The sequence below is a fragment of the Hemicordylus capensis genome, chromosome 14 (assembly GCF_027244095.1).
Source record: "Hemicordylus capensis ecotype Gifberg chromosome 14, rHemCap1.1.pri, whole genome shotgun sequence".
Lineage (NCBI taxonomy): Eukaryota > Metazoa > Chordata > Lepidosauria > Squamata > Cordylidae > Hemicordylus > Hemicordylus capensis.
Window position 1 is genome coordinate 17822635 of NC_069670.1, and position 138776 is coordinate 17961410.

The following is a 138776-nucleotide window of genomic DNA, read 5'->3' on the forward strand; positions in this document are numbered from 1 at the left end:
GTTTGTGGGAAGAGCAGGGAATATCCTAGCTTAGTTTGGATGCTTATGCTACCCAAATGGAACCCCCCTCCCCGCTGGCTGTTGTGCCCTTAAGAGGGAGACTGTAGAACCTATCCTGAGTTCCATCAAGGAAGAAGGTGCAGATAGAAATGTGATTAATAATTAAAATGGAAGCTGCCTTCTACTGAGTCCATCTACCCTTGTTCTATCTAGCTCCGTATTGTCTGCACTGACTGGCAGCAGCTTCTCCCAAGGTTCAGGCAGGTGTCTTTCCCAGCCCTACCTTGTGATGCTGCCAGGGATTGAACCTGGGACCTTCTGTGTGCAAGGCAGATGCTCTACCACTGAGCTTACAGCACTATCCTTGGGAAGGGTACCACTGCTCAGGGGTAGAGTATATGCCTTGCATGCACAGAGGTGCACCTAGGTGATTTTGGAGTCTGGGCCTCAAGGCCTTTGGAGCCTCCCCCCCCCCCGCAAATTAAGTATCATCATGCTCTGCTGGGTGACCACACCACCCAGGATAGTCTAAAGAGGATTAGGGGGGGCCCAGGGACTGTGGAAGCTCTGGACTTCAGCCCCAAAGTCCAGGGATAAGAGCCCCTCTGTGCATGGAGAAGGCTCCAGGTTCAATCCCTGCATCACCAGGATGAAAAGTTGTTAGTAGCAGGGCTGGCAAAGACCTCTGCCTAGGGGGAAGATACCTAGTTCAGTGGAAGAGCACCTGCTTTGCATGCAGAAGGCCACAGGTTCCATTCCTGGTGGCATCCTTTGGTTAGTCTGGGAAAGAGCCATCTGAAACCTTGGGGCAATGTTGCCGGACAGTGTAGACAGTCCCGGCCTAGAAGGACCAGGGCAGCTTCCAATGTAACCAGTGGTGCTGCTGCACATTACTGTCAAGGGGGGAGCCTAGGGGGACCCCTCGGTGTTGGGGGGTGGACATAAAGTATTTGAGTCCAGACTCTGAAATTCCCTAGGTGTGCCCCGGCGCTGACATGGAACTGTTCCGGATTTCTGTGTGACTATCTCAGGTCGATCTTGCTCTGCTGGCCGCCAGCAGAAAGGATGCCACACAATATAAATCTGAGCTAAGCTCAGGGGGAGAGAAGCCGCTCCTCTGGGCGGGTGAAGGAGGGTGTGTGACCTGGACGGAGAAGCTGGGATCCCAGGGCTGAGGCCTGCGTGGGGGAAACCCGACCCTCTGGTTCCCATGAACGCTGTTGATTGGCGCAGACAATGGGCAATTCTCTTTGCAAAGATCCCACTCTGGGGGCGCCTCCTGCAGAGTCCCAGCTGTCCTTCATTCCCAGTGTGGCCCTAGAGAGCTCTGCTTGCTTCTTCTCAGTGGAGGCAAAATCAACTCCCGCTTGCTTCTCCTCCCACCCACCATTGAGTCTGAAAATGTCCCTCCCCAGATTTCACTGAGCAGGGCTCAGACACTAACTGGCAGCCGGGAGAGCTGTTTTAAAGTGGCTTGGCTCTTTGAAACCAGCAGCGGCAGCTCGGGACCGGCTTTGGAAGGCAGCTGTGCAGGGGAGGCATGGCACAGGAGGGAGAGGAAAGGTAGCGGGGCCTGCAGAGATTGTGCTCTGGCCAGTGGGGCCAAGGGCAATCCCTACCTTCTGCTCCTCAGGTAAAGTGTGCCATCGAGTCTGGCGCCCACAGAGCCCTGTGGCTGTCTTTGGTAGAATACAGGAGGGGTTGGCCATTGCCTCCTCCCACACAGTATGAGATGATGCCTTTCGGCATCTTCCTAGATCGCTGCTGCCCGATACAGGCGTTTCCCATAGTCTGGGGAACCTTCCCACTGGGGATTCGAACCGGCAACCTTTGGCTTGCTAGTCCAGTCATTTCCCCACTGTGCCATGAGGTGGTTTACCTTCTGCTCCTAGTGCCCAGTAAATCCCTGCCATTTTTAACCTGTTAGCAAAGAGGCTGCACAGTTTTGGCTTTCCCCGCAGATGTTGGACTACAACTCCCATCAACCCTGATTATTGGCCATGGTGGCTGGGGATGATGGGAGTTGTAGTTCAGAAACAGCTGGAGGGCTGGAGTTGTGCAGCCCTGCTTTAGAGGCTGCCTAGTGAGAATACTGTTTCCCACGCCTTACCGAGACATGCTTGCTGCTTTGATCTCTAGGGAACTGTGCCAGTGAGACCTCTCTTGGTTATGTACGCGTGCCTAGAAGCAGCCCACAAAGTGAGCGAGAAATTCTCCCAGAGAGGTTGCAGCTTCCCCGGAGAATCATCCCATGCGGACAGATCACGTCAGCGCTGAGGTAAGGCTAATGATGCCCCTGAGAACAGCTCTACCTGTCAATCATCCCCGTGGCTGTCTAGCCACCGCCCACTTTGTCCAGGGCAAAGAGATCAATTAACATCTCTGGCAAAGGTGGGCTACCTTGGGCAAGCCCCTTCCTGCCCAGAGCTTTCGTTCACAAGTTACTCATCCCTGATCCCTCCCTGGGACAAAGAACTTCCATGGAACAGCCCTGGCTCTTTCCACCCATCTCGCCTTCTGCCTAGCAGAAGCCACCGTGACTCATGGGTGCACCTTCTGATATGTTGAAAGCTCTGAAGTGGCAGGTTGTGGGGGCCCGGCCACAGAACCGTCTTGGAGCATGGGCAGTGTGTAGTGACAGGAGAAGGGGATGGAAGTTGCTGGGGTCTCTGTCACTGAGCCACAGATCTTCCCCTGGTTCCTATTGGTCTGAGCAAACATTCAAGTTGATATTATACTGTATATACCCACTGGCAAGAGAACACCTCCTACTGTTTAATTGCTGTTTTAAAATGTTTTTAAATTGTTGATCGTTGTTATATTGTGTTTAATTTGTTTTAGCTTGTTATTGTTTTAGTGGTTTGTTTTAATTGTAAACCGCCCTGAGCCATTTTGGAAGGGCGGTATATAAATCAAATAAATAAATAAATAAATACTATAAGGCCATATGTTTTTGAAACACTTAAATATTTTAGTGTCTGAAATGTGCAAAACTCATCGGTAACAGAATCAGAATTTTTGGACCTAGTTTCTGATTCCACCACTGACATAGTTTGCACATTTTGGACATGGTCTATAATATTTAAGGGGTTTGTGAAAATAGGGCCTTAGAGTAGGAAATGACCTCTTATCAGTGGGTGAATATAGTATCAACCTGAAAATTTGCTTATGGCTCCAGTCGCTGAAAAAGTGGTCCCATGCCTGATTCCGTTACTCTTGGAATTCCCCTTTTGTCGTTTCTGCCGTTGCTGAGCATGGTGCCCTGAGAGTCAAGTTCTCTCGAGCATGTGCAGAGTGTCTCTCCCTTCCCACCAAGCAATGCCCTTTGGGTTATGTGCTTGTCCATCTAGAGGCCTGTGTGTCTCCCAAACAAAGTGCTGCAATGAATCAGAGACTCCAGAGCATCTCACCACTCCCCCCCCCTCCTTGGGTCACACGCACAGGCGGGTCACCGAGGGAACTGCTTTGGGTGGGTTGAGACTGCACCCCTAATCCTCTCTTGAGCAACCTGAAACTCCCTGGGAGACTTCCTGATGATGCCACAGCTGGGAGCTGCCCAAATTCCCAGGTGGCGGCCAGAGGGCTTTCTTGATCTGCACAACAAGTTCTGTATTGTGTGACACCAGAAGCGTCTGTTTAGGGTGGGGGCGGTCCCATTTCGTGGTGAAACCTTGCAAGGCCTTGGCATAAAGTTCTTGACACCTGCCCCCTCCACTGTGTGTTCGTCTCCTGTGGGGACAGGGAGCTGGCGGGCTGCCCCCTCTACCCCTGCTAACGGGGCCAAGAGGCACTCTTTGTTGAGCAGGAGGAAGACAGGGCTATCAAGGGCTACTAGACTGGTGACTGTGGGCCACCTCCAGCCTCAGCAGCAAGATGTCTCTAAATGCCAATTGCAGGGGGGTGACAGCAGGAGGGAGGGCATGGCCTCAGCTCCTGCCCGTGGGCTTCTCGGGGGCCTCTGGTGGGCCAGTGTGTGAGGCAGGAGGCTGGACTGGATGGGCCTCCTTGGGCCTGATCCGGCAGGGCTGCTCTTATGAGAGCAACTGTCCCTATTCAGCCCAGCAGATCATCCCTCCCAGTGTCCGTGGCTAGGGTCTCCCTTAGGTTTCTGTTTAAATTGCAGGCCCGTTTGGGGACACAAAAACACCCTCTTGTTGTTTTTGCTATGCTGTGAGGACTTTGTGGGAAAGCGGTGCATACATATTCATCATAATAATAATAATAAGTAATAACAAAACAACAACAACAGCAACAACATTGACCATAAAATCCAGCCATCCCAGGTCCTTGGGAAGGACTCGGTGTCTGGATAAAACAAACCAGCCAGTAACACCGGTCTGACTGTGTAAACAAGAAATAATAACAATAACATAGCCAGCTGATTTGGTTTAACTAAACTGGATGCGTTGATTCAATTTTGGAACCCTGTGTGGACGTAGGAGGCAGCAGGTTCTGCTGAGGGGAGGCCATGGTTAAGATCCGGACTCAGCTTGGTCAACTTGGACAAGTAAAAAATTATCTCAACAGCATTCTGCACATGGGGAATTGCATAGACAATACTGAGCTAGATGGACCAAGGGTCTGACTCGGTAGAAGGCAGCTTCCTACCTTCCTTTGTGCAGATGCTCCTGCTGCTTTCCTCAGATGTTCTTATTCCAGTACTAGAGCCCAGACATCCATCAGCAGCAAGGACTGAGTTCCAGCTGGTTCTTTAAAGAAAAAATCTCTTGTGAATCCTTCAAGCATTTGTCAGCCCTGTTGGGATTTGATTCATTTGGTGCCACTGCAGAGTTTCACAGCCCAACTGAAGTGCTTCCAGGAGTTTAAATCCTGGAATTAGGGACATAGGAAGTTGTCTTATACCAAGTCAGACCCTTGGTCCATCTAGCTCAGTATTGTCTACCCAGACACAGGCAGGGGTCTCTCTCAGCCCTCTCTTGGAGATGCTGCCAGGGAGCGAACTTGGAGCCTTCTTCATGCAAGCAGGCAGGGGCTCTTCCCAGAGTGGCCCCATGCCCTAAAGGGAATCTCTTGCAGTGCTCACACATGTAGTCTCCCATTCATATGCAAACCAGGGCAGGCCCTGCTTAGCAAAGGGGACAAGTCCTACTTGCTACCAGACGACCAGCTCTCTTCCCCGTGTGTTCACCTGGGCGTTACAGCAGATGTCAAGAAGAAGCGTTTACACCTCCTGAAAGAGACCGTGAATCTTTCTCTACCCAGAATTGTTAGAATGGGGACTTGGAAATAAATCGGCTGTTCCAGCTGCGATCTTAACTTTCTGGGCTCTTGAACAAAATCCTCCGTTTGCCTGGGACAGTTGCAAATGAAATCACAAATTGCTTGCAAATCTGGTGCCTATTGGAGGAGGCTCTGCCTCCATTGCTCTCAACACTTTTCCACTGCAGCCATCTTCGGGCACAAAACCAGCAGCCAAATTGATTGCGGGTGGGGGGGGGGATGGCTTAGTGACCCCGGGCGCTTGGAATTTGCGGAGCGGGAGAGGGGGCACTTAATGAATTTATAACGCAGCCCGCGGTCCCTGGCAGGCAATTCATCAATTTCAGGACCAAGGGAGCACTGAAGGGGGCAGGGGGAGGACGGGTCACAGCTGCTGTGCCTTCCCGCCCCATTGAGTCAGGGGGGTGGGGGTAGTATTCATTAATGGGGAGGTCAGAGGGAGCCCTTGCTTAGGTGGCCTCTGACCTGCCCTGGGCGCCATTGTGAAGGAGGCCCGATAAAAGCCATTCCCATTAGAGAGCCAGAGCAAGACAAAAGGCGAAGAGGTCTCTCTTTGTCTGGGGAGATGAAAGGCTCCCTTTTCGGGAGGAGGAGGAGGAGGTCATTTCTCCCTTTCTTTGCTCTCTTTTCTGGGAGCCTAGGAGAAAATAATTTTTCTTCCCCGGGCTGGCCAAGAGCCGAAGCTCACCATGGGGAGCTTAGTGCTAGAGGAACATAAACCTCCTCGGTGTGAGTTCACACCATCACGCAAATGCCGGTAACCTACATTCAACCTGGATTTGCACGATGGCAGCAGCCAGGCCAATTTCTTGTCAGCCTTGGAGATGCTGGAATCAGGACTTGAAGAGCAGCAATCTGGGGCGTAGCTAGGGGAGAGGGGGCCCGTGTTCACCCCCCTCTCCGGCAGGCCCACAAAGTAAGGGAGGGAATGAAGAAAATAGGGAGGTGTGGAGCTGGGCGCCCACCTCCTTTGAACCCTTTTGCTCAATGATAGCTACACCCATGAGCAGCCTTCTAGAGCTCTCCAAGCAGTGGGGATAGTTGACGACACCCCTCTGCAGTGATCTCTCTAATTTATTTATTTTTCTCCCCATCTGTGTGTGGGATGAGTTTTGTTCTGGGCGGAAGGTTCAGGGCAGTGGGTGTGCACATGCATTCAGAGTGGGACCTTCCTGATTCGACCTGAGCGGGATCTAAAATTGACTGAGCGGACATTTTTTAAAAAACGTGAGCGCACGAACATGCGCAGGCCTTAGAGGGAACACTGCCCCTCTGGCCTCTTTGCACCCACTGAGCCGCCCTGGGTTCAAATCCCCACTTGGGTGACTTGATCTGTTGCTTGTCTTTTAGCTCCCAAGAGCTCTTCTGGGTGGTAGCCTGTATCCTGGGATTGTGAAAGTGCCACTTAGCAGCTGACACAGGTCTGTGGCATAAAAAAAAGGTGTCCGTTCCAGTTTCATCTCAGGCTTCCTCCGTTTTGCCAAGAGGGAGGTTGCATTGCCCTGCTGCGGCTTGCTCTGGTCCCAGCGGCTGCCAGGTCAAATGGCTTCAGTTTGTTTCCTCTGCCTCTGAGATGGGTGAAGAGCAGGCTGTGCGGCGGTTTTGTTTGCTAGGAGTTGTGATGGCGCAGGGAGGAGGGTTGGCCGTGGCAACTTGTGGACCGGTCAAAGGATTCAAATCCCCACTGGGGTGGCTTGATCTACACCAGGCTTTTAACTCGGCAAGCCTACTACTCGGGAGTTGTAAAACTGTAGGATGGACTTGCAGATGTGCACTGGCAGCTGATCTCCGTGTTACGAGATGGGATGGCCCCTGACTTGGGACAATGGTTTTTCTTTAAAAAGACTATATAAATTAATAGCATATGGGGATGCATTGCTTGGCTATTAGCTGGGATGGTTAAGGGGGTGTGGGGTGGGAGTTGCTTGGAGAACTCTCTCCCAGCCTGACCTAGAGGTGCCACCAGGGAATGAAACTGGGACCTTCTGCCTGCCTGCCTGCCTGCCTGCCTGCAAGCGGGCAGGTGCTCTTCCTCTGTAGCAAGCATGACTTGTCCCCTGAGCTAAGCAGGGTCTGCCCTGGTTTGCATATGGATGGGAGACTAGAAGTGTGAGCACTGGAAGAGATTCCCCTCAGGGGATGGAGCCACTCTGGGAAGAGCAGGAGGTTCCAAGTTCCCTCCCTGGCAGCGTCTCCAAGATAGGGCTGAGAGAGACTCCTGCCTGCAACCTTGGAGAAGCCGCTGCCAGTCTGTGAAGACAATCCTGAGCTAGATGGACTGACTCAGTATAAGGCAGCTTCCGATGTCCCCCTCAAGGGAAGATCTTCCAGTACTCAGACATGTAGTCTCCCATTCGAATGCAAACCAGGGTGGACCCTGCTTAGCCAAGGGGCCCAGTCCTGCTTGCTTCCACAAGACCGGCTCTCCTCCCACAGGCACTAGCACCTAGTTAGCGTTTGTTTGCAGGGTGGATCTGGGGCCAGCCATGGCTGAGCATCACTGTGCAGCTGTGGCAAGACACACACCCTGGGGCCAGTCCAGCCAGGTGCGTATGCTCCTCACCTGCACCAGGTGGGGGCAGGGGAAGGGCAGCCCCCCCCCCTCCAGCATCGGGACAGGCCAACTCTCCTCTTGGAGGAGGAGGAGGGGCATTTGCTGAAACGCCATCCGGGCCTGCCTTGGCTTTCCAAGGAGCGGGATGAAGGAGGACAGGCCTTAACACAACAAACAGCCCAGGAGGAAGCATTTTTCCTTTTGTTTAATCAACCCCAGGGAGGAGGAGGAGGAGGAGGAGGAGCAGGGAGGCGGCTTGCGCTGTCAGGGCATTGCTGTGCAGCGGGAGGCGAGCCCAGGCCGGGCCCTGGCCCTGGCTGCTGCAGCTGTTGGAGCGTGCAGGATGCGCCCCCGGAGGGGACCTTGTGGCTGTTGGGGAGGCCAGAAGTCAAGTGGTGCCTAAACCAACACCTGGCCTGTGGCGGACTCATGTTGCGAGGAGGGGGCCTCGCTCTCCGCTTGCAGCCCCACGCTTCCCTGCCCAGCATTTCCCCCCACCCTGTTTTGCATTAGCTCAGCCCCGCTCCATAGATCATGCGAACACACCGTCTAGCTTTTCTCTTCAGTAGCCAGGTTGCTGGGAAGGAGCTTTAACCCCTTTCTCATCTCTCTAGTGCCCAAGGGTGGGTCTGGCGGTGGCGGGGGGGGGGGGGGAGTGCTCCCTCCAAGTAGTTCTTCCCTCCAAGTAGTTCTTCCCTCCAACTGCCCCTCACTTCTGTTCCAGAAACCTAATATGTGGGACACACAGCTCGCCCACCCAAAAGTGTATTTTGCCCTGTATCTACCCTCCCTCTGTATTTTTTTTTTAATGTCTCCACTGCTAATGCCTCCTCCCCATCTCCCATCCCAGAAATGCAAAGTATCTCTAAACGGCTTTAAAAAGAGGATGCTTCTATTTCTGATTATATGGGGTGGGGAGGAGGCTACAAATGGCTTAAAGTGGGGCAATGCGGAGAGGAGTGGGTGGGTGGCTCCAATCTCTCAAGGCGCAAAGGCAGAACCAGAAGGGCCAGCAGGCAAAAGGGGCTCAGAGATGACTCAACTCTGGGGGTGGGTGGGAAGAGGGTTCAGAGTTCAGGTGCTGGTGCTTCCAATTACCTGCCCCCTCCCCACTTTGGTCTCTGCCAGACAGCCCTTCTTGCTCTTCACTAAGCTGAAAGGGCCTCAGATCAATCTTTTGTTCGGAGCTGGAGGCAAAATAGCTGCATCCTTAATTTTGCTTCCGCTCCCCAATGTATGAGAGGTCTTTCTGCATCCAGGCATGTTGGAGGTTACGCACAGAAGTGGGAAGAAAGCAGCAGCCATCTTCCACATTGGCATGAACCCTGTTTCCAACCATCCAAAGGAGGCATTTCATTAGATAGGACAGAAATGGATATTTCCCCATCTAAGCTGAGCCTCCGACTCCTAAACATCTTAGAAGCTCAAAAGTGACCAAATCCTGTCCACAAGCACATCCAGAAAGCTGCCGGCTAGGACAGCTAGCATTCAGAGGCCCAATCAGGGAATTCATAATTAGATCGTTCTTGTTAGGGAAGTTAAAAATGTCAAGGGCTTTATTGATTTAAAATGTGCGTGTTACTTATCCTGGGTTGTCGAGATGGAGGCAGATAAGAAATCAAAAGAAAAACCTAAGATGGGACTTCTCAAAATACTCTGAACAGATGTGTTTATTTTTAAAATGTGTATCCTATCTTCCCTTCGAAAAGGAATGCACCAAAGGCCGAACTCTCTTGCGTATTGAGTTCTGTACATATATTTACACAGGGTTAGTCACTTTGCGGCTAAGGGAAGGAAGAGTAGGCAGACAGATGTGCCGCGAAAGAAAGAAGGGGATAGACACAGACAGGCAGAGATAGAAGGAACACCAATCAAGCTTAGCAGATGTGCACTAATCCTGCAAACCACAAGACACAGCTCCAGGGTTTTGTTTTTAGGAGACATTTATTAGCAAGAAAGCTGAAGATCAAAGAGGTGGGCGGATTCTGCACAAATAGACACAGTGCTGGTTTGTCACGGGGGAGGTGGTTTTCGCGTCTTTCTTTTCCCATGCAACAGTCACAAATAAATACCTCTAAAATCACAGAAATGATTAAGACAACAGATCTAGAGAAAGAAGAGCAGGGTTTTTTTTAATTTGTGAAGTGCGGGGGGGGAGAGCAGAATGTATCTCAGCTAAATTACAGCTCTTACTTTTTTGGCAACTGAGGGGCAGGGGCACCCCAAAACCTTCTGTATAAAATAATAGCCTTCAAGTCAGTTTGCGGGGAAAGCACATCAACTCCCTGACCAGAGCACAACCCTTTCCACTTCTGGGGTTCAACAGGCAGGGCACAAAGGGATGAGAAGAGGGCAACTTGCCCCCCAACCCAGTTGCTCGTTTGGGGGTTGGAGGGATTAGGAAACCAGCTGCTGGCCCCTTCTCCCCCACCCCATCATTGCCCGAGGGAAATTGAGGAGAAGAAACACCACCATGGGGTGCGCTTCTTGGACCCCTGCCCTTGAGGGTCTGACCCTAAATTCCACCGAGAGCTTTCTAAACAAGGGAAGCCTGTGTCTGTTCCCCAGAGGGCTGCTTGGGGACATTCCCCCAGGAGCTGTGGGTCATCGCGAGTTTAATGTCACTAGGACAGAGCTGGCTTTATCCATCCCAACAGCTACCCGGTTGGGGCTGGGGGAATGTCATGAGAGACCTCCAGCTTGTTCTCTTAGTTGGGTTTTGCTGCTTGTAGAGCCTCTGAACGTGGAGATTGAGAGAGAGAGAGAGATGGGTCAGGTGGTTTTCTGGAGTGGAGAAATGCTCTCCTGCCTGCCATAGAGACCCTGGGTTGCTTTTGGAGGGTGTGCTTTATGGCCGAGGAGTCAAGGTGGGCAGGCTGGGATCAGCCCAAGTGGAATCCGTGGTGACCTCCCTATGTGGGGGTCTGGTGCTCCCGAGTGCCCTCCCCCGCCCCATACACCACCCCCCACCCCCCAGCAGGCCTCTCACTCCCGGATGTAAATCCTCGTGCAGACAACATCATCAGCCGTCATGGTCTGTGGGGGGAAGAAGAGAGGAAATCAATGAGGCAGAAGACAAAGAAATTGGCACCACATTTCTCAGCCGGATGAGGGAAGAGTGGCTTTGGATGTGACGGAGGTGTGAGACACAACAGGAGAAGAAGCCCCAAACCCACCCACCTCTTGCCCTTATAGGAACATCAACAGCTGCCTCCTGCCCAGTTAGATGTCCTTTGGTCCATCTAGCTGACTTAGTAGTGTCTTCACTGACTGGCAGCAGCTCTCCAAGGATACAGGCAAGAATCTCTCCCAGACCTACTCAGGGCCTGAACATGGGTCCCTCTGCACGCAAGCAGATGCTTTTCCCCTGAGCCATGGGCCCATCCCCTAAAGGGAATACCTTACAGCGCTCACATGTGGTCTCCCATCCAAAGGCAAACCAAGGCAGTCCCTTCGCAAAGGGGACAGTTCATGCCCGCGGTCACAAGACCGGCTCTATACCAGAGAAGGAACTCTCTGATCTCACCCCCCCCAAGCAGCAGCGGAGAAAGGGACAGGCAATCTCTGCCTCTTTTCCCCTTTGGCGTCTCTGTCACCACCAAAGCAGGCCACACCTCACCTCGTCTCCGTGTTTCTATTGCTTTTCTAGAACATCATTACTCAAAGCAAGCCCGAACCTTCACAGAGGCAGTTGAAAGCAGACAGAAGATCAACACACTATGGAAGCATCCTAGAGAGCAGGGCCTGGTGGTAGCAAGCATGGCTTGTCCCCTTGGCTAAGCAGGGTCCACCCTGGTTTACATTTGAACGGGGGACTCCATGGGGTGGGCACTGTAAGATCTTCCCCTCAGGGGATAGTGGGGCTGCTCTGGGAAGAGCACCTGTCTGCTTGCATGCAGAAGGTTCCAGGTTCCCTCCCTGGCAGCTGCAGATAGGGCTGGGAGAGACTCCTGCCTGCAGCCTAGAAGCTGCTGCCAGTCTGTGTAGACAGTACTGAGCTAGATGGACCGAGGGTATGACTCGGTGTACGACAGCTTCCTATGTTTCCAGGGCTGTACAACTTGGGCTCTCCAGCTGTTGTTGGACTACAACTCCCATCATCCCATCAGTGGCCCTTTGCATCTCCTTACCAGAATCAACTCTCCATCATTGGTCATTTCTCTGGACCAGCCGGTCTTGGGCCCTTCACCTTTTAGCAACCGCTGCTCACAGACCATTTTGTTGTCACTCTCCCATTTGGCCAAGCTCTGAAAGAAAGAAAAGAAAAGGCCGTGAGAGAACAAGGACGATCTCTGGCACATGCATCAAAGGAAGGTGTGGGTTTTATCACCCAGCAGGCAGAACAAGCTGGCTGCTTGCAAATTCCCCCCACTTCCCCATCAGGCCCGTGGTCTCAGGGGCTCATCAGTCAGGGGTTTGCAGGGACCTGGAAAGGGAAGGCGTTAAAGGCAGGAGGGAGAAGTGGCTGAGAAGTGCCCCCTGCACTGCCGTTCAGACCTCGGTGGTACGTAAACACCCCTGCAGTCCGGATGTGCAGTTGCTCATGGCTAATAATGTCCCCCGTCCCCCCCGCCCAGCTCTCTGGAACAGATCTGGGAATCGGCAGAGGCGTACGTATGTGTCCTGCTGCCAAGGTTTAAATTAAGAGTCTCAGAAAAGCCATGTTGGACTGGACCAAAGGTCAACCCAGTCCTCGCGCCTCCTGCTTCCAACAGTGGCCAACCAGAAGCCTCCAGGAAGCCCACCAGAAGGAAACAGACTTCCTCTGTTTGCCTCCAAGGTAGTGGCTGCTGAGAGGTAGACTGCCTCTCAACACGGAGGCTCCACATAGTCATAATGGCCATTAATAGACCTCTCCTCCTCCATCTCCATGAGATCCCTTAATACTCCTTTAAAGCTATCTAAGCCACCACTACGTCTTGTGGCAGGCGTTCATGGGGCTGGTTTGTGAAGTTCCCCCACAAGTCACCCACGCAGCCTGAAAAACACACCACCTCTCCTCATCTTGCTCACAGGAATAAGAAGTGGGGTGCGGTGGGAGTGTTGAATCAGAGAGCAGAGCTTTCGATATGATCATCCTCTTATTGGTGTGACTGACAGAAGCCATTCAAGTCTGTCCCCTGGATTTAAAAGAACACCAAATGCGTTTCGCCCCAGGAGCCTTCCCCTTGGTAGCCTCAGTAGCAAGCAGTCAGCATCTAATATTTACACCCCTCCGGATAAATCATCTAGCTCTGTTCTAGAAACTCCCAGGTGGGGCCAGAAAAAGAAAAAGGTTTTCCCCTCCAGGTCACCCACTCTAACCCATTTGGAAATCTCAGCGGTCACTAGCTGAGCAGTGGGAAGACAGGGGATTTGGGGGGAGTCCAAGTGTGGGCGGGATCCAGGCCTTCCCAGTCCCAGCCAAGAGATACAATGAGAAGCAGACGTCAACTGAGCCCCTAGTCATTCCTCGTCGCCTTCTTATTCTTCCTTTGTTTAAATTTATGCTCCAATCTATTTTCATTAAGAAGAATTCAAGGTAGCTAAACGAAACAATCTGATGCACAAGTGGTTGGGAAGGGGTCTTTCTGATCCTCTCTCTCTTGCAGAGTGGTTGCCTGTTCCCTCTCTGGTATCCGCCCCCATTGCCGAAATTGTAGACTTCAGCCCCCTTGGGGCAGTCCCACTGAGGGGTGTAACCACAGTTCTAATAACCGATTTCTCTGTGTGGCAGTCGGTCCTCCAAACCAGGGGTCAGCAACCTATGGTGTGCATGTCAAAAGTGGCAGGCAAAACGATATTTTGAGTGGCACTCTTACTGCTGGGCCTCCACAAGGCCAGGGGGTCCCCATGGGGGGGGTTGCCTTGCCCTCCTTCGCCCCCGATTTCCAGCACGCAGCCCCTCAAAACCAGCCCCGCTGCTGTGTCAGAGAGAATTTCAGCCCCAAGGGTGGTTTTCAGGGGCTGCATGCTGGAAATCGGGGGCAAGGGAGAATCAGGGCAGCCCTTTGTGAGGGGGGGCAGAATCTCAGCATTATGTATTCCTGGCACGTGGAACCTTAAATGAGAGTGACTCAATGAGCCTTTAGCACAGCACTTCTGCTCGGTTTCCGACCCCTGCTCAAAACGATAAACAGGCCTAGTTCCCCCCTGTCTCCAGCTGCTTCTCCTCATACCATATTGCCCCTCTTTCCCAGCATCTCCTACCTCTTCCCCCTCCCCGAAGCAGCTTTCATCAAGGAGGAGACGGCACGTCCGCAAGGCCCGCCAGCAACACACTCAAGAGCAGCAGAGAACAGGAGCACAGAAGGGCCCTGGACCTCTGTGAGCAACCCCAAGCCTCTTTGCTCTCCTTTTGAGGAGGAAGCGGAGGAGAACGCCCGTTCAAGGAGACGGAGGGGAACAGGGCGCTTTCCAGATTACCCAACTACAACCGGGGTAAAATGCTCCGGCATGGCAGGGTCGTATTCACCACGAACCCCAGAATCAAAACACCCTACAAGGGGAAAACACAGCAACCTTTTTGCGACACACATGCAATGTCGTATCGCAGCGATTCAATCCGAAACGAGGCATCCGAAACGTGAACGGAACCCTGCTGGCAGCGTAGGGACAACACAGGCAGTACAGAAGGACACCAATCAGATAAGCAGTGACCCCATTGTAGGGTCTCATCTGGAAAGCACCCAGGAGCCTTCTCCTCGCCCCGCCCCATGAGAGGGTGCCTTCCAAAGTTCAGGGCACTTCTTTCACTTCCCCGGCCACAGCCAAGCAGAGAAGAAAAGCTGGTTGCCCTTGGAGGAGAGCCACAGCAGGGTCTCCACTCCTGAGGCAGCTACAATTCATCGCAGAGAGAAAGACTGGATCCCGATGGGAGTCTTGGTTGCCGGAGGAATCAAAGGGCTCCTGCAAGCAAGTGGGCATAGCAGCTGCATTGTTGAGGGAGGGGTCGAAGGGCACCCCCCCCATCTTGGACTCTTCATTCCCCGCAAGAGAATGCATCTCCCCCTTCCGCCCTCTTTCCCCTACAACATCAAGCCTGATCTTCAGGCTGTGGGTATATTATTTACACAGAGCCAGTACCATACCAAGTTAAGGAGGACAGTTCTCTGCCCCTAGGGGCTTCCAATCGGCAAAGGTTCCCCAAGACGTGCAGGTTCACAGAGCCTGCAGCGTCCCGTCCCCCCACCCTCCCAAAGCACCTCACCTTGCAGGGTCTCCCGTCCACCGTCTGCTCCTCAAACTCCTCCCCAACCTTGAAGTTGATCTCCGTGGTGCGCACGGTCGTCGAGGTCTTGATGTAGAAAGACTCCCCGTCCTGCTTGATCTCGACGGCGGGCTTGGAAGCAGCAGCCACCGCAATCTTCCGGAGCATCACGTTGACGCCTGCAAAGAGACGGGCCCATCGGATTAATTACGGGCCCCCTTCCTGTGGTCTCAACCCACCCCGGCTCACTCTTGTCTGCCTTCTGACCTTCCCGTTTGAATCTCCTGCTCGGTCCTCCGAGGTCTCCTGTCTTTTGCTCGCGGAGAAAAAGCAGCCAGGAATTTCCAACCCAATGGGCCTGCCCGGAAACATAAGGGGGCTTCGGCATAGATCCCGTCCGTGGCCACTCAAACCTGGCTGGACCAGTAATTGCCACATGCCAAGGCAGTTCACATGACTGACATTATGGGACGAGGAGCCTATTTAATGGGCAGCTGGGAGAGCACCGTTTTCCCCGATCCTGGCAGGAGGCTCCTCCTATCCTAATGCTGTTGGTATGAACGGCCCTACTGACTGGGGGTGTTCTGAACCGTGGGTGCTCTATAAACGGCATCATCCACCCACCGGGATGGAGTGCAGAGAGTGCAGAACTCTGTTCCGAAAGTCTTTGCATTGGTCTTACAGTCCCAACTCAAGGTGCCAGTTCTCATGATTTAGAACACAAGAGCCCTGCTGGATCAGGCCCAAGGCCTCTCCAGCCCAGAATCCTGTTTCCCACAGTAGCCCACTAGATGCCTCTGGGAAGCCCACAGGCCAGAGATGAAGGCACGCCCTCTCTCCTGCTGTGGCTCCCCTGCCACTGGCATTCAGAGGCATCCTGCTTCTGAGCCTGGGGGCAGCCGTTTAAGTGATCTGGACGCTGCCTCTCTCAAGTGCCTTATCCTGAATGGATCTCCCCGACTGCTCTAATGGATGGGCATGGTCCTGCTGCAGGTTAGGAGCATAGGAAGCTGCCATACACTGAGTCAGACCCTTGGTCCCTCTCGCTCAGTATTGTCTACACAGACTGGCAGCGGCTTCTCCAAGGTGGCAGGTAGGAATCTCTCTCAGCCTTATCTTGGAGATGCTGCCAGGGAGGGAACTTGGAACCTTCTGCTCTTCCCAGAGCGGCCCTATCATCCCCTAAGAGGAAGATCTTGCAGTGCTCACACGTGTAGTCTCCCATTCAAATGCAAACCAGGGCAGACCCTGCTGAGCAAAGGGGTGCTACCACAAGACCAGCTCTCCTCTTTGACTCGGGTTAGAGCCGTGCAGGAGCCGCGGCCCGCCGGACGCTCTCCAGTGTGACGCCACCCAGGAGACACCCCACAGATGTCCCCCTTCCGCTCATGTTGCCACCAGGCGAACACCTGATCCATCCAAGGCTTTTCCTAGTCATGCTGCCGACAGGCCCTGGTTTGCGGGTCACATTGGTCTCTCTCCGCAGCTGCTCTGGCAAGTGCCTGCCTTGCTTGTTCAAACTCGACCCTTGCTTTAAATCTGCCACCGTGTCCCAGCCATGCCCTCTGCATGCAAATCCGCAGGGCTCCAGCCCAGCGATGAGCAACAGCAGTGCTCCGGGAACGGCCGGGGAGCGCGTCGGCCGCTCACTCGACACTTTGCACATTCCCCGTCGCACCTTTCTGGAAAGGTTCCAAAGGGAGACTCCCTGTCCAAAGCTGCGGAGCTGGAATCCAGAGGCAGCGCTCCGGCTCCAGTTCTCCCAGTTGGGGCTGGGAGCGGCTTTTGGCTGGCGACAGAAAGCCATTGTTCCTCGCCAGGTTTCATGGACGCGTTATTGGCCTCGGATTTGCCAATTCATGACCAGCTGGGACAGCGTCACACCCACCCAGACTGGAGCGTTTGCTCTTTGGAATGAATCACGTTGAGATCTGGATAGCAACAGGACACACACCCCTTATTTGCACTGCTTGCTATTGTAACATCCCCACTCACCACCTCCGACTGGGTTCATGTGTCTGGGTATCTGGCCCCTTCTCTGTCTCTCTTGAAGACATTATTACAGACTCCCCTTCTTCCTCCTGCATTTCCCTCTTGTCCGATTTCTTTTGTCTCTTTCTTTTTTTCCTAAGGCAAACCCTTGTATTCTCGAACCCTTTCCCCAGCTATGCCATGTTTCCCATTTCCTTCCAACTCTGACCTCATTCTCTCTCTCTTTCTCTCTCTTTTCTTTTTAAGACTGTGAGTCTGCAGACAGGGACGTGTGCTCTATTTCTGTCCAGCTCCAGGCTCATATTAGTTAGCACTTAATAAATGACGGTATCTGCCAACTGCAGATGACAATGCCTGGTTCCAGCGACGTGGGCTCTGGCAAGAATATATTTCTTAGTCTTTATGGTGCCACCAGTTGTTTGAATTGTATCTCACTGCTTGTTTTTAAGCAGAGAAAAGACGCATATTTGATAAATAGCTACATAATTGGCATCAGGATCTTGCAGGGCAGCTGGTATCTTGGAAGGGCTTTCATTTGGCAGCTGAGCTCTTACACAGCTGATCTTACTTCTCTTCTTTAGGACCCCTCAGTGGAAGAACCAATTCTCAGTAGCCCTGGAAATGGGAAAGTCCAGGAGGGAAAGGAAGCTAACCAGAGGCCATTGGAAGGGAGTTTAGTTGTGCCGGTCAGCCATCAGCATGCCTACTGCCCACCTCCTTCCCAAACAAGTCCAGTGGACAGAGACCCCACAGGAGAGTTGGAAACACAAAGACATGTAATGGAGTGTCCTTGGAGATGAAGCCATCGCTCGATGGTAGAGCATCTTGCTTTGCATATAGAAAGTCCCAGGTTCAATCCCTGGCAGCATCTCCAGGTAAGCCTGGGAAATACCCGTCTGGGAAACTGGGGAACTGCTACCAGCCAGAGTTATATTATTATTATTTTTAAATTTATACACCGCCTGTCTCCAAAGGCTCTAGGCGGTTCACAAAAACAAAGGAGCAGCAGTAAAGTAAAAGAGTCGGCAATACTGAGCTAGACACATCAAGAGTTTGACGGCAGCCTCCTGTGCTCTTGCCTTGTGTTTGTGGCAGAGGGGGTTTTGGGACTCAGGGATGCGACCTCAGTGGCAGAGCATCTGCTTTGCAGGCAAAAGGTCCCTGGCAGCATCTCCAGGTAGGGCTGGGAGAGATGCCTGCCTGGAAGCTTGGAGAGCTGCTGCCAGTCAGTGCAGACAACGCTGAACTAGATGGACCAAGGGTCGGACTCAGCAGACGGCAGCTTCCGATGAACCTCTCCTTGTTTTCAGCTGTTCTTTTCTCCCCTTTGTGTCTCAGGGAGCTGGGTGGGAGCTCTCCCGCCTACTAGACCCCACCACTACTACTAGCCCCCACCCTCAGGGGACGTGGGGAGTGCAGCATGCAAGGTCTTGTCGATGAAGTCTGAAACCTTGGCGATGCCACATCGGCAAAAGAGCAGCCCCCCCCCCATGTGCCCATCTCTGGGGGATGCTGCCCAGAGGAGGCGAATCACTGGGAAACACCAATTGTGCAACCTGTCGAATACAAAAGCTTTCTAGAGAGGAGAGCGTGTGTAATCACAGCTTTGCGCAAGCAAGCAGTTGGGCAAGCAAGAGAGGAAAGCCAGGACAAAAGGCAAGTGTGACGTGGGAGGGAGTCTCTCCAGAGCAATCAGGGCATCTCATTCACTCCACTGCAAGGGGGCTTGTTCTGTGAGCGAGTTTGGGGGGGAAACTCTGTGGGGAAACTGCCAGAAGCCAGGACCACAGGGTTGTTAACACAGGGCCTGGAGCAAGACTCAGACTCACCAGAAACCCTTGTGCTTTCCTCCCCACCCACCCCACCCTCCGCAACACCCAGCACTCGGGCTTCCCCCAAAGAAATTGATCCGCAGTAGATTCAGAAGCGACAAAAGGAAATCCTTCTTTGCCAGTGCATCATATGGAACTCCCTGCCACAAGATGGCCACTGGCTCAGATGGCTTGGACACGTTCACCGAAGAGGAGGAGAGGTCTCTTATCGTATTTACCTGAATCCAAGACTAGTCCTCCCCCCAAGTTTTTTGATATTGGAAATCGGGAGGCTGTCTTAAATTCAGAGTCCTGTTCCTTTTTAGTAAATGCAGGTATAACTAGTATTTGTACTAGGAAAAAAGGTTCGGGGCAGTGTACAAATTTGATAAATAAATAAAATTTAATCTCGACTTTTTAGGGGGTCGTCTTAAATTCAGAGTCCTCTTCAATTCGGGTAAATACGGTACATTTAGCAGGGGTGGAGCAACTGTCCCTGTCCAGCCCCAGCAGAGCATCCCTCCCATGGCTGTTGCTGCTGTCTGCCTTTCCATTTTTAAGAGGCAAGACCTTTTGGGACAGGGAACCATCTTATGTATCTGTTTATCTTTCCATGTAAAACCGCGTTGACAATCTTTGTTGGAAAAACGGTATATAAAATTTCATAGTAGTAGTCAAACATCCCAAGCTATAATGGCTGAACGCAACCTCCAGTTTCAGAGGCAGTCTACCTCCGAATGACAGCTGCAAACCGTGGGAGAGAGCTCTTCACCCACTGCTTGTGGGCTTCCCAGGACAGGCATCTGGGCTGAGGACGGACTAAATGGACTTTTGGTCGCATCCAGTCTCATGTTCTTAATTGGATTCCAAGGCTCACATCGGGTTTGGGTGTCAGCGTTGTTTGCTTTTAAACGCACTCTGTTTTAATTCTGGTAATTGAGCGTGCACAAAGGGGCCGTTGTTTTTGCTGGTCCTGCCCCCCCGCCGCCAAAGTGCATCAGGAGAGCCGAGGGGCCTCACCCTTTCGGAGGGAGAAATGGGATCAATCACCACATCTCATCTCCCCCCGCTTCTGGGAAGAATTATTGTTATGGGAAATATTGTTCCAGAGCCCCGTGGCCATTCGGAGTCTCGGGTGTTGCCAAGTTTCCCTTTTTGAAGACTGATTACAAGATGTGAACAGAGATTGTAATTTTATTAGGGGAGCGGCAAGGTTAAGGCCCTTGTTAAAAAAAAAAATTGGCTGCCTGGTTTTTTTTTAAAAAGGGGAAATAAAATGAAATAACAGGGCCTGGAGCATTTCTCCAGGCCCGTGGCCATTTCTGAACAACGGCAAAGCAGCTGCTCTTAACGCTGCCGCTGAACATTCACATATGCGGAGAACCTCCCACACCAAGAAGTGCAGAGAAGAACCAATTGCAAGCATGAACGGTCCCCTTTGCTAAGCAAGGTCTGCCCTGGTTTGCATTTGGATGGGAGACTACATGTGTGAGAACTGCAAGATATTCCACTTAGGAGATGGGGCCCGTAGCTCAGTGGAAGAGCTTCTGCTTGGCATGCAGAAGGTCCCAGGTTCAATCCTGGCAGCATCTCCAGGCAGGGCTAAGAACATAAGAACAGCCCTGCTGGATCAGGCCCAAGAAGGCCCAGCTAGTCCAGCATCCTGTTTCCCACAGTGGTCCATCAGATGCCGCTGGAAGCCACAGGCAGGAGTTGAGGGCATGCCTTCCCTCGGCCGTGACTCCCCTGCAACTGGAATTGAGAGGCATCCTGGGAAAGACTCCTGAGCCTGAAACCTCAGAGAGCTGCTGCCAGTCAGTGTGGACAATCCTGAGCTAGGTGGAGCAAGGGCCCGACTCAGTAGAAGGCAGCTAACTCTACAGGGCCTTTCCCCCATTGCTCGCCTACCAGCAAGTAGCTTTGGAGGTGGGCTGCCTCCGATCACGGAGATTCCACGAAGTTCTGCAATGTCACCACCACTGCTGGGCCATGCCCGATAAACAAATAAATAATCCCTACGGCAGGAAAAGCCCGCCTTGCCCGTGTCAAAGCCCAGGAAGCAAGCGAGGCTTTCCAGCAGGGGCTGCACCCCATTGGCCCTGCAGCCGTCCCCATCACCCCCAGGCACAGTGGCCAGTAGCCAGGGATGGTGGGAGCCCAGCCAGAGGAGGGCCGACGACGTGGTGGAGCCCTCTTGGTCCCGCCTCTGGAGCATCCTTCTGGAAGCCGAAGCGCACGAGATCGGCTTCCCTCTGCGGGACTAAGATGCCCATAAAACAAGACCGACCCCCCCCCCCCCGCCCCAGGCTTTGTAGGAAAGAACAAGGGTTTCTTAATGGTTGGCAGGTTTATTTCCCCTGCAGAGGTTTCCCCTCCACTCTGCTCCCTGCCTAACCCCAGCAGCATCTGAGCCTCCTTTCCACCCTCAAATCCAGAGCTGGGGGCAGGGCGGCGAGAGAGAGAGAAACCCGGTGAAATACAAGTACGTGATAATTATCCTGAAATATGTTACACATCCCCCCCTAACCTGGAAAGTATTTGCTGTGACCACCTCATTGCTTTGCTGAGAAGGCGGGGGGGGGGGAGGCGATCGCTCTGCCTGCCAAACTGGCAGACTCCGGGGGCCGGGAATCCTTCTGCCCCACATTTTGAGGGAAAGCCTTTCTGAGCCCCAGGCAGGCTTATGGAGGGCCCGCCCCACATCGCGCCCCCCCCCCCAGACCAAGCTAAGCCTCATTTCCTTCACCTCCATTCTGTGTGGGAGGGGAGGGGGCTTGCATTGTTCTTCTTGCACCTCCCAAGGAGGTGCTCTCCATGGAAACAAAAGAAAGCAGGGAGGGAGGGAGAAACAAGAGAGGGGATTCTCCATTGTTCTCAGAGAAAGAAAGAGGTGGTGGAGGGGGATCGGCACTGCTCCCTTGGTGGAGGGAGGAATTTTCCATCCTTCCTGCTGAGATGCTACAAGCTTTCCCAGTCGGAAGATGGACATTTTACACTTGCCGCCGCCGCCCTTCAGACCTGCTAGAATCTAAGCTTTGGTGGACATGCCGTTCAGCCTAGATCACACGGAGGGGATGCTCGATCTCTTCTTCTTCTTCTTCTTCTTCTTCTTCAGGCTGCTAGCCCTCATTGTTAATGTCAAATGTGTCACATTAACAAAGAAGGAAGTAGCCAAGGAAGGTGTGTGTGTGTCTGTCTGCGCGCACACTCGTATATGTACATGCACCTTTGGATCAAGTGCTCTGTTGTAAACTGTCCCCTCCCCTGCAGCAAGGGGAGTTGCTGGTTCCCCAGTTGCTGGCTCCCAGTTTAAGCCAATTTTGGATACTGAAATGCCTGTGAGTTTGGAACTGGCCTTTGCGTGCTGGTCTCAAGCGCATTGGAGGGCAGTCATTTCTAAACACACACACACACACACACACACACCCCGCCGCCACCTTTGGGCTCGTCTTTCACCACCTCCCAATCACCCAGCAGTCTGGAGCTCTTAGCAGCAGCTCACGGCGGGAAGCGTCAGGGGCCCGGGCCAGTTAATCACACGCCTCCTCCTGCCTCCTCTTGTTATGGCTCACACATTGTTTGGCAGAGAGGGGAGAGCTCTTGCAGGCCTGCCCAGCCTCCTCCATGGGGGGGGGGGACAGGGGGGAGAAAGAGGGCGTTTATTTCAGGAGGAATCTGTCCTAAGAGAACCCAGAGAGCCAAAGGCCTGAGCATCCCAAGGGGCGGCAAGCAACAGCCCAGGACACCACCTCCAGGCTTGTCTTTCACCGCCTCCCAGTGGCCCAGGGCACGGCGAACTCTTAACAGGGTCTCAGGCTCTGGCCAGAGGCAACAGGGCAGGGCCCCTCCCCAGCGAAGGCTTCTGCAAGGACTGCACCCCATGGGATCCAGGGTGCTTGTTAATTAGCCCCCCCCACCAACGAAAAACCTGCCGTGGCCAGGGGTGTCGCTAGGGGAGAAGGGGCCCGTGTCTGCCCCTCTCCCCAGCGGTGTGAGGAACACAAGCGCAGCCCTGCTGGATCAGGCCCAAGGAGGCCCAGCTAGTCCAGCATCCTGTTTCACACAGTGGCCCACCAGATAAGAAGACCATGAGGGAAACAGGGAGGGCTGGAGCCGGGTTCTTTGAACCCATCCGCTCAATTCCAGCGACACCCCTGGGCCAGGACAGAACTTGGGTTCCAAACAGCTGCACCTGCTTTCCATCCGGCACAGACCCATAACCGGGGGCGGAGGGGGGCACGAGGGCAGGCTTGCTCCCCCCCCCAGATCTCCCCCCTCCCATTTTAACAAGCAAATAATTTTTCAAATAACAGAATGTTGTCCGCACTAGGACCGGTGGGGGCCAGATAAGCTCCTCCCACAACTTTTGGGGGCTCCCCCCCAGTTGTTTAGGCTGGCTCTGGGCATGATCCTGCATTAATAACCTCCCCCCCCACCCTGAAAATTGTAAAAAAGAAAGACCAACCATGCCCTGGGTGCTTCCTAACACCCTGCATGTGCAAAAAGGTCTCCTCCACCTGTGCTCCTGCCTCATCAGGGCTAGCAGCAGCCTTGCCAAAGAAGCCCCTCGCTCCCCACCCAGCAAGCCCCTCCCTCTGCTCCCCAAAGCTAGGATGGACCTGGGCATTTCAGCAGAGACGCCCAGGGCTCGAGAGAGCGAGAGTGGACTGGCGCCCCAGCCACAAAACACCCGCCTGCTCATGGATTTAGAATACCTCCCGGCTCCACTCGCTCAGGCAGGCCAGCCCCCAAGCAGCTGTGTGGGGCAATCCCAGAAGGTGGCTGGGGTGCAGCATCTGGACGAGGCTCCAGGCCGTGAGAGATCTGGGGGTGGCACCTCCCGAATCACACAGCCCAGCGCTGGCCTCTGGGCCCACGGTGATCATCCAGAGAACTGGAAGAGCACTCCCAGAAGGGGCATTCAGCCCCACGCTGGAAACCCGGTGGTGGCCGGCCTGACACCCTGCCCCAATCCCCCAGGAGAGGGAATGCACCACAATTCTATCTTCAAAGGCAACACAATGAGGAAGGCTCAGCTGTCGTGCACACGGGACAGGGCCTTCTCTGTGGCTGCCCCCAGACTCCAGAACGCTATTCGCTCCTCGGTCTCCATCACAGCTTTTAGAAAAAGTGTAAAATCTTGGCTTTTTGCCCAGGCATTTATTGGGTTCTCTGCTGCCGCTCTTTATAGTCTGTACTGCTTTTATGCTTTTGTTTTAAATTTTTAATCAGATTTGTTTAATATTTTTTTTCACTTAATATTTTAATTGTGTCTTTTTGACCATCTTGTGTTTACATTTTTTTGCTGTAAACCGCCTTGGGATTGCTTTAATGAAAGGCGGTATATAAATTTAACAATAAATAAAATAAAATAAAATAAACCCCTGGAGAACTTGGAAATCCCTGCCTGGGTGCAGCCTGGAGGGCAGGTCACACAGAGATGGGTTCTCTTGACCTTCTGTCTTTCCACCTCCCCCATTGGGGTTCCTGCCCTTCCTCCCTGGAGCAGCTCCGTTTTTAAGCAGTTGGCAACAGGGAGGTCTGCATTCCCCCACTCCTGCATTTGGGGCATGCTGGAAAGGGACTTCCAAAACCCTCTGCAGATATCCAGGTTATGACTCACCACCCGTCTCGGCACAGGCAGATTTTCTAGGGGTGTGTGTGTGTGTGTGTAACACAGCGCAGCCTGAGTGAGCATCACAGAAGCAGCTGCAAACTCAGCTCGGCTCGCCCAAATCCGCCAGAAAAGCGCAACTTCCGCCAACTTAACCCATGTTTTTAAGACGGCTGTTGGGATCAGGTGTAACAGTGCGCCAAAGTTCCTGCTGCATCCCAGCAAGCGCTGAAATGGGGTGGGTGGGTGGGTTAGGATTTTAGTTCTTTAAAGGAATATTTATCTCTCGCTTCCCTGCTTTTTAAAGGTCTCCCAAAGGGGTGAACACATCTCAATACTGCCTAAAGAAGAGCTGGGTCTGTGAGCGAGTCCTCCTGCAACTTGTTCCCAGAAGTGGCTAAGCAGACGCCTCTTGAGAAGCCCACACGCGGGACAGGGGAACAGCAGCGCACCTGGCTGGCACTCAGAGGTAGATCACCACAGAACATGGATGCTCCATCTTGCAGTCGCCACAGAACGGCCTCGCTTGGGTTCAGGTGGGAGGGAGCCCTTTCTAACAACAGCAACCAGGTTGATGTTGCTGGGAAGCCTACAAGCAAGCCTCAAAGGAGACGGCCATCCTCTAGGGCTTGTCCCCAGCATCTGGGGTTCAGGGTGCACTGCTGCTGAACATGGAGGTTTTCCCAATCTATTAAGCCGTATAGCAGCTGGTGGCCAGAACAGTTGAGAGAGAGAGAGATCTTGACTGAACATAAAGAAGCAGAGTCAAAGGAGAGCTAATTCACAAGAGGTGCTCTTGAGGATGGACTGCCAAAGCCGAAAGCCACAGCACGATTCGGGGATGGAGTGAATCAAGAAGGTAAGAGAGCCCCCACTTCCAGCCCCCAAAGGATGGGAGGGGGGCATTTTTAGCTGGGATGGCTCAAGAGAGCCATCTCCACCCTGCAAGCCAGAGCCTCCTCCCCATTGCAAATGCAGTCTCTCAGCTGAGCCTGCCTCACAGGGCTGTTGTGAGGAGGAAAATGGGGCCGCCTTCAGCTCCTCGGAGGAAGGTCCGGATGCGAAATGGAGAGAACAAAGAATCTGAACACAGCCCTCCACCGCTGCCTTTCCTGGCCCCTCCCCACTTTCTCCTTCATCTGTCTTGTCCTGCGCCCCACCCCAGTTTGGCTTTGTCCTTTCTTGAGGATTGCAGCAAAGGCAAAGCTTCTCAATCTTGGTTCCCTAGAGGGTGTTGGACTACAATTCCCATCACCCCCAGCCACAATGGCCATCTGGGGACCCACGTTTGAGAACCCCTGGATTCAAGAACTCTGTTGCCTCTTATAGAAGATCTGTTGAAAAATGAGCCTGGGATCGGGCCAATATAACCAGGGGTACAAACCTCCACTTGGAACAGACCCAGTAGAATTACATAGGAACACAGGCAGCTACCATATACTGAGTCAGACCACTGGTATTGTCTTCACAGACTGGCAGCGGCTTCTCCAAGGTGGCAGGCAAGAGTCTCTCTCAGCCCTGTCTTGGAGATGCTGCCAGGGAGGGAACTTGGAACCTAGATGCAATTCCCAGAGCGGCTCCATCCCCTAAGGAGGGGAATCTCTTCCAGTGCTCACACTTCTAGTCTCCCATTCATAGGCAACCAGGGTGGACCATGCTTAGCTAAGGGGACCAGTCCTGCTTGCTACCACCAGACCAGCTCTCCTTTCTAAGCATCATCATCATCCATCATCATCATTATTATTACATCTATATCCTGCTCTTCCTCCAAGGAGCCCAGAGCGGTGTACTACATACTTAAGTTTCTCTTTCACAACAACCCTGTGAAGTAGGTTAGGCTGAGAGAGAAGTGACTGGCCCGTCTGCACAGACTACTGTGGGAAAGAGGATGCTGGATTCTTGGCCTGATTCAGAAGGACCCCTCATGGGTCCTTCTGCTCTGGTGTGTCTCCCCCAGAAGGACCATAGCCCCCCACCAAGACCTCTCCCAAACACCGGCTGAGCCCCGCTTTGGCCCCATGTGGGATGGACCTGGTTTCTCCAAATCAGAATTACAGGATGTAAACCATCTTCATTGACCACTTGTCGACCCCAGAGTCCTCGATGGGGTTGTCAGGGCAAAAGGGGTGAGAAAATGGCACCTTGTCCCCCAAGGACTCACAATCTGGGTGTGGGGGGGGGGAGAAACTAAGCAAAGCCCACCAAGGAGAGACCAGCTGGAGAAGATGCTCTGCTGGGCTGATCAGGGAGCTTCTCTCCCGCTGCGAAGGAGGAGCCATCCCTCTCCACCAAGGGGCCCCACCAGTAGGGATCATCTCTCCCACCAAAAGTGGCCAAGGCAAAGCCAGGAGCCACAGCCACCCAGCACCTTCTTCTCCCTCCCTCTTGGGTGCCCCAAACACCCCCACTGCGGCCAGCCCCCTCATCGGAAGGGAGAGGGAGGCGGGGGCTCATCATCATCACCGCCGCAACCCTGGAGCCTCTTCTTGCTCCCAAGACGGCTCCAGTCGCTGCCACAGGACGACTCCGGAGCAAGCGCTTGGAAGTGCCTGACTGCTTTTCTCAGCCCCCCCCCCCCGCCCCCGCGCCAGGCCACCCCACAGTATTTCGCGCCGGGCAGCCGCCGAGTAGCCGTGGAGTCTCCTCGCTTAAGTTAGAACGCTGGGCAACCTTACACACACACACACACACACACCCTCTCTCTATATCTATATCTAGCTCGACCCCAGACTGAGCGCAAGCACATGGTGGCAGCAGGTTCCTTTTACGCACCGCCGGCGGCCTGAGTCACCTTCTATTTCTTCACCCCGGCCGCCGCCCGCAACCCTTGACTCAGCCCTTCCCAGAGATCTCGGGCGGGGGGGGGGGCGGCGGCCAGGGAGAAGCGGCCCCGCAGGAGAGGCTCACCCAGCGCCTTCAGCAGCTCCTCGAAGTTCTCCGAACTCTTCATCTTCCAGTTGCCGGAGAAATTGGGCATCTTGGCGGGGAGGGAGGCGGGCAGGGCGGCTGGGCTTCAGGGCGCGCAGGTGGCGCTTCTGCTGCCTCCAGTCCTGGGGCAAGAGGAGGAAGGCGGCGGCGGCGGCGAGCAGGATCCGGCCGGCAGCAGGTAAGCGCGCTCAGCCCCTCCAGGGAAGAGAAAGGCAGGCGCCTGCTGCAGCTGCCCTCTGCCTCGCCTCCGCCAGACTGCTGGGTCCCTCTGGCCGGCTGGAGCGCTCCTGCTGCTCCGGCGCAACCCTGCAGCCAGAGAATGAATGGGAGAAGCGGCCGCTCCTTCTTCTCGCAATCCCTCGCTCTCTCCCTCTGGCTGCTGCTAGGTTCCCCCTTATGTGCCTTCTCCTCCCCATCTAGCCCCTCCTCTGCCCCATTGCCTTTGGGAGGAGAGAGAGAGAGGCGTAGCAACACGGTCCACACCCACACGCCCCCCAAACAAGCCCTTCCATCCAGGCCCACCTGGTCGACTCCCGCTGTCTGACCCTTTCGCCAAGGAAGGATGTCGCCGCCCTCCTCCTCCACTCCACCTTGCTGGGGCTGCTGCGAGGTTCTGCCTGGCGGGCTGAGATCCCTGGATTCAGCGTGGTCCTGCTCTGTCTGGCTCTACCTCCCTCCCTCGTGAACTTTAACAATCGTCCGCTCCTAAACTCCGCTCTGGCACTCCACGTCTGCTTCCAGAAAAAACAGCGCCCATCTGCCTGGACGCTGCCTGTTTTGATGGCGGGGTGTGTGTGTGCGGGCGGAGATAAATCGGTTTGGAAGCACAAGGTGTGCCAGGCCCTTGCGCACTGGAGCCATAAACCACAGAGCGGAACTGGAGACAAGTGGCCGGCAAAACTGACAAAGAGTGTGGTTGTGGCCCCTTAAAGACTTGATGTATTGGAAACTGAACCCTGGAGCAACTTTTAATGGCTTCAGCTGGGCTCTCATCATAGCAGTGTGGCGATCTCGGAAGGTTGTATGGGAGAGAGATCGCGGTGGGTTCTCTAGAGTGAGACAGTGACGTGGTTTCCTGCGTGTGGACGGTGGCATGTGCGGGAACGGAGGCCGAGGGAAAGGCCAGTCATCCAAGCAAGGGATGTCAGCAGCTGGTCAGATACATCGTCTCCGCCATCCCTCAGTAGACCAGTTTGCATGGAGGGCTGGAAGAGGACAAGGCCATCTTATGATGAGCACTTCACTGAGATGGGATTTGAAGCCCGGATTTTCCATGCTCTTCCGAACCACTATGCGATGCCAGATCCTCATCCTTTTAACTTTTTATCAGTACTGCTTCTCTGTATATAGAAGCCTTCTCCAACGCACGGCCACAAAGCAGAACTGGAGAAGAGGGTACCCCCAGCCCTACAACAGCCCTCCTGCTACAGGGCTGGCAGGTGGGGTGGTGGTGGGATTGGCCCAGTTCATGTGTCTAGAACTCACTGAACTAACCCAACTGACACACACACCCCTCTGATGCCCAGCGTGGATTTATGCCCACTCAGCGACTTCTGCAGCGTGGTGTAAGGTGCTGAAATGGGAGAGGAGAGCAGGGTATTCATAGGAAGGAAGGATGAGTTGAAGAGACCTTTGAGATCTGCAGAATGAAAGAACCCCTAGCTAGTGCCCAGTGTCGTCTTAAAGCTGCACTTCTGCAATTTGTGTTTCTCTTCACAATGTGCCCCGTATCTCCAGTGGTGATGCCAAGGAAGGAAGGAGGGACGGACGGATGGACAGACGGACGTAGCTAGGGGAGAGGGGGCCTGTGTTCACCCCATTCCCTGGCGGCCCCTAGGAGTGAGGGAGATGATGAAGAAAATAGGGAGGGGTGGAGCTGTGGGGCCCAGGTTCTTTGAACCCATCCACAATTATAGCTACACCCCAGGAAGGAAGGCAATAAATAAATAAATTTCAGGGCCTGTTACACACATTGACGTTCTGCATTTTCCATCACGGATTGCGTGTCCAATTTCCTCTGTTTTGCCCCCAAATAACTATGAAAGTAATGATTGATGAACTGACACATCTGCGTCAAGAAACGGGCATGCAGTTAATTTGGACATGACTTATTAGGAACATATTCAGTTTTTTAAAAAAATTTAAATAATCTTCAACCAGCACTGAACTCTATCAGTTAAGACAAGTCAGAGGAGCTGGAATTAAAGGGCAGACTTGCTGTGTCAGCAGATTCATGCCCAGGATGGGATGCACCAATTTCCAAGCCAGCTCCGTGCCAAGGAACGTGACGTGATGCCAGAACTGCAACCAGACACTCCTGGCATGATTTATTTTCAGGACCGGAATCTTCAAATTAGACAGGGGCTGCTCAGAGCAGGAATTAGTCCAACATTTGCATTTTGGGTCGACGTGCCCAAAATGCATGTTGATTTGGATTTGGAATCATGCCCATTCAAATGAAGTTGGGTGTTGTTGTTTTTTTAAAAATTAAAGTTGACTTAGTTGTGCAAAAAACATGGGTAACCTTTGGATTGGCACATTTCCTCCCAGGCAAGCTCTGTGTGTGTATGCCAGTGGGGAGGGGGGAGGGTATTCAGCAACCTCCAAAAGGGATGTGTCCTCACCTGCCCAGGTTCCAACGTGGGTCGCCCGGGGAGTGCTTTGGGGAGGCAGAAAGTGCCAGAGCTGCTGATTTCCTACCTGGCCGTCCCTTTGAGCTGGAGGAGCAATTCTCTGGTTATGTAGCACTGCTTGGGCATTTGGAGCCTTCCAAGAGATTTGGACGTAGCACGGCAAAGGGCCCTTTCAGAAGGGTTTTCCAAAGCATGAGGAAACCGAGGGCCCGATTCCCTTCACCTGTGGGCTGGGTCACTTTGACTTGGGACTGGTTCTCACCGGTCTGGCCTTCCTCTCACAAAGGGAATCATCTGATCGAGGGTCAAAAAAGCACACAGGTTACATCAGAGTTTCCCAAACCTCGCCCAGATAACACCAGCCCATCAAAAACAGCCGCTGTGGGGGACGTGCAGCTCTGCCATTTCTACCAACACCCAGTCCACTCCTGGGCTCAATTCAAAGCACTGGTTATCGCCTTTCAAGCAGGGCTGAGCAACTCTGACCTTCCAGCTGCTGTTGGACTACATCTCCCATCATCCCTGACTATTGTGACTGAGGATGATGGTAACCCAGCAGGAGCTGGAGGGCCAAGGTCGTGCAGCCCTGCTTGAAAGCCTTAAGCTGTCTGGGATACTTAAAGGACTGGATCCTAAACGATACCTAGAGGCCCCTTTTGATGTGCTGCACTGAGCCTGTGGAACTCCTTGCTCCAGGACATCTGTCTGGCTCTCACTGTGATGCTTTCTTAGCAGATTTCTGTTGTTTTGGCCAGTCTTTGGTCTGATCAGATTTCCCCTGCCTTTTATGGTCTGTAATTGATTTGGGCTTTATCTGTTCATCTTCTCTGCTGATCCTTGTTCTGTTCTCATGTTTGTTGTGTTTGGGGCTGATTGCTTTTAAACTCTGATGTCAAGGCTGGATGATATATTTTAGCAACAAGAGACAGCGGCAAATTTTTATTTTATTTATTTATTTTTACATTTATATCCCGCTCTTCCTCCAAGGAGCCCAGAGCGGTGTACTACATACTAGATTTTCTCTTTCACAACAACCCTGTGAAGTAGGTTAGGCTGAGAGAGAAGTGACTGGCCCAGAGTCACCCAGCTAGTTTCACGGCTGAATGGGGATTTGAATTCGGGTCTCCCCGGTTCCTAGTCCAGCACTCTAACCACTACACTGATCTTCCAAATTGGGGTTATCTTTTTAACGAAAGGCGGTATATAAATGCAAAAATAAATAAAATAAATAAATACACCACGCTGGCTCTGACTGTTGGCATTCATATTTTCAAGGGGGTCACATCTACATTTCTTGGTCTCTGTGGCCCTGTGTGCGTGCAGCCTGAAATGTGTTTTGAACCTAGTATTATTATCCAGTCTAACTCCTCCTGCACGCCATCTTAAGAACCGAAGAGCTCTGGGGATTTCCCAGAATGCTCAACTCTCTCTTTCCCCACCCCCTTTTTCTATTTTGTTCTTCGGGGGGGGGGACGAAGACCAGGGCCTCCACACACCCTGGGGAGCCCCCAAATAGTCTGTCCTGGGTGGTGTGCTTTGTGCCCTCAAGAGCCTACATCTTAAAAAATGATGCTTAACTTGCAGTGGGGTGTGTGTGTGTGCGCGCGGGCTCCAAAGGCCTTTAGGTCCAGGCTCCAAAATTTCCTAGGTGCACCTCTGGCTGGGTGCAGCTGTTTCCAAAGGAGTGTCAGTTCACCCAGACCACTCCTAGGAATCCAGGGTAGAGAAGGGATATGTGTGTGAAGCAGGCTCAGAAGTGAAGGCTAGCTCCGGGCTCTCCTGCCTGGGAGGGCTCTGTGAACTGAAGCTTGCTTCCGGTCTGTTCTTCCAAATGGAGAAGTTGCTCTACGAAGGAGTCAACACATCTGATGGAGTTTCGACACATCCCGAAGGGCTGTATTCCACCCTCTGGAGCAGATCTGGCCCAGGGCTCTGATTCAGCCAGTTCCAAAGCAAAAAGCAAATTCTGGCTTGGATCTAGCTGCCGCCACAAAACCAAAACTCAGACATGAAGTTCCTAACCGCAGAATTTAGCTGAGTCAGAGAAGCGCAACTTTCTTTGGAACCTCAGGAGGGTCAGCCGGAAAGTCCCACGTCACTCTCATCGCTCACATCGATGACCAAATGTAATCCTCCGCATCTGTCCCACAAATCCTGTTTCGGAAGCCAGTCACATCTTGGGGCACTGAGTTCTACCAGTGAATTGTGCAGCGTGTGGAGCAGAAGTGCCTGGAGTCTGTCTGTCCATGCGTGGGCGTGCCCGTGGGACCTTCTCGACCGGTGGGTGGGTGGGTGGGGGAGCAAAACATACAAAGTATTCAAACAGAAATCAACAGGGAATATTGGCTGAATCCAAGGGGGGACAACTGCCCCACCTTGCCCCCACCCCCCGGATGCCCATGGGTCCATGTCTTCTTTCTCTTGGAGTCAGAATAACTTGCCACTCAGAGTGAGACGGCCACTTCTGCCATACACCAGAATTTAGGAGGAAAGGACGGTGTGCCGATGGTCACTGTGGAAAGGGGCCACACCCACTTTTGCTAGGGGCAGGGTCCTCCTGGGGCGGCAGCAGAGGCAAGGGACCGGTGGGGTAGGCTCAGTTTCCCATTCATTGCTTGATCAGCCACGCTGGCAGGGCCTGCTGGCAGGGTTCCCATATTCTGAATACCCGTCAGGGCCTAGAAGGACAATAGCGGGCAATGTTGGAGGAGGCAGCGGCAGGGAGGAGTTTCCCCCTCTCCGGTTACTACAATCCTAAGACTCCAGTTACTGCCATCATTGTCCCGAAGGATTGGTGCAACCAGATGAATTTGGGAGGGGGGGCACTACGCCACACCTCTCCCCTTCCCATCACATGGGGAAGAAGCTGAAACTGCTCCTCCGAAACCCGACCCACCCATTCTCACGGTGGGGACTTTGCTCCCGATGTCATGGCAGGCCTTTTTAGCGGGTGTCACCATGGGCTTCCACACAGCTTGGCTTTCCGCAGGGTCCGCAGAGACCCTGCATTCTGCCATAAGCCCCGTGCTGCGGAAGCATTCGGGGCTGGGGACACTTCAGAAATTAAAACCCCATGAAATTGTTCAGGTGAGATTTCGGAGCACATTTGATCACTGTCATATACTGCTGTTCAGCAAAAGAAAGCTCTCAAAGCGGTTTCACAGAGCAAAAGGAATAAGAGGATGAAATTTGATTTCTGCCCATTCAAATTGGTTGATTTTTTTGTGGGGGGGGGTGGAGAGTGATTTGGGGAACCTCTTACAATCTCATCTCCTGAGAGGAGAGCTGGTTTTGTGGTAGGAAGCAAGAACTGTCCCCTTTGCTAAGCAAGGGCCACCCTTGTTTACATTTGAATGGGAGACTACATGTGAGCACTACATGTTAGATATTCCCCTTAGGGGATGAGGCAGCTCTGGGAAGAGCTTTTGCGGGCTTGCAATCAGAAGGTTCCACTTCCCCTTCCTGGTCTGTTGGCATCTCCAGAGAGGGCTGAGAGAGACTCCTGCCTGCAGCCTTGGAGAAGCCACTGCCAGTCTGTGAAGACAATACTGAGCTAGATGGACCAAGGGTCAGACTCAGTATATGGCAGCTTCCTGTGTCCCATCTTTTCCGTGTGGCTTGTTTCAAAGACACTCCTGCAGAGCAAAACTCCATGCCAGCCAGCAAAGGCCCTGTGTGAGCCAGACGGGTCCCTTCTAGCCAGCCACACCTGGTTCTGTCTGTTCCCCACTCCCAAGCGAACCTGCCCCACACCATCCTCTGAGGCAGACGCACTTCCCAGAGGGGACAAGCCACTGTTGGGAGTTGCCCTCCGTTGCAGCCGCTGGGCTTGTCAGGCTGGAAGATGCAGGTTTTTATTTTTATGCTTTTATTTATTTTTAGCCTCTGAATGTGCCTCCTCGGCAGGGCACCTGCTGGCAGACAAGGAAGGCACTTTGGCCCTGGTGCCAGGCCAGACTTGGGGTCGAAGAGCCAAACCCGGGAGGCCAGCGCAGCTGCAAAGCAACAGTGCCGTCTGGAGGCAGAACCCGAGAATCGTTTCAGATCCCTGACGGTAAGGAAAGCCGGCCTGCCGGGCTGTGTGGGTGATCCTTTCTGGAGAGCAAGGGGGACGACACCCGCTTTTTGCGCCTTTGGAGGAAGGGCGGGATATAAAATGTTTTTAAAAACCCAGAAAAGAAGTGGGAGGGGAGCTGTTCTTTGAAGGCGAGAGGAACCCCGTTTTTGAATTGCTGCTCTGTTGTATCCCTCCCACTCCCCGTCCCCTATTGTGTGCTTTTGGGTTTGTACGCTGCTTCAATCCACTTGGCAGAGATGGAGTGCGGTAAAAAATCCTTCAAATAAATAGAGAAATAAAGCATTTGTAACTGCAAAAAGGAAAGAAGGAAGGAAGGTAGGTTGGTTCTTGAAATAGTCAGAAATGATGGGCGCAAAGAGCACCTCGTGATATCATATGGTAACCAGTGGATACGGAAACCTCTCGGCTCTTAGCCTGCGGCCAGCTCAGAAGAACTACAGGGTGACATATAAGAGGATGTGGAAAGTACAAGAGGGATGCGATAGCAGGTCCCCCAGCATCCAGAAAAGAAAACTCTGCCAAAAGGAGATGCTGCGGGGAGGGTCCCAGAGTGTGGTCTAAAGACGCCCCATGCAGCCACCTTACTGCAGCGACGCAAGTCTGGGTGTGGCCAGTGCCTGGGTGGGAGACCCACGGATGCTACCTTTGGGGCCGAGATTCACTCCCTGGCAGCATCTCCCGGTAGCATTGAGAAGAGCCCTGCCTAAAGCCCTGCAGAGATGCCGCCGGTCAGGGTAGACTGCACTGAGCTGAAGAGACCAATGGCCTGACTCCGTAGAAACCAGCTTCATGGCTTCCTAGGAGACGGGTGACAGGCTGCAGAGGGTCTCTTGGATCTAGGGGGCTTTTGCTGGGGCTGGGAGTCTCAGCTGGGACATGCCTGCCCCGCCCTGGATCAGAATCTGTGTGGGTCCTCCTGAGAGTAGGATCTCCACCCGTCCGCCCTCTCCCCCACTCGTCACATCTGTCCGATCCCAAGGGCGCCCCTTTCTCCTCTTGCCTGAACACCTGATCGATCGGTTGCCATTCATGGTTATGGGGAGGAGTTCCAGCAGCCCCTAGAGAGAGTACTGGAGCGGGGGCAACTTGTGTCAAGAGACCTGAGCTCGATGGACCAGGGGTCTGCCTCTGTATAGGGCAGCTTCCTATGTTCCTAGATGGCGGGCGGGGGGGGGGATCCGTTTGGGCATTGTGAATGGGAATGATGGGAGTTGTAGTCCAACAGCACCTGGAGGTTGGAAACCCCTGGTCGAATGAATGACATCGTTTCGCAGCGGGACGTGCCAGGCCTTGCAGAACACACCCCAGAGAGAGTGACACGGTCCCCGCACGGTAGACGGTTTTTAAGGCACAAGAGCCGCTTCTCGGACCTGACCTTGTCCCTTCACAGGGAAATGAGGATTTTCTTCTTCTTCTGATGCGTGAAGTTTATTTTGGCTCCAGACTAGGGGCCAAGTAAGAAGATTAACTGCTAATGCAGTGTTTTTTTTTGTTTTTGTTTTTTAAGAAAACCTGGGGAATTAGGCCCCATCTCTAGTCAGATCAATTATTACTGCTGTTGCCTTTGGGTTGGTTCCAGGACTTGCCAGCCTGGGGAGGAAAGGGAAGCGATGGTGGGCGGGCGGCGTCTCGGTCTCCCATTCCCCAGTTCACAGGAAGTGCTGGAAATCGGATCACGGCAGCTCCTCACCTGTGTGCTGCTGCAGCGGTGCCCACCCCCTTCGACTGGAAATCCCCAGACGGATGGGAAGGAGAGGAGAACCCCAGTTCCAGGCGAGGAGGACAAAGAGGCCGGCGGAGTCTAGACGTTCCAGGGGGACCTTGTGGGAGCGGCACGGCCAGGAGGCGCCCTTGCTGTCAGTCAGCATCAAGAAGTCCCCCCCCCCAGCTCTGTTTGCTTAAATCTCCCCCCCGCCCCGCAAAAGGCCACGCATGATTGGGCAATTCAGGAGGGCCCCCACCCCCATAATCCCCGAGGAATGAGGGTGTGAGATACCAAAGGGGGGGGGCGAGGCAGTCGCCCAGGTCTTGCTTTCTGTTCTCTGTGCCTCCCAAGCCTTGTGACTGAAGCTTCCATCGATCGGCTCGCGCCTAGAAGACGGAGGGGTCACCTGGCCTTCCCAAAGGACGCCAAGGGGGCTGCCCCCCCACCGCCCGCCACTGTCAGCACTGCAAATACTTGCAAAACACGCCTTCAAGACCCTCGCAGGTGGTGCCACAAAGCTCCCCCCCTGGCCTGGCCCGCGAGCAGTCATGACTTCCTGCATCTCGCCAGCGTGGTGTAGTGGTTAGAGTGCTGGACTAGGAACTGGGGAGACCCGAGTTCAAATCCCCCTTCAGCCATGAGACTTGCTGGGTGACTCTGGGCCAGTCACTTCTCTCTCAGCCTAACCTACTTCACAGGGTTGTTGTGAAAGAGAAACTCAAGGATGTAGTATACGGCTCCTTGGAGGACGAGCGGGATATAAATGTAAAAAAAAATTAATCATCATTATCATCATCATCATCATCTCCGACACAAGCAGCGGCCCTTGTCATTGGCCTGCTTTCAGGGGAAACACCCCCCCCCCAAATGGCTGCTCTCTCTCCAGCTGCCACTCAAAGGCTCACGGTCTGCAAGCGGTGCCTTTCTGACGGCAACATCTGCTCATGCATCAGCCAAGTGGGATTCCAAGGTTTCTCCCTTGGAAATCCCCAGCCCTCTCTGCCATTCAGTGTCTCTGTGTCGGTGTTGGGGTACCCTATAACTTGGGTCCGCAGATGTTGTTGGGCTACTGCTCCCATCACCCCATCCATCGGGGGATGATGGGAGCTGTAGTCCAACAACGTCTGGGGACCCAAGGCGGGAATTCCCCACCCTCTGCCACCCGGGCAGATTCGCACTCGCAGCCCACAGACAGTCCATGACCGTGCGGCTTCCATGTCACTAGGCTCAGCTTGACCACAGAGCAGGGATTCCAGCAGCCCCCTTTTCTTTTCAAGATCACCCACCAGAAGGGGCAGCCACTTCAGCCACGGCCTTTTCCATCTTCTCTATAATCCCACGGGTGGCAGCTTTCGCAAGAGTTCGCAAGCAAGCTGCCGATCAGCGACAGGGACGGGAGGAGAAGCGGAGGCCCCGGCCAGCCGGCCGGCTGCAGATGGAGAATGGGCTGGGTGGGGCACAAAATGGGGCTGGGGGGGAGAGACGGGGAGAACTAAGGGGGCGGATGCTCTGTGCCAGGTCAGCTGGTTCTATTTATTGTTTGATTTCTAGACCGCTTTTCATTAAAACAACCCCAGTATAATTAAGACAATGCACAATGAAAATACAAAAAAAGTACAGATAGTAAATATAGATATAAAAAGAATCTATCTCGATTTAAAAGTTTAAAAACTGATGTCAAACAGTGACACAAAAAACACAAAGCAGCAGCAGTGAGAACTGCACCCTCCCAGAAAAGCCTGCGTGGAGAGCCATGTTTTCACTTGTTTCGTCAAAACTGTCATGGAGGCTGAGGAGCGGATGCCAGCCAGGAGAGCATTCCTTCCTTCCTGTGGTGTATATCCCCACAATGCACTTAGGAACATTAGGAAGCGGCCTTAGACTGAGTCAGACCATCGGTCTGACTAGCTCAGTGTTGTCTACACAGACTGGCAGCAGCGGCTTCTCCAAGATTACAGGCAGGAGTCTCTCTCAGCCCTGTCTTGGAGATGCCGCCAGGGAGGGAGCTGGGAACCTTCTGTGTGCAGGTGCTTTTCCCAGAGAGGCCCCATCCCCTAAGCGGGGGGGGGGGTATATCTCACCGTGCTCACACATGTAGTCTCCCATCCCAGTGCAAACCAGGGTGGGCCCTGCTTAGCAAAGGGGACAGTCCAGGCTTGCCACCACCAGACCAGCTCTCCTCTCACTTCCGCAGTTAACACCAAAGCACGCCTTGGATACCTGGTGCAAGCCACCCCGCAATCTCTTTGGAGAGCTGCTCAATCCATCATCAGCCTGCATGTTAACTGGGCCTCCTTAGGGTCACTTGTGCACATGCCTCCCCCCCCCCGCCCTCCTGTCATCATGCAGAGGAGAGATGCCTTCAGCCATGTGGTCCAGGGTGTCCCGTTGCATTTTGGCCGGGTTTCAGCAGTGTTCCCTAACACTAACACACACACACACACCACCCTGCCCCATCACCTCCCCTTCAGCTCCACTGGCTGAGCCTGCATCCAAAGGGTGACTCCGCAGAGTTTTGGCATAGCACCTTCCGACAACACACCTTAAATCCTGGGTCTAGACAAACCTCAATCCTGCTCGGAGCCTGAAGATTTCCTAGCCTACCTGTTAGAGGAATTACAGCTCACCCCTCTCTCTCTGCCAGTGGAATCCGACCAGAAGCAAAGACAGCCCTGCAGCGGAAGCGATAAAAACCACACTTCAGAAAGAGATGGAAAGCATAGAAGGTGGCAGGCCTCCAAAACGCGGGCCAATTTCCAATGGCCAAATGTCAAAATCCAGATCTTTTCAGTGTTTGGCTTGCAAGCCTGCTGGAGACCGAAAGAATCGTCTCTGCCCATGAGCGACATGGGAACAGAGGAAGCTGCCATATACTGAGTCAGACCATTGGTCCATCTAGCTCAGTGTTGTCTACACAGCCTGGCAGCGGCTTCTCCAAGGTTGCAGGCAGGAATCTCTCTCTCAGCCTTATCTGGAGATGCAGCCAGGGAGGGAACTTGGAACCTTCTGCACGCAAGCATGCAGGGGCTCTTCCCAGAGTCCCCTCAGGGGAATCTTACAGTGCTCACACATGTAGCCTCTCATCCAAATGCAAACCAGGGCAGAGCCTGCTTAGCAAGGGGGCAATTCATGCTTGCTACCCCAAGACCCGCTCGCCTCTGAAACCTATGCTGACCATCCTTGGCACATCTAAGTAAAGTGTTTGGGAGTAGATTCAGGGCAGAAAGGAGGAAGTACTTTTTCACACAACACATCGCTAGTTTATGGAACTAACTGCCACAAGATGTGATGGCCAGTGTTCCCTCTAACAGGGATTCCCTGATGTTGTTGACTACAACTCCCATAATCCCTAGTGAAAGGCCATTGCAGTTGGGGGTGATGGGAGTTGTAGTCATTAACATCTGGGAAGTTCTGTTACAGGGAACAGTGGTGATGAGTACTACCTTTAAAGTGGGACTGGACCATGGAGGACGAGGAAAGTCTATCTATGGCCGTTGGTCCCAAAAGCGACACAGAACCTCCATGTTCAGAGGCAATCTACCTCTGAGTGCCAGCAGTTTAGGGCAAACCACCAGGAAGGGCTACTGACTTCAAGATCCGCTCCTAGGCTTCCTGTCGCAGCATTCGGTTGACCACTGTGCAAAACAAGATGGCGGTCTAGATGAAAACCTTGAGTCCAATCCAGCACAGCTCTTCTTATGAAAGGGGATCTTGTTTAGCAAGAGGGTCTCCAGCTTGGGTCCCCAGATGTGGCTGGACTGCAATGCCCATCACCCGCAGCCACAATGGCCAGGTGCCAGGGGTAGGTGGGGGTTGTATTCCAACATCTGGGGGCCCAAGTTTGAGACCCCCTGACCTGTGGGATCCACGGACTTCAAAGCACTGAGAGAGCCTAATTCAGTTCTCTCCTGATCTGTGGGGCAAAAACATCTGAGTTGTCAAAATTCAGAAGAGCTGGGACTGGAAACCCCATAACGTGTCTTACAACTATTTGCAGAGTTCTCTCTCTCTCTGTCAAGTATCGGCAACTATTCACAAAGCCAGTGGGAATAGGTGAGAAAAACCCATGCAGTTTACTGGTGCTGGAGCCCCGGAGTCTGAAAACGTCTTTAATAGTGACAATAAAAGGAGTTATTTGTTGACGCTAAAGAAGTATTCCTTTTAAAAAATAATAATAATAATAAATCCAGGCCAACTCTTGCATGCCTTGCAGTTTTTAATAATGTTTTGGGAGGGAATCAAGGTTAATTTTCCCTTCCCCGCCTTCCATCCAAGTTTCTGGGCTGAGATGTTTTGGAAGCCAACTCTTTTGGCGTGCTTTGGCCTTTTTTCCCTTTTTTTTCTTTTTGCTGTCAGATTCTAATTCCCCAAGGCAAGGGATTTATAAGGAAAAGGTGCTGACATAACCTTACCTACAGCGCTGCCTATTCTGTCATAATCACGGGGAGCAAAAAAAAATGAGGATGCGGATAAGCGTGGTGTGAACGGGAGGCCAAAAGGAGGCAGGCGGAGGCGGCCGTGGGGCTCATGCTGTTGGCAAAAAAGAGGCAGCCAGACGTGCAAGACACGGAGTTTGGGGGCACAAGACCCCACCGCCTTGGACTTCGGGCCACGCTCCCTGCAGCTTTCCCAGCTGGAGGAGCTATGAAACCAGAGTTTCTCCCGTCACATTCAGACCATGGTTGGAAGAAACAAAAGCTTCCTGGATTGAGGGGGGGGGGTCTTCCCCACTGCTCCCATTACAGGCAAGCAGAAGAGGAGTGGGCTGGCCTGATCCCATGACAGGCCTCGGGATGGAGTCCACTGTTGGGGCCTCTAGGCTGGCCAGTGGGTCAAATCCAACTGAGCCAGGCGGGACCAAAAGGGAAATAGCAGCCCTGTTGGATCTGGCCCTGAAGTAACCTCCTCTATGATTTGGCTTCACATCCCCTTTTAAAACCATCTCAGACTGTGGGCACTACCACATCTTGCGGCAGGGAGTTCCGTAAGTGAACAATGGGATCCCCACAGGCCAACACAAACCCACACGCCTCTCTAATTCGGTGGCGTGGCAGCTGGCAATCCACCAAGATCCACACTGCTCATCACATGGCATGGGTCAGGGTGCTCCCGCAGATGGGGAACAGCCAGTGTGGTGCCATGGAGGGGACACTGGAGTCAGACCAGGGAGACGTGGATTCAAGTTGCAGTTCAGCCATCAAAAATGGCTGTTTAGCCATGAAACTCAAATAAAACAAATATAAAAAGCTTGGCGGGTGACCTGCCACCATTCACTGTCTCAGCCTAACAAAGCTCAGAGGGTTGCTCTGTGGCAGATAAATCTTGTATTCCACCCTGAGCTCTTTAGTGGAAGGGTGGGATAAAACTCTGATAAATATGCAGGGCAGAGAGAGAGAGAAAGAGAAAGAAAGAAAGAAAGAAAGAAAGAAAGAAAGAAAGAAAGAAAGAAAGAAAGAAAGAAAGAAAGAAAGAAAGAAAGAAAGAAACCTTGACTTGGGAAAGAAGGAAGGGCAAACCACGCAACGTGGCAGCCCGTGGCAACTGATCTGAGTGGGCTCTCCGAGTGCCAGCTGGTACCTGACCCCGCTGAACAGCACTGGTGAAGACTGCCACAGGTCTTGACTTGGGGAAATGGAAAGAGACATCCCAGCCCTCAGCAATCTCCGGGCCCTCCCAACAACCACAGCTGAATGGAAAAGAGCTGGAGAGCTGGAAAGCGTTTTGCCCAAAGGTGAGTGTGGGAAAATCCATCCTGGCCACCCTTGTATCCCGCAATGGGAGGAAAGCAACTCCCTCTGACAAACCTTGTTTGGCTTCAGCAATGTGTCCCGGCAAAGGCTGGGCTCGTGGAACATGTGATGGAAAGAGTGACTCTGAGTGCATGCAGAGTGCATTGCCGTGCTAGCCAAATTAACCCGAGATTATTAAACCAGCAGGCGTGGGCGGCCATAGTCTCTAGTCTAGCAGATGGTTGGATGCTAGGACTTTGTGTGTGTGTGTGTGCTTTGATCCACAAACCACCTTGGCTTAAAAGGAAACCAACACATGCTTCTCTGGTAGCTCAGGCAGGGGCTTTTGGCGTTTCGGACCCAAAGCGCTGCCTGGGGAAGGCGCGGAGGGGAGGAACACGCGAGTCCAGAGCGCCGCCTCAGTGTGTCAAGATTTCCGCACGAAAGAGCTCCAGATTCCTAATGTGCAACTGATTAGATCTGCGCAGACTGACTTCATCGCCCTAATCAATCCCAGTCAGGAAAGTTGGCCTTCTGCAGAACCTGGGAGAGGCTGGAGGGTGGTGGTGGATGGGTGCGGACGGATGCGGAGGGCCCGGCTGGAGGGGTGTGTGTGTGTGTGCGCGCGCAGCGTATGGCCCGGGGGGGGGGGAGGCAAGGCCCATTCCCCGCACCGGGTCCTGCAGGTGGCTGCGGAGGCATCAGGAAGCCGGGCTGCTCTAGGCAGGCCCGGCAGTGACCCGCCAAAAGCACCGACCCCCAGGGGCCGGCTGAAGGCCAGAATCGGCTTCCCACAGAATAGGATGTCTGAATCAGCTGCAACAAGGGGTGGGCGTCTCCACGTCGGCTGGAGGCCAGAGCTTGGAGGTGGAGGTGGAGGCAGAGCTGCTGAACCAAGGCTGGCTGCCAATGGAAGGAGCCCTGACCCAGAGCCGGTGGGTGCTGGAGCTGACCTCCTCCTCCGTGGCCTGCGGTTCTGGCACGGCATCATCTCTGCTCTTGGGGTCCATGAAGAGCGTTCTGGGGACGGGACGGGAGCCTCCCTGGAAGGCACTGGGTGTCCAAAGCTCCAGGGCTCCTTTGGGAAGGTGGCAAGCCCCAGCTGGTCAGGGTCTGTTGGACCTAAGGCCAAGGGTCTCCACTGGAGCCCCCATCCCACCCCACATCCTCCCAGCCTTACACCCAACCAGACCACTGGCCCATCTAGTTCAGCGTGGTCTGCACGGACTGGCAGCGGCTCTCCAAGGCTCCAGGCAGGAGTCTCTCCCAGCCCTACCAGGAGATGCTGCCAGCCTGGGATTGCTTGGGACCTTCAGATGCTCCGCTTGCCACCGAGCTATGGCTCCACCCCCTAAGAGGAACATCTCACAGCACTCACATGTAGTCGCCCACCCAAATGTCAACCGAGGCCAACTCAGCTTAGCAAAGGGGACAATTCACACAGGCTACCGCCAGACCTCCTCCTCCAGGTCAGAGATGAATCCTTCAGGAAGACCTGTGAGCACCCAAACTGTCCCACCGCCTGGCGTTTCTGCCGAGGCTGCCAGTTCTGGAATTCAAACGTTCAAACCGCCCTGCAAGATGGGGGGCAGAGTCCAATGCAAAAGCAAGCTAGTCACCAGAGGGGAGCACCGCTGAAAAACACAACCACCACCAGCCACCTGCTTTTCTGGCAACCCCAAAGCCAGAGAACTAAGCGGAGTGGGTTACCTCCTGGTTAACCGCCAATGCGAGCTGGGCCTCAGCTGCCGCATGCGTGTGCTGGAGAGGAGGCCTCCAGGGGCTGGGGCTGGCCCCACGGGCTCTGCTCCAGGGGGCCAGGGAGTCCGAGGGAGCAGCCACCCCTCTCTGGTTCCCCGGTCCTGCTTTGGCTCAGAAAGCAGGAGAGGAGGAGGAGGAGGAAAGGGACCTGGCTGCGCGGGTAGGCAGCCGGCGCGCACAGATGGAAAAAATCCGAGAGAGGCCAAAGGCCTTCCCCGTGTTTTTTCTCCCCCCTCCTCTCGGAGGCTTCATCGTCACCCTCCCCTGGAAGCCCTTTGCTCTTCCAGAGGCAAACAGTCCTGGAGAGGATCCTGCAACATAACTGCATGTGACACGTGAAGGGAAAGAGAGCGCCAGGAGCCCGGCCCGGGTTGATCGGCACCGGGACACGCAGAGCCTGTCCTCTGCTCCCAGGTGGGCTCCGGGCGAGCAGCATCCCCCCCCTCTTTCGGCCTGCTCCCCCCCAGCCCCGAGTGGAGTGCTTGCTTGCTTGCGCTGGCAGGAGTGGGGCGGCTGGCAGGGCCTGGGGAAACAGCTGCTTCTGCAGTCAGCGGGGCGGGGGGGGCACCCGGGCGCCTCCTCCCGGCCTTCTGTCAGGAGCCCTTCCAGGCTTGGCCCTCGCCGGTGGGCTCGGAGGACTGGCCAGCAAGGCGTCGCCCGCTGCTCGGAGAGCCAAGCGCTGCGCCTTGAGAAGGTTTCCGGACAGGGGGGCTGCGTGCATGCCGGAGGGGGGCTAGGTGGCAGGACTGGGATGGGGGCCCTGGCTCAGGGGCAGAGCATCTGCTTGGCACGCAGAAGGGCCCCGGTTCAGTCCCTGGCAGCATCTCCAGGTCGGGCTGGGAGAGACCCCCTGCCTGGAACCCTGGAGAGCTGCTGCCAGTCTGTGAAGACAATCCTGAGCTAGATGGACCAAGCGTCTGACTCCGTATAAGGCAGCTTCCTGCATTCCTAGAAGCTCCTGCATAGGAGTCGGGTTTGGTGGGGATAAATCTCCCTTCAGCTTGGCTGGACAGCAGAGCGGGTGTTTGCGAGGATGGCCACTTGCCCCCAGATTCCTGTGTGTGTACACAACTACAAAGACACACACACACTTTTGTACCCAGGTACCAGTCCAGGTGTGTCCACTTTCTTCATCTGCCTTGTTTGTTCAGATGGTGGCGGTTTCCAGGGCAGGAGAAGGAACACCTGGGGATCTCAAGCCTGAATCAACAAGAGAGATAACCTTGGGCAGCCGAGCCCGAGATCGGTGCAGGGGGAATTCAATTCATTAACATAATCGAGGGGATCGGTTTACGCCAGAGGTGGTGCGGAGGCCAGCCGGTCCCTCGCTCCCTGTGTCTGTAATCTCCCCCTAATCAGATCAAAGGCCTCCAGGAACGGAGAAGGGGAGGCCTGACGTCCCAGTCCGGAGAGCATGGCTTTCCCGGGCCTTTGAGTGGGTGAAGTTTCACATCTTAATGTGATTATTAAATAGCCCTGAGATCTTTTCTCAGGGTCGGCCCGACCAGACGGCGCAGAGGGTCTGCAGAGGCAACAGATTATTTCAATTAGCGATCGCTGGAATCTAAGAAAAGAAGAAAAGGACGTGGGCCTCCTTCCTCCTTGCCCTGGAGCCCAAGTCTGCATTTAGAGAGAACCCCTGTCCCCCCCCCCTGCCCCCATGGCAATGTTATTTTGACATCCTCTCAGCAAGTGGATCTAGCTCACAGACCTCCCGGTGCCACCACTTGGGGGTCAAATCAGCACTGTGAGGGCAGACTTACATGGTTGCTAAGCAGAACACGCATGTACAGGAGCAGTCTACCTGTGAGTGCCAGAGGCTGAGGCCAAGAACCCGACGGGGATCATCACCCTCTGTGAGCTTCCCAGATGCCTCGGGCTGACCACGTTGTTAAAAAAACCAAAATGCTAGACTGGATGGCCCTTTGGCCTGACGCAGCAGGGCCGTACTGATAATGGAACTTCCATGCTGAGAGGCAATCTATCTCGGACTTCCACGTGCTGAGGAGAGCAGGCAGGAGAGAGCTGTTGCTTGTGGGCTTCTTGGGGGTAACTGGTTGGCCACTGGGAGATGACTCTGAACCGGATGGGCCTTTCTTCTGATCCAGTGTGGCTTGTCTTACGTTCCTAAACGTGTGTTCAAAAAAAAAAAAAGGACCGGCCAAATCCACGGAGGAAGCACCCTGACGTCAGGGGTCACACAGTCCTACGAAGAGCAAGCAAGTGCTGGGTTTGCCAGAGCAGAGCTCTGAGCCAGTTACGATTCCAACTTGCCGAAGGGAGCAGGCTAGGGTTGTTGTTTTTTTAAGTGGAACTCCACTGTTCAGCCTGGACACTTGGCCACAGGAGATATTTCCGGCTCCAACCGGCGTGGAGTGGAGAGGGAGGCTGGGGTCTGAACAAGCCCTTGAAGGGCTCACGCTGGTGGCTGTGTCTTGCCCTCCTGCTCCTGAGCCGAGCCGATTGGACCAGGAATTTGGGAGCGTGGTCCGCGTCCGGCCCCCACGGCCTGGCGCGCCCACCAGCCGTGACTCAAGCTGCGAGCACCACGGAGGGAACTCGCCCGATCATCTTTTCCTGGCCGGCCACCAAGTGGCATTGGGTCGGGGATGAGCTCTTTGCTCCGGGAGAGGAAATGAGGCACAGCTGGGAGGGCTGAGCAGTCACCGGAAGAATCACCCCTTTCCTAACGGCGCTGAATCCAGCACACTCAGCAACACCAGCAATCCACTGTACATGGCGGAGAACGGAAAACAACCCACGCCCGAGCAACACAGAATGGGTGGAACTCACTGCCACAAGACGCCGGGACGGCTGGTGGCCGAGATGGATTAAAAAGCAGATTCAAGAAACACGCCGAGGGGGAAGAGGTCTGTCAATGACTCGTAGGTAGGATGCTGGTATGGCACACCCACGTTTGGGTGACAACCCCATGAGGCAGGTCAGGCTGAGAGAGAAGGGACTGGCCGAGCGTCACCCAGTGAGTTTCATAGCTGAACAGGGATTCAAACTCGGGTCTCGCCGGCCCTAATCCAGTGCACTAACCACTGCACCAGGGGCTGTCTCCCCTAGCCGAAAAGACCACCCTTGGTCCTCTGCTCAAGGCCCTTGCAGCCCCGCTTGACCCAGCCCAGCAAAGGGAAGGGAGGAAACAGAGGCCAACCTCAACCTCGAGGTCCCTTGGCTCATTAGAAAAGACACGTCCGCCATCTGCCCACAAGATGGGGGCCTCAGAGGCCTGGTTCCAATTTCCAGAGACATTTCAATGCTTTAATGATTGGCCATTTGTATAACCTGGACTGGAAACCTTCAAGGTTTAATTGCCTCCAAATCCAGGCCAGACACAAAAGCTCCAGCACACCCCCCTCCCGCAACTCCTTTTGTCCCTTTGGTTTTAATGGCTCCGCCCGCTCAGTCCCCCCAAAATACCCACAACTCTCGGAAAATAATTCCACCTCCCGCCTCCGCTTCTCTGGGGTCAGTGTCTATTCGCGCAAGACATTCTTTCTTTGTTGTTTAATGAAGGCCTCCTTGTAAGACAAGGGAGGTTTGGCTTTACGCAGAAAAAGTCCCCCCCCCCCAAAAAAGGGGGGGGAAGGAAAAGAGGAAACTCTTGCATGGATTCAGAATGGCAGTCTTTTTCATAACCCCAGAGGCAGGCACAGAGGTTCGTGGGGGGCGGAGGAAGAGGGGGCAGGCAAGGAAGCAAGGCAGAAAGAGACGAAGAAGAAGAAAAGAATGTGGAGCAAAAAGAAGGGAAGCCGGAGAGCAAATTCACAAGCCGAGGTGCCTTGAAACAGGGGCACCTGTTTCATGTTACGGGAAGCAGCCACTTCCACCACAGACAAGGCAAAGGCGAGCCGCTTTCGGAGTGGGTGGGTGTGAAAATACATTGAAATGCTTGAAACCATCCTAAAACATGTCTTTGTTGGGATGAATCTGCTTTACCTTGTGAGGAACGTCTTTGTGCGATATAAAGTCATACTTCCCTGTAACCTACAGATACCCAATTACACAATCCTGCCACTCAAATTAGCTGAATGCACTACTTTTTACACTGGAAGATGCTGTGTGTGGGGTGGGTGGGATTTAAAATATATAACAAATCGGTTCAATCATTCCAAATCAACATCATGCCCAAGAGGAGCAGAAGATCTTTCTCGGATTTAAATGTACGATTATTCATATTTACCATATATGGTCATTAGTCAACAAAATGCATGATGTTTGAAGTTGAAATCCTACAAATTTCAAACAGGTCCTTTACTTCCCTTTTGCAAGCACATTAATTTTTTTAAAAAAATTCTACTTTGCCCAGTCAACCATGGGCCTCATCGACTAGTGCTAACTATTTTAACGGGGCTATTTCACTCGAGGCACAAATGACCAGGCTCAAACTATCATACTGTGGACACATTATGCGAAGACCCAGCTCCCTTGAGAAGTCCGTGATGCTGGGGAAAGTTGAAGGAAAGAGAAGAAGAGGACGACCAGCAGCAAGGTGGATGGACTAAATGACGACAGCAATGAATGCATCACGGAGAGACCTGAAAGGCCAAGTGGAAGACGGATCATCCTGGAGAGAATCTATCTATGTGGTCGCTAAGAGTCAACACCGACTTGATGGCACTTAATCAATCAATCGATTTTTATATACCACCTTGTGGGCCAGGCCTCCCAAAGCAGTGCACACACAACTGAAACACACAAATTGACCTAGAAAAGAAACATGAAATCAGCAAAACAAACAAAAAACTGCACAATGAAACGACGACACACCAACCGTAATAAGAATATCTTGTCATCAAGTATTAACATCTCTTTGGATGATAAAATGCAAGAAGTCTTTGCTTGGTGCCAAAAGGACATTAACATAGGTACTGGGCAAGCATCCCTTAAGAGGAGATTCCATCAGCAGAGTACTACCACAAAAAAAGATCCTCTTCTCCCCAGAGGAGCAAACATGGGCTACTCAACACAACAAGAGATGCTCTTCCCAAGGCAGGGTGTTAAAGGTGAGCTCCAGCACTTGAAATTGTGTTCAGAGGTGCCCGGTTCCAGTTGTATTTTGAACTAATGCCATTTCCAAACAGTCTCCAAAGGCAGCCCCATGCACAACACATTGCAGTAGTCTAGCCCAGAAGTTACAAATGCATGACTAACGGTGGCCAAGCTGTCTCTGCCTAGGAAAGCCTCTAGCTGGCGCATTGGCTGGCGGAAGGTGCTTTGTGCCACTGATGCCATTTGGGCCTTCAGTAACAAAGAACCTCTGAGCACCTGCCCAAACCTGGCCCTTTTCAATGGGAGTGCCATCTCATCCAGAACAGGTTGAACGCCACCTGCTTGGGCAAATGAACCACCCACCTACAGTACCTTGGGTGGTTTTGTCAAGACTGAGTTTCAGTGTATTGGCCCTTATCCAGACCATTACTAACCCCAGCCACCGTTAATACTTAGAGAAACAGAGAGGTGGAAAGGGTAGCTCCTGGGAGATTTAAGTTCGGCCACTAAGGGAGCTCTGCTTCTGTTCGCCAGGCGGTTTTCTCCTGCCTTCACATGTCTTTCGTGCAATTAAGCTGAGGCTGGGCTTGATCACCGTCAGCAACTTGGCAAATCAGCCTTGGCAAGCATGTTAAATAGTCCAAGCTGCTAGACCACAAAGAGTCCAAGCTGCTAGACCACAAAGCGGTCCTAATAAGACTTGTTCTCCTTTGCAAGACACTAAAAACCAACTAGCTGGAGTTGCTTGTGAGTTGTGGCAGGACACTCGGCCGCATCTGCCCTGGTGCCTCAGACGGGGCTGGGGGCACAGTACCCACGGAGGACTGTCGTGCAGCCAGAAGCGGACCCCATAGTGGCATCTGCTCAGCACCCATGGCAGGCAGGCGCCCTCTGCTAAGCTCCCCCGCTTATGTCCTCACTGCCTCCACCTAGAGGCCACTGCGTGAATCACAAGCAGCTAACACCCACTTTGGGATGGCTACCCAAGTGCATGCCTATTAGCCCATTTGGGCCCATATATGCCAGCCAGGGTCTCCTGCCTTTGAGGCTGGACAGTCTTGTGTCAAAATAGTTCTGCCTCAAGATCTTTTTATGTTTTGTTTTTACATTCCTATCCCACTCTTCCTCCAAGGAGCCCAGAGTGGTGTATATGGTTATGTTTCTCCTCACAACAACCCTGTGAGGTAGGTTAGGCTGAGAGAGAGCTGACTGGCTCAGAGTCGCCCAGTGAGTTTCATGGCTGAATCAGGATTTGAACTCAGGTCTCCCCGGTCCTAGTCCAACACTCTAACCACCACAGTTTTCCAAACAGACTGTGTAGAAACCTGCATTTAGTCCTTGCTAATTGAGCAAAGAGGCACCTTTTCAAAGAGGTCATTCCCTTTATTGAGCAGGGGGAGAGCAACTGGCCCTATCCATCCCCAGCACAGCATCCCTCCCGTGGCTGTTGCTAGTGTCTATCTTGTGTTTCTTTTTTAGATTGTGAGCCCTTTGGGGGATAGGCAGCACATCTTTATTTATTTATTTCTATTCCTCTATATAAGCCGCTTAGGGGACTTTCGTTGAAAAGCAGTATCTAGATATTCTTAGTAGCAGTGTTGCATTTCTTTGCCAGCCAGCTAAGCGGGAAGTGCTGAGTTCAGAACTTACCGGCAGAGGAGAAAAAGACTCTTCAGCATGACAGGAGAGCAATACGAAACCTCGTGCAGCAGGCGCTGGCTTAACAAACCAACCACAGTATTTAAGAGATCGATCCTGCTGCTTACAGATGTGTGTTGGGAGGACACTGCAAGGAGATGGCCGTAGCTCACAGGTAGGGCGTCTGCTTGGCATGCGGGCGGTCTCAGGTTCCGTCCCCGGCAGCCTCTCCAGGAAAGGTTGGGAGAGACTCCCGCCCGAAACCTTGGAGAAGCTGCTGCCAGTCTGGGTAGACCATACTGAGCTGGATGGACCAAGGGTTGGACTCAGTAGAAGGCAGCTGGCCGTGTCCCTCACCCACCCACCCCGTCACAACCAAAATAAATCCAGTCAAATTATCAATCCATCCTGGGGAGATCTTCAAAGTCGGCGGGGGAGAGGGGAGCTTCAGTGTGAGATTTCCAGCTGGTATTAATTTGCCTCTCGTCACCCTCCCCAGCTTATCTCTGTAAACTTGAGCGCTCCTCCACACCCGCCCATCCTGCTTTAATTACAGGGCCTCCGATGTCTGGCCGGATAGAGAGTCAAGACCGCCGATCCTGTGTGGTCCCTTCCGCCCCCAAGCAGAGGGCAGGTTCCCACAGGCGGCCGGGCGCCGCGGCTCCATCAGGGATGCAGGCAGACGTCAGGTGCGGGTTGCCGTTGCCGCTCCAAAGAACAAGCACTTCTGGGTGGAGGCGGCTGCAGAGCTCAGCCAGTCGAAAGGACAGCAGAAGAGCCCGGATCCATGAGGCCCAAGGTCCGTCAGGTCCGTTAGGTCCTGTGCCTTGTTTCCCAACGGCGGCGGCTAATCAGACGCCTCCAAGGAATCCACATGCAGGGCCTATGGTTGCTTGCAACTGGCTGCTCTTGCACCTGGAGGTTCCATGAATCCATCATGACTCGTAGTCGTGAATAGACCTCTCCTCCTCCGCCATGAATATGTCTCTCCCCCTTTCAAGCCATCAAAACGAATGACCATCACCACACACCTTTGGCTTCTTTCGACACTACAGCCCTGCCTCAGAGTTGCTCCTTAATGACTAGTATTTTGTGGTAGACTGCCTCGGAGCATGGAGGTTCCACTTAGCCTGGTCAACAGACTCACCGGCAAGACGCACATATAAGCATGCTAAGAGCCCTGTTGGATCAAACCGAAGGCCCGTCCCCTCCAGCATTTGCAGTGGCCAACCAGATGCCTCTGGGAAGGCACCAGCCCTCCCCGATTGGTGTTCCTAAGCGCTCAAAGCTATACTGCTCTCAAGCATGGAAGTTCCACCTAGCCAGCATGGCAGCTAGCCCTTGAGAGGCCTCTCCTCTGTGAGCCACAAGGCAGGGAAGGGGGCCACGCTCTTCCAGAGCCCCTGCTTAGACATCCAATTCACACATTGGCCTCCTGCCGACGGGACGGGTGTCTCTGAGCCCCCCACCAGCTCTGAGCAGGCCTGCACTCGCCTCCTCACTTCCGGCAACCTGATGCCCCCCCCCCGCCCCGGAGCGCTTCGGAGAGTTAATTGATAGGGAGAACATGAAGCAAGCCAGCCCTGCTGACAGCAGCTTCCTTCCTCCTGGCCCAGATTAGCAGACCGCGGGGCTTTCATCTCTGGCTGCCGCCGAGGGAGGGAACGGGCGAGGGGGCAGCGGTGCCCCAGTTCAGGCTGGCTGGCACTAAAATGTTCTGGCTTGCCACTCACTCCCTGAAGGAGAGCAGAAGCCACAGCGGGGGGAGAGGGGCTCAGCACCCCAGCAGCTCAGAAAGACCCAGGTTCAATCCCTGGCAGCATCTCCAGGATGGCCCGAGTCTGTCTGCAGCAGAGGCATTTCCAAAAGGCACAACCCCTGCCAGCAGCTTCGGGGAGCGGCCCTCGAGATCTTGTGCAGAAACCCTCCGGTCTGGCGGCCACCTTCGCTCCGGAGTCACGGCTACCAGCTTGGGTGGCCTGAAGAGGGGCTTAGGCAAATTCAGGGAGGACAGGGCTATCAGTGGCAACGAGTCTGGTGGCTAAAGGCCACCTCCAGCCTCCGAGGCAGGCTGCCTCTGAGTTCCAGTGGCAGGGGAGCAAACAGCAGCAGGAGAGAGGGTGGGCTCCCCAGAGGCATCTGGTGGGCCCCTGTGTGAAAGAGGAGGCTGGATTAGGTAGGCCTTCTTGGGCCTGATCCAGCAGGGCTGCTCTTAGGTTCTTGAGGGCCTGGTGGCTTCACCTAGGAACATCGGAAGCTGCCATAAACTGAGTCAGACCACTGGTCTATCTAGCTCAGTATTGTCTTCACAGACTGGCAGCAGCTTCTCCAAGGTTGCAGGCAGGAATCTCTCTCAGCCCTACCTTGGAGATGCTGCCAGGGAGGGAACTTGGAACCTTCTGCTCTTCCCAGAGCGGCTTCATCCCCTGAGGGGAATATCTTCCAGTGCTCACACTTCTAGTCTCCCATTCAGATGCAACCAGGGCAGACCCTGCTTAGCTATGGGGACCAGTCCTGCTTGCTACCACCAGACCAGCTCTCCTCTCCAGACCCACCTTGCTCGTCCTGGAGGCCCCTCGTTCAAGAAGCGCCAAACCCGCCCTCACCCTCTCCCTCTAAAGGTGGGGAGAATAAATAACGAGCCGGGTGACGTTTCCTCCCTTGTTATTGAGACGGGAAGTCATAGAAATGACGGAGGGCCCCAGGGCATAAAAATGATGGATGGCCCTACAATGGCCGGAAGCTAATCTTGCTCCCTACGCCCCGTCGCTCGTCCCGCTTTCTCCAGCCCTGCGAAACCAGTCGGGCGTCTGAGGCCCCAGGTAGCTGGGATGCCCAGAGCACAGAGGGGGCTTGCTTTGGGGCTGGGGGGTGGCATGCCTTTGCCGTGAACCTCGGCAGACTCCTTGGCCCGAAAGCTGGGCCCCCTTTCTTCCTGCCTAGGCAGCAGGTGGAGGGACAACTCTTTAATAGGCTTGGTAGAGTCCAGGGGATGCATGAGAATAAACCCCCCAAGTAGGGGATTAGCCTGCTCCGAAAAAGCGGGTTCCAACAGGAAGCCAAGACGGTGGTGCCAGTTAAGAAGCGGCCAAGCCCTCGCTTGGTGCCTGGGCCCCCACAGAGGAAGCTGCCTCCTACCGTGTCAGACTCCTGGTCCATCAAGCTCAGTATGCTCTGCTCCGATTGGCAGCAGATCTCCAGGGTATCAGGCAGGGGTCTTTCCCAGCCCTACCTGGAGATGCTGCCAGGGATTGAACCGGGGACCTTCGCCAGGCAAAGCAGATGCTCTTCCATGAAGGAGATGCCTTCTACGGAGTCAGAGCATTGGTCCATCTCATTCAGTATTGGAGGGCCTCCCTTAGCCAGAGGAGCAAAGAGTAGACTAGGACAGAGGGTCCGAGGCAGCACCGGGCACCTTCCCATGTCCTGGCAAGTCCGTGCCTCACCTAACATAGGAACATCGGCAGCTGCCATCTACTGAGTCAGACCCTTGGTCCCTCTAGCTCAGCATTGTCTACACAGACTGGCAGCAGCTTCTCCAAAGTTGCAGGCAGGAGTCTCTCTCAGCCCTATCTTGGAGCCTTCTGTATGCAAGCAGGCAGGTGCTCTTCCCAGAGCGGCCCCATCCCCCGAGGGAAAAGATCTTATGGGGCTCACATTATGTCTCCCATTCAAATGCAAACCAGGATGGACACTGCTTAGCAAAGGGGACAATTCATGCTTGCTACCACAAGACCAGCTCTCCTCTCTCCTCTTAGATCTCCTCCCTACCCAAGGAACATGGGATGTTTTTCTTTAGAGACTCTGCAGTATGTGGTGCCCAACAGTGTAAGCAGAGAGACAGGTCACTGCCCGCAAGGAGCCTACAATCCACACGAGGTCTTTGTCTGCATGTAATCTTTTTGTCCAGCGGGGCCGGCGGGGGGTGAGTTGCCAGTGACTCCGCAGCCAGCCTCATGGGTGCAATCGCAGGGGTCCCAGAGCAGGGTCAAAGGCAGAGGTGGACAATCTCCGCGCTCCAGCTGTTCCTGAACTCCAGCTCCCTTCATCACAATTTAATGGGGCTGTAGGAATGATGGGAGTTGTAGTTCCACAGCAGCTGCAGAGCCAAGGTTGCCTCCCCCTGGTCTAAGGGCACACAATACAGCCACAGTGCGGAAGCTAAGCAGGCTTTGGTGTGGTCAGTGCCTGGATGAGAACCTCCAGTATCCCACCTTTGGGGATAGGGCTGGAGATCAGTGGCAGAGCACCTGCATTGCATGCAGCAGGCCCCAGATTCAACGCCTGGCAGCTTCTCCAGGTATGGCTGCCTAAAACCTCAGAGAGCTGCTGCCAGTCAGTGTAGACGAGCCTGAGCTAGGTGGACCAAGGGCCTGACTCAGTCGGAGGCAGCCGCCTCTGTGCCGAACCAGGATGCTCCCTTGGTTTTCTTTGGCATTTCCTCTGCTTTTTATGAAGTGGAGAGGGGTGAGGCGGGGGTGAAGAGAGACAAGGCCAGGGGAGCGTGACTCACAGCAGCACATCTGTCTCTGAAATGACAGCCTCCTCCTCCCCCATCTATAGAGATATTTCATATATTTATTAGGTACCAGCGTTCCATAATGTCATCCCTTTATTGCTTTGGAACAAATGAGGTGCTGCTGAGAAGGCCAGAGTCAGCAAAGCGGCTTCCCCTCCATCCGCCTTTCCAACTGGAGCGGGGGGGGGGGAAGCATTTCACGCTGATCCCCCTTGCCGCCCCCTCCTCCTCTCAGTGGCCTGGAGAGTACTGTGCTATCCCGTCCACAATGAGGGGAAACCTATTGCAGGAGGCTGAGTTTGCAGCTGTCACTTTCCAAGGAGAGAAAGAGAGAGAGAGGCTTGCCCCGGTGGCTGGAGGAGGAGAGTGGGCTGCAAAAATCTGATAATTGCATCTCCCGAGATTGATTCACTCAGCCGGATGGGAGGAAGAAGAAGAAGGGGCTCTTCTGAGGTGGCTCGGTTACAGAGCCATTTGTAAGAGGCACTCAAGACCAGGGGTGGCCAGCCCGAGGCTCTCCTGCTGCTGGACTACAACTCCCATCGCCCCTTGTCAGATTCGACTGCGGCAGGGGGTGATGGGAGTTGTAGTCCCAGCCGCCGGAGAGCCTCAGGCTGACCGCTCCTGCCCAAGACCACCAAATCCTGCTTCGGAAGGCAACAGGCCCCTGGGCTAGTTGGCCTGCACTCTGCCACGAAAAGCCACCCCGGAGCTGAAGATCAACAGTCTCTGTATCACATTCCCCGCTCCTGCCAGACTTGAAGGTGTCTCCCGCCTGGGAGCAGTGTGGGAAACATTACAGAGGTCCAAGGGGTGAGGCTGAGCCCCTCCCTAATCCGCCCGGCATGCCGCAAGGTTCGGGGGCTTCAATGCTGCAAGATGGTGTTTTTGTTTCGCTGTTCCCGAGACCCCAGGAGCAAAGCGGGGGGGGGGGAGCGGCCTGACCCTCGCACTGTCCCAGCCGGCCTGTCGCGCCGGCCAGATTGGAAACACTTAAGCAAACGCAGCAGCCTCGCCACCCTAAGCCCAGGACACATGGCCGGGAGGCCGCAAAGTGGGGATCACAGGTCCTCTGGTCTCGGAGAGATCAAAGACGTGGGCGTGGCGGGGGTCCATGGGAGACGGTACAGGGAGGTGCCCCCCCCACCTCAGCCGCCTTCCAGTTACCTTCATTTGAACATTGAATTTACATTGAATTTAGCATGGCTGGTTTGCATTTCGATGGGTGACCAAACACCCATCGTGCTGTCTGCTGTAAGATTGTTCCCCTTAGGGGATGGGGCTCAGAGGCAGAGCATCTGCGCTGAAGGCCCAGCGTCAGTCCCTGGCGGCAAGTCCAGGTAGGGCTGAGAGAGAGACTCCTGCCTGATACCTGGGAGAAGCCCCTGCCAGTCAGTGCGGACAATACTGAGCTAGATGGACCGGTGGTCTGACTCCGCAGACAGCAGCTTCCGATGTTCCTAAGGGTTCTCAACCCCCCCTCTTCCTCAGCCACAGTGGTCAAAGGCACTTCACATACTTTTGTGTGTGTGTGTGTGTCTCCAATTGGGGCCCTCCGAGGTTGCTGACTACTACTCCCACCATCATCATCATCTAGATCCCCAAACTGGAGAACTCCTAAACTAAGCACTGCTTCTGGGAGCGTGTTACGGTTAAAATACAGAGCCAGCGTGGTGTAGTGGTTAGAGTGCTGGACCAGGACTGGGGAGACCCGAGTTCCAATCCCCATTCAGCCATGAGACTTGCTGGGTGACTCTGGGCCAGTCCCTTCTCTCTCAGCCTAACCTACCTCACAGGGTTGTTGTGAGGAGAAACCTAAGTATAGAGTACGCCGCCCTGGGCTCCTTGGAGGAAGAGCGGGATCTAAAAATGCATAAATAAATAAATAAATAAATAAATAAAGACTTGGTGTTGGTTAGAGGGGAGCACCAGAACAGACCAAGAAGTCCATTTGGCTGAGCATACTGCTTCTAACAGTGGACAGCCCAGTGGGAGGCCCAAGAACAGGGCCTGATGGATCACAGACCCCCTTTGCCGTATGACCCCTCAGCATCTGGGCACACAGAAAGAGACTGCCTCTGAACAGGTTGTCTCCACTTAAAGATAGATGCGGAGCCCTGTTCCGGGGGCTGGACCCCTGCCCTTCTGGACATCCACACGTCATCTGAGCCTGGGCTGGGTTCATGCTGGTCCATAGCAGCAAGAACGATGCAAGCACCATACTGGAAAGCAGAGGAAAGAGCCGCAGAGGGGCCCGTGGCTGTACAGATGTTAGGCCGGGGTGGTTATGTCAAAACAGAGAAATTATTTCTGCGTTAAAAGGGGCCGAGGGGGAACCGACGTTAAGATCGATACCGCCAACTTAAGATGGATGTCGTGCATTAATTATTGGAATGCATGGCTAGAGGGAAAACAAATCAAGGCAATCATTTGATGTTGATATAGAGTTATAAATAGCCAAATGGGATACACATTAAAGCCTGGACAGCGGGGGAAAGATTATTCCCCTGTTTCCAAGCACGAGGAGGGCGACTGTGTCTCCATTTCCACCTCTGTTGGACAGCAGTGTCTCTCGCGACGCTCTTACAAGAAAAGGCAGAAAGTCAGCAGTCAACCTTGAGCCCATCAGTGTTTACAGGATGAAAAATAAAATATATTATTTTAGAAGGGGTGGGGGGGGAGGAAGAAAGGAAGAGGCCACACAGAGAGCGAGCTCGAATGGGCCCCCAACGCTAGATCCATCACAAAGCTCCGTTTCTCGGCTCTCGCTCCGGCCGCGGAGACAAAGGCAACATTTCATGTTTAAAAGATTCCGTCTGGCAGCCCCCCCGCGGGCCATGCCCCATCCCTCACCTTCCCCAACGGCAGGGAAAGGTTTTTAAAGAGATGGAAAGACCGTCAAGCCAATCCACCCCTCCAGACAGATTTGCAGTCTTCTGCCTAGGAGCCATTTTTCTCTCGGATGCAGGAAAAGGTTCCCCGCACATCTGCAAAACTCATCCTCCCAGGCTGGTCCGGGCATGCTGGTCTCAGTGATTTGGCCGACAGCAACCTCTGGTGGCGCTACATGAGCAACTCTGCACCTCCTCAGGTGCTTCCCCCAGCTCTGAGCACGGCGCTGGCTGCACGGATCCCATTTGCCACCAGGTTAGGTGGCAAGAAGGGTGTCCAGCCCTCACCCCATGTGCCGCTGAGTGAGGAGGTGAGCCTCAGAAAGATTATGAAAATTTCTTTGGATCAAAAGGGTAAGCTTGCTCCCCTTTTTATTTTAGTCCACAGAGTGACTAGAATAGTCTTATAGTTCCTTTTAGATTGTGAGCCCTTTGGGGACAGGGATCCATCTTATTTTTGTTTGCTATTCCTTTATGTAAACTGCTTTGGAAACTTTTGTTGAAAAGTGGTATGTAAATATTATTTTGTTGTTGAGTACAAGGGTATACTAGGAGATGGAAGGAATTTTTATAGAGTTGGGCTGTTTTATTTATACAGTCAGAAGGCACGATGCCCTCGTGACGACAATACATGGAAAGCCACTGAGGGAGAAAATGAGTCGAAACCCGTCTGACTTCATGAAGATCTACAAGGACTCAAACTCACTTGGAATCACAAGACTACATGATCTAGTCCACATCTCTCTGAGGACTTTAACAATATTTGAGCTAATTACTTAGTCAGGTATATGTATGAGGACTTTTAATGTATGATTACTTTTCAAAACAACCCTTATTAAGTTTTAAGCAATTTTATGCAGCATTCACAACCTTTATTATTAAAATACCCATTTATATTATCTTTTGGAGTTCTCTAATATTAACCTAGGGCCATAGTGTAGTTTCCCCTGAGCTTTTGTATGGCTTCGGCAAAAAGGGTGTCCAGCCCTCACCTGTTCATCACAACAAGCCAGGGATGCAGGTCACGAAACAGGAAAACAGGAGCACCCTCGCTGCGGCGGGGAAGGCTAATGGGTTTCAATGGACAGAGCCAGACACTTAAACCCACCTTCTTGGCCAGGACACAAAGAGCCATGAAATGAACTCCGTCCACTGAAGGGGCTGCAGCCTTCCGTCTTCCTAGAAGCCCCCACCCCTTTGCAGGGTTCTGAAACCAGTGGAGGAGACTGGCACTGCAAGGGGGGCGGAGCGGTCAGTCAGCCAGCTGCTCAGAGGGGGAAAAAACAAGTCAAGGTTGCCCCTGGGGAAGATTGAAGAAGCACCTCTTTGGATCTCGACCACCCCGCTGTATCCAGACAAAAGAAACGGCTCTTGAGGCAACCAATACGTGAAATATTTTACTCTTTTAAAAAAGAAAAAACAAATCCCGGCACAGAAAGACAGACTCTTTCAGAAATCACCAGCATGAGCACACACAGAATGATAAGCTTTGGAGGGAGGCCGACAAGAGTATTGGGAACGGTGAGGGAAATCGGCTTCTCAGGTTGGGGGAAAGCAGGGGAGAGGAAGGGGTGGGATAAAAAAACCAGTTTGGGGTATGCTTCCAGCAGGTTTTTTGCCCAGAATCCTCTTTGCTGTGCAAAAACAGCACAGACCCTCTTTCTCTGACCCAGCCCAAATCACCCAGAATCCTCTGCTTCCAGGGAGAGCATTACGACTCGGACAAGGTATGCAAGAGTCATTCCATTCTGCCCTGTTCCAGCTGTGCTTCTCAACAGGAAGAGATGCCAAAGGACACAAGGAGGGAATGATCATGTCGCCCTGCCATGCCAGGGAAAGGAAGAAGAAGAAGAAGAAGCCATAGATGGCTTATGCCCTGCTAACTGAGCTAAGAGGCACCTTTTTAAAGTGGCAACTCTCTTGTATTTAGCGGGGGGGGAGCAACTGGCCCCATCCATCCCCAGCACAGCACCCCTCTGTGGGCTGTTGCTGGTGTCTACCTTATGTTTCTTTTTTTATATTGTGAGCCCTTTGGGGACAGTGACCCCTTTTACTTAATTTATATCTATGTAAGCCGCTTTGGGAACTTTTGTTGATAAGCAGTATATAAACATTTGACGTATCTGTATCCAAGGCTCTGTGTGGGAAAAACTGGGAATTTGAAGGGGGGGGGGGTTGTAGGCGGGCAGGCCCTTCATATGAAATATTTTCAGAATGATCACTGAAATTATGTTAATAATTATGTTAATGTTGTTATGGGGATGTTCATTACTCCACTCTCTCTCTAGAAGCAAAGGTGTCCTCATTCTCTTCATGACAAAGTTGAGGCCTATGCGATATTTCCAGTTCACGGAATATACGTTTGTTTTTCGTGCACCACTATGTCAAGCAATTCTCTTTTGACTCTGCCCCATTTGCCGGCTTTCGAAAGGGCTCTGGGTAAGGGGCAGCACCTCGTCGCTCCATCCTCAATAACTATTTATAATTATGGTCTGGATAAAAATCCCAAGGACGTTTAGGGAGGGGGTGTGGGAGGGAAGGAGGACAGTTCAGTAGGGGAAGCTTCTAGCTTACCAAAGGAATTGGGGTTCATCACTGGTTATGTCTCCGTATGGAAACAGCGAGAGAGAAAGCACAGAACAGCTGTGTAAACCCACGGTTATGGCGATACTGGGAGAATCAGAGAGCTGTGATCCCCCTGCCCCCAATATTGACGATGTCATGTGGCGCAGCGGGGAAACGACTTGCCTGGGGAGCAAGAGGTTGCCGGTTCAAATCCCCAGTGGGAAGGTTTGCCAGACTATGGGAAACACCTCTCTCGGGCAGCAGCGATCTAGGAAGATGCTGAAAGGCATCATCTCAGACTGCGCGGGAGGAGGCCATGGTCAACCCCTCCTGTACTCTACCAAAGACAACCACAGGGCTCTGTGGGCGCCAGGAGTCGACACCGACTTGACGGCACCACTTAACTTTACAAGTTATTTTATTTCATTATTTGGACTGGCAGCAACTTGGTATGCCAGGAGCAGACTCGGAAGTGTTTCTCCTATTTTGCATAATTTATTTTGATTGCACAGCTCATTTGGCACCAATCTGTGGTTTGTTTGTTTTTTGGACAAAGAATTTTCTAAAAAGAAAGAGGAGGAACACAAGAGATGGGTCCTAAAAACTGCAGGGAGGCGGGCCACGCAAGTGGAACTGGAAGGCAAGCTGCTGTCTCCCCACTCCTTCACAGGCTGTTACATTCATTCGAATAAGCAGGTGAGATCCCTTCAGAGGGGCCAGATCCTTCACGGGTGCCACTCCTGGTCCTGAGCAGAGGGCGCTCAGCATCGCCCCTGCTTCAGCAATGGCTGCTACGTTGGGGGGGACGGGGACAGGACGACCAGGGAGATGCTTCTGCTGAGGTGACCCCTTTGATCAGAGCATCCCCAGATTTTGCCAAGCAATGGATGTACTCTGTACTCTCGTTCCCTGACAGGAAAATAACCGGGGTGGGGTGGGGGGGGGGATGGATACAGCTTTATACAGCTCTGCCCGGAAGAGTCTGTGAGCAGTCACCCAGAAGCTACCCCAGCTCCTCAGACCTTTCAGCAGATACCTGCCGTTCACCCATGGCAGGAAGTTACGGGGCACAGATGAAGAAACCTGTGGTAGCCACCCTCACGTGGGCCTTCCCCCTCCTGCCTCTACGAAGTTCAACCCTTCTCTGGCGGGCGTCGGGCCGGGAAGGGAACAGCAACCCAAGGGGACGAAAGACAAACCGGAGGGCCCTCCCGGAATCCTGTGGCCCTGGCTAAGAAGGCAGCGGCTTCCCTAGCCAAGGATCCCCCCCCAGGCCGGTCAGCTGTGAGAAAGGCCTCTTCCCACGCAGCACCCAGATCCCCAAGCCAGCTCTGGCCCCCATTCCCTCCTGCCCTTCGCTACGCGCTGCCACGGGTGGGCTGGAAGGGGGACCCCGACGCCTGGCTCACAAGGTCCGGATGGGGAGGCAAGGAGGAACGTGGTGGGGTCTTCTGAGAGGGCCCAATCGCCAGGTGCACTGCCCCACCGGGCAATTCAGGGAGAGGGCTTAACCCAAATGCATCGAACCCAGGCCCAGCACCCTCTTCCCGGGCACTGGCACCACTGACAACGGCAACATCGGGGCAAGCAGTGTCAGCCAAAGGAAGACACGGGCCAGACCAAAGCAGCATGGAAAGGTCCCTGCACTCTGTCTGGACAGTGCTCTGGTCACCAACAAGCTCCGGATGACCTTGTTGCCAGCTTGGTCACCTGGCCCAAGACCCCTGGAACCAGACCAAGTGCCCAGAGCTTCCTGGGGAGAGCTTCACCTCACACTTGGCCTCCAGCCCTTCGGGGTGGGACGGAGACCCACCACAGAGCTGCCTCTCAAAGCAGCTGTTCCCCTCTGCAGCCCACGGGGGACCCAACTGTTGGCCCAGCCAAGCTACCAACGGGAAGGGCCACAGCTCAGCATTGGGGAAGCATCCGCTCTGGATTCAGGAGGTTCAGTCCTTGGCAGCATTTCCAGGCAGGGCTGAGAAGCCGCCGCCACTCAGGGCAGACTCTCCTGAGCCAGAGAGACCAACTGGTCTGACTTGGTATAAGGCAGCTTCCTACAGAACCTTGCTGGCCTCCACCACCAGGACCATGGAGAGGCAGGGGAGGAAGGAGGTCTCCCTGGGCCGTGGCAAAGGCAGGACAGGGCTGCATCAGACAGCCAAAGGCACGCAGGCCAAGGAAGCAGCAGACGCCTCCGCCTGGCTTCTCCGCCTCGGCCCATTTGGCTCTGACCGGCTCTCCAGGCCCCCGTAACTATCCCCCCGGTGATGGCAAGGCAACACTGCGGTTCTGGGGAGCGGTTAGCACCGTTGAGAAGCCCACAGGTGGCGGCGCTTCCTGCCTGGGTGGCAAAGGAGTTGTCCCCACAACCCCAGCCTACGGCAAGAAGAACGGGCCGCCGCCGCCACCACTGAGCAGGCACACGGGAAGTTGCTGACGGGCCTCCAAGGAATGCACAAACCCCCGCCTGAGCTGAAAACGATGTAATCGCCGCCTCCAGAGATCCATCTCCACACGTGGCCAGCTCCCCCCACCCTCCCGCTCCGGCTTCAGTTCTGTTGAGACGCTCTCCCTTCCGCCCCACCCCCACGCTCCGAGGGACCCGTCAGAACCGCACCCCGGGCACCCGCAGCTCTTGGCCAGGATGCCAAGGCCAGCTTGCTCCATGGCAAAGGGCTGCCGGCGACCCCAGACAGTTAGTCCTGAGCTGGAGACAGGGCCAGGTGCCTCTCCCACTCGGCTTCAACCAGCTTGTAGAGCTCCATGGTGGCCTGGGCGTCTTCGACCGAGGAGTGGCCGTGCTGGCCAACCTGCAGGGAAGGGCAGGGAGAGACGGGATGAGGGCAGGAAGACACCAGCCAAGCTCCCTCACTGGGCAGAGGCTCGCAACGGCCCCCCTCGAACACACCTGAATGGAGGAACACATTCTGCAGGGCAGCCACCTTCAGCACAAGAGAAGCCAGAGTCAAGGGAATGTCTGCTCTCTTTGGGAAACGACGGAAAGCACCTCTTTAGAGCGTAGCAGGGGGTACCTCCCTGTCATGAGGTGGAAGGGAAACCCCAAGCAAGCTCTTCTTCTTCGCTGGCTCAAGGGTCTGGGGCTTGTTTAGGAAGAAAGGCAGCTGCGAGGGGACTTGGGGAATACCACGAATGACAGAAATGGAGCGCCAGTGGTAAAATGGTGTATGGTGTGGACAAAGCGGGCCGAGGAAAGCTTTTCTCCCTCACCCAGAGCACTAGACTGTGGGCTCACCAAACGAAACGGATGGCCGGTAGATTCGACGAAAGGGAGTACTCCTTCGCGCAACCCAACATTAATGCATGGAGTCTGCCGTCACAAGGTGCGGTGATGGACACTGGCTTAGATCACTTTAACAGGGGACTAGGCAGATTTAGGGAGGAGGAAGAAAGGTCTATGGATAGCTGTTGACGGAGGAATGGGATCTCTAGGGGCAGTCTACTTCTGAATCCCAGTTCCTGGAAGGCAAAGAGTGAGGGAGGGATATTACCTTCATCTCCTGCACGTGGGTTTGCCAGAGACATCCAGCTGTCCAAAGTGGAAAGCAGGATGTGGATTCAGTGGCCCTTTGGTGGCCCGGATCCAGAAAGACTCTTCTGAGCTTCTTAGAGCTAAGCCACGGATCAACCCAGGAACTTATTCCTCCAGAAGGCCAGAGAGCCCTGGAGTCTCCCCACCCCCTGGCTCTCCATTGGGTGCTGCTCAGGTTTTCAGGGATGCAGGAGAGGGTTATTACCTGGATGTCCCTGTGGAGCAGCTGCTTGGTGAGGCGTTTCAGGGAGGCTACCTCGGTCTCTGGGAAGCCAGCCTTGCGGTTGAGCAGGGGGATCTTTGAGGTGTCCCTGGTCAATGATTTGGGATGGAAGTACTTAAGGGCCTTGAAGTCATTGTGGATGGCGTGGCCTATGACAATCTTCCCAGAGAGGAGCTTCAGGATCTGAAAGAGAAGGTGGTGCTTGGTCAAAACCTGTGAGTTCAAAAGCATCTAATCTGAACAGACCTTCCGTTCAGTATCTCAGGCCTTGCTCATGGCCCCGCCACTCAGGGAGATCGGGCTGATTGGGTCTAGAGACAGGGCCTTTTCAATTGTGGCCCCTTGACTTGGGAACACTCTCCTGGAAGAGCTTCATCATGCTCCTTCCCTCTGGGTTTTTTAAAAAAACGACTGAAGACATCTTTAGAGAGGCTTTTTAATATTCTGTCTGCTGCTTATATCTGGTTTTTAGTTTTTTTACTTATAATTTTTAATTTGAAACTTTTAAAATTCGTAACTTGGTCTTCTAACTTGTTTAATTTGATTAATTTATTGTTTATATATTGTATCTATTTTAGTAATGTTGGGAGCTGCCCCGAGCAGGAGAGTACTGGAGGGGGAGGGCATAAATATTCTAAATCAATCAATCAAGCAGGCCTTGGCCACTTTTCTTTGGATGCAGGAATGAGCCCAAAAATTTAGGAACCAGACAACGGATGCATCATAAAATGACTGGACAATGACTAACATGGGGGGTGGGGGTGGGGATGGAAGATGGCTTCACTTTGGCCTCCTGACAAGTAACATAGTACAAGAGAAACAGGGCAGCCTAGGACAAATACAATTCTGATTGAAACCGGAGATGCTGCCAGGGATTGAACTCGGAATCTCTTGCATGTAAGCATGCGGATGCCCTTGTGCCGAGCTCTGGCCCTATCCCCTATGGGGAAATATCTTACGGGGCTCACATCCAAATGCAAACCAAGGCTGAGCCTGCTAAGCAAAGGGGACAGTTCCGGCTCTCCGCCCCAGTGAAAGACCAGCTCTCTTCCCCCGTGAAAACACGCGGAGCCCCAGCGGAGTGTGTGGCACGTGCCCTCCGAACGGCAGGGCCCTGCAAGGGCTCCGGCAGGCCAACACCAAGGAGCCCCGTTGCCCTCTCACCTCTTTTTGGGCTGCCTTGAAGGGAACAGCGTTCCGCATGTGATGCCTCTGGATGCCGCTCCACCTGGTCCGGAAGTGGGTGATGGGGTTGACGGGCCGGATGAACTTGTCGTACATCAAGTCCCCATGGTAGCTGACGACACTGCACCTCGCCAGCTCGCTGTTCCGCCCGCCAGGCCCGGTGCCGACCATCTCGCAGTCAACGGCCACCATCTTGTTGGGCTTGGTCAGGGCCGGGGCCGCAGCGGAGAGGCCGCTCTCAAACTCACTCAACAGGCTGGCTTTCTCTCCGGCACTGCAGCTCACCCAGGCTCCATTTTGCCGCGCGGAGGCTCCGCCCATTCTGCTCGTGACCGGGGGGGCCTTGGAAGGGGGGCAGGAAGCGGGGCCCGAGTCCTTGGCACAGTGATTTGCGTTTCCCTTGGGCGGCGTTTCAGCCTGCTGGGTGGAGCCATCTTCCCGCAAGGCGCCATCTTCCTTCCCTACTCTGTCCCGGCCAAAAAGGCCGTCTTGCCGGTCGACCTTCTGCTTTTTCTTGTCCCTCTCCTGGTCCACCCCTGCGCCCCCACGAGAAGCGTCCCGTTTGGGCAGGGGAGCCTGGGCCGGCAGCTGCTTCTGCTTCAAGAAGCCTTTCCGCTCCAGGAAGTGGCGCCGTCGGACAAAGCGCTGGTGCTTCTTGTTGCCCTCAGAGCAATTCTTCTTCGTCCGCTGGGGGAGGGTTGTGTCCAGGTTGAGCAGGAGATCCGACATGGTGCCCTCCAGAAGTGGACAGTCACTACGAGGAGAAAACGGCAGGCAGACACGGCTCTGAGGAGACTGGATGGTGCATGGTGTTGGACTCGTCACATGTTACCCTGGAAAAAGAAGACGAGGGGTAAGGGATGGGTTCCCACCACTGGCCAAACACAGAACATTCCGTTTTAAAGCTAACGAGGAGGGCCTTTACTACGCTGACATTTCTGCCCGAGGTCTGCTCTTGAGAGAAGTGGAAATGCACCAAGAAGTCCCAGAATCTTGTGGGCACTTTCTAGAAAAGCTTTGCCCCACCAACCGCCCGCCCGCCCCTCAGGCCTTTGAGGGAAAGCAAGAGGAATCCACTGCTCTTTCACCTTCACCCAGCCCCATGTCACAGGAGGTGGGGGAAGCTCTCCTCTTATTAGTCACTTAGTGACCCATATTGCGTTGGGGGGGATTGTAGATGGGCTTCACTTTGCCCCCCCCCCTACAAGTAACACAGTCGAACAGAAACAGGGCTAACTAGGACAAGTGTAGGACACTGAAGAGGTGAGCAGTGATGCTTAACTGGTCCCTCCTGAAACAGGGGCAGGGGTTCCCCCCACCTCCAGGTAAAGGGAGGAAGCATGTGGACCCCTGGGGACGCTACCACCACAAATGCTACCACCACAGCAGGCGCTCACCAGGTTTCCCAGTGAAAAAGCAGGCCAGGAGATTAAGTCACAAAGGCTAAAGGGCTGAAGCAGCAACAGCAATGCCCCGTCCCTCATTCCTTTGCCCAAATGCATCCCACACCATGCCTACCCTGGACACAGCCCCTCGGCACCCTAGATCTACCTTGCAAGGCTGGAGAGACAGGTTTGTGACATATGCTGAGCTCATCAAGCCCCTGGGTGTGTGCATGTGTCACAGCTCAAGGTCTGGCATCCCAGGCTTGGGGTGGGGTGGGGTGGGGTGGGGTGGAGGAGCTGAAGGGCAACCTCTGGCCAACAGCCTGCTGAGCCCAAACACAAGGCTGCACACAAACCTCACTACTGAGGTTGCAGCTACTCTGTTCACATGTTGCAATGCTGTTTCAAATGTATTGCTTGCCATCATCATCATCATGATAAACTTCATAACAAATGGGCAGCGCACAACACAGCATTAAAACATCAAGTAAAAACACATGACATGAAATCACAACACACCAAAAATAAATAAATACAAAATACAAAGCCATTTAAAAGCTTTTTAAAAAATATTCAGTTTTAAAAATCAAATGATGAGAAAGAGAGATACAATTGAGTGTCATCCTCATACTGATGACACCAGAGGCCAAATCTCTGGATGACCTCCCCCAGAAGTTCATGTATACGTTAAACAGCATAGAGGAAAGAATGGAACCCTGCGGAATCCCAAAACATAACTGCTAAGGGGTAAAGCAGTCGTCCCCCAGCACACCTTTCTGAAATGGGCCACGAGGTAGGAGCAGAACCACTTCCAAGCAGTGCCTCCCACAACCAGCTTGGCCAGCCTATCCAAAAGGATACCATGGTCAATGGTATCAAAAGGTGCTGAGAGAGCCAAGAGAATTAACAGGCTCACACTCTCGCTGCACAGGTCATCCCACAGGGAGACCAAAGCCAGTTGCCTTATACAAAACCAGACCATTAGTTTATCTAGCTCAGTATTGTCGACACTGACTGGCAGCAGCTTCTCCAAGATTTCACGCAGCAGTCTCTCTCAGCCCTACCTGGAGATGCCAGAGATTGAACCCAGGACCTCCTGCATGCAAGCAGATGCTCTACCACTGAGCTACAGCTTCATCTCCTGAGGGGAATATCTTGCTATAGACTGCACTCACATGTAACCCATCCAAATGCAAACCAGAGGAGACCTTGCTTAGCAAAGGAGACAATTCACACTTGCTACCACATGAAAAGACCTTGGATTATTCTAGCTATTTTTTCCACTGGTAACTAAAACTGGTATCTAACGTCAAGATACAGTAAACCATATCCAACTGTTTGAAATACAGGCATAGTTTGAAGACTGTGGGGACGATGGGCTTCCATTTATTTTGAAAGGTTATTTAGACTACCCTTCAACACTAGATAGATAGAAATCTTTATTTCGGTCATCGACCATCAATAATAAACAGACAACAGCTACCAACAGTAATCAGATGGTGAGTTCTTTGCAAATTTTACACATTGGCCACATTCCAAGACACTGAGTTTTTAAAATATGACAACAAATAATCTAAATAAAACTCATCGGTGTGGCCAGGAAATTCCATTAAAAAAGAAGAAAATTAATTTGAACATCCTTGTAAAATGTGCAATAGAGTAATAAATACGGCCCTTCAACACTGTTTCTAAGGCAGTTGGTAAAACAGAACAGACACAGTCCTTTGTAGGTATAAATCAACATCAAAATGTACGTAATACAGAAAATCTTCTAGGGAAGCAGCTCTCTGATCAGGGGCGTAACTACCATTAGGCAAGGGGAGACAGTCGTCTTGGGGCCCCACTGCCTCGAGGGGCCCCCCAGAGGCACATCACATGACTCCCCACCCACCCATGTTGCACCCTCTATGAATTATGTTGAGTCTCTTGGAGATCGGCAGTAGCAGAGAGTAAAAGAACTAGATTCAATGTGAACTAGATATTCACCGTATTCATAATGGGGATGTGAGTGTGAATGCACTATATATTGTGAAGTGTGTTTGTGTATATCAGCGAGGGGCCCATTTTAAAATCTTGTCTATGGGCCCACTCCAACCTTGCTACGCCCCTGTCTCTGGTCTATCTAGCTCAGTTGTTTATAGTGATGATGATGATGATGATGATTTTTACATTTATATCCCACTCTTCCTCCAAGGAGCCCAGAGTACTACATACTTGAGTTTCTCTTTCACAACAACCCTGTGAAGTAGGTTAGGCTGAGAGAGAAGTGACTGGCCCAGAATCACCCAGCTAGTTTCATGGCTGAATGGGGATTTGAACTCAGGTCTCCCCGGTCCCAGTCCAGCACTCTAACCACTACACCACGCTGGCTCCGCAGATGGGCCGCAGTTCTTCAGAAAAAGTTCCTTCCCAGCCCTACTTGGAGATGCTGCCAGGGATCAAATAGGAGACCTTCTGTGTGCAAAGCGCGTCTTAATATCTATCAGACTGGTGGTCCATCTCGCTCAGTATTGTCTGCACTGACTGGCAGCAGCTCTCCAGGATCCCAGGCAGGAGTCTTTCCCAGCTCTGCTAGGGGAAGCCTGGGCTCTTCTACATGCAAAGCAGGTACTCCACTCAGAACTCTTCTCCCCAAGAAGGTGCCCCCTCTTGATCCAGGCTATGCACCCCAGTACGGTCGCGCCTCGAAGTGGCAGCAAAGCTCCAGGGGTCTCTCCCTGTCTGGAACAGCTGCCAAGGTTGACCCAGAGATCTTCCGCATGCGAAGCACGTGCTCTGCCCACTGAGCCACACACACACACACACACCCCTCCACAATAACAAGTATGAACAGAGACGTCTCTATGATGCTACCTCTGGAGCAGCCCAAGGGGTGCGTGTCCGCCCCTGAACCTCGACCACCTTCAGCAGCCCAGACTCGACTCCACGGCGAGAGAGAAGGCGGAAGCGACTCCCGCCACGAACACCCATAGAGAAGGGAATTGCCTAGAGTCACCTGGGCTTCGTCTCCAGGGTACTTCCGGTCACGACCTGAACTGGATTTATCTCGGTTCCGAACCACAGAGGTGAGGAAAAACATTTAAAAGTAGGAGGCTGTTTCGTATAAATAGATGCGCTCTCTCTATGCTCTCAACTCCTAACGCAAAACCTGCGAGGTAGGGAGTGGGGATTCACCATAGAGGTGCTGATGGCTAGAGCGGCGTTCTGTGGGCACCCCGGCCCGCAGCTGCTCTTCCGTTTTAAACCGGAAGCTCAAGCCGTGTTGCCGCCGTTCTAGTTCTTATCTTTCTCGCTCTATCCCCTACTACTGACTGAGGAGTTTATTCATGTCCACTGTTTACTTGGCATTTCTGTTCCCCACCCTCAAGGAGAAAAGTCCCAAGTGTGAGGAAGAGGAGGAGAGGTGTCAACTCCAGCCCTCGAGCTCGCCTCTGAAGGCGAGCCTCTCCCTCAAGAGAGCAAAGGAAAAGAAACGGAAGGAAGCAGGCCTGGGACAAGCTTAGCGCACCTCTACAGGTAACGACAGGAAAGCGCATGCGTGGCCGGGCGCGAGGAAAAGCCGGTAAGGATTGCGCATGCGCGCCTTTGGGATCGCCCCTTATTGGAGGCGGGCTGCTGGCAGAGACAGGAGAGCGCGTTGCCGTGGCAACAGAGTCAGGCCTAGGCAGCGTGTCCTTTATTCAGGGTTGCCACTCTACCCCATCTTTCTGTGCTCTTCTGCCGTTTACAGTCGCTTCCTCTGCAGGATGGCTCAACAAGTGAACATTAATCACCCACTGAAGCCTGTCCATAAAGTTGCTGTGAGGTGCATAGGAGCAGGAGCCATTAAATAAGTTGGCAACCCTCATGGTCTCTCTTCCGTCTAAGTGGTGCCTAGTCTGATCAGCTGTACTGGCAACCCCGTTAAGCCAGGGAGCTATCCAAAAGAGGAGCAAAAGCCCAGATTGCTTTCTTGGTTCGGAGAGACTCCCTCGTGCGGTAGCCTAGCCTTTGGCCAGGCCAGGGTCCTTTTGCCAGTCCCTGACGCCTGTCTCCGATGGAGGCTTGAAGCTCCTTTGCCTCCAAATGGTCATTAAGCCCCTGTCCATTGATCAAGTTAACCTCTATACTGAGGCATTCTGGACACTGTAATTGTAAAAGCCAAAAATTGGGATTCATGTGGCAGAATCCTCACAAAGCTACAACTCCCAGAAGGATTCTCTGTTGGGAAGCGCTTACTGTTGAACCAGTTTCACACCTGTTTACAGTGTGGACTAGAACTGCACCTACCCATTCTCTGCCTTCCTTTTCAGCGCAGCCCAGATCCCACCCTTTCCTCTTGTTGGTCCCAGTCCCCTCACCTGTGCGTCCAGTCACTCACTTCCTGCCTGGACTCTTCTTGCTCTCTCCACTTGTTTTTGCCTGGCTCCCCTTTCTCTGCCATATCAACCCTTTGCCCTCCCATCAGCCCCCTAACTCTGGCTCTTTCCATCTCCCTCCCAGACCTTCCGCTATGACAGGATTCTCTCTGGAGCAGAAGCAGCGCTTAGCCAAAGACATCACCCGTGTCCTCTCCCTCTACAGCTTCATCGCAGATGCCTACATCATCGTAAGTCAAACCCCAGCCTTGCGGCCCTGTGAGACAGCATCCTCAAAAACACTGAAACGCCTGCCTTGTGTTTGTGGAGTGGGGTGGGAGGGATAGGTGGACGGTCTTGTCTTGTGTACAGGAAGACGGGATAGGTGGACGGTCTTGCCTTATGTACAGGAAGATGGAGTTGGCTGCGGTCTTTCCCCCTTTCAACTCTGAATCTGTGACCCTTTTTTACTCCTTTTGTTTTTTATATTGTGCCATCAATGTGCATGGTGCTGCTATACAAAGTATAAGGGTGCAGGTCCCTGCCCCAAAGGATATACAATCTAAAACTTGACCGGGGGGAGATAACAAAGGAACATTAGCGAGATGGAGACAGAGATTAAATGGGAAGAATGTTTTTATTTCATATACATGTACTTAGATTTAGCTTCCTTCCTTCCTGTAGGAGTTTTTCACAGATAATCTGTGGGGAAGCCTTCCAGTTTCCTGGCAAGAAGCCCTGGCTGATCTCTCATCCCCACAGCTGGCTACGCTCCTGTTGGAGAATAGAAGCTCCCTGGAAGTCAGGTAGGGCAGGCGGGCAGGGAGAGCTCATCTCCTTCGGGCTGTTGCAAGAACAAGCCCCTTGATTCACGCTGGTCCACAACATAAAACATCTTTTTAAAAGGAGTGCTAGTGGTAAAAGGAGTGGGTCACACATCACGGTTGCCCCCTGCCTGTTTCCCCCTGCCCCCTGGAGCATGGGAGACAGTTGTCTGTCTGAAGCTCTTGAAATGCACAGAGACGACTTCACAGCTATATGTTCTGAATCCAGGCAGAACAGGGCTGGCCCATCTGAGGTTCTCTGGTTCTTGTTGGACTACAACTTCCATCATCACCTGCTGCAGCTGGGGATGATGGGAGTTGTAGTCCAATACCTGGAGAGTCTCGAGTTGGTCACCCTTGCTCTAGAGTGATTCTGGAGCCAAGGTGAGGATTCCCTCAAAACACTGAGACCGTTTGGGGGAATTCAGTCCTCTTTCTTCTCATGAGTGTTACAGCAGGAGGAAACGTGAGAAAGGTGTTGACTCCGTAAAGCAAACATTCTCAAATTTGGGTCCCCTTGGCCAGAAGCTGGGGATGATAGGAGTTGTTTTTGTCTAGCAACATCTAGGGACCCAACTTTGAGGACCCCTGCCATAAGGTGTAGCCAAACCCCTGATATATACCAAGCTCAAAAGCAGCCTGGATCAATATGCACAGCTGCTCCTGCAGTTCCATGCTCCACCCCTGAATTGGCTGCATTTCATTCCCTGTCTCCCCGCCCCTCCCCCCCATCTCCCCATGCTTTGCTGGGATTTCAGTCACACCTGAACTTCTTCCCCGCTCTCTGACTTGTTCAGTTACAGCTCCGTGTGGCCACTCACCCTCTTGGCCTTCAAAGCTACTGCTCACACCTTGGCCTTTCCCAGGAGGCCCAGGGGCGAGGCGGGGTCATCGACCAATGGGAGGCCAGAGGAATTCAGGGAGAACCAGTGTCAGAGTGTGAAACTGAACCCGCTCTTCCGGAAGCACGTGAAGCCCAAAAAGCAGCACGAAATCCGACAGCTTGGACAGGTGCGACTCCCAATGAGGTTACAAAGCAGTCGGGATGGCTCAAGCAAGCGAGACAAGTGGGATGCTGTAAGGGAAGGCAGAAAGAGACGATAGCTCTCTTCTCCCTAACAGGATGGGGTGGGAGTTCTGTCTGAGCCTAATATGAGCACCACAGCCTCTCGAGATTGGGAGACTGAGAAATCTCATGGGAGATTTCAAGCGTCGGAGCTGCCTTTTGGTCAGGGGGTCCTCCCCTCCCCGGTTCTCAAACGTGCCTCCCCAAATGTTGTTGGAGTACAGCTCCCATCATTCCCTGCCACAGTGGCCTGTTGTGATATGGGATGATGTGAGTTGTAGTCCAACATAATCTGGGGATTTGAGCTTGAGAACATCTGCGTGGCCTAGTTTGGACTTTCGCTATTGACAAGCTCTGCCCTTCCCACCTGGCTCTTTCCCACATTCCTTACAGGTGGTGAAGAAGCTGAGTGACCTCACTGGGTGCCGTCATGTCGTCGATGTTGGCTCTGGGCAGGCAAGTCTGCAGGGGTTTGGGGATCTGCCATAGGGTGGCTTGCAGAGAAACCGTGACCCACCTTGGAGCAGCTGTGTACTCGCGTAGGCACTTCCAAACAATGTCTAATTTTAGGTCTTCCAGTATATAACACTTGCTTCAGTAGAACGCTCCCTGCATGTTCTAGTGGCAGCAATGACAGCAGGCCACTGGCTTGCTTTAAAAGGGGATGAGGTGTCTGGAAACCAAGTTCTGTGAGGAACCATTGAAGGAGCTGGGTATGTTTAGCCTGGGAAAGAGAAGACCCAGGAGAGATGGGAGAGCCACCTTCAGAGATCTGAAGCAATGCCACTTAAGGCACTAGAAGCAGCAGGTTGAAACTGAAAGGGCGCAGATGTAGGCTAGACATTTGGAAGAATTTCCTAACTGTAGGAGCTGTTAGGAACATAGGAAACTGCCTTATACTGAGTCAGACCATTGGTCTATCTAGCTCAGTATTGTCTTCACAGACTGGCAGCGGCTTCTCCAAGGTTGCAAGCAGGAGTCTCTCTAATCCCTATCTTGGAGATGCTGCCAGGGAGGGGACTTGGAACCTTCTGCTCTTCCCAGAGTGGCTCCATCCCCTGAGGGGAATATCTTGCAGGGCTCACACATCAAGTCTCCCATTCATATGCAACCAGGGCAGACCCTGCTTAGCTATGAGGACAAGTCATGCTTGCTACCACAAGACTAGCTCTCCTCTCCTAACCAGGTTAGGCAGTGGAACATCCTGCCTCAAGCTCTCCTTCCTTCTAGGTTTCCAAGCAGAGGCTAGACAGCCATCAGTTAGGGGTGCTGTAGCAGTTTCCTGTACTGGGCAGGGGATTGGACTAGAAGTTGCTTGAGATGTCAAACAGGGGAGGAGCTATTGCCTTCCTGTCTCACTTGCATGTGGCACAGAGGTCTCCAGCTGGAGCTCTTGCAGCCAGGAGGCTGACCTAAATCATCTCACTTTGACCTGATGCTGCCTTCCAAACTCGCAAAAGCTGCCTTGAAAGCCCCCCTTTCTCCTTCCCTAGGGCCACCTCTCTCGTTTCCTCTCATTCGGTCTCGGTTTATCTGTCACCGCCATAGAGGGAGACCTGCAACTGGTTAACCAGGCGAGCAGGTTTGACAGGGAGCTGATGCTGGCCCTGAAGAAAGAGCAAGCCCGAGGAGCTCACGCGAGGAGACGCGCCGAGGATTTCGGCGGTCAAGACGCCAACCAGGAGGAGGTTTGTGGGGGAGCTTTGTTTATACCCTCACTGAGCACTAGAGGGCCTCTTAGCTGCCTGTAGTACAGATATGCCTTGGCTACTAAATAGATTCTGTCATTACTATAATCTAGTGCAGTGATCTTCACTCTTTTTCAAGCAGGGGCCACTTTGGCAAAAAAACCTTCAGTGTAGAGAGCCCTTTCTCCCTCTGCTGACTTCCGCACAGGACTGCGCTTTTCTCAGTGCTGGGAGGGCCCTTTAAGAGAGATGGAGGAGCCCTCTCTTAAGAGCCTTACGGGGAAAGCACTAGGAAGGGCTACACTTCCCAGCACTCGGGGTTAGAGATGTGAAGACCTGGGGGAAACCAGAAACATTTGGGGAACCTGGGTTTTTTCTTTTGCCTCAACAAAACCTGGAAATTTTGGGAGGAAACCCAAGAAAAAGTGTGTGGGGGGGGAGAATTTCCACTAAAGTCCCCCCCACAAAAAACCTTCACATCTCTACGAAGTATACACTTTCCAAGATACTACAGAGCAGGCTTAAGCGGGCTCTGTTTCTTTTAGAGCAGGCCTGCTCAACGTAGCCCCTCCCCAGATAATGTTGGACCACAACTCCCATAATCCCCAGCCACAGTGGCCAATAGCCAGGGATTATGGGAATTGTAGGCCAACATCGGCAGGCGGGCCAAAGTGGAGCAGCCCTGCTCTAGAGCAGTGTTTCTTAACCTTGGGTCCCCAGATGTTGCTGGACTACAACTCCCATAATCCCCAGCCCCAGTGGCCTTTAGTTGGGGATTATGGGAGCTGAAGTCCAATAACATCTGGAGTCCCAGCGTTAAGAATCCTTGGTGTAGAGTATGCACATTCAGTCAAACCTTTGCAGAGGCCCAGGAAAGGATTAGTCAGAGAGCCTCACTTCGGGTTGATGGAGGCTGTCTCGGGGCCTTGCCATAAGGAGCACGGATCTAGCCCCTTTCAGAATGCTAGGAATGGGGATGCTCTTCCACATTTTGCCTCTGGGCGAGCTGTGAGCACTGACCACTTTCTTTTCACCTCCGCTGTAGCCTCCAAACGGCCTCTCTCTCCGCAGACCAAGGCACGTGGTGGGATGGGTCGACCCCAGGGCACCGTGGCAAGACTTCTTAAATTTGCTGAAAGACAGGCCGGGCGAGGAAGGGCTTCCTATGGCGGGCGATGCTCTGCCTCGGGCAGACGGAACCCAAGATCGAAGCCCGGGTTTCCCCGGGGGAGCTGAAGAGGAGCGCAACCCGCCCAGCATGCACCTTGAGGAAGGAACAGTGGAGAATGGCGAGGAGGAGGCCGATGGGGGAGAAGAGGGCCCAGCCTCCCAGGGACAAGAGCTTTGGGGAAGGGGAGACGGGGGCCCTCCTGGCAGCCCCTCGCCTGGAAGCCAGGTCCTACTCACAGGCCTGCATGCCTGTGGCGACTTGAGCGTGGCCCTCCTCCGGCAGTTTGTCCGCTGCCCCCACGTGGTGGGCATAACTTCCGTGGCCTGCTGCTACATGAAGCTGTCCACCCAGGAGGTCCCCACCCCGGATGCCCTGGCGCACCTCTCGCCTGGCTGCGGCTACCCCCTGAGCGCCTGGGTGTCGGCTCTGCCCAGCCACCAGCTGACCTACAAGGCCCGGGAAGGGGCCTGCCACGCCCGCGAGGACTACGCCCTGCGGCTGAAAGGGGAGAGCGCCACCCTGCGGACGCACTGCTTCCGGGCCATGCTGGAGACGGTGATCCGGGCTGCTGACCCGGCCAAGAGGCGCCTCGGGGTGCAGACCATCAACAAGGCTCACTGCTTGAGCTTTGAAGAGTGAGTGTCTGAGTACAGCCACTGCCTGGATCCCGGTGAATGTCCGCAAGGAGAGGGAAAGGGGAGCATCACAGCAGGCTGACCCGCAACCTTGGTTTCCCTCTAGGGTAGGGGGGTTCCCAAATGTGGGTCGTTGGAGGTGGTGGGACTACGATTCCCATCACCCGCCTCTGGCCATTGTGGCTGGGGGTGGTGAGAAGTTGTCGTCCAGCAACGTCTGGGGACCTGTGTTCCCTGTTAACACAGGCCTGCTCAAATTTGGCCCTCCTGCAAATGTTGGCCTTCAACTCCCATAATCCTTGACTATGGGCCAATATAGCTGGAGACTATGGGAGTTGTAGTCCAAAAACAGCTGGGGGGGGGGCAAAGTTGAGCAGGCCTGTTGTAACAGGACATCCCAGCTCTTTTTACAGCACCCATCATTCCAAGCTACAGCCACCTTTGGCTGGGGATTATGGGAGCTGTAGTCAAAAACAGCTGGGATCCCCTGTTATGGGGAATACTGCTGGGGAACCCCTGCCCTAGGATTGAGCCATTATGAGGTCACCCCAGGAATTCGAGAACACAGGCAGCGGCCGTATACTAGAGTCAGACCCTTGATCTCACTAGCTTAGTGTTGTCTACACTGGCTGGCAGCAGCTCCCCAAGGCTCCAGCCTGGAATCCTTCCCGGCCCTGCCTGGAGATGCTGCCAGGGATTGAACCCAGGACCTTCTGCATGCCAAGCAGGTGCCCGGCCACTGAGCCAAGGCCCCAGGAAGGCCAGGCCAGAGGAACAGAGCCCTTCCCCACTCTGCAGTATCCACTCACTACCAGGATTTGGGGATTCAACACGTTCATGCAGGAGGCCTGCCAATGGCTACGAGTCTCAATGGTTGTCTGTTCCCTCCATGGTGGGAAGCCATATGCCGAGGAAGGCAACCTTGACTCTCCCACAACTCCCATCATCCCCAGCTGTAATTTGTTAACGAAGGAGGTTGTAGCTCAACAACCTCTGGAGTGCCAAGGCTGCCTACCTCAGCCCTCAGTTGTGGGAAGGGCTGATGGCTTCATGCTGCTTCTAAGGGCCTTGTGGAAAGCATCTGCATGGCCACGGCTGGAAATGGGATGGTGGCCTTGTGGTATCAAGCGTGAATGGCCCACTTTGTTAAGCAGGGTTTGGCCTGGTTTGGTTGAGACCCGTGAGCACTGTAAGATGTCCCCCCAAAGGGATGGGGCCAAGCTCTGTGGAAGTGCACTGGCATGCAGAAGGTTCCGAGTTCCCTCCCTAGAAGCATCTCCACGATAGGGCTGAGAGAGACTCCTGTCTCTTGGCAAGAGACTCTTGGAGAAGCTGCCCGTCTGTGCAGACAGTACTGAGCTAGATGGACGAAGGGTCTGACTCCTTATGGCAGCTTCTTCTGTTCCTGTGACCCTTTAGTCTGCACCAATCAGGCTCTTGTGTGCCTAAAAAGGTTGTGGTCCCACCCCTTTCTGGTCCTGCACTGACCCACAGATGCCATTAGAAGCGTGCGGCAGGCTGCATCTGAAAAGAGGGCTGCACAAATGAGGAGCTGTGCCTGTTCCTGCCCAGTCCAATGAAGAGATAGAAGCCTCCCCTGCCTCTGGGGGTCTTGTTTGTTTTGGACTGATGAGGCGTCCTCTTGGAATTCCCCTCCCCATGTTGTGGCTTTGGCATCATCGGAACAGAAAGGTGCAGAAGGGTGACCAGATCCATCCAGATTCTGGACACAACTGGAGGGCCAGTTGAAGCCCCCCTAACCATTCTCTTCCCCCACCAACAGGTACGCTCGGCTGGGGCTGGAGCGTGTCGGGCTGGACCCAAACGTGAGCCTGGACTTGCCTTCCCTCACCTCCATGCTGGCCCAGCAGCAGAAGGTGGTGGCTTTCTTCAGCCTGGCCCTGCTGCTGGCTCCTTTGGTGGAGACCCTAATCCTCCTGGACCGAATGATCTACCTGCAGGAGCAAGGTACGGCAGCAGCCAGGACTGTGAAACCCAAGTGGCTGTGACTGCACTTCAGCTACAGCTTGGGATGCTCAAAGGGAACTCTGGGTCGTCTGCCTAGGGCCAGTGCCTTCTGGGAAAGGCACCAAGATGGCTGCCCTTTTGGTAAAGGGAGACACAGCTTTCCATGTGGACAGTCTCTGCTTGCGGGTGGATTTTAAATCCGTGGCAAAGGAGGAGAGGGTGGCAGTTCTGTCTGCTGCCACAAAACTCTTTAAGATTCAGAAGCCAGAGTGTTGGCTGTCTCACCACAGAGACGAAAATAAAGCTAGGTCAGTCGGAAATACCCGCCCTTTAAGCCACAGACACGTAGAGCCAGGTTGTGTGTTGCTAGACTGAGGCAAACTCACTCTATGCATGCTCAGGGCGCTCTCCTTCTTTTACAGGTCCAGAGTTGGGCTCTGGCAAGACACCGCCATTGATACAGCAGATACAAATGCACAGGTCCACCTGTGGTACAGTCACCCACTTGCATGACTGTACCACCTCAGAATGTCTGTAGGAGACAGATAGCCAGAAGCATCAGCTTTGCACAGGGGCGCAAAAAAGCAGGCCCTCTGCACAGTCTGAGGTGGTACAGTCATGCCCAGAGGACTATACCACGCAAGCAGCTGCATGGATTAACTGCTTCATAGACAGATCCTGACCTGCCACTGCACAAGTCTGGACTCAACCTCGGCCTCTCCTCCGTTTCCCCGACAGGTCTCCAGTGTGAGCTCGTCCCGCTCTTCGACCCCACCTTCTCACCCCGGAACCTGGTGCTGGTGGCCGCAAAGACGGAGCTGAGCTCTGCTCTCTCCAGCCTGGCGGTGGAAGATGAGGACGAGGAGCCTTCCCAGTCCAAACCAGGACACACCTGGATCCAGGGGCAGACCTGCTCCTGCCCATGTTCCTCTGCAGCGTCAGGCCCCCCAACTGGAGGACGGCAAGGAAGGCGGCAGAAAGGCTCCAACTGTGGACAAAGCGACACTCCTTAAAACTCACAGCAGCGACCACAATCAACGTGGCTCCTCTGAAATCGAGGCTGTGGCCCCCTCGTCTCTTTCAGCTAAACAAGCAGCATGTGCTTTGAAAACATCCATGGATGCCAAATCCAATGTAGGGCTTTAAAATGAGGGCAAGCAGTCCAGCTGCACCCACCAGCTTCGGGAAGGAGAGCTGAAGGGTAAGAAGGAAAACCGAATCGCCAAGAAGAGAGAGAGGTGCTTCTACAAAAGACATGAGAGGTTTCCCCACCGAAAATCCTTTATAAGCGTAGCTGTGCCGGTCTGGGGCTCTGTATTGGGCGTGAGCCCGACCATGGATCCAAGGTTGAAGGGGCCCTGCTCAGATCCCAAGGCAGGCCGAGGGTCTTTCCAAGACCAGGAAGCTAAGCACAGTCCAAGCGGCGACAGGGATGTTAATACCAATAAGACTTTCTGAAACTGCGGGTCTCCACGATTCCCTTCAGTTCCATAATCTCCTCTTGAAACGTCTTCAGGGCGGGCGTGTAGGTCTTCTCCAAGGCATCCTCCACCGACGTGTCCTTGGGGCCATCTTGATGGTGGGTGCAGATGCAGGAAGGAGAGGGAGGAGGGAATAAGACACACCGTTAAGCCGACAAACCAGAACACCCTTTATATTACAGTGCAGCTGCTGGCTACTTCCCCACACTCCATCTTAAAAAGAAATGTTCTAGTCCTCATGGTTATGGAGGCTGAGCCTGGAAACAAGGAGCCGTCCAGCTGAAGCAGCCAGCACTCCTCCGAAAGCCTTCGGAAACATGCCAGGCGCTCCCTCCTTCCCGTTTGGATTTCAAAGAAGCCACTCACCTGTCCACTGCTCTGGAATAATGCCGTCCTCCCTCTGTTCAACTGGCTTCGGGATGATCCTGCCGGTCCTGAGGGAGACGCGCACTCGCTCGCCCTCCTCAGTGTAGCGCCATTCGACTTCGGTGGGCTGCCTTAAGTGAGGCACACAGGAGCAGGCAGGGTTAGTGTGAGTCGATGCAGCAAGCAACCAACAGTGCTTTTACAAATTAAATATATATATATATACGCCTGCCCACTTGATTAGAGGCTCATTTTCTAAAAAACGTTAACAGCTTTTAACACAAGGACTTTGCTGCTGGGTGCCGTCTTAGAAAAGATTCCTCAACTACAAGAAAGACGGGAATGCCTCTTTCAGCATGGTGCCTTCTGCAACTGCATCAGGTAAGAGGTACTTTAAAAAAGTGCTCTTTAAAAACCTGCAGGGGGCAAGTGCCATCTTGGAAGAGGCATCCCCTCCCGCGCTAGAGAAGAGGAATGCCCTTTCCAAAATGGCATCTGCTGCAATAAGCAGGGGCGGGATTCATGAGCTTAGGCTTAGCTAACTAGCCAGCCACGTTCTTTGGTGGCCAGCATCCCTCCCATCCTTTTCAGGCACACAGAAGGCTCTGGGAAGCGGGTCTTCGGTCCTTGGCCCTGGGGTGAGATGGAGATGGTAAGAAACAGCAGGAGCCAGGCCTCCCCTTCTGCTCGGAAAAGATGCCTGCCGTCACTTTCCTTCTCAAAAACAGCGGCGACGAGATCTCTGTGTGGTGCTGGGCATCCTGCGTGCCAGAGGGCTGGGGGTGCTCGCCACTGGCAAGCAGATTTGTAGATGCCTGTGTGGGGGCATCTTCTAACACAGTGTTTCTTAACCTTGTGACTCCCCCCCCCCCGAGGTTGGACTACAACTCCCAGAATCCCCAAGCAAAAGCCATTGCAGCTGAGGATTCTGGGAGTTGTAGGCCAACAACATCTGGGGGCCCAAGGTTAAGAAGCCCTGCTCTCACACGCCAATACTGTATCTCAACCCCTCCGAATGATGGTGGTGTTCGTATACAAGCGCATGCCGATAAGAAAATTGATTGGTTCAAATCCACACAGCCGATTGGCTCCTGGCGAAGCGGCAGTCCCGGAGGAGCCTCCCGGCCACCCGACTTACCTGTCCGTGGGGTCGATCAGCGCTACCTGCCGCACCAACAGTGGGGCTTCACTAGCCAGGTACGCCCCAGGGTAGATGCCGGATTTGTCCACATAGCGGTAATGCTGCCGGGGAAAGAACCACACTAGGAACCGCGGCACTCGGGTTTTCCGCTCCCAAGCCCCAGGCAGGGCAGTAGCCACTGTGGCTTTTCACCTCCACGTAAGGCCTGCCTGTCCTAATAGATCGGCCATGTTTATAATGGCAGCTAGAATGATGCTTTTCACACACACACACACACACCCCAGCTACTGGTAGAGGGGAGTGTGTGTGTGTTCTGTGTTTGCTGGTTTGATTATAATCTTGTATGTCATGAGGTGCCTTTGGACACTTTTTGAAAACAAGAAGGCAGAACAGAAATACAGATAAATGAATAAACCTTGGCGGACTCCAGAAAGGATCGGAGGCTGTTTTCTTTCTGGCCTCTTATGATACAGCAGACACACACGCGCGCATGGATCCATCTGTGCCACTCGCCAGAATTGGCTGCACTGCACAGACCAGGGGTGCCCAACTCGAGTCTCTCCAGTTATTGCTGGACTACAACTCCCATCATCCCTGGCTGAAACTGCAGCTGGGGATGATGGGAGTTGTAGTCCACCCAGCCCACAAGAGTGCAAGACAGAGCCAGCGGGGGCGTAGGTGATGGCATGCTGGTGGTGCTGGGTGCAAATCCTCACTCAGCTCTGAAGCTCATGCAATGATCTTGGGCCTGCGTTTTTGCATCCTTCACAGGGTTGTTGTGCAGGGCGGTGGGGAGAGGAGACATGCCATTGGAGGAAGAAGGAGAAGAGACCTGGTCTCGTGGTAGCAAGCATGACTTGTCCCCTTAGCTAAGCAGGGTATGCCCTGGTTGCTTATGAATGGGAGACTTGATGTGTGAGCACTGTAAGAAATTCCCCTCAGGGGATGGAGCCGTTCTGGGAAGAGCATCTAGGTTCCAAGTTCCCTCCCTGGTAGCATCTCCAAGATAGGGCTGAGAGATTCTCTCCTGCCTGCAACCTTGGAGAAGCCGCTGCCAGTCTGTGAAGACAATACTGAACTAGATAAACCAATGGTCTGACTCAGATTATGGCAGCTTCCTATGATGCGGGTTCTGTTGAGAAAAGTTTGAACTGGAACATTGTCCAGTGCTCTGTAGTGATTGAGATAGGATCTAACAAATGCTCTGTCCACCAGTTCTTGCAGGCCAACACACATGCCCCGCCCCCCCACCCTGCCTTTTGCAGTCCAGCCCCTTCCCAACTGGCAGGGAAGTCCCGGATATCTTCTGCCTGCCTTTATGAGGCCAGAAGCGCCATAGTCCCCTCCTTGTTGTGGCTGCTCTGGGCTCGAGGGTTTGGATCGCCACTCCCCACCCAGCCCCTTACCACGTTCAAGCCCTCCAAGACAACCCAGTTCCGCTGCCTGATGACCTGGGAAACGAGCCCTTGCTTGCCGACATCTTTCCCTGCTAGGATCTGGACCTGAAACAAGAGACGGGCATTAGGAATCCAGGAAGAGTATACAGAGTCAGGCCACGCGGCCATCTAGCTCAATACTGTCTCCCAGCCCTACCTGGAGATGCTGCCAAGGATGAAAGCTAGGGTCTTCTGCGTGCAAAGCAAGACACCCCACCACTGAGCTGTGGCCCCATATCAGCATCAGCTGTGTTGTTATCCTGTGACCTACTTAGTGTCTGAGGTGCAGAGCAGCAGGGGCTGTTGAACCCCAGGCAGGGTCTTTTCCGTGGTGGCACCAAAGGTTTCAAACTCCCTCCTGGGGAAGGGGAAGGATGATCCCCTCCCTCCCCTCCCGTTTGCCTTCTGGTGGCAAATAAAGACAGCTCTCTGGGGCCTTCTGATCTTTCCAATTCATATTTTCTCCTAGCTGCAAAATGCCTCAAAGCACTTTAGAACAAGACGGTGGGCTAGGAATCATTTCTTTCAGGGCCTCTCAAACTTGGGTCCCCAGATGATGTTGGAATACAACTCCCATCATTTCCCACCACAACAGACTATTGTTGCAGGGCTTGACAGGAGTTGTAGTCTAACAACATCAAGGAGCCCAAGTTCGAGAACCCCGGAATTAATCCATGACTAAAAATGCATGCTGGTGTGGCTGATGCCGAGAGAAGAGCACGGCGGCTTGGGCTGATCCTGGCTAGCCAGACATCTCGGAGCATCGGGGCTTCCCAACTCTGGCGACAAGGGAAGTTCCCGCAGCCCCAACTTACCGTATCGCCCTGGAATACCTTCCAGTCCTCTTCCCGGATCGGCTCCACAAACACCTTCTTGCGCCTGAGCCCCGGAGGGTTCCGAATTTTGTCAGCCATCGACCCAGGCCGGTTCATGCCGTAACGGTAGTTTGGGGGCAGCTTGAGCTTCTCCGCCATAGCACGGAGGAGGGAGAGCCTCATGGTGCCCGAAGCGGACTGCGGGCCGAGGAGAAGAAAGGAGAGGTAAAGAGAGCGACGGGACACAGCAAGGGAAGAGGCTGGCTTGCTGGGCGGAGGGACAGAGGAAGCGGCCTTCAAGGGCTGCTCCACTTCGGCCCTCCTGCAGATGTTGGCCTACAACTCCCAGAATCCCTGGCCATTGGGCACTGTGGCTGGGGATTATGGGAGTTGTAGTTCAAAAAGAGCTGGGGGGCCCCCTAAATTGAGCAGGTCTGGTGACACTGACTGGCGTGCCTTCCAGCCCTACCTGGAGATGCTGCCAGGGATTGAACCCAGGACCTTCCGCAGGCAAGGCAGATGCTCTGCCACTGAGCTACGGCCCCATCCCCTCAGGGGAAGATCTTACAGTGCTCACGAGTAGTCACCCATCCAAATGCAAGCCAAGGCAGACCCTGCGCAGCAAAGAAGACAATTCATCCTCACTACCAGGAATGTGCACAAACTGGTCTGGAGGGCCTTTTACGGGATGCCAAACCGGTTTGAGGGGGGTGGTGCTCTGCTCTTACTTCTCCCACTGCCCCCCCCCCCCCGTTTGAGATATCAAGTCTCAGCCTTGCCCTGGATTCACTACGAGGTCTCCGACTAGTCACAATCTCCCAGCCTCCCTCTCCGCCTCTAATAATTGGGACAAACGTTCTTGTAAGGATAAGACCCTTCCTGGATCAGCCCAAAAGGAAACAGCATCCTATTTCCCAATGGAGAGCCCACACACAGGGCATGAAAGCATCAGCTTACCTACTAGTGATCCCTAGCAACTGACATTCTGTAGGTAGGCATACTACCTTGGAACATGGAGGCTCCATTTAACAATCACCACTGCTAGCCAGTGACAGATTCCTCCGGCTCCTTACATTTGCCTAATTCTTTTCAAAGCCAGCAGCCATCGCGCATCTAGCAGCGGCGAGTTCCACAGACTTGCGCACGACACACACTACCCTTCTTCTCTGTTGTTTTTGCAGCTGCAATATTTGCAGAAAATAAATCACAAGCAGTTGATGGGAGAGTGCACCCCTCCGTCCCTCTCTCTCCAGATCTTGCACTCACCTTTCTCCTCCTCCTCCTCCTCCCTCTGATTCCAGTTTCAGGGCGCTGTTCTTGCCCCGCGCTCCCAGGCAGGCTGTGCGCGCACGCAAAAAGGAAAGGGAAGCGGGAGGAGCAGTGCACTCTGGGATTTGTAGTCCTGAACAGAGGGCAGGCACGCGGTGCCTTCTTCGACCGCTTCCTTGCAGCAGTGCACTTTGGGATTTGTAGTCATATAATCACCCTTTCTAAATGCTTGTAGCCCAGTTAAAGAATACCGTCTTCCTACCTCACGCTATTACACTCTGACTACTGAAATTTTGCCTTCTGAAATTTTAAACTATTTTTATACGAACGACACTCATTGACGAAATATTGCTCTGGATCAAGACCATCCTGCCACTTCTGAGCCCGACTGTCTCTGGATATCAGGTATCTAAAACTTTTTTTAAAGGGGGAATCCCTTTGAGGTGTAAGGAAAATGCAATATTTGAAGATTTAAAAACTGCTTGTATTCCTCAAGGGCATCAGACACGGAAGCAACTTACAGAGCATGCTGTATCCCCTTTTCTCCACAGTGGGGTGCTGTTCTCTCAGCAAACACAAGATAACATACTGTTGTCCAGAGCACTCTTACAGCCTCTCCTACCTACACATGACTGATTGATTGATGAAGTGCCGTCAAGTCGGTGTCGACTCTTAGCGACCACATAGAGAGATTCTCTCCAGGACGATCTGTCTTCAACTTGGCCTTTCAGGTCTCTCCGTGGTGCATTCATTGCTGTCGCAGCCGAGTCCATCCACCTTGCTGCTGGTCGTCCTCTTCTCCTCTTTCCTTCAACTTTCCCCAGCATCACGGACTTATCAAGGGAGCTGGGTATTCGTATAATATGTCCGAAATATGATAGTTTGAGCCTGGTCATTTGTGCCTCGAGTGAAAATTCTGGATTGATTTGTTCTTGGATCCATTTGTTTGTTTCCCTGGTCTCCTCAAAAGTCTTCTCCTGCACCCAAGTTCAAAAGTGCCAATGCTTTTTCTGTCTTGCTTCTTCAAAGATGATTACTTATGATTAATCGTGAGTAATCATAAATGAGTAACCATAAATCACGATTACGCATGATTACTCAGAAGTAAACACCCATAAGATTTGGCTGTAGTCCTGTGTGCAGTTATGATTTATTGCATTTATAGATCTCCTTTCTGCCTTGGGTGACCAAGGCATTTTATTATTTTAACAATGTTAAAATAAACATGTTACTGAAGATGTAAAAAGAAATTGCATGACAGTAAGCCCCACTGCATTCTTTGGAACTTCCTTCAGAGGAAACGCGCACTGGATTGGGCTGTAATTTATATTAATAAGGGGATTCCAATCTATATTTTTCCCCATCTGTTTGTAAAAACTTGTACCAAATATTCCAAAAATTGTTGCAGACCCCTTTGGAAAGACCATGTAGAGAATACACCAATTTACATCTGTCAGTCAAGGAGTGTGGAATGGAGCTGTCTAATTTATAATGTTATCTCCAGTCACTTGTTTGAACACAGACAACTACATGGTTGGGGTGGGAGGACGACTAATCTCCCACACTGGATTTATTTAGATAATAATTATTCTCCCCATCAAATAGTTAATCCATTCTGGCTTCTGCTTTTAGAAAGATCTTATTTCATCTTAAACAACCAAGACTGCAAGAAGATTCTTAAAAGGATCTAGGTATCTACCAATGGACAGCCAGGAAAACAAATGGATCTTAGAACAAATCAATCCCGAATTGTCACTCGAGGCACAAATGACCAGGCTCAGACTATCATACTGTGGACACATGATGCGAAGACCCAGCTCCCTTGAGAAGTCCATCATGCTGGGGAAAGTTGAAGGAAAGAGAAGAAGAGGACGACCAGCAGCAAGGTGGATAGACTTGATGATGACAGCAATGAAGGCACCACTGAGAGACTTTAAAGGCCAAGTTGAAGACAGATCATCCTGCAGAGAATCTATCTATGTGGTTGCTAAGAGTCAACACTGACTTGACGGCACTTAATCAATCAACCAATCATCTACCGTTATTGACATTCCCCAGTATGACACAATCCAGGTTTTTAAATGTTTTTTTTAAAAAATAGAAAAATAAATCAAACAATAAACATCTGTTTTCCTACTTAACCAATCAAGCCTCTCCAGTTGTGCGCTGAGGTTGAAGTAAGTAATTATCAGTTATATTCTGTACTGGAGTTCATATTTTAGATTGTAAGCGCCTCAGGGCAGGAGTTTATACTGACATACTGCACATTGCTGGCACTATGGAGTGGCTGGAGCCCATTGGACTGAAAGGTCTTTCCAGGAAGCTCACCTGGAACCACCAAAATGTAAACAAAATGTAAACAAACAAACTTTATTGCCTCTTTTGTGCCAGACAAAAACTGTATTTATATTCCAATATGTGACATAGCTGGTTTTAATTTTTTCTTTTCGATTGTTCTGTTGCTCCTACTACTACGACAACGACAGATATTTATATACCGCTCTTGCTACCTAAGGTATGATGCTGAATCTTTTCTTTATTATAATATATTTTTTTAATTGCTTAGTTGAGGTTTTTTTAAGTTTTAAAAATCATTTGTCCTGACAGTTTTGTACTGAAAGGCAGCACAAGAAAATTCCCCCAAATAATAAATAAAACCAATTAAATGCATATAAATAAAATCGTTTATCCACAGAAACCTCATGGGTTTCTTTGAAAAATATCAATAAAGTTCATGTGTTAATACAAACAATTAACACATGAACTTTATTGATATTTATTTACATTATTGAACTTTCTTGTTACAAATAGCTGTCTTAATTATTAGCTATTTGTACTTGGTTTCTTGAAACCTCCAATATAAAAAAGTAAACAGCAAACGAACAAAAAAAAGGCGGAAGGAACTAAAGAAGGAAAGAGCTCCTCGTTTCCTGCCTGCCTTCCTTCCGGTGTTTTTCCGACTTTTTTACAGAGCTAGAGAAGACCAGAGTATCGTATGATTAAGGTCTTCGCAGGGCATTTCCGGGTAACGCCCAGCCAGGCGGCTGGAGGATCCAACAGTCATCTGAACTTAGGACTCGAGTCGTTCTAGCCTTTTCCTATCTTAATGCTTTTATTCCGGAAATGACGCTAAGTATTTCAATTTTTTTCTTCCCTGTCGTCGTAAAACCGCCTTGATTATTATTTTTTAAATTGTAAGTGGACATATCAATGATCGGCGTAAACGAAAGTAATAATATGCCGCAGCAGGAGATTTAGTTTATTTTTTCCCCCTCCCTACATCCCGGAAGTGACGTTTTCACATCGCTCTGGTTCAGGGAGACCGTCGCGGGAGCGGACACCTAAGAGCGGGTCCTCCTCTCCCGGAAGTGACGTGAGGCGCGTGACGCTAGAGGTGAGTCAGGGCCAGTCGTGGGTGGCCGACGAGGCGTTTCCGTTTCCGGTGGCCGTGGCTGCCTGGGGGTGGGAGACGAGAGCAAAGAAGGAAGGAAGGAAAACGGGGAAAGAAAGAAGGCAGGAAGGAAGAGGAGGAGAGCCAGGCGGGCAGGCGGGCAGGCAGGCTCAGGTGAGGGGCGCGGCTGGGCTTCTCTCCCCTTCCCCCTCGCTGGGCCCCGGGCGGGGAGGGGGCTGTCGACGCCTCTGTCTGTGGGCTTAGGCCGCCTGGCGCTGGGGGCCGGTGGAGGGAGGAGGAGGGCTAGTTGTGGGGCTCTGCTGCTGGAGTGGCTCGGTAGGTGTCGCCGCCTTCGCGGGCGGGGGGCGGGGGAAGAGCCCCCCTCCCCCGCCATGTAAGACATTCACCCCCCCGAGGGAGGGCTGGTGGGATTTGGCTGGCGCTGCGGGAGGGCTCTCTGGTGTGGCTTGTGGGTTTCACTGAGAGCCCCCCCCCCAAAAAAATAGCCCGCACAGTTCAAGGGCGATGCTGGTGGAGGCTGGAGAGGAGCCCCAGGTGAGGGGGGGGAGAGAAAACGCCAAGCAAACAGGTTTTTCCTTTACCCCCCCTGTATGCACTGATTGGAAGTGGGGGGAGGTAGGCCGCCCCGAGGAGGAGGAGGAGCCTGACATGGGTGCCCATGTTCACGGGGTTCCTGGGATTATCTGCAAGCAAGGTTGTGAGGAGGAGGTGGGCTGTAGGGTGGTGGTCACAGGTATGTGGAGGAGGTGGCTGGAGGGGAGCCACAGGAGTCGAGCCGCTCCTTCCTCTGCTAACCTTCTGATGGGCAAGAGAGAAGGGGAGGGAGACATCCCCTTTATTGCCCCTTAAATGTGCTGCTTTGGGACCTGGGGGTGGGGGCAGGTGGGAAAGGGTGAGCAATAGGATTCGAGTGACGCAGCTTCAAGCAGGGAAGTTTGGTTTGAGATTTCTTGCCCACCTCCCGCTCAGCCCCAAAGCTCAGAGGGGCAGTCGCAAATCCTCAGCCCCTCAGCCAACCTCACAGGGGTATATCTATGACACTAAAATGCAATCCCTCCTCCCATCGAACACCACCCTGTGTTACTGGAAGGAAAGCTGAAAGAATTAAAGACAGTTCCTGAGGAGGCGTCAGAATTGAGGAAGGCCTGTTGTGGCTGTGTTGCTGCAGGGAATTCCCGGGTGCCTTCTCCATTAGATCGCCTTTGTGTTCTCTCTTCCTCCATCTGCCTGCCTCCCGCCTCCCACTTCTGGGGAGCTCAGGGTGTGGCACCCACGGGTGTGTCTCTCCTCCCTTACCTCAACACTCGAATCTCCCTATCTTGTTCTTGGTCTTCGAGGTAGGTTAGATGGAGAGATAGGGGCTGTTGCCCAAGGCCACCCGGTGAGGAATTCAAACCTGGGTCTGTCTTGTGCATGAGCACTGGAGGAGATTGGTCTTGGATGGGGCCCGTTTGTGTGGTAGTGGCCCCCTCTGGGGATGGTAGTTAGCTCTCCCTGAGAAGAACAAAGCCGGCTTGATTGGAGTCCTAGGGTGTGCTTAGGAAGGAGTCGGGTTGGCCTAGCCCTGCGGGAGTGTTGGGTACTGTGTGGAAAGACTCTGGAGCATTGTTAGTGCAGGGCTGGGTAATCCCTTTATTACACCCTTATCAATTCCAGGGCTCTTGTGTAGAGGAGAGAGCAGCAGAGGAATCTGAGGCTTCAGTTCTGATTGTTGGGCTCTGGATTTCCCCCCCACCCCTGGTCTTAAAATAGTCTCCCAGTGACTTCACTGTTTAAACACGGGTGTGGTGGAGGGGAAGGAAGCCAGCGAGGAGGAAAGTTGTTCTGCCTTTCAGACGGAGGGGTGGGGTGGGGTGGGGGGGGAGAGGATTGGCCAGCCAGTCGGCTAACCCACACGCACTGGGCGAAGGCACCGTGGAGTGGGCCTGGCACCTGGTTTCCAGGAAAGCAGGTGGGCTCTCCCCGGCAGGCGGCTGAGATGACAGCTATGTCGCAGCATGCCCTCAGCCTCCTGTCCTGCCGTTCCAACAACGTTGGAAGCATAGTCTCTGTCTGACAGCCGTTCCACTTCCTGGCACGCTCTCCCCTTTCCCCTAGTTCTGGAGCTCTGCCACTGGAAAGCAGAGCGGCACAACGAGGCAGCTTGGAAGGCCGAAGTCTGGAACAAGCTTCCCACCCCTGCTTTTTGTGGGGCTGTGCATCTGTCCTGACTGCTAGGCACAAGCTTGGTTTGTGCTTGGGGCTGCCGTTCTTTCCTCTGTCATAGTTCACAGAGGACAGTGTGACCAGAGGTTAAACGTCCTCCTCCGGTGCATGACGGACCCTGGGTCTTTAAAAAGCTGGCTTGGCCAGGAGTCACGTGTCTTTCCTTCTCAGACCCTCCAAAGGGCCATGGAAGGAGAAGCATCTGGCCTCTGCTTAATGTGGGTTTCATCAATATGGAGTAATGGGAACCAGATGTGCGCTTCTTCGGCAAGTGGCAAGTGGGGTTGGTCGTCCTGCTCCTTTCCCCTGCACCTCTATTGTCAGGGCGGTCCCCTCTGTACATGAACTCACACAATCACCAGCCAAGAGAATCCTCCTCGGCTGTGCTTTGGTCTGGCAGCCCCCGTGCTGAGACGCTCCTCCTTGGCTGGCTGTGTCGTTTTGACAAATGCCAAGCTGGGAGATCAGCAGGTTCCAAATGCCAGGTTTACAGCCTGCGGTGAAAATGTTAGGTGGCCTGTAATTACAGCTTCTGGCAACCACGGAGCCCTGGGCGCGGGCTCTGGGGCTGCCAGTTAGAGGTGGCTTCTTGGTGAGGATGAGCCTTTTGGAATACCCCGGGCAGTAATTGCATGTTGAGATGTAATTGTGGCTTTCTCTTCTCCTTCCCCAAACGGAATGTTCAGCAGGAGGGACAAGATGAAGGCAGGCTGCCCCATTGCGGAGAAGCCGGAAGGAGGAGGAGGTAAGGCAACTTTCATTATCTCATCGGCCCCTCAGGCTTTGACTTCTGGGCTACCTTTTTTTGTGTGAGAACAAGCCTTTGAACGTGCGAGGTCTGCTTGCTCCTAGAGATGTCCCCTTGGCAGACTTTTTCTTTCCAGCTCTGATTCAGCCTGTGGTCTTGCCCTATAGCGTTATTCCAGACAGGACAGCAGGCTGATAAGGCTGAAAGAAAACAAGGCAGAGATGCTTTGATTCTGCATGTCGGGACTTCCGTGCTTCTGCCGCAGTCTTAAAACTCCTTGGAGCTGCTGTCGGGGAGACCAAAATAACAGTAGGAAAAGAACCTCAAGCCAGCAAGGTGCCTATAAAATGTGGCCTGTTTTTTCCGGAGCTGCAGGGTGGGAATTGCTTGGTAGGAAAGGGGGAGAGGAGTTCTAGAGCAGAACCCCAGCCTTCTCACAGTGGGCAATGTAGGGAAACTTACTTCTGAGGGAGTTCTGGTTTTCCTCCCACTGCTGCACCCCACATTAGCCCTATTCAGACTTTATGTGGCATGACTGTAAAGATGGCTATACACCACTGTTCCCTCTAAGGCATGCGCACGTGTGCGCACTCACACATTTTCTGATGTCCCGCTCAGTTAATTTTAGATCCCGCTCAGGTTGAATTAGGAAGGCCCCACTCTGAATGCAGGTGCACACACAGTGCCTTGATTCTTCCGCCGAGAACAAATCTCATTCCGCACAGAGATGAAAAAAATTAGAGGGACCACTGCTATACACCCATGCAGGTTTTTTGTGAATGACTGTTCTTGCGTACACCACAAGCCACACCTCAAGCCAGCGTGGTGTAGTGGTTAGAGTGCTGGATTAGGACCCAGGAGACCCGAGTTCAAATCCCCATTCAGCCATAAGACTTGCTGGGTGATTCTGGGCCAGTCACTTCTCTCTGAGCCTAACCTACATCACAGGGTTGTTGTGAAAGAGAAACCTAAGTATGTAGTATGGGCTCTGGGCTCCTTGGAGGAAGAGAGGGATACAAAATTTTTTAAAAAAATTAAAAGCGACCTTGGGCACAGGTCCCTTGATTACACAATACAGGTAAGAAGTGTGCTGCTATACCTGTGTTCAGCATAACACCTGACTGACTGTATCTGTGCTCTCTACACACTTGTACTACTACTATGGATATTTATTGATATACTGCTCTTCAACCAAAGTTCTCAACACAGTTTCCATTGAAAAGTAGCTAATACATAAGTAAGATGGTCCCCTGTCCACGATCTAAAATCTAGGACTCACGATCCACTCCACGATCTAGGACTCACCATCTAAAAAAACAACCACCACACAAGATAGACACCAGCAACAGCCACTGGTGGGGTGCTGGAGATTGCTAGGGCCAGTTGCTCTCTCCCTCCACTTGAAAAGATGTCTCTTTGCTCAGTTAGCAGGGGTTATGAGCGTTGAACTTAACATTTACATAGGGCTCGTGCAGGAATATCCTTAGCTGCTTTACAGTTTTGTGTAACGATAGTTGATATGCCGTGTTAGTCAATTCTGTAGAACCAAGAAAGGGCAAGGTCACAACTTTCATGCTACCTGAGGTTTTAATGCAGGGCTTCCCAACCGGTGGCACTCAAGAGGTTGCTGAACTACAACTCTGATAATCTCCAGCCACAATAAATTGTAGCAGGGGACGATGGGAGTGGTAGTTTAGCAAAACCTGGAGTACCAACTGGTTGGGACCCGGTTTTAATACATAGAATCTACAACCCACCCCTACATCTGAAGAAGTGGCGTACAATCCACAACAGTTTATGTATTAAAGCATCTGTTAGTCTAAAAAGTGCTACTTGGCTTTTCTTGTCGTTTACAATTTTATTTATCCTTGCAACATCCCTGTGAGGTTGGTCCGACTCATGGGTTTTTTTAAAAAATCCAGACTTCCTGACTTTACACTGAAACCTTGAAATCTATCTGTCACATTTCTGTACCACCCTGTCTAGCCAAAGGCTCTGGGCATTTGAAACCACCAGCTTAAAAACAATATAAAGACAAATTTAAAACCAGTTTTAAACCAGTTGAAAAACATTTCAGAACAATTAAAAAACCTTGGCAGGCCAGGCCAAACCAGTTTTCTAGGAAATCTAGGTTAATTTTCTGTGACTGAAGATGAGTCAGTGCTGCTAAGTCAAGGTCTTTGCATGGCTCATGTTATGAAGGTTCTCGTGAGTTCATATTTTGTTTGGTTTTTGAAAGAGAGCTGCTTTTCTGTTAAAAGAATTGCACAGAGCAGCTCAGCCAGGAAATCATTAATGGAAGGAGAACTGGTTGGCTCGGAAGTCTCCACCTGGGTTACGATCACAGAGGACTGAAGGGAGGTGGGGGTTTTATTAGGCTTGGTGATCTGTTCCCTGTCGGTCTTTTCTGACGGCTGCCTTTGTGGCGTTGGGCTCTGCAGGCTATCACTTCCCCGACTGGGCCTACAAGACAGAATCCAGCCCAGGCTCCCGCCAGATCCAGCTCTGGCACTTCATCCTGGAGCTGCTGCAGAAGGAGGAGTTCCGCCACGTCATTGCCTGGCAGCAGGGCGAGTACGGAGAGTTCGTGATCAAGGACCCCGACGAGGTGGCGCGGCTGTGGGGCCGCCGGAAGTGCAAGCCCCAGATGAACTACGACAAGCTGAGCCGGGCCCTCAGGTGAGGGTTGTCGGGTGGGGGGAAGGGAGGCGGCGGCTTGGGAGCTGGAAGCCCAAATCTGTTGATTTGCATGGAGCTTGGAAAGGGCTCATGGTGTCAGGCTCGAAGCCACTAAATCAGTGATCTTGGCTATTTTTCAAGCCATTTGGTCAAAAAACTAGGGCTGTGCACAAAATCCGCACGAATCGATTCAAGTTTGAATCGATTTGATCTGGAACCATTAAGTGGAGTGGAGATTTGTTCGAATTGGTTCATTAAGTGGAGTGGAGATTCGCTGGAATCGTTTTAAATTTGTCCGCAGCAGCCAAACAGATGCTTCTGGGAAGCCCACAAGCAGGGCAAACAGCCCTCCCTCACTGGTGCTTCCCAGAAGATAGAGATAGACTGCCTCTGAACTAGGAGGTTTCACGTGGCTAATACTGTATGACTAATAGCCATTATGGCCAATTTTGTAATTCAGTGTTCCGTCGCTGAGCCTGAAATCTGGGTAATAACAGAGAAGACCTGTGTTGCCTCATAACGGGCAAGAAACTCTTCATGATAGAAAGGTGTGGATCAGAATGTGACTGACAGCTGCTTTTTCAGTGATAATTCCCTGTGCTTGTAATGGTTATCCAAGCAGTTTTCTTCTTGTTCAGAGATCCCTCGGGCTCTCTAAACTAAGAGCTTCTGATCTCGGCTTTGTCAATTATGTTGTGGGTACTCATGCTAGGCTCTCCCCAGCTGAAAAGAGCAGTACATCCATGGGTTCCCACATAGGAAGCTGCCATATACCAAGCCAGACCATTGGTCTATCTAGCTCAGTATTGTCTACCCAGACTGGCAGCGGCTTCTCCAAGGTTGCAGGCAGGAATCTCTCTCAGCCCTATCTTGGAGATGCTGCCAGGGAGGGAACTGGGAACCTTCTGCTCTTCCCAGAGCGGCTCCATCTTCTGAGGGGAAGATCTTACAGAGCTTACACTTCTAGTCTCCCATTCATATGCAACCAGAGGGGATGCTGCCTAGCTAAGGGGACAAGTCATGCTTGCAGCCACCAGACCAGCTCTCCTCTCCTGGCCTTAGAAGGGCTAAAATGTGCAGATAAGCACTGAGGTAGATGGGGTGGGTGATGGAAGCTGCCATCTGTCACTCAGCTCCCTTCCCCAGAGTCCAGTTTAAATAAATAAATGGGGCTCTGTGCCTATCTTGTGGTTCAGGATTACGACCACCACCTGGCTAGTTCCACAAGTGTCCTGAGCCTGTCTGGGACCCGTCTGGCCCCTGCTTGGATGTGTTGAGAGCGGGTGGGTACTTGAGAGGGCAGGAATTGTCCCCTTGGCTAAGCAGAGTCCCTCTTGGTTTGTGTTTAGATGGGTGACTACATGTGAGTGCTGTAAGAGATTCCCCTTAGGGGGTAGGGCCGTAGCTCAGTGGGAGAGCCCTCACTTGGCATGCAGACGGTCCCAGGCTCAATCCCTGGCAGTAGGGCTGGGAGAGACTCCTGCCTGAAACCTTGGAGTGCCACTGCCAGTCAGTGTCGACAGTATGCAGCTAGGTGGGCCAAGGGTCTGACTCCGTATCAGGCAGCTTCCTATTCTCCTTGGTTTGCATTGGGGTGCTTGGAATTTAAAACCTCTTGCTAAAAGAGGTATTTCCAGACTTGCTTGCGCTCTGCTTTTAGAAGGGCACAGAAAGCTCCTTCATTCTTCCAGGCCTCCCCAGTTCTCTGTGGTGTCCCAGGTTTCAGGCGGCCGTCTGGTTTTCTGCGTTCGATGCTGTAGAATTGGCTGCCTGCGGCATATTTATCTTGATGGGTTTTTATTCTTGGGGAAAGAGAGAGAGAGAGATGAATGAAATACTTATGACGGTTGGCTGCCTGAACACCTTGTAGGAAAGTGGGGTATACATGAATAATGTGTGGCTGTTCCGGTGCGGTCCGATTTGCTCCCTCTTCATTAGATGTTGCTGTCCTGTCTGCACAATCCTTGCGCCTGACCAGTATCCCGACAAGGCCGCTAGAAGGGAGCAGGGGCCCAACGGAGGGCGTGGGCATTTTCCCTTGGCGGCTGTTTCTGGGAGGCTTCCGTGTGCCCTCTGGTCTCCCCCCTCTCTTTTTCTTCTGTGGCAGAGGCCAAGATAAACAAGGTAGCTGCAGGTAACATTTGCATAATGGAACAGGAAGGAAGTGACAAATTGAAGGGTAGTTGTTTCATGGGAGAGGAAGCAAAGTCCTTCTTGGGAACGTAATTGTGCTGGGGAGGTGACCCAGCACTCTTGGCCTGGCTGCCAGGAAGGGAAGGGAGACTTCTTGGGTGTCGCTGCCAGCTTCTCTCCCCCACGGACTTGGGCTTGCTCTTCTAGTGTGAGGAGCAGGAGTCCATCTCGGATGTTCCACTGGCCATGGGATCATAGCCCTGGAAGCCTTCTAGAACAGGGGGAGGCAACCTTGGCTCACCAGATATTGTTGAACTACAGCCCCCATTATCCCCAGCCACAGTGTATTGTGGTTGGGGATGATGGGAGTTGTAGTTCAGCAGCTGGAGTGTCAAGGTTGCCTACCCTTTTTAGCCCAAACCCTTCCTCGGTGTGGGGATCGGATTCAGTATCCCTGACAGAGGGCAGTCCCGCCTCCATTGGAAAACCACCAGCGAAGCAGAGCCCACCACTGCATGAGGCAGACTGTTCCACTGTCCAACTGCTCTTACCGTTAGGAAACTCCTCCGTTAGGAAACGCCCCCTGCTAACTTGGCAAAGAGGCACCTTTTAATATGTTGATTCTCTTTATTGAGCAGGGGGAGAGTAACTGTCCCTCTCCACCCCCAGCACAGCATCCCTCCAGTGACTGTTGCTGGTGTCTATCTGATTTTTCTTTTTAGATTGCGAGCCCTTTATGGACAGGGATCCACCTTATTTTTTATTTATTATTTCTCTGTGTAAACTGCCCTGAGCCGTTTTTGGAATGGCAGTATAGCAATTGAATGAATAATAATAATAATACAAACCAGTCAATAACACCTGGGTCACAGAAATCACCATCAGCCAATTACAAAAAGCAGCTTTACTGGGAACAGCCTATATTCTGCGATGATATCTATAACAATTGACAATAAAATTCAGCCATCCCAGGTCCTTGGGAAGGACTCGATGTCTGGATAAAACAAACCAGTCAATAACACCTGTCTGACTGTGTAAACAAGAAATAATAATAATAAAACAAACCAGTCAATAACACCTGTCTGACTGTGTAAATAAATAATAATAATAATAATGAAGAAGAAGAGGTGGTGGTAATTGGCGCCCTAGGTGCAATTCCAAAACAACGTGAAGAGCACCTCAACACCATCAGAGCCACAGAAATCACCATCAGCCAATTACAAAAAGCAGCTTTACTGGGAACAGGCTATATTCTGCGACGATATCTATAACAGCAACAACACTGACAATAAAATTCTGGCATCCCAGGTCCTTGGGAAGGACTCGATGTCTGGATAAAACAAACGAGTCAATAGCACTTGTCTGACTGTGTAAACAATAATAGTAATTAATAATTGATAATATCTAGCCTAAATCCCCTTCCTCACAAACGACACCCAGTGGTTCTAGTCCAGCCCTCAGGACCCACAGAGAACAGATCTGCTCCTCCTTCTGTATGTCTGCCCTTCGGATAGTTGAAGACTGAGTAGAGAGTTGTCTCTGTCTTTATGCTGATCTGATTTTGTCTTATTTTTGGCAGATACTATTATAACAAGAGGATCCTTCACAAGACGAAAGGGAAGCGCTTCACGTACAAATTCAATTTCAATAAGCTGGTGATGCCCAATTATCCCTTCATCAACATCCGGCCCACTGGTGAGCAGGAAAACGTGTCCTCCTCGCTTCTGCTTGAGGCTGTCGTTTTGCCCTGGTAACAAGCCCAGTACTGTGGCTGGGAAGTGAAGAACTGCTTGGTGAATCTTTTGCTGCTGCTCACTGGGACACAGTCGGTCAGCCCTTCCCCAAATGCTATATCTCAGATCTGTGCGGCATGCTGCGTGGCATTTGGGCAAGCGTATACATTATGTATGTTGCAGTTTGAGGTATGCAGGTTGAAAGCTGCCTCCTATGCACAGATGAACTCCTCCTCCCATGGGAGGAGAGCTGGTCTCGTGGTAGCAAGCCTGGGTTGTCCCCTTTGCTAAGCAGGGTCTGCCTTGGTTTGAATTTGAATTTGGTTTGAATTTGAGCACGGTCAGATATTCCCCTGAGGAGATGGAAAGAGCACCTGCCTGCTTGCATGCAGAAGGTTCCGAGTTCCCTCCCTCCAGATAGGGCTGAGAGAGACTCCTGCCTGCAACCTTGGAGGAGCTGCTGCCAGTCTGGGTAGACAATCCTGAGCTAGATGGACCAAGGGTCTGACTCCGTATATGGCAGCTTCCTGTGTTCCTATGAACTTGCAATCCCAACAGAGGCCAGGAGCCCAAGGTGCTAACTGGGGTAGATTCAGTTTCTTGTTACTGTGCTTCACAGTCCTTGGTTCGTGGTCCAAGGACTATTGTCTGAATTGGCTCTCTGTTGGAATTGGCTTCTTCCTCGCCCGCAGCTAGTCTTTGCTGGGGTTGGGTGTGCCACCTCCTGGGATAATAGAAAGCCGTCGCTAAGGTGGCAAAACCTTTCCTTTTATGTCTTTGGCAAGCGCTGCCTGTGTGTTATGGCATTCCACAAAGGTAACTTCTCTTGTTTGAGATGCCCAGAGGTTCCCGAAGGAAGGGATAGCATTATGGCCACGTGGCCTGGCAGTTTTATGCTTAACGCTGCCTCTCAGGTTCTCCTCTTCCTCGGAGTGATGCCAGCTTCTCTGAAACCACTCATTAGGCAGTGCCCACCTTCTTACAACTGAACAGCCCATTCCTGCCTGTATTTTCAAAGAAATAGCGAAGGAGCTGCGTGCAGGAAACCTTTTCCTAAAGTTGCTCACCTGTGAGTCTGACCCAGGACCCGCAAAACTCTGCAGAGTGCTTTAGCTGGCTTGAAACTCACTTGCAGCTTGATGGGTTGAGTTCCGCTGACCTCTGTCAAATATTCTGTGATTCACCGTGACTCACGGACCATGAAGCCAAGACCATCCTTGTGAAATTGATCTCAGGTTTTCCCTTTCACCAGGGAGCAAAAAGGAGTCAGGATCCAGCAGACATCTTTTCCCCTTCCCTATAACCACATTTGAAAACAGACATTTGTCTTTCGTAGTCAGTGTATGTTAGGATGCTCTTCCAAAATGCTTTGCAACAGGGCTATGCCTTGGGTTGCTGGAGAAACTCTGCTTGATATACACAGAGATTTCACCCACAACTGTTAATATTTGCAAGCCACATTTAGAAAAGATCCGAAGGAGTACTGCATCTGTCGTTTTCGCAGTCACCTGCAGGTTAGCATTGGTGTTGTGTTTTTCTAAAGGATTCCTCTTATTTCAAACAGAGCGCGTGTGAAAACCCTTACTCTCCCCTGCTCCAAAGGATTGATTTATTTTAGCATATTATTATTTTAGCATATTGGTATACCGCCCAAAACTTATGGGAATAGGCTATAAATTCAGAGCCACGTTTTGAAAAACATGGCTCTGGTTTTATAACTGCTTGGATTGGGGCAGGGAGGGTGCTCCTTGCTTTATTTGCTGTCCCAACTGCTCACACACAGTCCTCACTTAGGCAACCAAATGGGCGAAATCCTCGCACCCAGTGGCCCGTGGGCAACCTGCAGTGTGTGCTTAAGGATCTGTAGATTCAGGCATTAGAGGGAGCATCTGAAATCCCCCCCCCCCAAAAAAAACCCCACAACTGGACAGGAAGGAGCTTCTGATGAAGCAACTGCAGGGGCCAAAAGGTGTTCCCTAGCACTCTGCAGTTTGCCCGCGTAGTGGAGCCATTTGTGTGGCTGAAGGGCTGGGCTTCTTCCAGGATCTTCTCCCTCTTGGGAACTGCAGTATTCCACGATCTGAGAACTTTTGGTTTAGAATCTGATGTAAGAACATAAGAACAGCCCTGCTGGATCAGGCCCACAGCCCATCTAGTCCAGCATCCTGTTTCGCACAGTGGATGTGATAAGAAGCCTCTTGTAGTTTCGGTTGTGATAGATTGGGGTGTCCAAATCTAGCCTCCCCCCCTCTTTGTTGGACTACAGTCCCCATCATCCCACATAGGAAACAGCCATATACTGAGTCAGACCCTTGGTCTATCTAGCTCAGTATTGTCTACCCAGACTGGCAGCAGCTTCTCCAAGGTTGCAGGCAGGAGTCTCTCTCAACCCTGTCTTCGAGATGCTGCCAGGGAGGGAACTTGGAACCTAGATGCTCTTCCCAGAGCAGCTCCATCCCTGGAGGGGAATATCTCACAGTGCTCACACATCAAGTTTCCCATTCAGATGCAACCAGGGCAGACCCTGCTTAGCTAAGGGGCCCAGTCATGCTTGCTACCACCGGACCAGTTCTCCTCGCCACAGTGAGTAGTCAGGGATTATGAGGGTTGTAGGCCAGTGTCTGCAGGAAGGCTGGGCACCCCTCTAATAAGTGAATACTTGGTCATCATTTGGTTTTTAGCAGCTTCAGATCCTTGACACGCTCTTCTGGGATTATAATTGGGGTGCGTGGGCAGGGTGGGGGAGCTTTCCCCCAAGAGTTTGAATTGCTGACTGCTGCAAGCATGGAACTGGAAGGCTTGATTTGCTTGAATCATGCTGGGGGGGGGCAGCAAGTGGCTGGCTGGGGGGGTGGGCTCCAGTGTGTCACCCTGGCACAAAAACGAGAGCTGTGTGTCCCCAAGGGTCATGATCTCAGTCCACAAAGGGCCTGCCTTGAGAGAAAATGGGGAGGCCAGTGCCAGGTTAGCCTTCTCCCCCACACAGGAGGGAGCCCCTCTTTAGAGACAGGGCCTGCAGTGACATGTCCACGAGCCACCCAAAAGCAAAGTGCCTTTCCCCCCTTCTCCCTGTCTTGTGCGTATTTTTGCAGACTTAATCGATGCCCTTGATGAAACGACCCTTGACCAGGCAACAGCCGCCATAGAAATGGGATGACTCCTGAAAACAGGAGTCAGTTGGATCTCGGGGCTGGGATGTTGGCTGTGATCTGGGGTCTCCCCTCCGGACTCCTCCCTGTCGAGTGGGGCAGCTGCACCCTCTCCCTGGAGCCTGGAGTGAAAGCGAGAGCTGCAGAGCCAAGCTGTGCTCCTGACGCTCAGACGGCTCCAGCAACAAGTCTGGGCAGTTTCTGCCTGACGTTGCTCGCCCCAGTTCCTTTCTTCCTGCTCTCCAGCACTCCCTGTGCTCCCCCGAGGCTGGCAGGGAGCAGAGAAAAGGTTGCCGGAGTCCTGGAATGCAGTGTCTCTCTGCCACTGCAGGCTCCTTCTCTTTCCCCTTGCCCGGGGAAGAAAGTGGAGGTTGACACACGAAACCTGTTTGGGAGGTGGAGGAGGAGGAGGAGGAGGAGGCCTGGACGGGGAAGGAGAGTGCTGGAGTTGCAGCTCCTCACGCAAGCCATGGTTTCACTCCTGGGGGAGAGGGAGGAGGCACCTCCCCAGGTGCGGGAGTGTTGCCATGGGAGCCGGGGTGCTCAGACTTGGTCCTGGGAGGCCTCGGGAGGCTCCTTGATCAAAGAAGACGGGTGTGGGTGGAGGACCGAGAGAAGCCCCACCAGCACTTCGCATGTGCAGAGTGTTGTGGAGGGGTATCCTAGGCCACATTCTTGGTTCAGGCTGGTCGACACCGCGGCCCCCCCGGAATATAGGAAGCTGCCTTTTGCTGAGTCAGGCCGTTGGTGCATCCAGCTCAGTATTGTCAACACTGACTGGCAGCGGCTTCTCCAAGGTTTTCCGGCAGGGAGTCCTTCCCAGCCCTACCTGGAGATTCTCCAGGGACTGAATCGGGACCTTCTGCAGGCCAGGCAGATGCTCCATCACTGAACTACGGCCCTGTCCCTTCAGGGCAATATCTTACAGTGCCCACATGTAAATACAAACCAGGGTGAGCCCTGCTTAGCAAAGGGGACTTAAGGTTGTCAAGCCCTATTGCCAGCCATGCTCACCCACCTGGACCACCACTGGCCTTAGACAGGTCTGTCAATGGCTACTAGTCTGATGGCTACAGGCCACCTCCAGTTTCAGAGGGAAGATGCCTCTCAATGCCAATTGCAGGGGAGCCACAGCAGGAGAGAGAGGGCATGCCTTCGCCTCTTGCCTGTGGGCTTCTCAGGGGCCTCTGGTGGGCCTCTTTGGGAAACAGGATGCTGGTCTAGATGGGCCTTCTTGGGCCTGATCCGGCAGGGCTCTTCTAGTCTTATGATGCTCTCGCTACAGGCTTTCTCCACACTTTGCCCCAGTTGCCTGATATTCTCCAGAAATGCATACGGGTTCAGAGTGCTGACCGTCTAATTCCCCCCGTGACGATGAGTTCTCAGTGTTGGCGTGAGTCTCGGGTGGGTGTCGGTTTCTAACGCCTGCCTCCTGTCTGTCTGCCTCCCCCGCCTCAGGTGTTGTTCCACAGAGCGCCCCTCCTGTCCCGACGGCAGCGTCCCGCTTCCACTTCCCTCCGCTGGACTGCCACTCTCCCACCGAGGACGCCCAGCCCAGCCGCTTCTCGGGCCGATCCCTCGGGCCGTCTGGCCAAGAGGCCCTGAACAACGGCAGTGCCGCCGACAAGGCCTCTCCCAGGCCAGAACTGGACGGCGGCTCTCCGGATTGGCGGCGAGGGGTGGAACTCCTGGGCTCTCGCAACTCTGCTCCTCCGGCCGGTGGCCTCGGCCACCAGAAACGCAAGCCAGAGCTGGTGCTTCCGCTCTTCAGCAGGCCCGGGATGTACCCTGATCCGCACAGCCCTTTCGCCGTGTCCCCCCTCCCGGCCCGCGGAGGGCTCTTGAATGTCCCCCTCTCTCCTGCCTTGTCCCTGACGCCCACCATCTTCTCGTACAGCCCTTCCCCGGGCATGAGTCCCTTCGCCGGCAGCAACTGCTTCTCCTTCAACCCCGAGGAGATGAAGCACTATCTCCACTCGCAGGCCTGCTCGGTCTTCAACTACCACCTGAGCCCCCGAACTTTCCCTCGCTACCCGGGGCTGATCGTGCCGCCCTTCCAGGGCCAGCTGCCTCCCGAGGACCAGCCTCACTTCCCCATCAAGTTGCAGCCCCCTCCCGTCGGCCGCAAGAACCGCGAGAGGCTGGAGAGCGGCGGGGGGCCCGCGGCTGCCCAGACGCCGCCAGGGCCGCTCCAGATTAAGGCGGAGCCTGTTCTGGACCAGGAGCCGGAAAGCAGAGATTCTCCCGGGAGAGACCAGAGCGGGAGGGAGGGAGGATCTAGTGCGGCGGGGCCCCCCAAGAGCCAGGAGCGGGAGAAGCCCCTCTTTGCCAAACCGGTGGCCCCGTCGTGGCCCGTCGCACCGCCAGCGCCCCCACAAGCCCACGTCCCGCCGGTGGAGAAAGCCAAGCAGGAAGAAGGAGCTGGCGAGAAGCCCCCCCCGGAACCCCTGGGGGAACTGGGGGCCCAGGAAAAGGATGCGGTGATGCCCCCTAAGCTGCGCCACAAGCGCCGTTGGAATGGTGACAGGCAGGCAGATGCTCCTGAGGAGAGCCAGGGCAGGAAGCTTCACTGGGACAGCAGCCTGGCCACCCCACACATCCTTCTGGCCCCCAAGGCTGCCGTGGATACTTAGAACTGGCAAGGCCCGTGGCCGTGGGAGTCCCTGCGTTGTAATGTAGCAAGTCTTGCCTAGCTGGGGCAGGAGGCCGGGGTGGGGATGGTTTGACTAATTTTCTAGAGTTTTGAGGGGGGTGGGGGTTGCTCTGCGTGTGTTTAATTGCCGGTTAAACGCAGTTGCCATGTTCTGAGGGGTGGGGGAGGCGGGGTGGGGTGGGACGGCCGTTGAGGTGAGGCTAGCCTCTGGTGAGGCGAGGCTTGCCTCTTCTGCGCGCTAAGCCGCTTGTCCACAGACACGGCCTCCGTGCCGTGCGGCAAGCGGCCTCTCATGAATTCCCTTCTTCTTTCCTATAGCATTTATAGAAACAAGAATCTGTCTGAATGTATATAGTTCCTTCCTATATGGAGTCAGGTGGCGAAACGGAGGAGGACTTCCTAACTATTCAGAACTGGAACGTGTCTTGTGTCAAAGTAGGAAGACACTTTATTTGTGGGTAGGGATTACTGGAACATTGCACTGTCTTTGAATTTTACGAGTGGAGATTGCAGGAAGTTGGCATAAAGTGAGAGAGCCCGGTGGCCAGTGGTGGCCCAGGTGAGTGAGCTTGGCTGGTGGGCGATAGGGCTTGGCAACCTTAAGTGTTACTTTTAGGACTTGGGGGGTGGGGGCTGTTCGCGCTTAAAACAACCTTCTTGAAATATTGACAAAGCCATGATGAGCAGTTGTCTTTAAAAAAAAAAAAAAAAAACCTTTTCAGGGATGAGAGAGGAATGTGGAGTTATAAAAACGAAAACCCAAATGCCTTTAATAACAACCCTTGATTTCCCCTTTTTGGTGTTTTTTTTGGGGGGGAGGGGGGCATGTGTGGCAGCATCCAGACAAACGATTGTGAACTCTTCGCAGAATGAATGTTGGGACGTCTCCTCCTTCCCTGTTAGTCAGGCTCCTCTGCCCTTTTGATATCTTGCCTTAACTCTCTGCCCATTGTCGAAGCTGGCGTTGAGAGGCGGAGAAGCGAGTGCGTGGCCGAACAGGCGTTGCGGTGGGTTCCCCACGGTCTTGGCATCTAGGAGGGCAGGAAGGGGGACGCTGCAGGGCGCATGCTGCTGAGGGCACACTGAACTAGCAGGCAGGTCTTTGGTAGAGAAGACGGCACAGCGGAGTCTCGCCTGGGCATTTGAAAGCCAGCGTCAAGTGGGTAGATCATGCCAGGGGGGCTGCCCTCCTGCTCTGGCCTGCGTTTTTGAGTTTCTGAAAGCCTGTTTCTTTTCCTGACCTCACTGAGGTGGACTTCCCTGCAGATCGCCTGCAGAGAGGCACGAAGTCCTCGCCACAGTGGGAATGTGGCCTCAATGGTCTGGCTTGTTGGCAAGGAGGACATAAAGATTTGGGGGTTCTGGGAAGTCATGCCCCTTCTAACCACAGCATAGGAGAAATGCTACCCGGCCGCTCCAGTTCGAAATGCATGAAAAGCTGCGGTTCCTCGCTGTGTCCACTGGCCTGCCCTTCTTTGGATATCTGCTATCCATCCCCACCTGACCAAAGTACATGGATCTGTTCAGCTTAACTGGTGGTGGTCCAGAAAATTTCCCCCCGAGGGAATGAGTGGTGTGTCTGATCTTCTGGCTGCCCGGCTGTTTCTGAGCCTGAGGCCCCACTTTGTAAAGAAACCTCTCAGGTTGCTTGTTGGGAGAGTAGCAAGGCGAATTCCCTATTTTAGGTTTTGGCCAGGTAAAATCCTGCAGGTGTGTTCCGGGAGCAGGAAGCGGGGAGTGTCGGTGCATTGGTCACTCAGGCCTGCGGCATGGAGGGCAGGAGAGTGTCGCTTGTTGCAGCTTGAGAGGCTGTGCTTGTCCTTGTGTGTGCTGAGTGACGGATGGCTGCATCGGCCACCATCCTGAAACACTGCAGCCTTGCGCGCACCTTTGGATGGGAGAGGAGGGCCTCTGCGGCACATTGAGGCTCTCCCAAAGGAGAAGGAGGTGGCTGACGGAGGTGGACTCAAACTCAGGAACTGAAACACGCGGCCTTCTCAGATCAGTGGATGCAGACCATCCTACCCAAGTGCCGGAATCTGATTGTGGGGGTGGGTGGGATCATTTCATTTGGAGGAGAGGAAAGTCGGTGCGGAAAGGGAGGGCAGAACATCCCCCTCCACTTCACGTGGCTGCTTCGGTGAAAAGGAGCATAACTTCTCGATTCAATTTTCATTGTCTTGTTTTGAAAATGGCTGCTGTCATTAGGGGTGGGTTTTTCTTTGGTTTCTCCCCCCCCACCCCGCCCGCTCTGCCCCCCAGTCAAAAGCCATTGCACTGCAAAGTGGGAACTCCTTGTTCAGGGAATAAAAGGTCTCAGGTTCTCAGGGCAGTGGACCAGGGAGCAGTAGCTTCTGCCCAGGAGGGGAGGTGGCCCCATTGGGGAGTGGCCCCCCCTTCCTTTCCACTGGCTCAGGAAGCCGCCACGGCTTTGTGGGGGGGCACTCAGTGGTCCCCCCTCCTTTTCTTAGCCAGGTGCGTTTGCAAGCACTTCTTTTGCAGGAGAAAACGTGAAGACGACAGCGCACTTAACCGTCTGTTCGTTGTGCCAAATATTTATGCCAGCGGAGCATGGATGGCTGAAATTCCGCCCGCGATGAATCGAGAATGCATTAACCTTAAGGAAAAAAAAAAAGAAATAAAATAAACGTGTCTAGCTGTAGGAAACGTGAAACGAAAAAGCTTGAAGCTGCCGCTCACCACATCTTCCCCCACCCCTAGTAGGAGGATGGGTTGTAAAGGGAAGTTCATAGCCTCTCTTCTCCCCTCCCACTCCGAAGGCTAACAAACAATCCTTGGAAATGGGTCAGGAGAATCCCAGACCTGGCCATTTTATTATAAAGTACATTTTCTGGTCCCCTCAAAAATAAGAGGCTGGGGGGGGGGATGTCGTTCATCTGCCAGGCCCCATGCATTCGATCACACCGTATTCAGAAGCGCCTTGACATACAGGGGTTTAGACCATGCTAGAGCAGTTCCTTCCAGCATGCGAGGAAAGTGCAGTTTCTTCCTCTGTTCTTGTCTTGCCTACACGGGGAAATAGGATCCTGCCTCTCATCAATGCCGAGGAGACGAGAGAACCACACCTCTCTCCAGACACTGGGGTATGTGTCCCCCCCCCCTCAAAAAGATAAACTACCAGATCACACATACCCTGGTGTGTGGTTCTGCCCCATTCCCCCATCCCAATTATACCCATAATCTTCCTGTGAAAGGAGATGGCAAGCCATTACCTCCATCTGAAAGAAAGGCTCTTATCTGATTGGTACCCCTCTTTAATTTCACAATTGTTTTGCTTTTCAGAAATGTGTTTTGTTTTGTTTTTCCCTTTATGGATCTTGGGTGGGTTTTTATGAGAGAGACTTATTATTTTGGTTTGGAATATTTTCAATTAGTTTTTTTTAAACTGTTCGATTTTAGAGTATTAAAGTGACAAAGTATTTACTGCTAATTTTTTTAAGAAAAAGAATCATTTCCCCCCCATGAGACATTTATTATGCTTTTGACTCAGCAGCAGGGATTACGCATCCAAGCGATGGCTCTTAGCTTGAAGTATTTGTCCATGTCAAGCAGGATTAAAATTGTGTGTAAAAACAAAAAAAAATGTAAGTAGTCCTCATGCTTTTGTGCAGTGCCTTTTAGACGTTCCACTTTATAGAAAGTCTTCAAAAAAAAGTTTTGCATATATATTATATATATGATGTAATGTTATAGAAATATATGTATAATATACATATTTTTCCCCAGGGGTATCTGATAGCTCTGTATTTTGCTATGGAAGTTGATATGAAAAAGTATTTTACCTCAAATTAAAAAAAAAGTTAAATAAACCTTTTAAATAAGCTTCCTGGAATCCCTTCTGTCGTCTTTCTCCTCCTCTTCTTCTTCCTTTTCTTTTGGCTTGTGTTTAGTAATTTGGAATATTTTGATATGCCACCCTTCAGTTTGACAGCTATGGACAAGCTACAATAACCATCAAGACAATACCAAAGGGAAAATGTGCAAAATGGGATTTAACGATAATTCTAGACAAATGCCTTTGAAAGGCATAAGTGGGACACCACCTCCAAATAAGTGAGCTCGCTCTCTCACATCAACACCCATCTTACTTGACTGTAAAGGGCTTGGAGAAGGGCCTCTGGGAATTATATTTGTGCACTCTTGGGAGAGCGTGGTCTTGCAGCCCATGAAGTCACATAGGGCTTTAAAAGAAAGCACTGACACTTGGTATTATGCTCAGAAATGGACTGGTAGCTAGGGAACTTCGGCAAACACTGTTGCATTATGGTCCCTAGGCCTGTTCCTAGCCCGCAAACCAACAGCCATGTTTTGAACTACTAGCTGTTCCTGAACAGTCTTCAAAAGCAGCCCCCATGCCCAACACATTGCAGTAGTCTAACCTGGAGGTTACCAATTCATGGATAACGGTGGCCGCATTGATTCTGCCCCAGAGGGGCCCAGGCTGGCGCACTAGTTATGGTTGGTGAAAGAGGCTTTGTGCTATTTATATTGGGGGTGTGGCTGTAGCCCAGTGGGAAAGCATCTCTTCTGCATGGAGGCAGTCTCGGGTTCAATCCCTGGCAGGGCTGGGAAGGACGTCCTCCCAAACCTTGGAGAGGCGCTGCCAGTCAGAGTAGGCAATACTGAGCTAGACGGACGAAGGGTCAGACTCTGTAGAAGGCAGCTTTTTATGTTCTATATATGTTCTGTGCTTCTAGGGTATTGCTTGGAGCTCCCAGTTAAACCAAGACCATGAGCGCCTGAGTGAACCTGGTCTTTTAGCAGAGTGCAAGCTCATCCAGATTAGGTTGAGGGCCACCTCCTTGGTCAGACAAGCCATCCACGTAGGTATATCCTTATCCAATTGGAGTGGAGGCAAGATCCAGCACCAGGAGACAGATCCCAGGACTTGATTGATCCCTATGAGAAAGCGAGACGCCTGAGACCCCATTGCAAATAACATTGATCCCAGGTCAGTCTCTGTTATACCTGGCAGCACAGTTTGGGGTGGGGCAGGGAAGAGGGCTGACAGCCCACCTTGCCTGCTAAGGCTTGTTCTGAAAATAATTAGATCCAACTTTTCGAATAGTTCCCAGGACAGTTGTCTGAAGGCACATGAGGTGGCAACCCCTTTGCTGAAGCTCTGGGGCTGGTCATTGCCTGGATAGACGATCCGCTGGGGCCCTGCTTTAATTCTATGAGGAAAGGAAGGCAGGATATCAACTAACAAGCTCCCCACTTCACTGGAGAGTCTGGGCCAATTAACTGATCATTTGGGACAGATTTTTTGCATGGTGGCTTGGGATTTCATTTCCAGGGTGCTTTGCACAAAAGCAAAAAATAAATAAATAAAATAAAATACATAGTACTAACAATAATGGCGCAGCAGGAAATGACTTACCTAGCAAGCATGAGGTTGCCGGTTCGAATTCCTGCTGGTACCAAGATCAGGCAGCAGTGATATAGGAAGATGCTGAAAGGCATCATCCCACACTGCGTGGGAGGAGGCAATGGTCAACCCCTCCTGTATTCTCCCAAAGACAACCACAGGGCTCTGTGGTCGCCAGGAGTCGACACCGACTCGACAGCACACTTTACCATCAATAATAATTGATGATGATGATGATGATGATAACAAAACATCAAACCTGAAAAGCTGCAACCCAGGTCCAGATTGCTACTAGGAAATGACAGCATTCAGACATGCCACTCAACAACCTGAGCTTGTGGTTAAATTTACAAAGTCTGTTCTGTGAAACTTTGGGGAGGCTGGGAGAGGAAAGTCAACCTATATTGTCTTAACTATGACAGCCATGGTGAGCAGTCACTTGAAATGTTGTTTAAATGGTGTTGATAGCATCTTAAGTGAAAACAAAAAACACAAGCTGGCCCCAAGAAGTTTACAATCTAAATATTGGATTTAGACTGCAAGTTCCTTGCAGTCAGTTTACAATCTGGGGAGAAATAATGGGAATAAAGGGAAAAGGCTAAACAGGTGACAAGGTAGCATTCTTAACCACAATTTGGGCAGGTTGACTTTTGTACTATGCCTCCACTAGATCTGCTGCAGAAGCCCCCTACCTGCTCCAGTCCCCAGATCCTCCCCAGCTTTCTGCTGTCACGTTCTCACAAGTGGCTATTTGCAAGCACCCTCCATCTGGCAGTGGTAGAGGGCATGAAGAGGAGAGGGAGAGAGGATGGCACTATTGATCTGTTAGATTACTCAATTTCGCTTGTATTGATCAGGTAATTGCTTTATCTCGGTTCTCATTTGGACACTGCATTACTTTTTTCTCCCCTTCCCTCACCCCTCCTCTCCTCCTCTCCTCCTCCCCATGGCCAGATTCCCTCTGTTTAAAGAGAGAAAAGTGAGAGGGAAGCCAAAGGGGAGATTGTTTGCCTTGGAGAGTGGGCTGCCGCTAAGGGAGGACACGGAACATACCAGCACAAGCTGATGCACGGAGAAGATGTGGCTTTTCTTCTGAGGCTTGATGCGCAAGTCAAAACCAAGTGGTTAGCCTTGGGAAGCAAGTATGTGGGCCTGGAATGTAGAAACATTGCCTTTTATGAGACAAACCCGCCATTTCAGAAATGTCTACCAGCTTTTCTTCTGCACTTCCCAGGGCATCAAAGACCTCAGGACAGAATCCCTCCCTCCATATTCCATCGCCCTTTGTGGAGGATGAGCATCTCCATCCAGCCAAGGAGAGGAGTTCTCTTAATGTATAACCTGGATGGGCTTCATTTGTTCAGACACCCCACCACTGCCCACAGCGCTTTGAGTGAAGCCAACCTGGACTGTGTACCTTGTTCGTCCTCTTGGGCTGGCATCTTCCAAAGTCAACCTGAGCTGTACATGTGCCATTGGGCTGAGGTCATAGCAGGTCATGCCAGTGTGAGATAAAAGATCTACAGGTGACACTCGGAAAATTAGAATATCGTGCAAAAGTCCATTAATTTCAGTAATGCAAATTAAAAGGTGAAACTGATATATGAGACAGACGCATTACATGCAAAGCAAGATAAGTCAAGCCTTAATTTGTTATAATTGTGATGATCATGGCGTACAGCTCATGAAAACCCCAAATCCACAATCTCAGAAAATTAGAATATTACATGGAACCAAGAAGACAAGGATTGAAGAATAGAACAATATCGGACCTCTGAAAAGTATACAGTGTACTGTGCTTGATTGGCCAGCAAACTCGCCTGACCTGACCCCATAGAGAATCTATGGGGCATTGCCAAGAGAAGGATGCGAGACATGAGACCAAACAATGGAGAAGAGCTGAAGGCCTCTAATGAAGCATCCTGGTCTTCCATAACACCTCATCAGTGCCACAGGCTGATAGCATCCATGCCACGCCACATTGAGGCAGTAATTGCTGCAAAAGGGGCCCAAACCAAGTACTGAATACATATGCATGCTTATACTTTTCAGAGGTCCGATATTGTTCTATTCTTCAATCCTTGACTTCTTGGTTCCATGTAATATTCTAATTTTCTGAGATTGTGGATTTGGGGTTTTCATGAGCTGTACGCCATGATCATCACAATTATAACAAATTAAGGCTTGACTTATCTCGCTTTGCATGTAATGCGTCTGTCTCATATATCAGTTTCACCTTTTAATTTGCATTACTGAAATTAATGGACTTTTGCACGATATTCTAATTTTCCGAGTTTCACCTGTATTACCCGAGGATTTTGTAATAGGTCCTCAGGTAAATGAAAGGGTGGAGGTGTGCTTTTCAGGCCAGGCTCCTGTTCCCAGCAGGGATGTATGTATATGATATCTCTGGGCCCCTGGATAAGAAAAAGGGATGCAGGTTGAAAGAGCCCTTGTCTGCCTCCACCCACTTTCATAAAGGTCTGCCACCTTTTGTCCTGTGCTTGGTAGCCTCGGCCCTCTGAATCATGTCCATTTTGGGGCTTACGCCTTCTTGGCTTGTGACTTTCTGTGGCTCGGCCCTCTGAATCATGTCCATTTCTCTCTGAAGGAGGCCACGAGCTCTTCCCTCTGACCTCGCTATTTTGGGAGGGGCATGGTGAGAGTAATTTTGTACAGCTTGTCCACCCCTGAGGCTCTGGAGAGGAAGGGCAACTCCCTAGTTTCTTCTGAACCGAAGGGATGCTTGTCAGGCACAACAAGGCCCCTTGGTACTCCAGGCAGAATCTCATAGGAACATAGGAAGCGCAGCTGCCATATACTGAGTCAGAACCTTGGCCCATCTAGCTCAGGATTGTCTACCCAGACTGGCAGCGGCTTCTCCAAGGTTGTAGGCAGGAATCTCTCTCAGCCCACTCTTGGAGATGCTGCCAGGGAGGGAACTTGGAAACTTCTGCATGCAAGTGCTTTTCCCAGAGCAGTCCCATCCCCGAGGGTAATATCTTACAGTGCTCATACATGTGTCTCATTCAAATGCAAACCAGGGCAGACCCTGCTTAACAAAGGGGGACATTCATGCTTGCTACCATAACACCAGCCACCTAATGGCACAGTGGGGAAATGGCTTGACTATCAAGCCAGAGGCTGCCGGTTCGAATTCGCACACTGGTATGGGAAACGCCTATATCGGGCAGCAGCGATACAGGGAGACGTATCTCAAGGCCCACTTTGGAAGTTGGTGTTTCTAGCAACAACTTAATCACCTTTCTTTATCTCACCTTTTCTCACCTTAAGGCTGCTGTGAAAGCTGAGAATAAAAGGCAAACGTGTGAACAAAACAATACCACCCAAGTGTGGTTAGGTACAGGCTGGAACAGAAAGCCCTCTCGGCTTGCTACACCTTTTGGATTTTTATTTTTATTTTTTGTATGAGTGACTGGCTGTATTGTCCACACATATGCACGTATTGTAGCGGTCTGCCTGCAAAATTGTCCATAATCTTGTACAGCGTCTTATAATTTCAAGTGCTTTATAAATAATAATAGGCAGGTACTAAGATGTGTAAATTAGGATTAGATAAATGGCTGCATTTCTAGGGCTATCAGATTATTGGCTGAGAAACAGCTTTAATTGACTGTTACTTGCACTAACTGATCATTTAATTAAACTCAATACTTCAGGGTTTCTGTTACATCCCCAGATAGTCCTTTCCACAGCCTTCTCTCTCAATCAAACACACGGCACACAGCATAAGGCTTCCTAACAATTGGAAGGAAACACCACTGAAATACACAGGAAATACTTCCATGTAATGGCTTCAGTGTCTCCCCCGCCCCCCAAAAAATATCAAAAATAAAAAAATCAGGGGGTGTTCACATTTTCAGAGTGATTAAAATTGAAGGGTGAAACCCAAAAGGTCATGATGGGCTATATGGTGCTGTGGAAAAAAAGTGAAGTAGCATTAGTCTCTGATTAGTTCTAACATAGATGTTAATATCTCTGTATCAATTAACATCACATAAAGTTGATGAGTCAACTCTTCCAGAAAGCACTTCATCTGTATCTGCCTTGGGTTGTTTTTTTGCAACTTTTTTTTTTTTGCAAATTTTGCAACTCTGTTAATGATCATCTTAAAAGCAGTGCGTTTATTTTCAGAAGTTTCTCTTGTGGTCCTCTGGTTGACACTGGAAACTGCCTATTACAGGTGAAACTCGGAAAATTAGAATATCATGCAAAAGTCCATTAATTTCAGTAATGCAAATTAAAAGGTGAAACTGATATATGAGACAGACGCATTACATGCAAAGCGAGATAAGTCAAGCCTTAATTTGTTATAATTGTGATGATCATGGCGTACAGCTCATGAAAACCCCAAATCCACAATCTCAGAAAATTAGAATATTACATGGAACCAAGAAGACAAGGATTGTAGAATAGAACAATATCGGACCTCTGAAAAGTATACAGTGTACTGTGCTTGATTGGCCAGCAAACTCGCCTGACCTGACCCCGTAGAGAGAAGGATGAGAGACATGAGACCAAACAATGCAGAATTGCTGAAGGCCACTAATGAAGCATCCTGGTCTTCCATAACACCTCATCAGTGCCACAGGCTGATAGCATCCATGCCACGCCGCACTGAGGCAGTAATTGCTGCAAAAGGGGCCCAAACCAAGTACTGAATACATATGCATGCTTATACTTTTCAGAGGTCCGAAGGGGATAAATGGATTAAAATGCCTCTATAAAGAGGTGGGTCTTCTTAAAAACCCTGAGGGGAGGGAGTGTTAGAAAGCCAAGGGGCCACAACCAAAAAGGCCCTGCCTCTAGTCCCTGCTAACTGGGTCTCTGTTGGGTGCCTCAAGACCATCTTTTAGCCAGTGGCCAAATTATATTGTAGCTGAAGTGGGTACCCAGAGTGTGCCCTACCCCACTTCTAGGTACCAAATGGTGAGTTTCTTTTGCATGAGAGAGCACTAGAGATCTGTGGTATTTTTTGTAGGACCATGCACCTTTGTGGCACCATATAGGTAAATAATATTGGAGAATATGTGAGAATAAGGCAAGTAGGCTGAAAACATTTAACTTTTAAAATATCCTTTGAAGCTAAGTGATCACACACACGTCACACACGCAAATGTTGGAGGATTAAGGCCGAATTGTAATGGAAGATACTGTCAATCAGAAACAAATTGCTTTTCATCTCTCCCCTTGCTTTTCTTAATGGAAACTTAAACATGGGAACTAGTAATCTCCCACTTGGGCTTCTTTATTATTATTATTATTTTTAAGTGTATTCCCTATATGCTGCCAAGAATATTTATAAACCGCTTTTCAATTTTAAAAAAACACCACGTTTTGAAAGTGGTTTACATGGGAAAAAATAATGAAATGGTTCCTTGTCTCCAGGCTTAACCACTTATTCAAAAGGTGCATATGTTTCTCTGATGACTCTAGTCCATGCTCCATCCGTCCACTTAACCACAGAGTAGCTTGCGGTAGATTTCCAATGATGAGCTCCCTTCCACTCTAGCTGCTGTTAACAAAGGCCTAACCAAATATTTGTGCAGAAAGCCACTTTTTTCTTTCTGGTACCTTCTGTTTCTTTCTGTACCTTTGTGTGTGTGTTGAGGGGGATGCTGTTTCCCAATCCCCTAAGGATGTCCTAAGCAATTGCAAGCGAGATCTAAAGCCACCTTTTGCTTTGCAGATTAGAGCAAGGGCGAAAGAAACCTCGCTTGGAAACTGAAGCCTTTTATGTAATGCCATCTTACACAAGGTAATTAAAAACACCTCCAGCCAGATTCCTGCTTAAAGGTTCTCTAATGCGTAATTGGCTGTCGGAAAGCCAATTCGGGTATAACATACAGCTCTCTGCTAAAACAGCCAGTTCCTCCTGCTTGGTAAGAACAGGGACTGGATGATCTAGTTACCTAAAATCATAATGGTGATGAGTCAGAGCACTTGGAATATTGGGGCTCTAAGGGCACACCTCTCTCTCTCTCTCTCTCTCTCTCTCTCTCTCCATCTCTCTAAGAGCACAGACCTCTCTTGCTCTGTGCTGGGCAGGAGTAAGAGAAAATGTGCAACTAATTTCATGCACCGTAGTTTCTGAACAGTAAACACACACACACACACACACACTCCTTTTGAAACACACTGACATTTTAAAGTAGTCTTCTTGTAGGCAAGTTGTTTTCCCATGCCTAAAGCCAGTCTTTGATACCTGGCCACCTTGAGAAGGTCCGGGTTCCTGAGCCTCCCTTGCAGGAAGGCTTGCAATGCAACACAAATTGGCATTTAAAACCACATGCGAGCCATAGTGTGTTTCCAGAGAATCCTTCACCCATCAGCATTATGTACCTGCACAGGCAGTTCTCGGCTTGAGGTGCTCTGCATTAAGATGAACAGCTCTTAAGACACCTACAAACGCTTGTTGCCACTTGGGGTTGTAACTATCATAGGGCAAAGGGAGACAGTTGTCTGGGGGCCCCCCAGAGGCAAGTCACATTATTTACTCCCCCAGCTGTGCACCCGCCCGGGCTTCCTTCAGTTGTATTCATCCTCCCAAACCGATGTGAGTGTTAAGACCTGGAGCTACCAGAACAGCACGTCTTTCTCTAGTACCATTAAAATGACTTGCATCGTCCACAATTTACAAAACCTTAAAAAAAAAAATTAGGATGATGTTCTGTTGTGGCACATAGGAGATAGATAGATAGATAGATAGATAGATAGATAGATAGATAGATAGATAGATAGATAGATAGATAGATAGATAGAAACACTATGCTTTTTGTGACCACTATTCAGCCTCATTCACGATTTGATTGACTTCATGAGCTGAGCTTCAGTGAGGGGGGGGCGCATTTTACAATATTTCCTCTGGGCCCACTCCATCCTTGCTACGCCCCTGCCACTTTACACCTATGTTCCTGTTTTACAACACTTGCCACTAGCAGGGAGGTTCTGCTTAATGGTGGTCGGTGTGTGGGCTAGAGGAGGAAGAAGTGACGATGGTGGCAGTGGGTACATCTGTGGCTGCAGCGGGATTGCCTGACTTGCCCGTCCAAGATGCTCCTCCTGGGTCATCTACTGCACTGTGACAGCAAGAGGGAGAGAACCTGGCCCATTCCCAGCCCACATGCCCCTTCCTGCCTTCCTTGTCTAGGAGGAAACGGAGAGCAGTTGCCTGCCTCCTTTCCACGGAAGAAGTGAGAGGAAGCCGGGAAGAGACTGGGGAGGGAACATGTGGCTAGGGTGAGCAACCTCTCTGCTGCATGTCTGTACGTCTGCCAGCTTGGGCAGCAGCATTAAAAAACAAAAAACACAACCACCAGGGTATCTGGCCTTGCTTCAGGAACCAAACCCCCACTTATAACATGGTCCCCTATGGGAAAATAGGTTCCGAGTTAAGATGTTTCAACTTGAGACACTGTTTTCAGGAACCAATTGTGTCATAAGTCTGAGGACTTAAGAACATAAGTCCTCAGAATTAAACAACAAATAAATAATAATAAATAAGAACAGCCCTGCTGGATCAGGCCCAAGAAAGCCCATCCAGCATCCTGTTTCACACAATGGCCCACCAGATGCTGCTGGGAGCCTACAGGCAGGAGTTGAGGGCATGTCCTCTCTCCTGCTGTTACTCCCGTGCAACTGGTACTCAGAGGCATCCTGACTCTGAGGCTGGAGGTGGCCTATAGACCTCCGACTAGTAGCCATGGATAGACCATAAAGTTATCCAAACCCCTCTTAAAGCCATCCAAACTAGTAGCCAACACCACATCTTGTGGCAGAGAATTCCACAAGCTGATGACGCGCTGTGTGAAAAGTACTTCCGTTTTGTTGGACCTAAATTTCTTGGCAACCAATTTCATGGGGTGACCCCTGGTTCTAGTGTATCTCTTCCTGCAGATACTGCATCAATGGGCATGGCACTTACAAGACAAGAGGACAGGCTCGTGCCCTGAGGAGCCTACAATGTAAAATTCAACCTAAGAGACACAACAGGGGAAGGGGAGGGAAACTAAGGCAGAGGTCAATGGGAAGAATATGCATTTATTTCAGTTCTGTGTACTTCTGCTTAGTTATAAGTGTCTGGGACCTTCAGTTGTGCTGAAGGTTCACAGAGAAGGTGGGCTCTGTGGAGGGATTTGACAGAAGTGAGAGAAGTCGTGTTGTGCAGGCATTCCTTGTCTATGGAATGCACTCCCTGCAGATATCCGCAGTTTAGGCTCGCTGTCGGCCTTTAAGAGAGCCCTAAAAACCTATTGATTTGGCCTGGCCTTCCAAGGCTTGTAAAGGGTTGTTGTTTTTAAATGTATTTTAATTGGTTTTAAATAGTTCTAATCATTTTTGAATGGTTTTATAGTGGTTTTAGCATTGTTTTAAATGTGGGTTTTAGTCTTTTAAAAAGTGGTTGTACACTGCCCAAAGCCTCTGGATGGGACGGTTTATAAATGTAATAAATAAATGGCAAAATTCTCCCCATGTGGACAAATGCTACAGACTGCCGTCTCCACCTGCGGGGACCCACAGTACCCTTCAGAATATGGGCTGGATTAGGTCAGATGTGGGGCGCTGCTCTCCTGGCCCTCAGTGGACCAGGGCCAGGCAGCTCTGTCCCCAAGGTCAGCCCCTGATGCAAGTGGCAATGAGTTGTGGCAGGTGAGGCGAATGGGTAATTGTCGCCACCTCCTTCACCCTCCTCGGCCTCTGTGGAGGCAGTGACTGTGTGGGACAGGCAGGGGGTCAGGGAGCACCACCATCCCAGTGGGGAGGAGGTATAGAAATGTGAGCGAAATGGGTTTATTACTCAGAGTCTCTTTGCCACGATTGGTATCGATCTGCTGCTGTCACCTTCCATTGCTGCTAATGGGACATGAAGGGGATTCTGTAACCAGGGGGAGCTGGCCTCCCCCCCTCCCTCCCTCCCTCCCTCCAGCTCTTTCACATTCATCCGTTTTCTTAGCTCTTTCTTGTCCCCTCATTTCTCTACTCTTTTACTGCCTGTTTTTAAATTTTCTTTTCAGCTGCCACTATATTTCTTAGCCTGTGTCTGCATTGTGTGTACGCAAGATGTGGTTGGCAGGCAGAGAAATGAAGCTGCTAATGTTAGGTGTGTCTTATTAATTCAGAAGATTTGTGTGCCCATCTTCAGGGTGGCTTACAACAATAAATTAAAATGCAACCCCAACCAACAATAAACCATAAAGGATAGAAACTAGTTTAATATAGGGTTTGACCTATAATGGGGCTATTGACAACTTTATAATAGGGCTATTGACAACTTGCCATTGCTCTTAGAAAATATTTAGTATAACTTATTTACTAATTTTTTCAACCTGATTTTCCATGCCAAAAATATCTAAAGCACACGGCAATTTTTTTAAAAGCAGAGACTGATTGACACCCATTCAAATGCATTACGATAGTTGTTGTTCCTCCTCCTCCTTCTTAATATCTTGCAACATTTTGGCAATCCCAACGGCGGATCAAGTTAGGGCAGTGCATCGGCTCCATTTCTCCATGTCTACACCCACCAACAAACGATGGAGAGATCACCCTGTCTAAGAAAGTGGATCCCAGCTTTCTTTGGAAGTAAAAACCTTCTAATTTCTGAATGGAATTTAATCATATAGTACCATGTCTATGGTGTAGATGAAGCAAGAGACTGTGTGTGTGTGTGTCTCTGCCCCAAAGAGCTTACACTCTATGTGTTCACAAAGCAGGGAGACAGCCAAGAAAGAGGCCAGGGTAGCAAGGAAGGGATATGAGCCAGTGCAGTAAAGTGGTGATCTGGTCCGGGAAGAGGTTGAAGGAGCTGAAAGGTTTTATGTAAATGGCAGGTTTTGAGAAGCGTTCGGAAGGGAGGGAGAAAAGCCCTATTCACCCGTTATGCTTGACACATATACATTTCTGTAAACACGTACAGTTATTCCCACATTCAACACACACACTTCAGTACACTTCCTCTCCATACTCTGCAAGGGGGGGGTGTTGACTTTTAAACTGAATGTAGAACCAGCGTGGTGTAGTGGTTAGAGTGCTGAACTAGGACCGGGGAGACCCGAGTTCAAATCCCCATTCAGCCACGAAACTAGCTGGGTGACTCTGAGCCAGTCACTTCTCTCTCAGCCTAACCTACTTCACAGGGTTGTTGTGAAAGAGAAACTCAAGTATGTAGTACACATACTCCTTGGAGGAAGAGCGGGATATAAATGCTGTAATGATGATGATGATGATGATGTTGTAGGCACAGTCATTGACACAGAACACATACTTGTGTGCAGAAACCTGTCTGCACATTCAACCTAATGTCAGACTAGGACCTTAGGGAGAGGTGGAACCCTATAGATTTTGGAGTGGGCAGTGTCCGGCATAAGGGGTCCCAAGGGAGAACGGGCAGACACTGTAAGGGAGCAGGAGAAATCTGGGCAGCTGAGAATATCCGTGTCGGAGAGGTGAAGGTCATGGGCAGCGATCTGTCGGGAATTAAGGGCCAATGTTTAGCCTTTAGGCAAGATACCTGCCATTCAGCCCGAGGCTGTTCCCTGGTATGCTGATGTCAGGTGCTTGGAATGGGGCCTTGTTCCCTTGCCTAGCTTCCTCTCCCATCACTCCTGCTGCAGCCACATCTGTCTGCTTTGCACGGAGAGAGCTCAGCTCTCCAAAGGAGCAGGTGATTTTCTTAATAGTCATCTGTCAACACAGCTTCCCCCCTCAATACACCCCCCCCAATGCCGCAATTGAGAGCGGTATCCTCGCACTGCCTTGTTTGTTTGGCTGGTGTCCCTCCTCCCCCTGATCGTATTATTGTTTTAATTTGGGAGTGCGCCCAGCAACTGGCAGGGAAATTAACCGACGAGAAATGACATATTGATCCCAAGAGCGGAGGGGGGTGGCGGCGAAGTCCCTCAGGGCTAGGAACTTCTTTGGCACCGAGTGGCTGAGAAACGGGGGGGTGGTTTAGGAGGGCCAAAATGTCCTGGAAACTAGCGTCCCCGTCCCCCCGCCACCCGGTTTCGAGTTATATATGATTCCTGGCCCAGGAACTGGCTACAAGACCCAGGCTGTCCAACCGTTCCAGGGTGGGTAGTGTTAGCCATAGGACTATGGCCCAAGAAGGGCTCCAACTTCCTTTGGATTGCCCGGTTCTGCTCTTCGTTCATCTGCATCACCCTTCGTTCATGGTGGCTCGGTACCTCTGGGTGCCCAAGGCAAGGCACCAAATGCCACCCCCTCCTTGGGTGCTTACTCCTTTTCCAGGCCCGTAGCCAGCCTAAAAGTTGGGTGGTGCCAAAAACTGTAGCAAGGGAGCAACCTTTCTGGCTCACGTCAGTCCTAAGTGACATTCAGTTGTTTAACAATGATTTGCTTGTAAAGCGTAATTGGGGGTCCTGGCCCCCCTGACTACTGGTTTGCCTCTTTTTAAAGCAGGGGGCAGGAGGGCAGTTTGCCACCCCAATAATCTGCCTCCTGAGGCAGATTATTGCCTCAGATTATTGCCTCCCGAGGCAGATTATTGCCTCAGATTATTGCCTCCTGAGGCAGATTATTGCCTCACCTCGCCCCATAGAAGGGCCGCCCCTGCCCTTAACTCTACAGAGTGCTTTCAAATGCTGGAAGCGCGTCATCTTTCCTTATGCCAGCCGTCTAACAGATCATAGTTGCCCTAATGAAACTTCAGATCAAACCAGTGAAGATTTTGTGTTTTTCCGAACAATCTGTGAGCGCCTTTAAACAAAACAAAAAGCCCCTAGAAGGTGGCACCAGCTGAAGAGTGAAACCAGCTAGCCAGCCAAACCAAAGGCTGAGTAGAAGAGAACCCTTTGGTGCCCCTTCTGGGAAGCTGCAGGGCTGGGGAATTATGCACATCAGAGAGGGGAGATCGTTCCACCATTCCAGGGCAACCGAGGTAAAAGCCCGGTCTTTTGCAGGGACAGTTCTTGCCTTGCATCAAGTTGGACCCTGAAGCAAGGCCAGTGAATACCACTGAAGGTCGACTGTGGGGGATAGTACCAAAAACAGCACTCTAAGAAAACTGTGGCAGGGCAGATGCCCCCCCTAGAGCAGCCCCATCCCTGCAAGGCATCTTGCTGGCACCCCAGTCACCTGCTGCCCAAGGTGCCCACCTCACCTGGCCTCATGGAGGGGCCAGCCCTGCAAAGATATGGGAGGCTTGGCCCACATTTGCACCTGACCACCCGTTGCGTATGAATGGGAGACGAGAAGTGTGAGCACTGGAAGAGATTCCCCTCAGGGGATGGAGCCGATCTGGGAAGAGCAGAAGGTTCCAAGTTCCCTCCTTGGCAGCATCTCCAAGAGAGGGCTGAGAGAGACTCCTGCCTGCAACCTAGCGGCTGCCAGTCTGTGTAGACAGTACAGAGAGAGATGGACCAATGGTCTGACTCAGTATATGGCAGCTTCCTATGTATGTCTGAGGTATCATCCGCCTCCTCATCCTCACATGAGCTACTCTCAGGAAGGGCAAATGGCAGTGGTGCCACCACCACTGTCGTCATCGTCGTCCTGTTTCTGAATGCATTGAAGGCCACAAGTCTCACACTTTTGACTGGGAGAGATTCTTGAGAGATACTCAGCCTCCCCAACCTGTCCAGTGAAGGAACGTCCTCTCTGCAAGAAGGGACAGAGATGAGGGTCGGCAGCCAGAGACCTGCAAGAGTTAACATGATTGTCTCTCTAACCACTGCCGCCCTCCTGGGAATGCAGAGTGCTGGGTTTTCATTTTAAGTAACCCCAACACGGTGTGTGTGATGGAAAGCACAGCCCCCGCCTGACAGATGGAGAGGGAGAGAGAGGGAGAGGCAGCGACACCAGGGAAGATCCAGGTGGCTCTGAAAGGTAAGAGACGCGGCAGCGATTCGGCACCACAAACTCTTGCAACTTGCTCCTGTGCGTCTTTACTCGGCAGTAAGTCCCACTGGGTTCAGTGGGACTTGCTCCCGAGTAAGAATGCACAGGGTTGCCTCTTTGGACGGGGTTTTCTCAGAAGGCAGACCTTAAATTCTGACTTGTGAGTTTCCCTGTGGACCAGTTGTCCCCATTTCTGTGATGCCTCATAAAAGTCCAGCCCAACCCAACCCAACCCTTTAAGATCTCCAGAGGCTTTTACGCACAGCAGGTATAACCGCGCGTTTATGGGGAGGCTTTACTGCAAACTCGAAGTTTCCCCCCAAAACCGACACAAATAGTAGATTTTTTTTTTAAACCCCGGATATAAATTGGGTTACACTCTAATGCACAGTGAAAAACCCGAATTGTGTGTGAATTGCTCCCCAATAACTCGCAGGGATTTTGGGGGTAAATCTAGCCGATATGTGAACACACTCCCTCCGTTCCGGAGGAGATGCGAGTTAAAGGGCTTCAAAAGCCCTGTGTGAGAAGCTTCCAGGTTCATCATGTACCTAACCTCCGAACATCATATCTTTGAATTTATTTGGCTCCTTTCAGAGCACTGATTCTGCTGCCGTTGGTAGCGGTGCTATTCTGATGACCGGTTTCTCTCTCCCTGGATCCTGCTGACACTTTAAAGTGGTGCAAATGGGCCTTGCAGTTGATCCTGGACTGGGGGAAAGGAAATTTAAAAATGTTCTTGTGATCTGACTGTGCCGGGTCTGGTGATGTGCTGTGGTAAGTGTGCTGATGTCTGACCCTTCCATGCCGTCTGCATCAGGCCAAAGATATATAGTTCATCCAGCAAAGAGCTGCTGCTGCTGCCTAACTTCTGGAAGAGCAGCCGTGTCAGTCTGGAGCGGAAACACGACGGAGCCTTTGTGTCTGTGTTGTTTGCTTTGGCGTTATCTTTCCAAGTTGACATCCGCCTCCACCAGATGTTTACAACTCGGAATCCTTTCCTGGAAACATGGGGATGGCACTGAGAGGATGGGTGAGGCAGAGACAGCCTGGCTACAGTTAGCCATGCTCTGGTAATCCCCCCGTTAGACTACTGCAAAGTGCTGTGTGTGGGGCTGCCATTGGAGACTGCTCAAAAACTGATACAAAACATGGTGGCTTGTTAATTAACCAGGACCAGCACAATGGAACATATCTTGGACAAATATCCTGACATTCAGGCATCAGGCAAAGACCTTTCTGTTCAGCCAAGCCTTGTTAGCTGCTGGGTTTTGTTTTGTTTTTTGTTTTGCTAGGTTCAGAAGTTTCTGTGTTTGTGTTGTGTTCTTGATCTAGTCCTGTTTTTAAATTGTGTCAATGGCTGGCTTTTACTGTCTTAATCCCATTGCTTATTTTGCTTGCCACTTTGGGTATTTTTTAAAATTGAAAGGTGGGATAAACATGTTTTAAATAAAAGTATAAATATGTGGGGGTTAGATTAACATGAACTGGGAGAAAGATCAGAGATGGAGTCATAGGGCAGTGACAGATCACCTGCTCTGACTGCCGGGGGTTCCAGGTTCAATCCCTGGCAGCATCTCCAGGGATCAAAGACCCCCATCAGATACCTGGAGAGCCACTGCCAGTCAGTGTAGACAATCTTGAGCTAGATGGACTGATGGTCTGATTCAGTATAAGGCAGCTTCCTGTGTTTCTTCCACATTTCTCTTTACTCTGGGGGGATAGCTCAGAGGGAAAAGCATCTGCTTTGCATGCAGAAGACCCCAGCTTCACTCCCCGGCAGCATCTCCAGGTAGGGCTGGGAAAGACCCCTGCCTGAAACCCTGGAGAGCTTCTGCCAGTCAAACACGACTGAGCTAGATCCGAGGGCTGGACTCGGCATACGGGCAGCTTCCTGCGCCCTCCTTATCCGCCACAAGCCCACAGATAACCTGAATAAATAATGAAACCAGCCAGGCGTTCCCGGTGGCTGGGGTGCCGTTTCCATGTGACGATGTTGTTGATCCTAGAGAGTCACATGGGCAAGGTGGACGTTCCCAGCAGGGAAGGCAGCAGCTGATCCACCCTACAGGTGGCTGTTCCGGAGGCAGAACCACTAGATGGGCCTGGGCCCCCGGCCATGGGGAGTCTCCTTGGCAGTGGGGAGGAATGTGGCAACCGGTTGCTCAAGGCTGCTGTGGTGCCAACAGGTGGTCAGCACAGCCCTCCCTGGTGGCGTCAGGAGCCCCGAGACCCTCCGGCCACACCCTTTGGGGCTCCGTCTTGCCCAGCCCTCCCTTCCTAGGCCAAAGGGGTCAATAGCGGCCTTGGTCCTGGAGGAGCGTCTCTTCTGAAGTGGCAGACTCGTTCTGGCAGGCTGCCTGGAGCGCAAGCCGGTGTTTGCCTGCCTCGCAAGATCTCCTCTGGGCTTGTGCTTTGGCCTCCTCTCTCTCTCTTCTTGGGCGGGCTGCCAGGAAAAGCGGGGTGGTGGTGGAAGAGGGACGGGTTCCAGCAGAGGCAGCGTCAGGAGATGGCAATTTTACCACGTTTTCAGTGGGGGGGCACGTCGCGCTTTGCAACTCGAATGCTAGTCAAGCATGTCTGGTTTCCCCCCGCCCTGCGGATACAGGCAGAAGCGCCTTTGAAAGCCAGTCACCTTGTATCGAATGGGACTGTTCAGCCCAGGATGATCCACTCTGACTGGCAGCTGCTCTCCGAGGAGGCCAAGAGGTCTGTCTTGGCTGGGAAAGGAAAAATTTCAGCCTGAGTTATCACGAGACTTGCCCCACCTGCCAAGGGATCTATGCAATTTAAGAGCTGGCCAGTGATGAGGGGTCAGTCCAGGAGGAGAGCTGCCAGGAGAAGGAGCTCTCTGTGACTCCCTTGGGGAGCTGGGGGCAGCAGTTCCTTGGGGCTGCCTGTGAAAGGATTGCCGGGCAGTGGAATCAGAGGTACACCGAGGTAATTTTGGAGCCGGGACCTAAAGGCCTTTGGAGGACTCCCCTCCCCTGCAAATGAAGCATCATCATGCTCGGCCGGTGGACCACACCACCCAGGATAGACTAAAGAGGATTTGGGGGCCCCTAGGGGCTGTGGAGGCCCTGGAATTTGGCCCCCAAAGTCCTAGGGTAAGAACTGAGTGGAATAGCACCCCGCCCCCCAGTGGTCATAATTCTGAGGCCGTCTGGAACCCTCAATACCGGAGGAGGTAGAACTTTACAAACGATAATTGGAATAATTAAATATAATGTTCTAGATAGCATTTGTATAGTCCTTTAGAGCATGAAGTGGGCTCCACCTTGTCAGGATGGAATCCTTAAGATGACTTTGCCAGGCTGGTATTGTGATCCCTAGAGTCCCGCTGAGCGGGGAGGAGACCGAGAAGGCCACCTGCAGGGTTCATGGCAGAGGTTTCCTGACTTCTGCTCCAGGATACTTCCAGATAGCAGACTGCAGAAATACCGACGTTGTCCGTCCAAGACCCTTGAATCGGTGAAGATGGAACTGAGGCCTAGGGGACGTCACTCAATGAAAAAAAAAACACGTTTCACCCTTTAGAAGGTCCCAAGGTCGACCCCTGATGGCATCTCCAGGTAGGGCTGGGAAAGACTCCTGCCTGAAACGCTAGAGAGCTGCTGCCAGTCAGTGCAGACAATACTGAGCTAGATGGACCAAAGGTCTGACTCGGTATATGGCAGCTTCCATTGTTAGGGGAATCGCTTCCATCCTCTGGAACGAGGGTCAACTGCTTTGGACTGTGGAGCTGCAGGGGTCCTGGAAGGCTACAGGGATGAATGGTACTGCCCCCTCGGAAGTGTTTGTGACCCTCTCTGAATCGGTTGAGGGGTCCAGGTTTTGGCTTACAGCTGCAGCCATGGAGGTCTCAGACTCTGGATCATTCTTCTCCGTGTGTGTGATGGCTGCATCCCAAATGACACAACTGGTTTCATGGGTCCATTTTAATAAAACACCACTACCCCAGAGAGCGGGGGTGTTATATCCTCCAGCGCCACCTGCTGGCATTTCACTTGCTATGTCAATAATGTCACTTGGTGAAGTTCCTATGGACTAGCTCCTTGGGAGTAGGGCTGTGGCTCAGTGGTTTGGGGCTGTGTCGTTGTTTCTTGTCATTTATATGTCCTTAGAACTGTTGTGTTGGCTTCATTTTAATCTACTGGATGGCGTAATATTGTGTTGAATTATAGATTGTAAGCCCCTTGGGGCAGGGTTCTGGCCTCTTGAACTTTGTAAATGTGCTAATCACATTTGATGCTGCTGTGTCCATAATAACTAATACCCTTGTACTAAAAAACAAGCAATACTTCAAAGTGAGCCAAAATTCTTTGCCAGAGTAGTCCCAGTCACATTCCACAATCTGCATAATTCATGTAAATATATATCCATTTACATACATCTCTAGTTTGCATAATGTATTATGCTTCTGCTTGTCAAGGAGACATACCTCAATATTAGCCCCCCCCAAAAAAAAAGCCCAAGGAGGGAGGGAATATTTCAGTGCACAGTTTCAAGCTTGGCTTTGCCATAAGGGCTAGGAACTTGACTTTTAAAAAATGTGACTGAATTTAATGGGATGCTGATTTTTCTTTTCACTTTAAATGGAATTGCAGGACACAGACCTGCCACCCTATTAAAGAAATCTTAGTTGATTCATCACATTTTGTGAATTGAATGATTAAATGTGCATATGAGTAAAAGTAATAGTTCTAAAGCAAAAAGCCACCTTTCTCTGCAGACGATGCACGTAGCAGGTATCTCCTTAAGAGGCATTCCCTTCCTGTCCTCTTGTACTAGAAGGAATGCCTCTTCTGAGATGAGCTTGCCATCTTATAGACTTACTTTTACAAAACCGACAAATCGAATTGATGAACCTTGTGGTTGTTGTTAATAACTTTATTTGTTTGCTGCCCCATAACAATTGGGCAGTACAAAGAAGTAAAACAATACAACAATTGAATGGAACAAACAAAACAAAATTACAATAAAATACAAGAATGGTTAAAAACAAACAAACACTTTAGTCATCTTTTAAAAGGCCTGGGTGAACAGAAAGGTGAGCCTCACTGGGAAGGCTATTCCATAAATAGGGTGCCATGACCAAAAAGGCCCTTTCCCTAAAAGACACCTGCCTCATCTCATTTGGCAGTGGTACTTGGAACAGGGCCTCTGGAGATCTCAAGGTCTGGATATGAGGCAAGGTGAATGTTGCAACCTTATGGAATATGCACAATTGTGTCTAAGGTTTTGTTTTATTGTGAAAAATCAATGTGTGCATATCCGAAGTCTCTGGCATTAGTGTTCTTCTTGCTCTTGGTATTCTCTGCACAGAACTGAAATCAGGTCCCCGATCTCTCACTTCACACCGGCCTGTTGGATATGTGTTTGTTTGTTTGTTTGTTTGTTTGACATTTTATTATACTGCCCAAAACCTACGTCTCTGGGAAGTTTACAACAAGAAATGAAAACAGAAAAGTTCAAACATTAGTGAAAACAAATAAATGACAGCAGAGAAATGAAAAAAATGGTTAAAATAGATGACAACAAAAAGTTAAAACATTACAACAATGTCAAACCTTAAAACAATATTTTAGAACCATGTTAAAACTATTAAAACGTTATTCAGTTAAAAGCCTGGGTGGACATTTTTTTTTTTTTAAATTGTCAGAGATGGGGTGGCTCTTATCTCAGCAGGGAGTGCGTTCCAAAGCTTCGGAGCAGCAGCTGAGAAGGCCCATTTTTGCATTGCACACACTGACCTTGTGGCCTAACCTTCGAATTGCGGGTTATTCCCTCCCACCCCAGAGAGACACGGGCACACTCTCTCAACAGCCGTCTTGGGTTTCTGTTTGCCGGTATTACAGAAGCCTTTTAAATACCATGCTCTCAAGAGGCCCAAATAATAAAGGCATTGGATGATTCTGTGGAGGGGAAAGTGGACGGACAAAGTGAAGATACAGAGAACAGGGCAGCAGTGACATTTCCACTGCGGCACTATTCATCTCTATACAATGAGATGCCTTCTTTCCCTCCGCTTATGTTGTTTCTTGCTTCCCAGAATGGAAAGTCAGAACACCTCAGCAGGGCCAGTTTCCTTCCAAGGGTACTGGAGTCATGCGGTGATCTGCAATATTGTTCAAATATTTCGGAACTGCTGGCGGAAAGCAAGTAGCAGTGCACCCCTGGAAGTTTTCCACACCTGGCTTTTAGCTCGCTTCTCCTCTGGGAATGGAGTATGTGCATTCACATCTTGACCAAATCTACCCCGTTCCTGCAAGCTATCAGGAAACACTTCACACACAATTTGGGGTTTTCATTGTGCATTCGAGTGTAGCCCGATTTATATCTGGGATTTTTTAAAAAAACCAACAACACACATTTTGTGTCGTTTTGCGGGGGCAACTTTGAACTTACAGTAAAGCCTTGCAGAAGACCTATGGTAAAGCCTGCTGTCTGGGAAAGCTCCTGCTAACTGAGCAAAGAGGCGTCTCCTTAAGTGGTGATTCTCTTATATTTAGCAGGGAGGGAGAAACTGGCCCTATCTGACCCCAGCACAGTAGGCATCTCCAGTGGGCTGTTGCTGGTGTCTACCTTATATTACTTTTTAGATTGGAAGCCCGTTGGGGACAGGGAACCATCGTGTGTTCCTTTGTTTTTTTTCTATGCAGGCTGCTGTAAGGACTTTTGTTGAAAAGCAGTATATATAAAGGTGTGGTGCTAAATCTCACGCAGCGTCTATCCATCAAAAGCTGTAGTCTGCCCTTCTATCCCACCTCAGCTGCTTTAGAAACTGCCCCGTTGCCCCGATTTCCGCGCGCATTTAAAAATGCTTATTTTTCTCCTTCCCGGTTGGGTACGTGCCCACTCTGGCCAAAGACTGGCTATCTGGTAAGGTGGTGGCCTGTGTTTCTGGCTGGCCTCGATTGCTGGTTGCGTAGCCTTTGCTAATCGGGGCAAGGCAAAGCTAAAGATGCTTTGGAAACCAGGGCGAGTGCGGCCCGTAATTATAGAGGGTTTGCCAGGCCTTTGGGGGAGACCTTCATATGACTCGAGGGTTCTCCTCGAGGATCGGTGCCCTCCCTTCCGCCCCCCCCAGCTCCCCCCCGCCCCGCCGCACTTGATCTTCTTCTTCCCCACCCTCACCAAAGTGCCAGAGGCTGCTGACTGTTCCGATGTCCTGTAATCCGCTTGCGCTAATAGCATTAAGTGGGTTTTAAACAAACAGGCCCCTGACCTCTTTGCCCACTTTAATGCTAAGCAGGAGGAGGGCCAAAATGGCCAGGTACAGCTCAGTGGGGCCAGGAGAGGAACTAAGTAGATTGGAGGCTGTGTGTGTGTGTGGATTTGGCAGAGATAAAGGAACAGCAGCCTACTCCCCAAGGGCTTACTCCTTGCCTGGAGGCCAGAGTGCTAACATTGATGTGGCTCACCCCCCCGAAGCTCTCCAATCTCCTCTGCTGAATTGGAGCTTCGTGGGGGGGATACCACGGCAGGGGTGGGCAAACCTGGCCTCCAGCTGTTGTTGAACCATGTCTCCCATAACCCCCAGCCCCCACGTATCGTGGCTGTGGATGATGGGAGTTGTAGTTCAACAGCAGACAGAGGGCCAAATTTGCCCACCCCCGCCGTGGCATATGAAATAAGAGGCGTTCTGTAGGAAGGGAGAGATGAGGGTACTGGCTGACCTCTAGACGGACGGAGGGCTTGCGTGACAAAGTTGCACACCTGCATAAAAATGGCATCGCGGCGCGCAATCCCGAAATCTCGCGCTTGCACAAACGTTCCTTGCCATGGAAAAGGACAGAGGGAGATGTTTCCCAGCAGGCAGTGCACCGCAGGTTGTGCCCGTGCAAGGATCTCTGTGCTCGTGCAACCCTAATCTGGAGCACAAGATCCCAGTGTAGCGCAACACCGGCTTTGGGGGAGGATGTCTGACATCCTGACTGCTGGTGTGCTTTTGTAAGGATGCTGCACCAGCGCAAAAACTAAGTGCACAACCTGTGGCCTGCCTTGTGTATTAAAGGGAACTTTGGCACAAGAGCGCAGTTTTTAAAACCCATCGGAAGCTGCCTTCTACCGAGTCGGACCCTTGGTCCATCTAGCTCAGTATTGTCTACAGGCTACACTGACTGGCAGCCGCTCTCCAAGGTTCCAGGCAGGCGTCTCTCCCAGCCCTACCTGGAGATGCTGCCAGGGATTGAACCCGGGACCTTCTGCATGCAAACAGGTGCTCTGCCATGAAGCCTTGGCCCCATCCTCCCAGAAGAATATCTTTCAGCAGTCAGCAGCCATATGGAGTCACCCACCCAAATGCAAACCAAGCAGGGGAGGCTTAATGCATAGGCAATATTGACACTTGCCTAAGGCGGCAAATTTTGAGGGGTGGCAAATTTTGGGAGTGGTGTGCAAGTAACGGGCTTGGGTGAGGGGGGAGTTAAATCTTCCTTCTCTACCTTTTAAAAACTGCCACTGCACATCGGGATGGCGGAAGGATGGTGGCGAGAGCTCCTCCCAAGGGCCCACACCTCCCAAAAGACAGGTCGGGCTGTTTTTGGCCCATTTCTGAGCTCTCTGTGCATGGGGAAAAGATTCAACTCCTCCTCCAAGCCCTTTACTTGTAAAGGGGAATCCTTGCCGGATTTCCCTTTACAAGTATAGCTGTCGAGCCGGGATGGCAAATGTTTGGTTGCCTTCGGGCGGCAAAAAGCTTAATCCGCCCCTGAAACCAAGCGGGGCAATTCATGCTCACTACTGAACCAGTTCTGTATGGATCAGAGCACATTATTTTCCTCTGTCGATCATTTGCAGTGTTTAGGGGGTCTCTTTGCCACATTGGTTCTTGCTCTCTGCCTGCCACTTTGAGCATATGGAATAAGCCCACACGCTGCCTTTCACATCCCGTTGTCAACCTACCCACCCCCACATCCCACTTCCTTTCACCTGGAGATGATTCCCCTTTTTTAATAAGATGAGAAAATCCATTTACAGCCTAACTGTGACCGTAGGCCTTGCCCATGTCTTTATTAGGTCTTTAAAAGCCAAACTAATTGATTTCCCCCATCCCACCCTTAAAGCAATCTCCACATGGAAAATCTCCCAGATCCATGAGCCCCTCTTGAATAAGAGCTCACTTTCTGTCCTGATGTTTTCTCTTCTCACGGGGTAAGAAGATTTAGAATTAACCCTTTCCCTTTCCCTTATATATGGAGATGGATCATCCAAAAACCCTCAAATGCAGAAGAGCGCGCTCTCTCTCTCTCCTCTCCTCTTTCATTCTTTTTGGTATGCAATCCCAGCTCCAGCCCTCTTGAAATCGACTCCCCAGAAACCCAAGATTCAGCAGCACGGTAAGTAGCCAGGAGCTATCCAGTAGATATCTGGACAGCACATTTCTGCTCTTACAATTGCATGGAGACAGCCCGGAGATGCTGTTGGCTAAGAACATCACAGAAGCCCTGCTGAATCAGACCAGAGGTCCATATAATTTAGGATCCTAATCCCAAATGTGGCCCGGGAAGCCGACCAGAAAAACAACAGCCTGCCTCCTATGTATGTCCCCAGCATCTCCTCCTCAGAAGTATACTACCTAGTCTGAACATGGAGCTATCATGGCTAATAAGAACCTCAGGAGAAACTCTGCCAGAATAGTATCCTGTTTCCCACAGTGTGGCCAGCCCAAATGCCTCCGGGAAGCGGACCAGTAGGGCATCAAGAAGATAGCCCTCTCTCACTGTTGCCTCATGGCAGCTGATATTTGAAGGTAGACTACCTCTGAACATGGAGGTTCTATACAGCAACCATGGGTAATGGCCATGAATAGACCCTCCATGAGTTTCTCCTCCATTTAAGCTCGTGACCATCGCCACCTCGGCAGTGGATTGCTGCTATGTCCATAATTGCATATTTTGTGAAGAAGTCCGTTATTTTGTCTGTCCTCAATCTCCTGCCGCTCATTTTCTGAGGATGACTCCAGAGTTCTGTATGGTGAGAGGAAAAGTCGTCTCTCCATCCATTGTCTCTGCTCAGAAAAGCTAGTCGTGGAAACTGGGAGAGACCGCTCCAACGTCGGATGTTCAGACATGGTTTTCTGTATATGCTTAGGACACTACATTCACTGGGCACACTGAAATTTCTTTCTAAAATATATTTGCCAGGCTGTCTGTCTATATATTCTATTCACTTCTCCTAAATAACGTTTTTTAAAAATGTCTAGCCTTCCTTTTCTAAAGAAAATTAGGGAGACCCTCTGTTTTCTTATTCTCACTGGAAAAATTGTCTCTGTGTGTGTTGCTTTGTCGGGCTTAGGCTGGGACCCCATATGGGACAAATAGGATGCCTCTAGACACACAGCCAGATTTGATTCAGCCTGCAAGGGCCTTGGTCATTTGGTATCCTCTCTCTGTTGTGAGGCTGGTTTGAGTACACACAAGCAGTCCAGACTTTGAGTGGGAAGAATGGTTTTTTTAAAGTACCAAGAAAGACACATACGCTTCTATGGTTGCATCCCTGAAGTGGATTCTATTTCACCTATTCTCAGGAGGAGATGCTGGCCTCCTGTAACTCTCCGACTGTAATGCGGCCACTTAAACCAGCAAAATATTGTGGCACTCACCTGGCTTTGTGAGGAGGGGTCCTGGCACCAGGTCACACCAGGTTGCAGCACCAATCCTGGATAAAGTGCAGCAATCCTGCACTTTGGTTCTCCTTCTCTTTTCCTGCCATGTAAGAGCCATGGGAACCACCTTAAGTGGCGCAGTGGGGAAATGCTTGACTAACAAGCAGAAGGTTGCCGGTTCGAATCCCCACTGGTACCATATCGGGCAGCAGCGATATAGGAAGGTGCTGAAAGGCATCGTCTCATACTGCATGGGAGGAGGCAATGGTAATCCCCTCCTGTATTCTTCCAAATAAAACCACAGGGCTCTGTGGGCGCCAGGAGTTGAAGTCGATGGCATAGAAGGAAGGATGCCTTTTGAACTTGGTTACTTGGTTAATCCTTTTCATTTCCTTTGAATCTATAGCTACACGTTTTCACCATTCGCTGTTTACATTTTGGAATGAATTTGGAGGTTGATGAGACCGCCCGTCCAGCGATCACCTCTCCCCAAATCAGCATTTGTCCCTTAGTCTGTCTCCCAACACTTATAACGCACTGTGCAAAATCAAAGCTCACCACAGGCCTTCTCTGTGGCTGCCCCAAGGCTTTGGGATGCACTCCCTGTCGAAATAAGAGCTTCTCCATCTGTGGTTTCTTTTTCAAAGACGCTGGAGACACCTGTTCTCTCAGGCCTTGACTTACAATTAATTTTAAACGGCTTAATTGTTTTTATCCTGTGAAATTATTTTAATTGTTTCATTCCGTGAATTGTTGTTCATTGTTTTTATTATGTGAAAGTGTTTTCGTCATTTGTTTTTGTTTTTAGATTGTAATTTGGATTGGATTGTGTACACCACCAAGAGATGTCTATATCAGGCCGTATATAAATATGATAGATAGATACATTTTATTTCACAATAACAAGACATAACACAACAAATCAGAAGAGCATCAAGGAATAGCAATTGCCAAGAAAGCCCTCTTTGCCCAATTGCCAACCTGGACTCCTCAGGAGGTGATGGCATATCCCACGCCTTGGGATTGTTTTAATAAAAGGCGAAATACAAATTTAACAATACATAAATATGCCATTTGCCATCTCTGTAACATTATTTGCTGTTACCATCATGCCCACCAGCTGGGTCTGACACCAGCTTCCACGGTTTGCCCCCGCCGCCTGCAAAAACCCCACATTTTACAACCTAAATAACAGCCTCAAATTGATTTCTTGCTGCCTTCATAATGCTCAGTAATGTTTTTGCCCCTTGGCAGGTCCATAAGATGCACTGTGGCTGTGTCTCTGATGGGGTGTCTGCCCTTCCCAGCTCTTATTGGATATCAGGTGAGGGGAAAGTTGCATAGATGAAAGCATTATTCCGCATAATTTCGGGGGAGAAGAACCCTACTGGATCAGACCAAAGGTTTATGAAGCTTTGCATTCTGCTCCGTCCAGTGGGCAACCCAACAAGTGTCTAGGAAGCCCCAAACTGGACATGAAGATGACAACCCTTGCAGTTGCTTGTGTTCTTCCCCCCAGCAATTGATATTCTGTGTGAGACGGCTTCTGAACCTCTAGGTTCCGTATGGCCATGATGGCTAATAGCCATTTTTAGACCTCTCCACCATTTATTCCTCAAATTCCCTTTTAATCCATCCAAGCTGTATTTTGTGGCAACAAATCTCGCATGTTCATTGCCTGTTGTGTAAATAAGCCTTTTCTTGGCCCTGTCCTGAATCTGCCGCCAGTCTCACTGGATGACCCTGAGATCTAGGAAAGGGAGGGTTATCTTTGTCTGGGGCAGAGACGTAGCTATAATTAAGTAGAGGGGTTCAAAGAACCTGGGCCCCCAGCTCTGCCCCCTCTCCTCTAGCTACGCCCTTGATTTGGGGTAGAAGAAGAGGGCATAGAGTTGGGTCTGAAAATTGCATCCTGAATGATCTCTGTGCTTCCTCCTCCTCCTCCTCCTCCTCCTCGCTCAATATGCAGGGTTGGCGTTCCCCGACTGGGCCTACAAGGCGGAATCCAGCCCAGGCTCCCGCCAGATCCAGCTCTGGCACTTCATCCTGGAGCTGCTGCAGAAGGAGGAGTTCCGCCACGTCATCGCCTGGCAGCAGGGCGAGTACGGCGAGTTCGTAATCAAGGACCCCGACGAGGTGGCGCGGCTGTGGGGCCGCCGGAAGTGCAAGCCCCAGATGAACTACGACAAGCTGAGCCGGGCCCTCAGGTCAGGAGATGATGGGGTCCTGTGTCAGTTAAGAACATAAGAGCAGCCCTGCTGGATCAGGCCCAAGAAGGCCCATCTCGTCCAGCATCCCGTTTCCCACAGTGGCCCACCAGATGCCACTGGAAGCCACAGGCAGGAATTGAGGGCCTGCCCTCTCTCCTGCTGTTACTCCCCTGCAACTGGTACCCAGAGGCATCCTGCTTTTGAGGCTGGAGGTAGCCTATAGTCCTCCAACTAGTAGCCGTTGATAGACCTCAGAATTTAATCATTCAATTTAATCAGAATTTAATCACAGCATCATCAACTTGTGGAATTCTCTACCACGAGATGTGGTGACCTCAGAATTCACCACATCTCGTGGCAGAGAATTCCACAAGTTGATGATGCTGTTCAGTTCTGTTGATGTTTTCCGAGGAATGGAAACAAAAATGGGCAGGAATGTCCTCCAAATATGACTCCAGGGAGAGAGTTCAACAATTTGTTCTTGGTGACCCTAAACCCAGAGCTGCTCAACTTTGGCCCTCCTGCACATGTGGGCCTACAATTCCCATCACCCCTGGCTATTGGCCAGTGTGGCTGGGGATTCTAGGAGTTGTAGTTCAAAAACGATTGGGGGACCTAAACTGAGCAGGGCCTGCCCATATCAGTCTTCCCTCTTACAGGGATTCCCAGATGTTGTTGACGACAACTCCCAGAATCCCCAAGCCAAAGCCATTGCAGCTGGAGATTCTGGGAGTTGTGGCCAACATCGTCTGGGAATCCCTGTAAGAAGGAACACTGGCCCTAACCATTACCCTAACTCTTTGTGCAAAAATGACTGCAATTTTACTTTAATTGTTTGTGGGTCGGGATAAGGAAGGAGTGATAGCACTCAGGAAGCTGTAGGTGCCAATATACTATCACCTTCCCCCCATCTCTAGGGGTGTAAGCATTGCCAAGAATCGCTGAATATTCATCCCTTGAGCAGGTACAGATGGCCAAAATCTGTGGGCCTGACTCATGGGCCATGTAGGGTAGTGGCTAGGAGCCCACCACTCACCCCCACTTCGACCCTCATCTCTTCCATGAATTCACTAAGTGGCCTTAGGCAAGCCATGCCCTCTCAGTCTCAGTCTTCTCCATCTGCAAAATGGGGATCATAATACTTAGTTTACCAGTTGCTTGTAAGGATTACAAGATAATGTAAGTGATAATACTCAAACGCTGTCCAAATGCTGCTAATAGTGAACAGCAAGGAGGCATTCCTGTGAACCATGAAACACAAGAGGGCAGCATCCAAATTTGCATAGGAAACTCCGGGGCACCTTGGGTGCTGCCAGCTTGGGTTTTATGGTTCGTAGGGTGTAAAGTTGGTAAAGGTGTGCCGTCGAGTCGGTGCCGACTCTGGGTGACCACAGAGCCCTGTGGTTTTCTTTTGGTAGAATACAGGAGGGGTTGACCATGGCCTCCTCCCACGCAGTATGAGATGATGCCTTTCAGCATCTTCCTATATCGCTGCTGCCCAATATAGGTGTTTCCCATAGTGTGCGAAACATACCAGCGGGGATTCGATCCAGCAACCTGTTGCTCCCTAGGCAAGTTACTTCCCTGCTGTGCCATGAGGTGGCATGGTCATTACCAAAAGCTGATGCATTTAAGATGCCGGAGCCCACGGCTCTACAGCCTCTGATTGATTGATTGATTGTTCAATTTTTATACCGCCTTTCATAACGTATCTCAAGGTGGTTTACAAAAGCTAAGATACAATAACATTCCAAAAAAGTTTACATTTAAAATGTTAAAATCAATTCAACATGAAAACCATAAAACACCAAGAAACGATTAAAAAAGAAACAGAAGCAAGAAAGCTGAGAAACCCGGCAGCCTCTAGGAGGTGAAGCCTGAGTAAATAAAAAAGTCTTTAGTTGTTTTTTAAAAGCAGCCACAGCTGTCACAGACATTCACTGGGAGAGCATTCCAGAGTCTGGGGGCAACGACAGAGAAGACCCTGTCATAGGAACAAAGGAAGCTGCCATATACTGAGTCAGACCATTGGTCTATCTAGCTCAGACTTGTCTTCACAGACTGGCAGCAGCTTCTCAAGTGTTGCAGGCAGGAGTCTCTCTCAGCCCTATCTTGGAGATGCTGCCAGGGAGGGAACTTGGAACCTTCTGTTCTTCCCAGAGCAGCTCCATCCCCTGAGGGGAATCTCTTCCAGCACTCACACACCAAGTGTCCCATTCATGTGCAACCAGGGCAGACCCTGCATAACAAAGGAGATAAGTCATGCTTGCTATTGCAAGACCAGTTCTCCTGTCCGTGTGCACAACAATCTAACCTCTCTCAGCTTTGGCACATGGAGTAATATTGCCTAACCTGGCAGCTAGAAAAGGGGAATGGACTCACAATAGGTCTTCAAGCCAGTGGCATATTACATCTATCCTGCCGTGAGGAACTGGAGTGAGGGTCTGGGAGCAGTGGGATCATCTGGGGCAAATTCTTCCAGATGGAAGCGACTTGCCTTGGGGTCCGTCGTCCCATTCGCCCTTCTGCCTGCCTTGCAGATATTATTACAACAAGCGCATCCTGCATAAGACCAAAGGCAAAAGATTCACTTACAAGTTCAACTTCAGCAAACTGATCTTCATCAACTACCCACTGTGGGGCGTCCAATCCACCCCCAGGCCGTTGCTGATGGGGGCAGCTGGTGTGTACCGGTCACGCGGCGGAACTGCTAGTGCACCGACGGAGGTAATTGCAAGGGCAGGGAATGGGTGCTGGTGGCAAGAATGGGGCAGAGCTTGAGCTGGGAGGAGGAAGCACCACAGAGCACAAAAAAGTCACCATCTCCTTCCCTGCCCCTCTGAGCAGGCCACAAAGACCCCATTTCCCCTTGCCCCACGCTATAAGACCTTGATGGACGGAGTGGAGGTGGCTGCTTTCTTCTTCTTCTTCTTCTTCTTTGGCATCGGAGGCTGCTCTTCCTAAGACCAAACCTGTCCAAAGCCCTTTTGGCCGTTTTAGAAACTGCACGTTGCACTTGGCCACATAGCTCAGCACTCAGCAGGTTAGCTCAGCTTCTTGGCTTGCGCTTGGCAACCAAGAGCCTTTGCAGATGGTAAGACCCCTGTCCCAGGACCTCCTCTTCCTTCCCTTCCCAGCTTTTACAGAACGTGATGTTTGCCAGACGGGCCTGGCCTGACCACCTTGCCTTCCACAGAGGCAACCACGACCGTATAGATATGGAGGACCCGCAGGACAAAATGAGAGCCAGCACTATCAGCAGTAAGTATGGTGCACGCTTAAAGGAGGGCTCTTTTCGGTGGGAGGGTTGGAGGGGGGAAAATGGATCTATTGAACAGTCAAATACGAGCCAACTGCTTTTAAAAGGATTAATTGGATTTATTTTAGAGCCAATCGCTGGGGGGTGGAGTGGTTAGTGACCCCCACTAACTGAGCAAAGAGGCAGCACATCTTAAAAGTGGAGGTTCTCTTTTGTTTAGCAGGGGGAGAGCAGCTGACCTTATCCAGCCCCAGCACAGCATCCCTCCAGTGGCTGGGGCTGATGTTTACCTTATGCTTCTTTTTAGATTGTCCACCCTTTGTGGGACAGGGAGCCACTTTTTATTGATTGATTTTTCTCATGTAAAGTTATTTGAGAACTTTTGCTGAAAAGTGGTATCATAGCGGTAGTGGTTCAAGTGTTGGGCTTGGGGACTGGGGAGACCCAGGTTTGAATTGCCACTCAGTCTTGATCACTGGGTGATCTTGAGCCAGCCACATTTTCTTAGCCTAATCTACCTTGCAGGGTGGTTGTGAGGATAAAGGAAATGGGAGGAAAGAGGTACACTTCGCTTTCTGGAGAAAGGGCAAGGTTACATGAAAGCGGTGACAGAGACATTGACAGTGACAGAGACATTAATTCTTCAAGAGGTTAGCGTGAAGAATGGCTAATTTTAATATATGCATTCATCATATGATGTGTCTCTGGCATGGATTCTGAAACAAATTAAATCTGAAGCCATTGTAATGAACAGTTGCGTAACCCATTATTAATAAAATCATGTTGGGGCGATTCCATGTGAACTGCACTGGAAGATGGAATTGTGCAGCTTTGCTTTTATCCTGGAGGCCCAGGGCTGGCAAAATGTGAGTGGTTTGGCTTTGACATAAAGAAACAAGAGCCAATTTGAAGGGCAAAACTAAATGTCCTCTAGGTGTAGGTGAGCTTAAGCAGGAGCGCCTCTTCTGTGTTTGCCATTTTCACGTGTGCTTGTATTTAAAAAAAACACACCCAAAATCTCTATATAAAATCCATTGCCTGAATAACCAGGATACTTCTGCAGCTAGTGAAAAAATAATACTCTGATGGGTCAAATGCTGCAGCCCTAGTTAAATCTGACAAGTAACCAGTCAAGTAACACGAACAGAAGATTCCATTGACCATTCTACAATTTGCATCTCCACCCGCCCCCCTCTCCACTTTCTTCCTTCTCCAGGTCTTAGGTCTGTCCCACCTTCCTGCCTTTTCAACTCCTGCTGCTGCTTCAAACCTCAAGACAACTTCCACCCCCTGCCTGGGTTCCCGACCGCCCTCCCACACCCTAGTGTG

General features: G+C 51.8%; 5 protein-coding genes and 1 non-coding gene across 20 annotated transcripts; 2 read left to right on the top strand and 4 right to left on the bottom strand.

Annotated features, from left to right (window-relative positions):
* Positions 1-287: 287 nt before the first annotated feature.
* Positions 288-360, bottom strand: TRNAA-UGC (transfer RNA alanine (anticodon UGC)). The gene has a single exon. It is a non-coding gene; the product is annotated as a tRNA-Ala (tRNA).
* Positions 361-9720: 9360 nt separating this feature from the next.
* On the bottom strand, positions 9721-28060 carry CRABP2 (cellular retinoic acid binding protein 2). 2 transcript variants are annotated; one of them, XM_053278365.1, is made up of 5 exons: positions 27852-28060; positions 27309-27635; positions 14985-15163; positions 11926-12042; positions 9721-10831 (listed from the first exon to the last, which is right to left on the bottom strand). In XM_053278365.1, exons 2-5 carry the CDS (start codon positions 27376-27378, stop codon positions 10781-10783), a joined length of 417 nt encoding a protein of 138 aa, XP_053134340.1. In that variant the 5' UTR covers positions 27379-27635; positions 27852-28060; the 3' UTR covers positions 9721-10780. The 2 variants fall into 2 exon arrangements, with proteins under 2 accessions (XP_053134340.1, XP_053134339.1); XM_053278364.1 differs by lacking the exon at positions 27852-28060 and having other exon boundaries at positions 27309-27782.
* METTL25B (methyltransferase like 25B) lies at positions 17578-79953 on the top strand. 5 transcript variants are annotated; one of them, XM_053278348.1, is made up of 13 exons: positions 17578-17851; positions 24709-24870; positions 25098-25260; positions 33845-34016; positions 69561-69708; positions 70675-70780; positions 71214-71335; positions 72151-72364; positions 72813-72875; positions 73913-74107; positions 75153-75913; positions 77697-77881; positions 78620-79953. In XM_053278348.1, the coding sequence occupies exons 6-13, from the start codon at positions 70685-70687 to the stop codon at positions 78892-78894; spliced, it is 1911 nt and encodes a 636-aa protein (XP_053134323.1). In that variant the 5' UTR covers positions 17578-17851; positions 24709-24870; positions 25098-25260; positions 33845-34016; positions 69561-69708; positions 70675-70684; the 3' UTR covers positions 78895-79953. The 5 variants fall into 5 exon arrangements, with proteins under 5 accessions (XP_053134323.1, XP_053134321.1, XP_053134320.1 ...); XM_053278346.1 differs by lacking the exons at positions 17578-17851; positions 24709-24870; positions 25098-25260; positions 33845-34016 and having other exon boundaries at positions 69366-69708; XM_053278345.1 differs by lacking the exons at positions 17578-17851; positions 24709-24870; positions 25098-25260; positions 33845-34016; positions 69561-69708 and adding an exon at positions 69728-69997 and having other exon boundaries at positions 78304-78761.
* ISG20L2 (interferon stimulated exonuclease gene 20 like 2) lies at positions 58669-69725 on the bottom strand. Of its 4 annotated transcripts, none has more exons than XM_053278355.1 (4): positions 69046-69721; positions 64787-65640; positions 63605-63805; positions 58669-62659 (listed from the first exon to the last, which is right to left on the bottom strand). In XM_053278355.1, exons 2-4 carry the CDS (start codon positions 65534-65536, stop codon positions 62546-62548), a joined length of 1065 nt encoding a protein of 354 aa, XP_053134330.1. In that variant the 5' UTR covers positions 65537-65640; positions 69046-69721; the 3' UTR covers positions 58669-62545. The 4 variants fall into 4 exon arrangements, with proteins under 4 accessions (XP_053134330.1, XP_053134333.1, XP_053134331.1 ...); XM_053278358.1 differs by lacking the exon at positions 69046-69721 and adding an exon at positions 66326-66359; XM_053278356.1 differs by lacking the exon at positions 69046-69721 and adding an exon at positions 66205-66340.
* Positions 79145-84524, bottom strand: MRPL24 (mitochondrial ribosomal protein L24). Of its 4 annotated transcripts, XM_053278361.1 has the most exons (7): positions 84387-84447; positions 83590-83734; positions 83121-83318; positions 82276-82371; positions 80867-80970; positions 79729-79859; positions 79145-79453 (listed from the first exon to the last, which is right to left on the bottom strand). In XM_053278361.1, exons 3-7 carry the CDS (start codon positions 83301-83303, stop codon positions 79317-79319), a joined length of 651 nt encoding a protein of 216 aa, XP_053134336.1. In that variant the 5' UTR covers positions 83304-83318; positions 83590-83734; positions 84387-84447; the 3' UTR covers positions 79145-79316. The 4 variants fall into 4 exon arrangements, with proteins under 4 accessions (XP_053134336.1, XP_053134335.1, XP_053134337.1 ...); XM_053278360.1 differs by lacking the exon at positions 83590-83734 and having other exon boundaries at positions 84387-84524; XM_053278362.1 differs by lacking the exons at positions 83590-83734; positions 84387-84447 and adding an exon at positions 84194-84333.
* Positions 84525-84620: 96 nt separating this feature from the next.
* On the top strand, positions 84621-106945 carry LOC128337405 (ETS translocation variant 3-like). 4 transcript variants are annotated; one of them, XM_053278351.1, is made up of 6 exons: positions 84621-84794; positions 87707-87783; positions 90693-90751; positions 93196-93433; positions 97146-97261; positions 101907-106945. In XM_053278351.1, exons 3-6 carry the CDS (start codon positions 90706-90708, stop codon positions 103079-103081), a joined length of 1575 nt encoding a protein of 524 aa, XP_053134326.1. In that variant the 5' UTR covers positions 84621-84794; positions 87707-87783; positions 90693-90705; the 3' UTR covers positions 103082-106945. The 4 variants fall into 4 exon arrangements, with proteins under 4 accessions (XP_053134326.1, XP_053134327.1, XP_053134328.1 ...); XM_053278352.1 differs by lacking the exon at positions 84621-84794 and adding an exon at positions 86366-86904; XM_053278353.1 differs by lacking the exons at positions 84621-84794; positions 87707-87783 and adding an exon at positions 87798-87954.
* The last annotated feature ends 31831 nt before the right edge of the window (positions 106946-138776 follow it).

Coding starts and splice junctions, on each gene's coding strand:
- CRABP2 (XM_053278365.1), bottom strand. CDS start 27,378: ATGCCCAATTTCTCCGGCAACTGGAAGATGAAGAGTTCGGAGAACTTC. Junction 15,164..27,308: donor GGAGCTGCTGAAGGCGCTGG/GTGAGCCTCTCC, acceptor GTCTCTTTGCAG/GCGTCAACGTGATGCTCCGG. Junction 12,043..14,984: donor TGGACGGGAGACCCTGCAAG/GTGAGGTGCTTT, acceptor TCTTTCTTTCAG/AGCTTGGCCAAATGGGAGAG.
- ISG20L2 (XM_053278355.1), bottom strand. CDS start 65,536: ATGTCGGATCTCCTGCTCAACCTGGACACAACCCTCCCCCAGCGGACG. Junction 63,806..64,786: donor TCAAGGCAGCCCAAAAAGAG/GTGAGAGGGCAA, acceptor CTTCTCTTTCAG/ATCCTGAAGCTCCTCTCTGG. Junction 62,660..63,604: donor TGCTCCACAGGGACATCCAG/GTAATAACCCTC, acceptor CCTTCCCTGCAG/GTTGGCCAGCACGGCCACTC.
- METTL25B (XM_053278344.1), top strand. CDS start 69,768: ATGCGCGCCTTTGGGATCGCCCCTTATTGGAGGCGGGCTGCTGGCAGA. Junction 72,876..73,912: donor TCGATGTTGGCTCTGGGCAG/GCAAGTCTGCAG, acceptor CTCCTTCCCTAG/GGCCACCTCTCTCGTTTCCT. Junction 77,882..78,619: donor GATCTACCTGCAGGAGCAAG/GTACGGCAGCAG, acceptor TTTCCCCGACAG/GTCTCCAGTGTGAGCTCGTC.
- MRPL24 (XM_053278360.1), bottom strand. CDS start 83,303: ATGAGGCTCTCCCTCCTCCGTGCTATGGCGGAGAAGCTCAAGCTGCCC. Junction 80,971..82,275: donor TCTTGGAGGGCTTGAACGTG/GTAAGGGGCTGG, acceptor TTTCCCCGGCAG/CATTACCGCTATGTGGACAA. Junction 79,454..79,728: donor TATTCCAGAGCAGTGGACAG/GTGAGTGGCTTC, acceptor CCCACCATCAAG/ATGGCCCCAAGGACACGTCG.
- LOC128337405 (XM_053278351.1), top strand. CDS start 90,706: ATGAAGGCAGGCTGCCCCATTGCGGAGAAGCCGGAAGGAGGAGGAG. Junction 90,752..93,195: donor GAAGCCGGAAGGAGGAGGAG/GTAAGGCAACTT, acceptor TGGGCTCTGCAG/GCTATCACTTCCCCGACTGG. Junction 97,262..101,906: donor CATCAACATCCGGCCCACTG/GTGAGCAGGAAA, acceptor CCCCCGCCTCAG/GTGTTGTTCCACAGAGCGCC.